Source organism: Psittacula echo (genome assembly GCF_963264785.1).
Source record: "Psittacula echo genome assembly, chromosome: 5".
Classification (NCBI taxonomy): Eukaryota; Metazoa; Chordata; class Aves; order Psittaciformes; family Psittacidae; genus Psittacula; species Psittacula echo.
The window spans coordinates 47,271,468-47,415,646 of record NC_137739.1 but is presented as its reverse complement, the minus strand read 5'-3'; positions in this window follow the sequence as shown (position 1 = coordinate 47,415,646).

The window sequence follows — 144,179 nt, the reverse complement described above, 5'->3', positions numbered from 1 at the left end:
AGCCTGATGATGGTCAGAGAGGAGCATCCAGTAGTGCCACTGTGAACTAGCAAGGACTGAAAAATGCAGCTAACTGGGCAGCAGCAACCTGCAGAATACTCGGCTGGTGGATTGCGTATGAAGGAAGGATCATGTGTGGCTGGGCTTCTGTGCAGAGAGTGGTCCCCTCTGGTTACACTGAGCACAGAGCGGGGGGTGGATTCATACCAAAAGCATTTTGCAAGGCTGCACAGGAGGAAAGGGAATGTGCAGTACACACGTATTCAGGGTGATTCAGCCTATATATCTGAGAGCTCTGGAAAGGCAGGATAAATTCTAGCAGGGGGGGTTTATATAAATGCCGTTCTGATTACAGCAGGGAGCATAAAAGTAAGAATTTACAACTTGCTCCATCCTGCAACACTTGCCAGTGATACCATGTCCGTAAGGAGGGCTTTGTGATAAGAATCGAAACAGCAAGACTGAAAGAAAACCAGGCACCTTTGTAAAGGCATGAAGGAAATAGGGTCATTAAAACATGCTCCAGACTTTTTAGGGGCATGGGGGAGACCAGAATAGCATTAATGCAGTATTTGTATTAAGTCTTAAGAGTAACCCCTTTAGTGCACAGAAGAGAATGTCACCCACCTTGAAAGAATCTGGAACACAGTCAGGTGAACATATATTTGGAGGGCCATTTGAAAACAGGGCAGCAGAGGTCTTGGTCTAGTTGGTGGAGCTATACATGTTCCATAAAGCAATATACTACTTAATTTGTTGGGCATCAATTGTAGAGAGAATTTTCTCAGTTTCTGCCCTTTAATAAATTCTAAGTAAAAGAAAGCTTCCTTATTGTTACAAATTGAGAGGGTAGTGAAAACAAGGCTTGCACTGCTGCAAATGAAAGTCAGATAGAGGAGCAGTGCATTAGATGGGTTAATAAAATCTCAGCCTAATCAGATAATAGGCACCACAATATAAATTGACTTAGATTTATTGTGTCTTTAGCTGTTTGATCATAAAGGTATTACCCTGCAATACCTAAATACTGGTCAGATGCACATTTCAGAAAGAATGGTCCATTGCTCTTCTAAGCAAGTTCTGAAACTGTAAATAATTTGCATAAAGGTGGGTCCTTGATGATCGTACGGTTTATTTATGGGTTGTAAATGCATGCTTACAAAACCAGGAGACATACATTCACTCAGTTTATATCTGACTGTATTATTTCAGTTGTCTCTGATATTATTACAGACACATTTAATTCAGAGCTTTCATTTTAGTTTCTAATGAAAAAAGCATTTTGAACCTATCCTAGGGAAAAGAGTGGATAACAAAAAGAAGCTGTTAGAAATTTTATTAAAAACTAAATTTTTAAATATTTATTGTTGTTTTATTACATTTATTTATGCATGTTTTGTTTTCTAAAAGAAATAAAACAAGTGGTAAAAACCAAACCAAACCACAGAAGATTCCGGATCATTTAAGTAAGTGAACTACCAGGTAGCAAATGTAGTTTAATGTAGAAAAATGTTAAACAATTCATCTGGGAGGAAGGAATCAGTCTAAGGGATATGCACTGAATATGCAGTCATTCAGCATAGTGATTAGGAAGGAGATGGAATAGTTACAGAGAAATAACTGCAAACATGAACAAAATTCCAGTGCATTGTAGCATTAAAAATGTTGAACAATATATTAAGGAAAAGAACTCAGCATAGCTATCTTAGAAGCTGGCTTGAAGTTTCATTTAAAACAGGATTTCAGTTTCTTGGATTTTTTCCCTCAGTGGTTGAAAAATAAGGAAAATAATTACTCAAAGCATTTTTCATATCAGTGAAATAATTATGTGAACTTTTTAATGGAAATGCCTGTTTCTTGAGAGTCTACATTCTCAGAGAGTACTGCTCTTGCTAGAAACCAAATACCAAACCAGATATTCCAAGCTATACAGATGCACACGTCTACACACACACACACACACACACACACACACACACGTTGGAATTGTTGCTGACTTATGCTTGTGCTTCTATTAAACTGCAATGTGATGCAGAGTACTGCATTTAGTGATTAACTGCCTTAAATATAAATTAACTACCAGAATGGTAAACAAATCATTCCTGGTTTTCAATTCTCTCAGCCTCTTTCTCTGCCTAGCTGCTTCTCCACCAAGCTCACTGGTAACCAGGGAGGCAGGCTGGATGCAGGGGTGCTGAGTTAAGCTCTTGGACACCCTGAAGTGATGGGTTACTCCTGAATATTAGGTATTTCAAGACTCATGTATTTATTGGTAATGCTGCAGAATGCGGTCGAGTGCTGCTGTGTGGGTATAGCTGCTCATGTGCCCTGCTCTGTTAGATTCTTACCACAAAATTTTTTTTTTTTCATGACTCTTTACCATCTACATCCACATTACTCCTATATTCCTGTTTAAAAAACCTTTTGTGCTGTCTCAAGGCTTTTTTTTTTTCCTATTGGACTGGAAAACTGACTTAGAAAAGTGTGATGCATCAGCACAGGGCAGTGTGTGTGTTTGCCTCTGTGCAGCCTATGTGCAGCTCTGCGGGGAATGCAGGAGGACCACAATATTGCTGCAGGCTTCTCTCCCTGGACCGTGAAAAATATCCGGTGCTCAATTGCCATGTCACAATTTAAGTGTTGCTGTACTGTCTGTCTACCCTGTGAGAGGTCAGTGGCCCTAAGCACTGCTGATGAGATGGAGTATGTGCCTGTGTCAGCTGCTTCTGTTCGCAGTGCGGTATTTTCTCACTATCCTAATTTACATGAGCAATTTAAGTAGACAGTGAATCGGCATCCATGCCTCTCTGTCAGCACTGCAAGAAAGACACAATGCCCAGAAGAGGGGTGAGCTGAGCAACAGTGAGCAGGAACATCTTATGCAGCACCATGATGTAATGGGTGTTTTCATGCACCACTACCCAGGAATAGGAGGTTAGCAGGCAGCCGCAGTGGCAGGGCTGAGTGTATTATGCGGCACGCGTGACACCCTGTGCCAAAAACCACACTGCTGTAATGAGGATACCAAAGTGATGCAAGTTTGCAAGACTTCCATGTGCTGCCACGCAGACACAGCATGTCCTCAGGCTGTCTGCACAGTCCTGCTTTCCAGCTCACACTGTTCTGACAAAACGGCACTCTTGCCTTTCAGAAGATTCATATTTCGGCAGAGATGTACGATGTCGTCCATACATACATCAGAATCTCTATACTATTATATTGCTGTCGTTTAGCCTTATCATTGAAATGGCAGAACTTTACATCATACGAATGCTACTTGCCATCTATCACATCAGCTCCCTGCACAGCTAGATTGGAACAGGTGACCACATAGCCTGGCTTTATTTTCAAATAAATGCTTATTTATGCAAATCTATGCTTTGAATATGCTTATGAAGAACAGGGAGAAACAAAATATCATCTGCTTTAAAGTCACTGCAGAGATCCTCGCTCAATACCCTTTGCCTGACTTCAGGTAGAGGCCACAGACCAGTAGATGGCAATCTCTTCCTGTCGCAGGAAGAGCAGTGTTTTAATGCAGGGTCACTTGCGTGCGTCTTCCCTTTGCTTATTACAGTTCAAGGGCAAAAAGACCTGGAAATCGTAGGCAGCCTTTGTTAGGCTCAGAATGTCAGAATATAGCAAAGCAAAACTGAAGTTCTACTTTATGCAAATCCTAGCTACCAGTGTCTGTGAAAAGGAAGCTAACCTAATGGAATGAATTTGTATTTATCTTTTTCATTTCTAAATACAGGACACCGGGTTATTTTACAGCATTGTTGTGCTTTTCCTCCTGTGTGCTGCTAATCTTTTAATGCATTCTTTAGAAAAATAAAATGGGTGTTTTCCCCCACCACACATTTCCTTTCTTTTCCCCCCCCCCCCCCCACACATTTCCTTTCTTTTCCCCCCCCCCCAATGTTTAAAAAGGGAAGAAATAATGTGATCTTCAGCTGACTTAAAAAGGAGTCAAGGCACAAAAGAAAAGCATTTGCTTGCTATAGTGACAAATCGGCCATGCTAGAGTAATGTGTCCAAGCGGCAGTGTGAGGGTCTAGTTTAGCATTTGAATTGGAAAATGGATGGTTTAAGGCTCTCGCTGTGTAATTTTTACACGTTTTTTATTGCAGAAGATTAACGCTGCTAATTTCAGTTATGTGAGAACTCTGAGCTGATAAAGGGCCTGGATTTTTTTTTTTTAAAAAAAAACAAATATTAATAGCAGAGAAAGGAATATTCCTATCCTGTGCTGGAAATAATTGTGTCCGTAATCTCACCATGTTGCTTTAAATGAGTCTGCATCATTTCATGCAGTATCATACTGCAGGCATTTGATCATCCATAAAATAATGATGGAATGAGAAAAAAGAAGACTAAATTAATATCCTGGATATACTGACAGTGGTAACAATATAAGAATGTTTCTCTGGGAATGTAGGATTTTCTGTACTATCCTTAAATGTAATTCTTGATATTCTGTCCATCTGGTACCCTCTAAGAGTAGATTGCAGTCCTGATGTACCCTTTATGCTGAGTAGCATAAAGGAATACCTTTACGAATAGCATTCATTAGGGAATGAAATTAAATGTAACCTGGATCAGTGCCTTGTTCTATAGGATAAAATATGAAGGGGGAACTATTATGCTAGCTATGCAAAATCTGAATACTTGGAAGATAACCAGTGCTCCCAGTGTGGCACAGGAGACATGGAGGTTCATGTGACCATGCATGTAAAAATAGCTGAGGTAAGGGGAGATGACTTAAAGTGAGTATTAGGGCCAAGGCAAATTCATGCACTTAATTTTACTCTTTTGAAAGGATTTTCCTCTGATTATGTAGATGTAGTATGATCTGTAAAATGTAGCACAGAAAGGCGTTATGAAAAACATTCATTATAACCAGACGCTACACCATGTATAGCCTACTTCAGTTTATATGTACTCCTCCATTTTACAGGCAGTCAACTCTTCTTTATGTAAGAAAATTAAAGGGAGTGTAGTCCAGGCAGTGCTCATAACAACACTGTGTTTTGAGCAAATGGTAAACTATGAACACACCAGAGCAGTCTTATATAAAGGGGGAAAAGAAACAGAAAAGAAACAGGCTTGTTCGGTGGGCAGAAGGAACTGATTTATGAGGAAAAATTATAAAAACATATTTTCTGAATGATAAGTGATAGAAGTGGTTGTGTACATGCAAATATAGTTCTAAATTGTAGGCTCATTAGTACAACAGAAATTGCTGGAATTACTTTTCATGATAGAAAGGAATATCTTCTGCAATTACATTAAATAGGAAAACAGAAATGAAAATCTCCCTTTTTTGTAAGAACCTTTATGTTGTAAAACAACTTGCAAAGGAAACAATACGCTTCCACTGCTTGAAATAGCTAAACGTTCATTAAATAATATAAAATGGGAACATATAAATGTTTTCCATCTCCAGCTTTTGTAGTTAAGGGACAAAAAAGGTGCAAGTGCTATATGCAATTTCTTCTCATTCAGAGTGGGCTGAATGTGTGTCTACACTATGGTGGCAGAAAGAGAGAATTATTTTCAGTGTTTACAGTTGAAGCCTGTTAAGGTGCCTGGTTCCATGGCACACATTAGTTCCATGTGTCCTCTGTGCAGGACAGGGATATATCTAGTGTGTGATTAAAGGTACCCAAATAAGGCACTACATTAATCTCCCTTTAGAATCACCTTTTTTGTTTGTTTGGTTTTTTTTTTAATTGGTTATATGGGGAACCTGTAGTCCTTTGAGGCCTTAAAGATATAGGTTGCACGTCATGATGTATCTGAATATGTGTATGTGCTTTTGCAGCATTTGACTTCTGCAGAGACAATCATATACTTTTCCTTCATTCAGAATCAATAAACAAGGCTACAATTCAAAATTATGTTTCTTTCCTCAGCTGTTGGGGTGATTTTACACCACGTTATGTTCATGCAAATGACTACAGAAGGTGCGAAGATTAAAAAAAAAAAAAAATTGGCTTATTTTCTTCTTCAATTGTGATTTTTTTAAAAACTCTGATTTGTGTTCTTTTTCTCTCCTTTGATAAGCAGGGACTGAGAAATTTGGGGCTCCCGTACTGGTTTCAGGGCTGACACTGGACTTAACTGCTGCACGGGTTTTATCAGCTGTCCTTGTTCCAAAATTTCTGAAATGCTACCTGAAATGAATCTTCTCTTTTCTGACAAAGAGCTAGGGATGGCACCACATGTCTTTCAGCTATGCTAAACACTTTTGGATTTCAGCACAGAGCAACAAAAATTTGCTCAGCAGGATAGAACTAGTCCTTGGATTGTTTCACTCCATCAGCCTTGTCACACATGCTGTGACATAAATGTTATCAGAGAACTTTTGGGGGGATTTTCTTTGCTAGAACATTAGGCCCAGAATAAAGTATTTCCAGCTATACTGTCATTAACACCTTCAGGAGAATTCTCAGAACAGCATCCCCTCTTGGTTATATATCAAAACCACTTTTTATGGGACTGCCATTCAGTTAGGGATATTCTGGTGCATCAAAATAAGCTAAGTTGGTTAGATGGCATTGTTTTACTGCAAAATTTTTTTAAAGGTTAAGTATCTGCTAAAAGAGAATGAAAGGATTTTAATATAGTATAGCAAGTAAAATAGCTACTGTGCAAATTCAGCAGTGTTGGAGTGGTTTGCTTGAATTTTAGTACTTAACTGTACTTTCTGCTTGTGCTGTAGGAAACAATTTTAATTTTTTTTGCTTTGTTTTCTTGGTTTTACTTGAATTCTTTTCCAAACTCAGCAGCAGAGATGTAGTATAACCCATGGAGCTGATCCCAGTCAGAAATGAATTCTCAGAGCCCAGCATATTATGGTCAAAATCTGGTTTCATGAGCAAAGAGGAAGTGTACCAGAGGTATGCATATGCATACATATATACAGAAAGCCAAAACCTGATTGTTAGATAACTGAAATATAAGAATCTAATCATTATTACAACAGCAACATAAAAACCAGTTAAAATTATTATATGTGCACTTAATTTCTACAACAGTTTCTGATGTTATACTCACCTTCCCTCTGGTCTTCTGGTCCTGACATCAGTGTTATTCTTGTCCTTTTATTTTATTCATAAGTTTATTCTGGTGAGGGAGAGTGAGGGGAGTTGCAATGAGTTGTCACCACCTGGATTCTTTCACTGAGAGGGATACCATGCATGTGCTGATCTCTTTTACTTCACTGAAGGATCCACTTGGATCTTTCTATATGACAGCTAACATGCTTGTACAACTTAGTTCTTTCTTTCCTTGTCTGCAGGTCCATGTTAATCCAAATTTACAATACTTGATAACTTTACATACTTTAGTTAGTGTTTCTTTTTACTTGTTGTTACCATTAAGCTCAGTTTTGGCCACCTCCAAGCCTGTATTTCTTTAATGGGCTACTGAGGAGCTGTTCACAGCTGTGGGGCCTTGAAAGCCAATCTGTGCCCCATCTTTTGTATTCCCATGCCTGTACTCCTACACACCATATTCTCTTTCTTCAATGAAAAAAAAAAGTTCTATTTACATGTCAGGCTTGTATTTTCTATACGACGTTATTATGCTAGCTTTGAAAAATTGTGGTGCTATCACACAAAGATAAAAGAAAGTGAAACAAATTAGCCATATAGACGTAACAGCAATTAAAAATATTGCTGTTACAGCTGAACCAAGTAAAACAAAGCTGCAAACAGGTCAGGAAAGCTCAGATAGAGCAGGCCTGGCAAGCCTCAGTTCTGAGGCTGTGCAAATTCAGTACAAAGCTTATGGCTTGCTACTAACAACAGTAATAGTGTATTACAGAGCTACATGGTTGTAGAAGAACAGGTGGCACTGAGCAGATTCCCTGCACTGATATTCCCTAATGTTGAGGCTGTAATCTTTTGTATTTGATTAGTTTAAGCCAACTTTCTGACAAATGACTGCACAGCTGATGACTTGATACACCCAGAACTTAAATAAAACAGGAAATAATGTCATGGCAGAATGGCAATGATAAAAGATGGCACCACACAGTGCATTCACATTTGGTGGGAATACTGCGTGGTGCTTTCCTGTTCAATGATGGGGAAGACACATCCACAGCGGGTGTGTTCAAAGTAATCTATGGCCACTCAATCACAAGAGAAAATATTAAAATTAAGCTGGAATCTTCCACTTAGGAAGATAAAGATCAGCTGCAGTGACCAGCAATTCTCTGCAGTTTATCTTGCACTGGATACTCACAGTTATTGGGACAAAGAAGATGCTTATTATTTTGATTTGGCAGCATTATGATTGTTAATCTCTGTCTCATGAAGTCTGATATTCATGACCAGCTTACTTGCTCTTAGCTCAGGAACTGTGGGGAAGGATAACAAGGTCATATGTTACCTTTGCACTTTGGGTAAAGAAAGCTGCAATGGAAAGCAAGAAAGGGAGAGTTATGGCTCTGTAAGCTAAGGTTTTGTTTATGCTGGAGCAGAATTGCCTTTATTCTGGTTCTTACGCCTAGCACAGCTGTTCTATATTATATAGGAAATGTTCCTTGAGACCTGTGTTCTTATTCTTCCACCATTGATTAGTAGGCTAAACATTACACTGCAGAAACATGCATTCTCTCTTCCTCTTCTTCTTATCACCATGAAACATGCATTTTTTTATCTGGTTGTTTGGTTTTTTTTGCACAGCTTCAGTCAAGAGGGGTAGGGGATTGTCAGTATTTTCTTGAAGGTGAACTCTATAACCTGGAGACTGAGCCTTCCCATGGAAAGTGATAAGTGTTGTTGAAAGACCTTTTACCCAGGCTTAAGGGAATAATGAAGCCTTTCCCCCTGCTTTTTAAAAAGTTTGCTTCAACAATCTTTACAACATTATTATTTTGTAAAAGTTGATATAATTCCCAGCTGTGTTTTAAACAAAATCCTGAATAAACTGATAACGGCATTTTGTCTGGAGTTAGTTTTTGTTAGGAGAGCTCTTGGAAGGTGTACAAGATGAGATCTTTCAGAAAACTTAGCTGAAAGAAACATAGTTACTTAAGTGTACTTATGTGTGTTGGTCAAATTATAGCAATTTTGTTCCCAGCTAGAAGTGTAGTTCTTGGCGTCTAAAGAAATTTAAACTCAAAATAACAGGTTTTACAGTAATTGAGCAGTTTTTTTAAAACATGAAGTCTCAAAGAAGACTGAGTTTACATAATAAAGTATTATGCCACATTATGCAAAGCACCTCGTAACCTTAAAGAACATTTTCTCTATCACATATTGATAACAAAGACACACTTTTACAAGCAGCCAGGTAAAAGCAAAAAAATCAAAGATGCCTCCTAGCAATTTTTATTCCCTGCTATGGGTAGACTTACATGAAGAAATGGAAAAGAATTAGAGTAAACCAATCTGTTCTAGCAGAGAAAGTACAGGCTGCAGTGTGTTCCGCTGCAGTGTGTTCCACTGCATTGCAGGTTAACTGAAGAGAAGCAGTACAATCTCCTTGGGCAAAAATTCGTACGCTAAGCTCCTTTTTTGAGAGGAAAAGTGTAGTGGCAGTTGGTGGGGGGAGTATGGGAAAGGGTAAATGCAGACTGAATATCAGGCTAAGAAGAATCTGTGAAAGGTAGAGATTGTTCTTTAGGAAACCTGAAAATAAGCATTTAAAAAGCATCTTGATAAATGTAAGATTACCCTGCTGAAATGAGAAAATGTGAAGATGTCTCTGTTTTCCTCTGCTTCATACATGAAGTACTCAACCAAAGCTAAAAAGATGATTGCCTTGTACTTCATGTGAGACTGTCAGACCAAGACAACAAAATGAAAAAGGTGTGCAACACCTGAAACCTGGGCATGTGTAGTTTACACTACACCAGTACTTCTCAGAATGAAGAAAACATGTTTATGACTTACATTGCACAACTGCATTGTGCGTTGGAGTGCTTTTCCAGGGAGACCTTCTAGCATTCTTCCAAAGCAGGGAGCCTTACCTAAAGGGCCCTTACCTAAAAGGCCTTACCTAAAGGGGGCCTACAAGAAATCTGAAGAGGGACTTTTTACAAGCGCATGCAGTGACAGGACAAGGAGAAATGGCTTCAAGCTGAAAGAGGGTAGACTTAGACGTTAGGGAAAAATTCTGTACTGTGAGAGCGGTGAAACGTCGGAACAGATTGCCCATAGAAGCTGTTGCTCCATCTCTGTCAGTGTTCAAGGCCAGGTTGGATGGGTCTTTGAGCAACCTGGTCTAGTGGAAGGTGTCCGTGCCCATAGCAGAGGGGTTGGAACTAGATGTTCTTAAGGTCCTTTCCCATCATAAGCATTCTGTGATTAAATGATTCTATGCATGCACCCATTCATTTGATTTTCATTCATTAAGGTGCAGATTTTCAATAGTATTCAGTTATCTAAATCTTTGTAAATCTCATCAAGCACATATTTGCATTTTTGTCAGATAAATACTTTTGTAAATCTGGCACCTGATTTATATCCAAAACACATACTGTCACTTTCTACATATGCAATATTTCTGAATTCTGATATTGTGGACTCCCACATCACTGCTGTCCCCTTGGGTTACCCATACGGAAGCAAAGAGACAAGAACTGTTGAAGTGGTTTTGGAAAAATAGCAGGTCAGTGAATCACAGATACTAGAAGCAGAGGAAAAAGTCCTTCAGGTTACCTAGTCTGACCTGTGCATTCTGAGTATTACTCGTACAGCATACTAACCTCTTAATATGACCTTGTTTTGCTGGTTTGTGATTCTAAATTGCTGAAGGTGGGACACACAACTACTTTCAAGTTGAATTTTAGTAGGAAAAAATAGGTATGGAAAAGAGTGCAGAAGTTTGAAACTTCAACTTAACAGTTCTTATTATCCTGTTCTGGACATGTGGTTTTGATTAGCAATACAAAATTACAATGTTGTTTACAAACATGAGGGTACTGCTTTGCATGTAGTATGCCCAGACTTTTTTTTTTTTTGTAAATAAAGAAATCTTATGGAGTCTCTGGACTGATTAAGACTCTGAAAAATGATGTAGTATAATGTAGATGTGACAAGGTGCCTGTGATATAACAAAACTCTTGTGTAAAAGGGAGTTGCCATTAATTTTTTCTAGTTCTTAGGACATCATCAGATTCTATGTTACTCCCAGTGCTGAATTACAGGAAACCATGGAGGTAAGAGAGGAAGCTAGGGATCATTAAAAACATGCATATCCAGATTTATTTATTTATTAATCTCTGTTAACTGTTTTGGAGGGTTTTTTTTGTTTGGTTTTTTTTTTTGTTAGATTTTTTTTTTCTGTTAAACTTCTTTTTCCTTAGTATAATTGTATCTTTGAATTGCCATCCTTGGGTAGTGTGATTTACAGGCTTAAGGCCAGAAAGGCATTATGATAATCTTTTACTTTGACCTCATGCGTAAAACAGACCATAGAATTTTATTCAGTGATTATTTCAGTGGGGAGAATTATTCTTCCCAGCTATATAAATGAATTCCTTTCCTTCATTCCTTTTGAAAGCCTTGAAAATATTTATAGATTGTGATTTTAACCTTCCTTGTTTGAAGTCCTTTGCTTTTCAACAGTATATAGTATTATGCTGTCTTGTTGGGTCTTTCATATTGTTCTATTCTCCTGTCTTTATATTATCTGTAAGAGGTCTTCAGGAAGTGCAAGACTCATCAAACTAATGAGAATAGGCTTTTTTCTTACTTCAGGAAATGTATTTATTTTTCTGTAGTTAAGATATGAAAATAAATAATAATGCAGTATAAATGCTGATTTTTGTAATTTAAAGACGACAAATGACAGAATTCAAAAAGGGTGAAGAGCTTATATGGTTCCTCAGAAGTAATGAGTGAATGTTGTGAAATTTTATGTAATAATAATTTATTCATATCCAGGAAATCCTAAAGAGGCAATGGAAAGCCAGGTACAATAATAACATAATCTCCTCTTTGGAAAAAAACCCCAGTAATCCAGCAACAGTCAAGAAAAACCAGAGGATTACAATTTTAATAAGCCTCTCATATAATCAACACCAAGTTTCAATTTTAATTCAACATACAAGCTAACGTATTAGGAGTTATTTTCATGTTTGCTCACATGCATTTCTTTCTTTAAAACATATTCCAAATTTATAATAAATAAATTAAAATAAATACTTGGGTGGCATGGTTCAGTGTGAGGTGTCCCTGCCCATGGCAGGGGAGTTGGAACTAGATGATCTTAAGGTCCTTTCCAACCCTAACTATTCTATGATTCTATTCTATTATTCTTTATTCATACTGTTTACTTTTAGTTGCTATCCTACAAAACTCAGTTTTCTTTATTCTGTGTTCTCTCCGCTCACTCAATTCATCAAGTCTTCTAGTGAGAGCAGAAATTCTCTGGGACATGAACCAAATCTTTATAGCCATACATGAAGTGTCTAGCACACTCTGTATATACATTTAAATAAAGTTTCTTGAAATGAGAATATTATGGCTTGTATAGCTGTTGCCAAACTCTATTCATTTCCAGACAGCTAAAATTCTTTAAAAGGCAGATACAAATTTTATGCAGACAAAGACAAACCCCCATATCTCTACGGCTTACCCCTAATGACTGGTTTTAATTCATAAATTCAGGTAACAGAATCTTTATCAGTTTAGGAGTTTGAATTATTTTTATAAAATTTATAATAAATTTTAATGTTTATAACCTAAATTAGAATTTTCAATTGTTATAATGAGTCATTATGGTAGTTTATAATTGTCTCTGCAGGAGACTGTAGAAGCATGGCATTTTTATAAGAAAATGTATTTGTTTTTATTTTGTATGCATACAAATGTCCACAAGAGCCCATAATGAGTCCTTGGAGGTAGTATTAATATGTGACTTAGTGAAAAAATGAACAAAATCATCTGCTTTTTTCCCCAAAAAAGTTGAATGCCTAAATTTGTGAAGAAATAGTTTCATGGGTTTCAATTTCAACTGTCCAGAGAGCTGTTGCACTTGTTATTTTCCAGCTAATGCAAGGACGAGAACATTTTGTTTGAATGCCACTGGAGAAGTGAGCTGAAATGAGCAACCTACCTTGATCTCCACATTGGAAAGCTGCCTGAAATGTCATTGAAATCAAAGACACAGTGCTGGAACACAGACCATTTTGCTGAAATCTTTTTATCGGTGGATAAAGAACTGGCTGGATGGCCGCACACAAAGAGTTGTGATCAACGGCTCAATGTCCAGCTGGAGACCAGTAACGAGTGGTGTCCCTCAGGGATTGGTGTTGGGACCGATCTTGTTCAATATCTTTGTCGGTGACATGGACAGTGGGATTGAGTGCGCCCTCAGCAAGTTTGCCGATGACACCAAGCTGTGTGGTTCCGTTGATATGCTGGAGGGAAGGGATGCCATCCAGAGGGACCTGGACACGCTTGTGAGGTGGGCTGATGTCAACCTTATGAAGTTTAACCATGCCAAGTGCAAGGTCCTACACCTGGGTCGAAGCAATCCCAGGCACAGCTACAGGTTGGGCAAAGAAGAGATTCAGAGCAGCCCTGCAGAGAAGGACTTGGTCGATGAGAAAATGAACATGAGCTGGCAGTGTGCGCTCGCAGCCCAGAAAGCCAACTGTATCCTGGGATGCATCAAAAGGAGCGTGACCAGCAGGTCGAAGGAGGTGATCCTGCCCCTCTACTCTGCTCTTGTGAGACCTCACTTGGAGTATTGTGTGCAGTTCTGGTGTCCTCAACATAAAAAGGACATGGAACTGTTGGAACAAGTCCAGAGGAGGGCCATGAGGATGATCAGGGGACTGGAGCACCTCCCATATGAAGAGAGGCTGAGAAAGTTGGGGCTGTTGAGCCTGAAGAAGAGAAGGCTGCTTGGAGACCTCATAGCAGCCTTCCAGTATCTGAAGGGGGCCTACAGGGATGCTGGGGATGGACTATTCATCAGGGACTTTAGTGACAGGACAACGGGTAACGAGTTAAAACTTAAACAGGGGAGGTTTAGATTGGATATAAGGAAGAAATTCTTTACTGAGAGGGTGGTGAGGCACTGGAATGGGTTGTCCAGGGAGGTTGTGAATGCTCCATCCCTGGTGGTTTTCAAGGCCAGGTTGGATGAGGCCTTGGGTGACATGGTTTAGTGTGAGGTGTTCCTGCCCATGGCAGGGGGGTTGGAACTAGATGATCTTAAGGTCCTTTCCAACCCTAACTATTCTGTGATTCTATGATTCTAAATATGTGATTTGAGTAGGTACTCAGGCACATATTATGTCTGTCAGAAACCCATAAAAACAAGATATTCAAGCTACCCTTACTTTATACTTACAACTTACCTATACTTCATATAGGTATATATATACATTTTATTTCTATCACAAGTTTCCCATCCTAGAAACAATATACCTTTGTTCTTATTTTTGCCTCTCTGCATATACCTCTTGCTATACTGCTAGTAGCTGATAAAGATTAGGTTAAAGGAAGAAGCCATAGAGAAGTCAAGCCATATTCAGTAGGTGGCCAAGCGTGCACTGGAAGTCAGGAAAACCCAGGAGGGCAGAGTGAAGGTTGTGGTTTACGGTACATGGTTGCATTCATTTCATTCAGCCTTGAGGAGGGCCTCAGCCCTGAGGAGGAGGATTTGGGGATGTTGGTTGATGAGAAGCTCAACATGAGCCGGCAGTGTGTGCTTCCAGCCCAGAAAGCCTACACTGGGCTTTATCAAAGGGACCATGACTACAGGCTGAGGGAGGTGATTCTCCCCCTCTGCTCTCATGAGACCCCACCTGCAGTATTGCTTCAGCTCTGGGGCCCCCAACACAAGAAGGACATAGATCTGCTTGAGTGAGTCCTGAGGAGGGCCATGAAGATGCTCAGAGGGTTGGAGCACCTGTGCTATGAAGACAGACTGAAAAAGTTGGGCTTGTTCAGTCTGGAGAAGGCTCCAGGAAGACCTTCTAGCAGCTTTCCAGTACCTAAAGGGAGTCTACAAGAAATCTGGAGAGGCACTTTTTACAAATGCTTGCAGTGACAGGACAAGGGGGAATGGCTTCAAGCTGAAAGAGGGTAGATTTAGATGTTAGGAAAAAGTTCTTTACTGTGAGAGTGGTGAGACACTGGGACAGGTTGCCCAAAGAAAATGTGGCTGCCCCATCCCTGTCAGTGTTCAAGGTCAGGCTGGATGGGGCTTTGAGCAACCTGGTCTAATGAAAAGTGTCCCTCCTGATGGCAGGGGGGTTGGAACTAGATGATCTTTAAGGTCCCTTCCAACCAAAGCTGTTCTATGATTCTATGATAGTTCTGCTTATTTTTGAAAGGAAGAGAACTGGTCCTCACCTGTCTTAGAGAAGCTACAATACAGAATTAGATGTTGATGCTTCTTCTGGAAGGCAGCATTGCCTGTGTCTGCAATACATGCCAGCAGCAGAACCATGAGTAAGCAGCTAGTGGTTTACAAACCAGTTCACAGAGCTGAGAGCTCTGGAGGATCCAGGGAGAAATCTCAGAGCAGTGTTTTGAGGTTCTGCCAGCAGATGGTGATAAAACACGAAGTAGAAGAGGAAAAAAATCTTGACACATTTGATCTGATTATAAGAAGGCAGCCATTCTTCCTTCCTCCAGACTCATTCTTTCTCATGTTCTGGGCCATCTAGTGCATTTTGAGGATGGCAGTCTGGGAACCTCATAGAGTTTAACTTTGTAACAGCTACCATTTTGAGTCCATGAAATGTTACTGCAGACTCTGCTGAAGACCTATAGGAAGAGTATTAGAGAAGGTGAAAGGAGTCCTGGAGGTTGAAGGGAAACAGGGCAGTGGAAAGAACTTGAGGTTGAAAAAAACCCAGAGAATTAAAGCTGTATGGAACAGTAAAGTGTGAAATAGTTTAGGATAAGGGAATTAGGGAAAATGGGGAGAAGGGAGTTGATTAAAGACTTGGTTGTTTTGCATGTACAGAAGGTTGAAAAAGCTGTTGAAGTTTGTCTCTTGCTATTTGCAAAATGCATCACTTACTTGGCAAATTATTTAGAACACTATAAAATGTTTGCAGTGCTATCAAATACAGTCACAAACTAATTTATTTTCTTACTTTTTTTGCATTCAGGTGCATTTCTACTGAACAAAGATAGAAAAAAGATTAGAGCAAAAATACCCATGTTTGTGCCTTTTAGTGTCTGATGAGCATTTACCACTCTTTTTTTTTTTTTTTTTTTTTTTTGTAAATGTCCTCCTTAGATTTGCTAACCTGACATTTTTATGCATTTATAAATCACTTCGGAATGTGTGCATGTTAATACTGGTTTCTAAGGCTTTTGGCTCATGTTTGGGATGTTGCTTATAACCTCCAATAAGCATCCAGTTTTTGTAAGAAGATACAATACAGAGATAATACAGACCTAGAGCTTTAGCTAACAGTCTTCTGAAAAGCCCATAGGATTAAAAAAAAAATAAATTGCCTTTGTGAATTTTACGTTTTGGCTGAAACCCAGCCTAGCAGTTTCAAAGAAACAAAGAGAGGTTTAATATGTTTGAGATTTATATTGTGGTGGGTACAATTGCATAATTTGCTAGACATTTCTGCATAATGGTGCTATAATTCCTGTTGTTAAAATTTGCTGTTGAGTTTAGCCATCATTATAACTAAATTCTCCTGCAGACTATAACAGCAGGAAACACTGGAACAATGTATTAGTCACAACAAATTAAATTAGCAAATAGTTTCCAAGATTCTGTGACACTAAAGATAGAAAAGCCAGTTTAGGTTTCTGCTGATCTGAGGTTATTCCCTGCTATGCTTGAGCTCTAAGGTTTGAAGATGCATCTGGCCAACTAGTCCTTTCAGTTCTGCTCACTTGTGGTCTAGTTCCCAGGTAGGTAGAAGACTAGGGATTCTGAACTGGAAAATAGCGTTTTGGCACTGGGAAGTCAAAGCCATCTTAATAGTGATTAATCTCCAGTCTGAGTTTAAAAAAGTGCCTGCAGATGAGAGTGCTCATGTCCGCTTTGAACCTCATTCTTTATTTATTATCAAAAGCCATTCATGACACAACTACCAAGAACAACTCTGGTGTAAGAAAGATAATCAGGCTTTTCTAATCCAGCCCAAGAAATGTGCTACTGAACATCTTTAAAAGCTGATCTTCAGCAATGGACATGCAAAGTCAGTAGCAACTTTGGCCAAAAGAATCTTACAAAGTAAAGTTTAATTTCACTTGGTAGAGTAGTCACAGTAAAAAAGTTATCATATTCATAGTATTTTACCTTAAATTAAACCTAAATTTTGTTTTATCTATAAACTGGATGTAAGCCAATTTTAACTGCATTTCTTCTTTTGTATCTTGTGGATGGAAACATACCCTCTAATCTTTGGCATGATTTCAGCAGGAAAAGTGAACAAGTTTAATTAATATCAGAAAATCCCTGGACACGTAAAGAGGATTCAGATCAGTTGCTGATTTTTCTTCCTTTTATTTATTTATTTATTTAATATCAACAAATTATGCTATTACTGTGAAGGAACAGTTTGAGATTTATTAGATTTTCAGAAAATTGAAGATATGAATTAGATAGGAGGTATATATCTCACTGTCAAATTATGGTTTGTGATAGTGAATGTGCACTTAATTTTCACATCTCTAATTTTAAGTAATGTCTTAAAATGGTAATTGGAAATACTTTTCATGATAAAATCCTTGTCTGAAACCCAAATTCTTTGTTTGCTTTGCAGTATAATATTGGGACCTCGGGAATTTGGGACCTTTTAAAAATATTATTGCATATTAAAGATATGTTTCCACCTACTCAAAGAAATCAGGGATGTGAGTATTGTATGTTAATATATATAATTATGTGTGTATATATAAAACCAACATGCTATTATACAGCAGGGGATAAAAAAATAAAATTAAATGCATTCTAAATTTCATTGCTCATATATTTTTTCAAGTAATCTTTAAGCAATTCATTCATATCATATGACATACTGACAGACATCCAGGACAAACCTAGAATATGTGATTGCTTCTGTAACTCTCTCCTGTCATAATTATTAATATGTATTTTCTGTCTCTCTAAGTGGAAAAGCTTGTGGGGGAAATGAGATTGGGACTTTGGGAGAGAATCCTTCTGTTACATTTCTTTTTCGCTGTAATAGAGAATGCTTTATATACAGCTTTTTAATCATAGAATAAAAAGTGTTTGGTTCATAAGCTTATTTTATTTTTTCTTAGCGTTCCTTCAGAATGTTGTTTTAATGCAATTTAATGTTTAAAAAGCTTTGCTTTTTTTTTTTTAAAAAGCTTTGCTTTTTAAAGGGTTGTTGCAAAATGAGTGGTTTAGGGTTGCTCAAAGAATGCTCATCAAAGGTATTAACAAGACCAGTTTTGATGATTTATAAAGACACGACTTAGCAGAACTTCATGGGAAGATTCAATCTATTACTTATTATGTGGATGAAGCATACAAAGAGAAATCAAGCTAAATATGATTGATACAGACACCAAAGGCACATAGGGTAAGGGAGACCGTTCCATTGGGTCACGAGGTTCAGAGCAGACCCCTCTTGCTTTCTAAACTCCCAAGGGAGCCTATGTGTGACTGGATTCAATCTTGGTATTTTCTCCACACAATATGTAACAAAATACATAGTAACAGTTTATTGTAACTTCCTTACATTATGTGTGTATAAATGCACTTCATTTTGATGTTGAGGAGAGGTTTCAAGCAGCCAAAATACAACATGGGAGGAAATGTCTGCCTGGATGTAAAATTTATGATCCTTACACTGGCATACAAAGCCACCTGATTGTGAGGAACTCAGGCACGCTGTTACAGCCACCGGGAGTCAACTGGTTGAGCCAGACAACTTTCTAGGGATCTTGTGCTAATATAGAAGCCTGGCCATGATTCCTCCTATGTGTGCGGATTTCCATTTGGCTCTAATTTTTCATTAGAAAATTGTAATTCTGGAATATAGGTGTTTAAAGCAGATCATGTAATGGATTAAATTGGCTGAAGTAGCAGATGAAAGTCCAGGTGGCTTAAAGAGAATGCTATAGAGGATTTTAAGCTAGTTGTCTAGCTACCTGTGGGAAGCAATAATTAGACAACTTCTGGAGATCTACAGGACACTGTTAAAGTGTTATATAAGCCATTTTAAATAGGCTTCAGGTTCAGAGGAAGTTTTCTGAATACCCAAACTTTTGGAGGAAATATAAGGATTTTGGCAAAAACAAACCAAAGATACTCAAATCTAGTAAAAAGGAGAAAAGAGTGCCATAAACCTCCTTTTTCTCTCCCTTCACCCTCCCAAGATTTCAGTTTACCTTAGATGCAAGTGAAAAAAAAACCAAGACAAACCTGGAATTTCATTTTATACCTCTTCTTAGAATTTGAGACAGCACTGAGAGTTGCTACACTACAAATAAAATTCACCCCTTCTGGATATTAGCTGTCATAGGTGTCAGTTCTCATGGTCCATGAAAAATAATTGTTCCAAGACTATGATTTTTCTGTAAATCAAAACAAAGAAATCCTGAAACCTTGTTTTATTTTATTTTATTATTTTATTTTATTTATTTTTATTCCCCCCCCACCCCCCTGTCCTGGGTTCAGCAGCAGTCATTTTTTCTACTGGTGCAGTGCTGTGTTTTGACTTTTGGCCTGGGAATAACACTGATAAAGCTGATGTTTTCAGTTGCTGGTCAGAATGTTTACCTTGACCAAGGACTTTGTGAGTCTCATGCTCTGCCAGGGAGGAGGGGAAGCTGGGAGGAAGCAGAGACAGGACACCTGACCCAAACTAGCCAAAGAGGTATTCCATACCACAGCACGTCATGCCCAGGAGGTAGAACTGAGAGTCCCCGGAAGGGCTGGATCGCTGCGGGGTGGAGGTCAAGGCATCGGTCGGTGGGGTGCTGTATTCTCTTTGCTTGTTATTTCCTTTATCATTATTATTATTGGTGGTAGCAGTAGTGATTTGTGTTTTACCTTAGTTATTAAACTGTTCTTATCTCAACCTGTGGGAGTTGCATTCTTTCGATTCTCCTCCCCGCCCCTCCAGGAGCAGAGGGAAGAAAGGTGGGGGAGAAGTAGACTGCGTGGTTCTAATTTACGGCCTGGGCTTAAACCACGACACCCCCACCCTCTAGAATGTTGTTCTCTTTGGAATGTTCTTCCCTCTGGAAGTCCGGATAGTCCAGTTTCTAAATTAGGAGGACCTTGAGAATTTTGTGACATATGCAATTCATTTGGCACTGAAGACATAGAGGGATTCACATTTGAATGAATCTGCTTTCATGGTGAGGCTATTGCAGAACCACAGGTATGGTTTGAAGTGATTTTCATATACAAAAGTTCAGAACTAGAAGCAGAGATGGACCTCATCTACATCAGAATTCTCTGATCTTATTAAAAATTAATTTATCTTCTAACACTAAGTTTTAATAAGGATATTTTTTTCTTAAAGATAGAGATATACAAGATTTAAAAGTATAGATTCTGACATGTTTCAAAGATAAAAATATGGTAATTATTTGATTAGAAAACTTTGCCACTAAGAAACTGGTTACAAATATCTCTTGCCAAAAGGACATGGTTTAGTATGAGGTGTCCCTGCCCATGGCAGGGGAAATGGAACCAGATGACCTTAAGATCCTTTCCAACCCAAACCATTCTATGATTCCATGATTCTATGACTGCTAGATCTCCTTGTTATTCCTGAACTTTTCTAACACCTTGTTGCTAGGTCAGGTCTACCTGATTAAGGCCTCAGTCACCATATAAAATATAAGGCTCTATGAGTTGCCTAACAGAAAGGCTAGCTTTGTGAGTACTGTTAGGAAATGGTTGCAGCGAGCAGTCTTGCACATTTTGCCCCCTTGTAGATGTAAAGAGATTCCAAGTTTTCTCCTTTGATCTGAAATGCACCACTCTGCTCTGTGTCTCTTGAAGGTGGACATGAGAGCTCTTTATTTTCATTAAAAAGAGTGATACCAATCCCTCAGTAATTGTGCCTGCCTAACTCCTAGGCTTGAAGTTTCTTCTAGTGTTATAGGAGTCACAATTCTGGTGCACTCATCACAAGGGTATCTTTGAAGACTGTTCTCTTAGAACAGTTTCTTCTTGCATAGAATAATTAGAAAGAGCAGGATTAACTACTAGCATGAACTTGTAACATTAACTTGACACCACTCAACTTATGGAGAAAATCCCCTACATCTGTTTAATGTTATGCAGAAAATAAAGTTCATATAGTCACTGAAGCACAGGTCAGTACTAGGATGTAGTTCTTCCCAAGCAAGTCTTTGCACCTGGCATAAAGAGTCATGTTTGTTACTTCCTTCAGTGCAACAAATTTATCTATGATAATTAATATTATATGATAATATACTCATAGTTATATAGTAATATTATGGGTATGTTATAATTTCAAGCATTGTCTTAAGAATTTTCTAACTCAAGAGTCTGGGAAAAAATTTTGGGTAAATCTTCAGAATTTTGGATTAAAAGGAATATTATTAAGATATATGCAAGACACCATCTACTAGACTTACTTTAGATGAGGCCCTCCTAATTAGATAAATGGAGAAAAAGTTAATTGAATAGAATTGAAGAACCTTGTGAAAATGAAGGGACCCTTGGGCAAATATAAATTTCACTGCTGAAGACTTCAGTGCCCATAGATTTTAAGTGCCTTAAGAGTAGAACAACAAATCTTTGTTTTTTTAGATTTTCAGTTCTTTATTTGTGCACCTAAAATGTGAAGTTGATGTAACACACAACTAAATTGTTCTGTGGATTTAATTGTATTTGATCCCCAAAGTATTAATTGACCTGTAAGAACTGTCTCAATGAATCAGACTCATGCCCTTAATAAACCTCAAACAGCAATCTGAGAAAGCCTACGATATGAGTTTTCATTAACTCTTCACACTCTTTTCAGAAACCATTTTTGTATGGAGTTACATCCTTTCCAGTTTTTATAAATAAAAACCACCAAAACAATAAATGCAGGTATATTTCACAAAATATTTCTAGGAAAAATGATCTGTTCTCATGGAAGACCATGATGGAAATTCTCCAAGTTACTCTTCATATTCTCTACTGTTTCTATTATACTCCTGTCCATTCCTTGTTTTTTTATTTAACTGTTTTTCTTTACCTGTGATGTACTCCATGATTTCAGAAAAGATTTGAATATAGAAGAATTGTATTTTCATTGTATTAGGTATAATGTTTTTTTTAAAATTATGCTTTCTAGCAGTCTCAATATTCAAGCATATTAGCTATTCTGTTTACAATATGAACATTCTCATACGTTGAGTGATTTTTCTGTTTGTAACTATTTCTCAGATATTATTTCTACCTGTTCTTACTAGTTTCTTAAAATAAAGAGAATAATCTACTCAGTAGCTAAACAAAACCAAATGTCATGAAACTTAAAGGTCTTTTAAAATGTTCTAAGTATGCTTTAAAATATGTATATTTATGAAACCACTGAAAAATGTAAAAATGTCTCTTTTTATTTAACTAAACCATAACTTCAAGATAATATTAGATCTGAACAGATGTGCATAGTATTTGGAACAAACTATGCAAATATTTCAAAGCAGTATCACCATAAGTTGAATTTGGCAGACTGGAACAGATGTGTCTACCTGTTAAGAGACTAGGCTATCGGCACTGGGAATGCAAGATGTGATTGAAGCCGTAATGGGAGCTATTTAGGAATGCATCCAGGTTAGCAGGAGGTAGCAGAGATTCTGATTACTGTAGCATTCCATTTTTCCCCAAAGCGATCAATGAGTTGAATTAGGGAAACAGAACAGCACAACCAGGGCCACTGAAGGGGAAGGAATGTCCTACACTATTTGAAAACAGTGCAGAAATTATACCTGGTTTTCAATACTGATGAAAGAAAGAGAGAACAGGAGGTTCCACAGGGGCAGCAGAATACAGTGGATACAGTGGACTCTAACATTCTTTATATATTCTGTTTAAATATGACACCCTGAAAAGCAAGCAAAATTATTGATTGAGCTACCATAGCAATGTTAGTAACTGATTAATTTCTCTTTGAGCCACTTGAATAAGGTCTAAGAATGATCATCCAAAAGCATACCAAATGCAGAATATCACACTAATTTTAATGTGGATTTTGTTCTTCCAGGATTGAAAATTACTTCTGTTTCCATATATTTCTTAATAAAGAAAGGAAGCATACCATAGAAGAAAGACATACAGATCAAAGTCAGCTCTTAGGCAGCAAAATGCAAAGAGAATGGGACAGGTATTTTGGTGGGATGTATTTTATCAAGAAAGAGAAGTGTGTACTTTTTTTTTTTTTTGTTGTTGCCAAAAAATAAGTCTGTAAAGTGGATTCTTACCACTTCTAATTTGCCAGCTCATACTTTCTGAGTACTCCAGACTACTTCATACCTTTAGTACTGTCTTGCACTGTAGGCCAGTAAGTGTGCAGAAAGATAAGCCACAGATTTTTTCAACTTTTGGCTTTTCAAATGAAAATCTAATTTGGTGTTGTTAGCGATGTGTGAAGCAGAAAAGATGTTGATTTTCAAATTCTGGACTAGGTATATAAATGTTAAAAATGAAAAATCCAATTTGGATTTTCTAACTTGAAATAAATTTTATGTAGATATAAGTGAGGAATAGTAGATGTGCCAATGCAATATTTTTAATTCTGTTGCTCTCACTATTTAAAGATTTTCTTGTTAATATTGCTATATATGATGTGTGTTATTCGTCTGAAAAAGTCCAGACTAACTGACATGTGAAATTTGAATGCTTACAGGTATAACCCAGTTAATTTTATACCTATATACAGTCAAAGGAAGTTGGCTCTGAATCATTCCTAACACTGGAAATCTTCAAACTTTAGACAAGACTTGTAGAGTTTTACATATTATGAGAAAAGTACTTTGAAACGATGTGTGACTGTGGCAGACCTGGCATTGAAGGGTTAGAAATACAAGTAATTCTCTGGGTTCACAAAGTTACAGCAATTGTTCCATTCAAATCTATTGTATTTGTTACTTCGGGACACAAAGAGCACAGAAAGAAGTCAAACCAAGATCTGGAAGTACACAAGGAAAAAGAAGGAAGGTGTATAAGAGAAACCCTATAAAATCATGTTTCTTTAACTGAAGTTAGAAAAAAAACCCCAAACATGGTGGTTTTCTATATAAATCTTTTCATGTGCATTTTTTTTTTTTTTTGTTACTTTTCAATATATTATTTAGCATGGGATTATACTTTTGCACTTCTGGTTTTGATAGCTGATAAATGTTATCAGAGGCCAGTGTTTTGTACAACCAGTCTATTGTACAATCTTGTCAGCATCACAGTGTATTCATCAGTTGAAATCAGTTGGCTTGAGCTACCACTTTATCTTCTAGTTCATGAAGAATTTCCTCATTTTTCAAGAAATTTTGTGTTAAATTGAAGTCAGGAAAGAAATTTATAATTTAAGCATTAAAATTTTTGATTTCATTTTTTTCTTTTGTGGCCACTTTTTAGCATGGTTTATAGTATGCTCAGATAACCTACATACCTTCTCAGGAGGGGTATATAATATGAGCAACTACCAGCCTAATTTTCTGAAGGTTGTCATAATCAAGAGTGATCTGATAAAGAAAAATTGCTTTTAATCTCAAACTTTTATATAATTATTGCACAGTTGTTGAATCTTGAATCTTACATTAAGTAAAAATCAATTTTGTTAGAAAGATAAATTAAGGCTCTGTGCAACTATTGACAGTGTATTTCCTAACTTTCCTAACCATTTAAATTCAGATTTATAAGCATCCTTTCATCAATGGTTAGGTAGTGACAGATTGCTGTTTTGATTAGCATGACAACATGGCATTGTACAGAAATACATTTTCTAATTAAGAGTTCCTTCCAGATTAAAATTTTTTTTTCATATCAGAATTAATCTTACCAATGGCAAACATTCTGTAGTAAATAATTTTAAGAATGTTATTAAGGAATCATATTGTTTTTCTGACAGTAATTGCAAATTGATAGAAAATAATAAGTGTTTCAAATTCTTTGCCTTTCCTCAGAAAAAAAACGTTGTGATGATCTGGACCAAGTGGTTCTGTGCATATGAAGCTAGCATTCAGGTGGAAGAATCATGAGACTAACAAATTCATTTTCATATTAACCAGAATGAAACTGAAACCATATCCCAGCATAAAAATCAGTGAATTCAAACTGATAGTTCTTATTTGCAGATCACAAGGTAAATAAGTAGTCAATAAAAGAGCTAGAAAAGGGGAAGAAAAAAAAAGTTTTTTCTCTGTCCCAAGGTTTTGGCTATGGTCATTTCAGTGAGAACAGTTGAAAGGCTTGAATTAGAACAGTATACTGCAAAATACTGCAGGACTGTGGCCCTCAGATGATGTCTTTCCATGGCTGACAAGTATGTAAACAAGCTGCTTTTATCTATTGTTAGAATGAATAAAACCATGGTTGTAAACACAGCTGAAAGACAGGATGGGTTTTAAATACTTTTGTTCCTGCTGAGCCATTACCAACACCTGCAGTTTAAATAATTATTTCAAATGTTTTTCTTTTTAAAAGAAGGAGTAGTTAGCAGTAGACCTATCTTGTTATGGTAAATTAACATCTGCAGTTAATATGATTCCCCTTGGTTGTAAACATCCTGAATTAAAGCTTGTTATCTCCTTTAGAATGTATGTTTTATGATTTCACCTGTTTTGTAGAGAGATAATTAAACATTTCACTGAAGTACAGGTTGGATGACTATGATCTTATTTTAGCCATCACAGAAATTATGGAATATTTTTACAGCAAATATTGTGAGCATTTAATTAAAGCCTGTCCTGAAGTAGAGCAAGCATAACCAATGAAGATAGTGAAAATGGATAAATAGCTTAGAGGTTCTGAAATTGAAAAGACAAGAGCTGTATATAATATTTGACTACATTTTCTTTCTTCTTTTTTTTTTTTTTTTTAAATAAAATCTTGTTTTAAAACCCCATCATTAATATTAATTATTAATAACTTCAGGGTATTTCTAAATGTCCTGTCTTTGATGGTGCACTCTAACTTGGTCAGGTCAGAGCTGATCAGACTCAGTCTGGTGGTATTTTCCCACCTTCTGTCAGAATACAGCTTTATCAGAGCAAGCTTTCTAAATAAACTTTGTTAGTTTGTTGGATGAGGCCTTGGGTGGCATGGTTTAGTGTGAGGTGTCCCTGCCCATGGCAGGGGGTTGGAACTAGGTGATCTTAAGGTCCTTTCCAACCCTAAGTATTCTATGATTCTATGATTCTATATTGGCATAAGATCTACCAGCTTAACTTCTGGCGCAAAACTATTTGAAACTTTTGGTGGCTCTGAGGCTAGAGTGATGTACATCAGGTGAAGAATGTGTTCTACGGTTGTAGATTAGGTATTAGGAGAAAAAAAATCTTCATTATGAGGGTGGTGAGGCACTCGATCAGGTTGCCCAGAGAAGCTGTGCCTGCCCCATCCCTGCCAGTGTTCAAGGCCAGACTGGATGGGGCTTTGAGCAACCTGGTCTTGTGGAAGGTGTCCCTGCATGTGGTGGGGGGGGTGTAAGTAGATGATCTTTAAGGTCCTTTCCAACCTAAATCATTCTATGATTCTATAAATCTATGATTCATGACTACTTTGTAGATTTCATTGTACAATAACATTGGCACTAATATAAGCTTACGTTCCACTGTATTCTGCTGTTCATTCCAATTCCTGTGATGTGGAATATCACATCTTTCTTTGTGAATGTACAGATATTTGTTGGTCTGGTTGTGAACAAAAGAACTGATATGAGGTAAAAAGCGCAGACAAATATAGGAGAAAATATATTCAGCGTCACTGCTTCTGGAGCCTTTTATCATTTGTATCTGTGTATTCTGCTTTTGTGAAACATTCAAACCCACAAGTACTTTGTGGAATAAATAAAATGTTTAGAACCAGTTTCCTCTTTAAATATTTGAATTTATCTCTGCATAAATATGTCTGTTAATATTCTCACTATTAAGTGGGTTTTTTTGTTTTTCTGCAGATACTCCAGTGGCTAAGAGTCCAACACAAAATAAAAGGCAATCACCTAAAAAATTTGGGGACTATTGTCACAGAAAGATCTTTTACTCTAAGGAAATGGCTAAAATTTCTCTGTTTTGGAAGGAAAAAGACACAAGAATTGCTTTTGTTAAATTATTATCTGTGTGTTTTTCTCCTCTGTGAACTTGATTTAGAAAAAGCTTCCAGCAGAGCATAGGCAACATTAAAAGAAATGAAACAGAGAAAAACTATTGCTGTCTTGCTATTTTTTCCTGTCAGTGGTTTCTGGTAATAGGGAGTTTTCCAAACTCCCTATATCTGGGAAAATTTCTTTTCAAAGCATGGAGGATTTCACTGATCTCCTTAGCATCATTCATTTCCTGACCACTGCATTCTGAGCTGCCGTCTTCTCTTATTTAATCCTGCTTCCTATTCTTATATCCATTTAACTGGATTGCTTGAGCTAGTCTTACCTTTGCAGGAGTTGTTAGTTTTCTTTAAGGCCAGAATAGTACTGTACACTTGTTCCCAGAGACTGCTTGTGAGTGATGCCACACAAATCCCTTCCTCAGAGATTGAGGGCATCACCCCTATTATAAACCAGCTACTGTCGGGGACCAAGGTTATCTTCTATCACCTGTGGCTGGGTCTCCAATATCAGAGCATGAATACAGCATTGCCAGGACTTGGGGCAGATCTCTGCTTTTCATGTTTAATTTTGCTCTCTCTTTTTTCCCTCTCAGTGAACCTGTGGCTCTTTGAATGCTGGGTGCTGCAGAGCTGCTACTACAGGAGCCCAAGCCCTTCTAGTGATGGCTACAGGAAGGGTCAATATTTTCTTTTAAAAGAAAAAGCACATTGATCACAATAATTAGGTAGACTGCATTTCAGGGTCAAAGGAAAACAATTCTTAAACTATAGCTCTAATTTAAGGGCTGAGGCTGGCATTATTTTCTCAGCTCATTTAAAAGCTGACTGGAGAATAGTGAAAGAGATTATTAAAAGGAAGTAGTTCAAAGTTCAAGCCTTTAGGATTTATGTCCCCTCTACTGTGAAGTAAAGCATTTCGTACTGATTTTAAGAACTGTTTCAGCCAATTGTCAGCCTGAAAATGTACTGATTTTTGAAGGGCATTTTTGATGCCTTATATCAAAGGTGACAGACATCAAATGCTTTCTCCAGCTTGTGTAATAAGAGTTCTGCTCTCTTTAACTCACCTGCAATATAACTGTTGTGTGAAGGAACTTTAACATCTGTTGCACCCTATCAGCACTTACTTAAAATGTAAAGAAAAAGATTAAGCACTTAAAAAACAGTAAAGAAAGAGAAGAACATGTTATATTAAATGACATGACTCACTTGGAAAGGACTTTTTTTTTTCTTTTTTTTTAGAAATCCAGTTTAGGATAAAAAAATATACCAACATTACAGTATTATTAAAAGCCCACAATTTTTTTCATGAACAGCCAATATTTTTCATCAGTTGAGCCTTTATTTGTGAATTACTTTGAGTTATTTCCTAAGATTATCCAAATTGGCGTAGTTTTGTTGGGTTCCAAATGTGTAAAAATGCATTTCATATTTATAATAGCGCAGTGTACCCAAACTAGGCCCAGAAATTTCCCAATAAGGGCAGAATGAGATAGAAATAAACAGAATAATATATGGGGACACATGTACCTTGCTTTACTGAGATTTTTTAATGGGAAAAAATATTGTTTAATTTGAATTTAAACTTGTTAATGATCTTCCAGAAATCTCAGTTGATGAAATTGAGGGTTGATTGCTTTTAAGACAGCTGAGCAAGGATTCTGATGATTTTGAGTGATTTGAAAAATGTTACTAATTCTTCTTAGATATAGTAAGATTTTTTTATCAGTGCTATCAAGGAAGTGATTGCTGTGAAAGATTTACCTTGAACTTTTTATGCTGTTGCAAAACAGTGACATCTGTTTAATGTCAAGTACAGAAACTTGTTTTCCTGCTTCATGAATGCTACAAAATCTTTTCTAAAGACTTGGCAAACAGACAGAAAAATGTGATTATACTTAATTTAACTGTATCTTAAACCCCAGCAGACTCAACTCTTATAGCATCATTTTAATAAGATATTATTAGTAGCTTCAGAACTGTTTAATTAGAATGTTGACATGATTCTTAGATCAAATGAAGGTTTTTGAACACAACAATGATGTATATTTTCTATTTTATGTTTCAATAAACAACCTTAAATCATGGTTTTGTATAAAATGTTAGAATGTCTTTAATATTATATGTAAGTATCTTTTTATGAAGAATAGCTGCATGTGATTTTTTCCTAAAGATACACTTTTTTATGAATACATATCTATGTGTGTGACTGGCATGTGTGTGTTTATGTAGGACTGAGAGCATTTAAAAGAGGTTACTTTCTAAAATACGTCCTTTTTAATCAGAATGTAAAGTATGTTTACTTGTAGATATTTCTTAATGTATTTTTACAATGCCATTCAAGTTTGGGAATGTGATAAGGTTTTACTGATATCTTACAAACCAGAAAACTCTGCTAAACATGCTCAGACTATCTCAACAGTGAGGTAATAGTGGTTGTGTATTATTCTGTCATTGATTACTAAAAGTACTCTAATTATTCCACTCATTAGTCTAAATTTTAAAGAGAAGTGAAAAGTCCCTGTCTTGATTAACTAAAATTCATTCTTTATTTGTCACTGTATTAAAAGGTTAAATCTAAGTCTGTTATCAGGACATCAATTACTTTTTCGTCGTTTGTACCTTTACTGTCTAGCATAATGTATGCCATTCTGGCTGATAGCCCCAGCCTGCACCACTACATTTAGTATTACAGTTTCTTATAGATCCATATTCATTCTATCATTTGCTCTTAATGAACCTGCTGCATGTGGAGATTTCTGCAAAAAGGCTCTATATGGCAGTACGTGGATGTCACACTTAAGATAGCATCTGCCTTGATCTTGCCGATCTGTAGTCTTTTGGCTCATCCTGCACAGTTTCATGTAAACTTTGTAGATGTCAAGAACAGCCTGTAAGAAAAGTTTTGTACCCTGTTTTGTAATGCCTTTTTCTGGTTACAAATATTGAAGTAAAGTCAGGAAACGCTATGAATTTTAATTTCCTTCTGGTTCTAGTTCTTTTCTGTTCAGACATATGGAGAAGGTTATTGAATTTCTGATTCTGCAAGTTTCTCTTGTCATCACTTGAAAATGTTGTTAGTCATGGAAAAGCCCTGCTAGTTGCAGGACATTCTGCCCAGATCTTTACTTAAACAAGATTTAATTGATGGCATACACTTCCCAAATATTCTTGCAAGCTCACTTCATGAATTTTTAGAGCAGTGACATTCTGCTAGTTCCCAGGAGACAGTGCTCCACAGCAGAGCATTTGCAGAACAGTTATTTTTTCCTGTCCTATTCTGTAGCTTGTTCACATTTATATTGTGTCTGCACCAGAAACAAAGGTTTAACCTGTCTAAATTTAACCTGAAAGTCAAAATCCCACATCTCTTCCTTTTTGTCTACAGAGTAGAAAATCTGCTCTTTCCTCAGGAAAACAGAAATGGGTAAAACTCTCTTCTACCTTTTGGTCTCAAGACCGTAGAAAAGGCAAAAGGATATTGTGCAGATAGGAGCCGATACTGCAAGAAGCATTTTGTTGCCAGTATATGAAGATTCCAGATCAAAATGGGATTTTCCTTGGAGAAGCAAAATTGACCAAGGATTAATCAGAGGTTTTGACTTCTACTTGGTATTGGCCAATGGAAAGGAGACTTCTGAAAAATTTATCAGGTAAGTTTTTTTGCAACTCATGACAATATTCACTTCAAAGTGGATACAGTAGATCCTGATGGTTTAGGAAAGACAAGGATTAGATCTCACAGTTGCTAGTGCAGATGAAGGAGCTTGGACTATGATAAAGAACTAGCTTACAGCTGGAAAGATTTGCATGAACTGGGATTTTGTTGATCTACATATCAGATTTGGACATTCAAATATAAATGATGCACAAAATGCTCTTATGCTCTTGCAACAAATCCACTTCCTTCAGGAAAAATTTTAAAAGGGTAATTAGTAGCCTTGTAGTCCCGTAAATACAGAACTGACATGCCTACTGTCAGAGAGGTAGCTTTGTATTAACCAGACACCTCAGGCGTCAGCAGGTGTGTCACTGTCACGCTTGCTTTGTTTGGTTTGTTTCGGCTTGATTGGAGTTTTGGTTTAGCTTCCTTAGTTGTAACAATAATTTGCCTAATAACCAAGTGGCTGTCATGTAGTTTGTTTCAGGTCTATTTGTCTTTGTATAACTGTGTGAAAAAATTCCTATCATTAAGAATTCTGGTGCTAGTAGGCATAACAGGTAATTGTGCTCTGTAAGAGTGAATTATTTCTGCAGTATAATAGAATCATAGAATCATAGAATAGTCAGGCTTGGAATGATGTGAAGGGCTACAGGCTTGGGTTGACAACAGAGACCTTGTAGGTGTGGACAAAAACTGATAAACAGAGGCTCTATGAATATCCACTAGTGGTCAGTTACTAAAAGAAATACAAACTTAGGTGCTAGACAAAGCCATTTTCCTGGTAGGAAAAAAGATTAATAATAATTGTCTAACATTGTGCAACAAACCATATAAACCAAAGCTGGCTGTAACATGAAATTATAGACCAGTAAAAAAAAGTGAAGGTCTAAAGTGTGTCAAAAACCTTTATAAATATGTGCCCAAGGGGACACAGGGGTGAGGATGAAGGGAGAACTCTCAATAGCAGCATCCTCTGCCTGTGTCATTAACATCACAAGCTTCCTGTTGAAGACCTCAGGGTTCTGCCAGATTTCCAAACCTTTTCCCACCTGACCAAATCTGTTGACCTTAAGACCAAAGGAGTAATGGAAGCGCAGGGATAACACTAGAGAAAAAATGCATATAAAGTGAGACTTTGCTGAATAACAACTTTAAACTGTTAATCAGTTAATTTTGTATTTAACTTTATAACTGGACTAATAGTTGTTATGCTTTTAGAAATTTTCGATTAGACTAATGGTAAATTCTTCTCTTGACTTATCCATAACAGGATGTTGATTTTAATAAGACTTAAGAAAGTTAAATTCTTTTGTACCTATATTAGAGACATGCAAAATGCTAATGTAAAGCACTTTTACCATAGGCTTAGTACCAGCAGAATGAATTAGTTTATCCTTCTGCTGAGGAGGTGTGATGACTGCGTTTTAGTATCATCCCATGAAGCTTCTTCCGGCTTAGTTTTCTAAATTTGTACATACAAACTTGATTTCCAAATTTAATTAATGGTAGTGTGCTCTTTAATAGGTATATTTAAATAGTTTGGAGTTAGTGGTGTGGTGAGCAAATGCAAAGATATCTAGAAGTCTTGCTAAACTGGTTTTTCTTTAGAAGTTTTCTCTGTTATCATACCAAGTTTTGTGAATGGTAACTGATTATTTCTTGCTGTTACAACAGCAACCACTCTTCTATTCAGGTCCCTGCCTCTTCTAAACTGCAATTAATAAAGCTTAGATGAAACCTGCATAAGCCAATTCTAAGGTCAGTAATATGGATAAACAAACTGTAAAAAGGCATCTGTCTTTTTGCATATATCTGAGAAAGTATGTGAAGAAATACAAAACAGGGTGGTTATCAAACTGCCAAGGTCTTAAATTTGTTACATTTTATTAATTTGAAAGGCAGAAATGTAAGTTGTTTATGAAACCACAATATGTGGCATGCTCAGGTTTCATGAGCCTTTGAGAGTATTTTGAAAAGAAGCCCTGTGAATTCTGGGTATGAAGAATGCCTGCCAATTATTTTTGCAGAAATCTATGTCGTGTCTATTCCACAACAAAGCCTCTGTATCATGTTGAAAGTCAGCACACATTCACACTAACTACTCCAGCAATAAACCTATAAAATTATGCAAATAGGTAGAAATCTGAATAGGAAATGGAAGAATATCTAGGAAAATAAATGTTTAAAGATTTTATTAAATTAAATATTTCAGTTTTGGTAAAGGTTTTGTTTAGAAAACAACACCAGTTTTTAGAAAATATTAAGTAGAGAAATAAGGAAAAATACTTCTTTTGAAAATTGTCCTGGGTTCAGCAGTAGCAGTCAGTTTTTCTCCTTTTTAGTAGCTGTTGCAGCACTGTGTTTTTGACTTTCAGCCTCGGAACAAAGCTGATAACAACTGATGTTTAGACTGACCAAAGACTTTGTGAGTCTCATGCTCTGCCAGGGAGGAGGAGGGGCCGGGAGGAAGCAGGGACAGGACGCCTGACCCAAACTAGCCAAAGAGGTATTCCATACCACAGCACGTCATGCCCGGGGATGTAACTGGGAGCTACCCGGAAGGGCACGTCCTCTTTTCGGTCGGGCTCTTTTCCGGCGAGCGGTATCATATTTTCTTCCCTTGTTATTTCTCTTATCATTATTATTATTGGTGGCAGCAGTAGTGATTTGTGTTATACCTGAGTTACTGGACTGTTCTTATCTCAACCCGTGGGAGTTACATTCTTTCGATTCTCCTCCCCATCCCTCTGGGGAGTGTGGGGGGGGGGAAGTAGACTGCGTGGTTCTAATTTACAGCCGGGGCTTAAACCACGACAAAAATTCAGTAAAAAAGTTATTTAAAAAATAGTAAAAAATTTCTTTTAGGAAATTTAGGGAAAAGTTTTTTTCAGTGTTTTGGCAAGTGGAATATCTACTGCTGTTGGTTATGTTAATGGTTACTTATGTTTACCATTGAAATAAAAAGGCTCACTTCCAGTTTGAATTTATTTGCTCTTATCTTTCTGACATGAGACATTTGTGTGTCTATATACTACAGTATTTTTAATTTTTTTTTAACTACGAAGGACTCCTAAGCATCTGTTTGATAAGAGAGCAAAATATCTTTTGCTGTAAAGTTTACAAAGACCTCACATATATTTTTCAGTCTCTTCTGAACTCTTCCCAGCTTTTCAATATTTTAAAAATCATGACAGGCAGGATACAATATTCCAATGTCTGTCTCAACAGCTTCATAGTAAAGTTTCATCTATTTGCATACTATTTTCTTATTTATTTGTTGTTGGCTTGTGTTAAGCCCTTGGTTGCAATATCACAATTTGAGGTCACACATAGTTATTTACCACAGACTCAAACTCCTGGAAGTGCTTCATTAATAGAGTCCCTCTGTTCCTACCTGGGTAGGTACAAATTCAGTACTTTGTAAGGAAGCTTTTGACCTTGACATGGCCTTTACTATATAATTACATCTACCATGTATCTGAATAGTTTCCCATTTCAGTCTCCAGTTTTCCCATGCAGTACATTTATGAAGTCATTTTTTGTGTCTTAAGGTATATTAATTAATGTTTTATTCCAGGAATTTATCAGTGAAATATCAAACAATTAAGAAGTATCAGGCAGAGGAAATGCCTTTTGTGACTTTGACTAGCTCATTAGTCATTATTTTTCAATCCTTTATAAGGTTTGGTGGGTTAGTTTTTAACTTTGGAGTACACAAAAATTTCATTTTACTGAACATCTTACTGAAGCAGCATAATTTTGTCATTTCAAATTTTAGAATTTTGCTACATTTGTTCATTTTCTCAGACTCTCTGTAGCCTGATCTTCTGAAAATATGCAGCTAGGCTAAACTTTTTCATCCTGTGAGCAGTTCTTTGCTGTTCTTTTAATATGCTTGCACTCTGCTGACTTTACACAGTGGCAGGTTTGGCTAAATAAATGTATAACTGAGGATGGGTAGAGGAGAATTTTTTCAGTGTTCAAATGTCTTAATTTTATTTAGTTTTTCTGCTAACTGGATTCATAAAAGGAGGTTGATATCTCATGACTTAAAAGCCTTCATTAATTTCACTTTTCTTCTTGTGTAGAAACAATGTAATAATTCAGCAGAGCTGAGGACTGAGAGATATTATATTTCTGAACACATTGCCTTTGCAGGTTTTTCAGTTCTGTTAAAATTTAAAAGATTATGACACACTGCCTGAAGCATGATGACTGGCTTATCGCTGCAATTTACAGAAACCACCCCTGAATGTAGGTTTGGAGAATATAAATATTTTCTTCACAGTACAGTATTACTGCATCAATACCTTCAAATGACATATCACTTGTTCATGGTGCCTACAACACCAGTGAGGAAAGGTGTACACAAACATAACAACGAAGGCTCTGTAAGCTGTATATGGACAATATTTTGCAACCATACTCTCAACACACCAGTTTAGGTAATATCCATGAATGAACATTTGTTTTCTAGTGATCTAGGTGGTGAAGTGATGAAGAACTTGACCTGCGTAACTTCCAACTTGGGATCATAATATCCATACTGCAGTGTCTGAATCACACTCTTCTGTCTGGTTCAACAAATATTTAAGCCGTTACATTGAGCAATTTCATATAGAGAACATTTAACTGAAATCACCTTGGCAGAATCACTTTCTTTACATTAGAGAAGAGATTTTAATTGACATAACATAACATGTTGTCCAGGAAGCTAGGAACCAGGTTAGGAAAGCTAAGGCCCAGTTAGGATTGAACTTGACTAGGGATGTTAAGGATAACAGGAAGGGATTCTATAGGTACGTAGCAAATAAAAGACAGGAGAACTGGCTACCCTTGATTTGGAGAAGGCTGAGGTTCTCAATGACTTCTTTGCCTTGGTCTTCACTGGCAAAGGCTCTGACCACACCACCCAAGTCTTGGAAGGCAGACACAGGGACTGTGAGAATGAAGACCGTAGGCCCACTGTAGGAGAGGATCTGATTCGAGACCATCTTAAAAACCTAAACGTACACAAGTCCATGGGACCTGATGAAATCCATCCGCGGGTCCTGAAGGAGCTGGCAAATGAAGTTGCTAAGCCACTGGCCATCATATTGGAAAAATCATGGCAGTCAGGTGAAGTTCCCGACGACTGGAAAAAGGGAAATATAACCCCCATTTTCAAGAAGGGGAAAATGGATGACCCGGGGAATTACAGACCAGTCAGTCTCACCTCTGTGCCTGGCAAACTCTTGGAGCAGATTCTCCTGGAAGGCATGCTAAGGCACATGAAAAACAAGGAGGTGGTTGGTGACAGCCAGCATGGCTTCACTAAGGGGAAATCCTGCCTGACCAATTTGGTGGCCTTCTATGGTGGTGCTACGGAACTGATGGACAGGGTTAGAGCAGTTGACGTCATCTACCTGGACTTGTGCAAAGTGTTCGATGCTGTCCCACATGACATCCTTGTCTCTAAATTGGAGAGACATCAATTTGATAGGTGGACCATCGGTGGATAAAGAACTGACTGGATGGCTGCAAGAAAAGAGTTGTAGTCAATGGCTCAGTGTCTGGCTGGAGACGAGTAATGAGTGGTGTCCCTCAGGGATCGATGTTGGGTACTGGTCTTGTTCAATATCTTTGTCGGTGACATGGACAGTGGGATTGCGTGAGCCTTCAGCAAGTTTGCCGATGACACCAAGCTGTGTGGTTCTGTTGATATGCTGGAGGGAAGGGATGCCATCCAGAGGGACCTGGACACGCTTGTGAGGTGGGCTGATGCCAACCTTATGAAGTTTAACCATGCCAAGTGCAAGGTCCTACACCTGGGTCGAAGCAATCCCAGGCACAGCTCCAGGTTGGGCAGAGAAGAGATTCAGAGCAGCCCTGCAGAGAAGGACTTGGGGGTGTTGGTCGATGAGAAACTGAACATGAGCCGGCTTCAGTGTGCGCTCACAGCCCAGAAAGCCAACCGTATCCTGGGCTGCATCAAAACCAGCGTGACCAGCAGGTCGAAGGAGGTGATCCTGCCCCTCTACTCTGCTCTCGTGAGACCTCCCTTGGAGTATTGTGTGCAGTTCTGGTGTCCTCAACATAAAAAGGACATGGAACTGTTGGAACAAGTCCAGAGGAGGGCCATGAGGATGATCAGGGGACTGGAGCACCTCCCGTATGAAGATAGGCTGAGAAAGTTGGGGCTGTTGTGCTTGGAGAAGAGAAGGCTACATGGAGACCTCCTAGCAGCCTTCCAGTATCTGAAGGGGGCCTACAAGGATGCTGGAGAGGGACTCTTCACTAGGGACTGTAGTGATAGGACAGGAGGTAATGGGTTCAAACTTAAACAGGGGAAGTTTAGATTGGATATAAAGAGGAAGTTCTTTACTGTGAGGGTCGTGAGACACTGGAATGGGTTGCCCAGGGAGGTTGTGAATGCTCCATCCCTGGTGGTTTTCAAGGCCAGGTTGGATGAGGCCTTGTGTGACATGGTTTAGTGTGAGGTGTTCCTGCCCATGGCAGGGGGGTTGGAACTAGATGATCTTAAGGTCCTTTCCAACCGTAACTATTCTATGATTCTATTATTCTATAGCATAGCATTATATGTCTTATAGTACATCCTAAAATAAGAAAAGTGAGATACTGCTTTTCATTTCAAGTTTTATAAAGCCATAGTTCTTTATTTACATTAAACATTGAAATGAAGTAAATATTTTTATTGGAAAATAATAAGCAAGTGTCTAATCTATCTAAATCATTAATTAATGATTCTCTGCAGAATATGACTTGAAACTATGTCTGGTATGTTCATGCACAGTCCACATCCTCCATGGCTTCTTGTGTAAGGAGGATAATAGTAATTGGCCACTTCATCATTCAGAAAGCTGAGGAAGTTGCTGTAACAGTCTATGAGTGTTGAATTGAACACTGGTTGGTGCAAAAACCCCAAAGCACAGACCTTGTTGACTTGCAACCTGTGTTATTGATGGATTCATTGTAACTTACTGGCTTTGAGGATCATTCACTGGTTAGAAGCTGATGTAGGATTATAAATAGCATTAATATATTTCACAATTTATGGTAAAATTACTAATCTAATTAGTTCCTTATACTTCTGTCCTTTAGTAAGGATGCTAAAGCTACACTTTAACGTGCTTCATTATTTTTCTTAAAACAAAATTCTTAAGGTCTTCATAATGAACGGAAGATTTTTTCAGATTTTAAATATAAAATTTTAAATATAAGTATTCTGCTTAATAAAACTTGTGATCAACATTTCCTTGCTTGCTCAAAACAGAAAAGAAGACACCAGCTGTTGCACGAAAATACTGCTCAGTTCATGCGGTTTAAATAGAATCGTGATCAAAGTGGTTTATTGATTTATCAATGACATGTAATTAACCAGCAACCAGTGAAGTATATATGTTTAGGTTCAATACAGATGTAATAAATGAGGTATTTTCAAGCTATTTATTAACATTACAAATTTCTGAGCAACCTTGTAAATTAACACCGAAAAGTTCTAATCACCCCCACCTCCCTCCATTATCAGTGGGGTTGGTGACCAGTACCAGATTGGGTGCCTTCCCTGGCTTGCACACCCCAGCTCTTGGAGAGGTGGGTGTTTCTGCTCTCTGTTTTCCACCAGCACCCCACCACAGGCATACATGGCCATGGGTTCTTGCGTGCTGCCCCTGCTCTGTCACTCCCCTGGCTAGGTGTTGTCTGCTGCCAGTGTTTGAGGGGAAAGCTGCTCATCCTGGTTCTGTGAGGTGACCGTGAGTGGTGCTGCCTTACTCCTCCAGTTTCCACTCTAAGATCTCTTCACACTGTTAGAAATTTTCATACTTTGTGCTTCTTGTGAAGCTGACTCCTTTGTTTCAGAAGTCTCCTTGAAGTTACCCATTTGTGGTTTATTCCAGCTGATGGTTCTTTAGTTGATTAGTATTGCAGAAACGGCCTTTCAAATAGTTTGAGGTGCTTCATTTCTGTACTCTGCTCACACTCATGTTTTTGCCCTAACAGGTGGTCTTTTCCAGGCTGTACAAGCTAAATTTGGGCCATACAAGTTCTGCCATGGTCAACTAGTGTATAACATTGAGATGAAATACTCATGTTTGTAGAACAAGGGAAACTGTCACGATTGGATCAACATGGCAGAATTGATTTATCTGTTTTAGTGAACAGCAACTGAGAGGCCATCAAGTATGAAAGCAGTGATGTGCAAATATAAAAAGATTATTACCTGTCAAAGAATGGTCAGGATCAAGAAATCTAAAATACCAGCTGATCAAAACAAATGTGATTTGACAGAGTCACTTATCATGTAGTTGAAGTGATTATGGTTTCTATTGATTATAATGATGTAAAAATGGAAGATTTACTATATTATTCATGGAAGGAATTATCTTGAACTTTCAAAGTGGAAACAAGCTCTGTCATTGAATAAACAGTAACTGCTTAAACAGTGAGTAAACACTCTAGTCTATCATCTTTGTTTCTTTTAATTCCTAGTCTTCAATATCTTCAGTATTTTCAAGCACTTGTTCTAATGCAAATTTTTCCTTTTTTAAGCAACCAAGTTTTTTAGGAAGCTTTTTTTCTGTCAGGGAAATATCTTGCTAATGAACTAAAAGACAATAAGAAAAGATCAGTAGGAGAGTTTATGTTTAAATATAGTTTTTAAGGAAAAAACCCAATTTTTTGTTCTTCATTATACTGGAAGAACTAGAACTGGACTATAATTTTTGACAAAACACATTGGCATTAGAAAGGTTTGATTTGTGTGGTGTGTACATTATAATTTCTATAAAATTTTTGGTGGAATTGGAATCTTATGCCAAAGGTGATATTTCTTGTAAAAATATTTGAGGCATAACTATGTCAGTTTTGCCTGTTGGTCCAATAGATGCCAAACTCAAGAACTTATTCTGCTTTATTCAATGTAATGAACATCATACACTGTCCAGTTTTATTGGCTATGTGTAAGCATCCCATACACATTGTGTTTATTCTGTAGTGGTTTAGCGCAGAGAGTGGAGGAAAACAAATAAAGACAACCTTTGGAAGGACCAGATAGAGCCAGTTGCGGGGGATTTGGAAGGAGAGAACATTCATGAGCAGTAACCTCCTCCCCACCACTTGGCACTGATATTGGAGGGATTTCTTCCAGGTTACATCTTGTGAAAGCTACAACCGACTGCATGTCCACATACGGATCTCAGGAAATGAAATATTAATAGCTGAAACAAATATGATGCTGCTTCTTTCTATATGCAGGGAGAGGGATTGTTTATTGTATTGTTGTTTATAAGAATTAAAATTAGAAAAAGGTTTACAAATGAACAAAAATAACAGGTCCTTTCAATTGCTTTGGAGGTATACTTTTGGAATCAGGAATTTATATGAATAACTGAGATACTAATTTAATAACTAATGTAATGTGTTGAAAAGCAGAGGAATTTGTGAATAGGGGCAAAATTTTTTCTAAATGTTGCTTCTTTGAAACTTGGAAAACTAGATATAACTACAATAATAGTTATTAGAAGAATTAGAAAATGGTAGGAGTTTGTTTTTCTTAACCCACAAAACCTTTTCTCTGTAAAGAGAAAAACTTTCCCATTTTTAAAGAAGTAATTGTTTCTTCTTATTTTAAAAGGTTAATTGATTCAAATAAGGATCTGCCTTCTGCTGATGTAATTAAGTCATAAAAACACAGCCAAATGTTTGAAATTTTGTTTTAGCTTTGAGGGAACTATTTCATTATTCATGAAAGAAAGAAAGTTGCTATTTTGTTTCATATGTAACTTTATTTAAATATATACAGATGTTATCCCTTTGAGGTTTCCAGATTTTATGATCAAGAAAGCTTTGCTTTGGATAGGAGGCAATTTGAATCCCCTTTGTTCTCATTACTTTCAAACCTTACTTTTATGTCTATATTTTAAATAATGTCAATGCAATTTGGTGGCTTGGCCTTGGCTAACAGAGGAACTCCCACCAATCTGCTTTCTGACTTTCTTCATTTGAAGCTGACTGTGAATGGCACAGAGCAGCCCCTCACATTCTTTCATAAAGACCACCTCTGCAGTCTACATGCTACCAAACATGGTAGCATGGAAGGAAAGCAAGGCCTGGGCATAGCTGTCTTCTGGATAATTGCTGTGGTACTAAACTACAGTCTGGCTTCTCCTTCTATCATGGGCCTTAGATTTCTGGCTACCAGGGCACAAGCTTTCGAGCTTAAAGCCTGTCCTTTCTCAAACTGTGTCGCATACTGTGTCTCCTCTTCCACACGGGTGGAAATGGTGGAGATGTGATAAGGTAACTGGCCATTGTCACCTCACTGTGAAATCACAGTGAAGGTCACACGTCTGCAGTTTTCTCTGTGATATAGCTGATGTCAACACTTCTTCTCACCACTGGTTTATCTCATTTGAAACTGCGATGCCTTGTCCTCCCTGACGACTTGCAGCAAGGCAGCTAATGCATGCATTGTAGGATAATGTCACTTTTTCTTTTTCTTTTATTTTGTTTTTTTAACAGCAGAGGCAAAGCTTGGAAAGTAGGTATTCAGGAGAGTAGAAGGCCTCTGAACTTCTGTTCTTTCTGGGAGTCTTTACTGATGTTGAGGATTCTTCATTTTGTAGCCAGTGTTAAGAATCCTGTGGTAAAGGCTGCCAGGAGGTTACGTTTCACCTAGTGGGCAAACTCTTTTGCATGAATCTGGCTCTGTAATGGAAATTATTCTACCTGCATGGCTTGCTGTTTCTGTTATGAAAATATTTTCAGGCACGAATCTTTTTGTCTTCAGAATTGATCTGTTCTTGCTGCTTTGTGATCAGCTAAAGTCATAAACCACTAAGATGCATCACAGTTGTTAGCTGAGGAAAAAATTGTGGTTATCATTTTTTCAAACTTAGGCAAGGGAAAAAAATCAGTTTGTGAATTTGAGCAGAATTATTTTAATTTATTTTCTTTTAGTGCCTATGAAGCATGAACTGTTTTGTGCTGCTTATGGATGGATAAACCAATAGGCTAATTTTCACCAGGAACCAGTAATAGAAAAAGATTCAAGTCATGTGAATATTTATTTGTTCCTGTTGACTTAACAAACTGACAGTCATGTCATATTTTATTGTGATGTACATGAGACAAAGTATGATATCATAAGACCCAGTTCAAAGCAACATGTCATGTACTGCAACAAATGTAAGAAGATATTGTTTGGCTTTGAATGGAGGGTAAAATGAACCACTATCTGCAAAGTTTCTTCTGTAAGAAATGCTGTAAGATTCCGAATATTTGGATCAGGTTGAAAGTTGTATGACTTTCTGCTACTATATTTACTATTTTACTTATTCTATGTGTTTTGCCATGTTAAGTTGCATTAACTTCATGATATAATACGATTTACTCCAAACTTATTAATCTTTACTCTGAACATGTGAGGCAACTAGTTTACTCTGATTCCCAGGGGCAATTGTAGGCCTCCTTGCACATTTATACTTTGGTATATTCTTTTTTTTTTAAATATTGGTTATATCACCAAATCAGCAATTTAAACTTTTTAAGCCTCTAATTTGTATTCAGAAAAGAGCATAAGCATATACTTTAAGGATGTGCTTATGTCTCATTTGCTCAGTTGAGACTGCTTAATCTGCCTGACCCTTTTATGAACTGTTTAGTACTAATACTGCAAATATATACGTGATTATTATGTTAAATAAATGACAAAATATAGTATCTTAAAGATAGATTCCCATCGCTTATGGTAGGCTGAGGCTATATAGATCCTTGGGATTAGCATTAATATGCATGGCTCTGCAGAATTACAGCCAAAGTTTAGGAGGATTAAGTTGTGTTTGCTTTTTTTTTTTAATCTGTGATGTGCCTGTCCCCCTTCCAGGTACCACAGTATGTCCTGTTTTAAAAGATATCTTTGGACTGCATTCAATCTCATAATTCTAGGCTAAAGGATTTTTCTTCTTTTTCTTAAAAAAACCAATAATGGTTGAGAAAACAACTTTTCAATAATTTCCAAGTATTTTTTCAGCATGAATATTTGAGATACTATTCTTTCATTTGACTTAAATAAAAGGTGAAATTTGGCAGATGATCACTAGTTGTAATGTATAAATATTTGTTTAAAGTACAGACTTGCTGTTCAGTTCTGCGATGCTCTTATATTAGCTGTATATCCTGGATGTGTTCCTCTAATCTTTTCACTCTGCGTTGTGAAACAACAACGCCCCATAATGTAAAAAACTATATGAGAACTGTGTCCCTCCGTTGGTAGTTATGTATCTCTTCTCTAAAACGGCTGCCCAGTCTTTTGTGAGTATTTTAAAACATTTTTGGTTCAAGGTTATATTCAGTATTTCTAGGTCATAGTTGCCTATAATAAAAAGGAAGTGGAGGATGCCTTGAGACTATTTCCAGAAAAAATTGCCTTCAAGCAACATCTACCAAATGTTGAACATTTGTTCTATACGTAATTAGTAGGAGGGAGGGGGAAAAGTGACATTTTTCTCTGAGTGTGGATTACTTACATTCTGTTTCCTAATACCAGGGTCTTGTGGTAGCTCTTTTTTTTCCATTACCCCACAGCTATTCATTAGCTGATGCGCCAGCGTCTGTCACAATTTTTCCTGTGGGACAATGGTGTCTTAATATTTTAGCAACAGCACAGCGATGTAATTATCTGTAAATAATTTAGCATGTGTTTCATTCATGTGGAAGCTATCCAGTTAGTCAAAGCAAAAAAACTCCCAACATTTCCTATCAAAGTTTGAGCCTTCTTCAATATGCTTTTTGTCTTTTTTGGCTTCCCAGAATCATTCATTAGGTATTTTGTTCCACAAATATTTTGAACTTCAAAGCTATCTTACATTGCTGGGGATAAATCCAGACAAAATGTGAATGACTATGTTCTGAGAAATTTGTGATGTTGTACCTGTGCACTCCATAACTGTGTTTGGCCTCATTAAGATTTATTTCTTATATCCAGGAAGAATATACATAACTATTAATTAAAATGTTTTAAGGACAAGACTATTAATAATTCTGGTTATATCTTCTCTCTGATCAATAACTATTCAAAATTTATTTTGCATCAGCTTCTGCAGTTTCTTGTTATTTTCATTCTTTAGTGCTTTGCCATGAGTCTTTCTTAAAATGAGAATGAGAAAAAGAATTAAAACATTATTCACCACATGGACATTCAGAAGAAGGACATAGTTCAGCTGACACTGACTTCTGTGGGGTTCAAAAGAGCTAGATCAAATCTGTTCTGAAAATCAGTGCTTGCTAATTCACACATCTGTTATGTCTGCCATCTTCTTGTGGTTTACCTTGCTTCTAAAATATTCTGCCTAAAAATAAGTGTGTACATGTGAGTAAACCCAAGAATATAAAAACATTACTCCTGTTTGGGAAGACTGGCATGCATGTAGTTCTTTCTAGGAGGTTAGAAAAACTTTGAACAGAGGCTTTGTCTTATATTCAAAGTTTACCACTCTCCAGACAATGTGTTTATGTAGGTGTATGTATATGACATCTGATTCATATTTCACAGAATTTGACATGAGAAGTCTCCAATATGTATTATTTTTAGCTAGAAGAGGAGCTGACTTCAGCTGTCTTGCATGGTACCACAACTTTCACTGAAGCTTGTGGAAGACTGCATCTTTACCTGAGTATGTGTGTATATGGGACTATTTATGTGTAATCTCACTTGACACTGTGTTCTGGTTTCGGCAGGGATAGAGTTAATTTTCTTCCTAGTCACTGGTGCAGTGCTGTATTTTGGATTTAGTGTGAGAACAATGCTGATAATACATTGATGTTTCAGTTGTTGTTAAGTAGCATTTACCCTGATCAAGGAATTTTCAGTCTCTCATACTCTGCCAGTGAGGAGAGACACAAGAAGTCAGGAGGGAGCAAAGACAGGACACTTGACCCAAACTAGCCAAAGGGGTATTCCATACCAAAGCACGTCATACCCAGTATATAAACTGGGGGTGAGAGTTACCTGGTAGAAAATGACTGCTGCTTGAGGTTGGGCTGGGTATCGGTCAAGTGGGTGATGAACAACTGTACTGTACATCACTTGTTGTATTTTTTTTTGGGGGGGGACTTTGTTCCTCTTTATTTTCCATTTTTTCTAAATTATTATTTACTACTTTTACAACATTCAACTTTATTTTAGTTATTAAACTGTTCTTGTCTCAACTCATGAGTTTTTACCTTTTTTCCAGTTCTCCTAGTTCACACAGCATAAGTTCTAGATATCTTTGCCTGGAGATAAATGATTAAAGAGATATCAACATGTTTAAACGTATAAATTCTACTTGCATCAAATGAGGTGAGAACAATAAACATGAAAATGTTTGCCTACCATCTGCATTTTGCATTTGTGCACTGTCAAAAGTGTAAAGCAATTGAAATCAAGTTTTCTTGTTAATAATATTTGACCACTATTACTAATTATTGGAGGAGTTTCTTCTGCTTTGGTATTGTTGCTATAAAAAAACCCCAACAGCCTACTTTCAGCAACCAAATGGAAGATATATTGAACTTCTGAAATGAATTAAGCATAACACTTTTCTGAGTGTAAAGCACTGAAAGATAGAGGGTCAAACCCTGAGCTTTTTTTGACAGAATGTAATACTGTGATGGAGCCTCACTATTTAGAACCTTTCTGACTCTTATGTGTCATCTCTGAGATGACAGAGCAGCAGCAGTAAGGATTCACAAAGATATGAATGTGGTACTGCACATCACACTGGAGACTTGAAGCAACAGCTTTTGTGCAGGATACTTTTTAGACATATTTGAATAATAGTTGTGAATAATATATGAGATAATTTTTCTCAGTGAATCATCAAATGTATTATTAATGAACAAGGTATTATTCAATCCACATTTCAGAAGTTCAAATAATTTTTGTAAATACATTCATCTAGATATTTTTTCCCTTTTGCCCATGGTTTTTCCCTTAGCTAAGACAACTTCTAAATTTTGTTTTACCAAAGGAAGAATTCAATTTGTTTTTTTCTTATTATACCATTATTATGTATTCCTCATATCATTATGAAGACCGTAGGCCCACTGTAGGAGAGGATCTGGTTCGAGACCATCTTAAAAACCTAAACGTACACAAGTCCATGGGACCTGATGAAATCCATCCGCGGGTCCTGAAGGAGCTGGCAAATGAAGTTGCTAAGCCACTGGCCATCATATTGGAAAAATCATGGCAGTCAGGTGAAGTTCCCGACGACTGGAAAAAGGGAAATATAACCCCCATTTTCAAGAAGGGGAAAATGGATGACCCGGGGAATTACAGACCAGTCAGTCTCACCTCTGTGCCTGGCAAACTCTTGGAGCAGATTCTCCTGGAAGGCATGCTAAGGCACATGAAAAACAAGGAGGTGGTTGGTGACAGCCAGCATGGCTTCACTAAGGGGAAATCCTGCCTGACCAATTTGGTGGCCTTCTATGGTGGTGCTACGGAACTGATGGACAGGGTTAGAGCAGTTGACATCATCTACCTGGACTTGTGCAAAGTGTTCGACAAGCAGCCTTGCGGAGAAGGATTTGGGGGTGTTGATCAATGAGAAAATGAACATGAGCCGGCAGTGTGTGCTTGCAGCCCAGAAAGCCAACCGTATTCTAGGCTGTATCAAAAGCAGCGTGACCAGCAGATCGAAGGAGGTGATCCTGCCCCTCTACTTTGCTCTCGTGTGACCTCACTTGGAGTATTGTGTGCAGTTCTGGTGTCCTCAACATAAAAAGGACATGGAACTGTTGGAACAGGTCCAGAGGAGGGCCACGAGGATGATCAGGGGACTGGAGCACCTCCCGTATGGAGACAGGCTGAGAAAGTTGGGGCTGTTGAGCCTGAAAAGAAGGCTGCGTGGAGACCTCATAGCAGCCTTCCAGTATCTGAAGGGGGCCTACAAGGATGCTGGGGATGGATTCTTCATCAGGGACTTTAGTGACAGGACAAGGGGTAACGGGTTCAAACTTAAAGAGGGGAAGTTTAGATTGGATATAAGGAGGAAATTCTTTACTATTAGGGTGGTGAGGCACTGGAATGGGTTGCCCAGGGAGGTTGTGAATGCTCCATCCCTGGTGGTTTTCAAGGCCAGGTTGGATGAGGCCTTGGGTGACATGGTTTAGTGTGAGGTGTTCCTGCCCATGGCAGGGGGGTTGGAACTAGATGATCTTAAGGTCCTTTCTGACCTGAACTATTCTATGATTCTATGGGAAATCATTGTAGGGTAGCTAGCATTCTGTAAGTTCACACCTGAGCTTAACTTTCAGTAATGTGACTGAGGTAAAAGCCCAGTAAGTACATATGTGTTTTTTTCACAGAGATTTTAAATTCAATCTAAGGATATGCATTTTGGTTCCTCTGACTGCTCATAATAGCTGGTTTTCATTAGACATGTACTTTAGTTTAACTATCAAATTAGGTATGATTGGAATGGAAAACTGACCATGGAGTTAACTAGGCTAGATCTGAAATTTGGTTTTTTTTTATTATTTTAGTATATCAAATCACCATATATGTAATAATAATAATAATAGGTAGTCTCCAATTAAAAAAAAAAGTTACTGAAGTATGCAGCATTTAAAAAATATGCATCTTAACCTGGATGTTTTATGGATACACACATATATGACTTATGTGGTGAATGCAGATTTAATGAGGAAAATTTGACTTTTTAGACTGTTTATAGCTTTTGTAATTCTGGCAGCATCTCCTCCTGTCTATTAAGATTATAAGGACTTGAGACTAGAGGACATATTTTCCTCTTGTGTGAGTATATTGACAAGTGCAGTGAAGCCCTGATAACTGGTATGCCTCTGATAATCTAGCCTAATTGACATCTTTGGCATTTTTGTGCTTCTCTATTGCTTGCTGCATTGACAAGGGGGTTGCTAAAAATATGCAAATCTTGTTTCCAGAACTCAGCTGAAATAAATATCTGTACTCTGGAGTACCCTCTGTAAGGAATAAAGTCTTACTAAACCATGGAATAGTAAAACGCTGTTGTTTTTAATAGGGGGTAAGGAATGAATGACTGGAGGGGATCATGCCATCTACATGATGCATTGATGCAGATGATGCATTGATGCATGATGCAGATTTCTGCAACTGTGCTGTCCTTTTTTAAATACATCATAAAAAAAAATAAATCTTCACCAATCCATTCAATAAACTGCAGAAATAATAAAGCCTACTTCCAATCAATGTATGTCCAATGCCCTCACCTGTCCTTCATTGCAACATTTCAGGCTCCTGTCTCTCCACTTTATTACTCTCATTGTTGGAGTAGGAACATCCTAGAATAGTGTGCCTAAATTTTTTTCCTATTGTCATAGATAAATAAAGCTGTAGAGTGAAATCAGGCTACACAATTATAAAAGAAAGTCATGAGACAAAAATTAGGTCATGTATGTCTATCTACCTGGCTGCAAATAGGAAACATTGTCTTTGTGCTATACACACATTCCAGGAACACTATGTTGATATGGCTGTGTTCAGCATATTCTGGATTCTTGGAAGTGTTCTAGGACATCTAGTGGAATCACTGTTCTATCTATTTAAAAGCAAAAGAATACTAGTTGGTTAATAAGGTTACTGCAGTGAGGATCAAATAGAGCTTCTGGTAGACAAAATACTTAGAAAATTTATGGTCATTACCCTTGTTTCATGCTTACCTGTTTATAACTTCTGTGTGCCTGCTGCTTAATCCAGGGCCTACTGAAATCAATATAAAATTGCCATGGAAATTAATAATAGAATGATTTAATTTATATTGAAGAGATTCTATTTAATGCAGAAAAATGCATTCAGCAATAGAGGAAGCGAGCTTCAATTGGAAAAGTAAACTGAGTCAATATACCTTTGAAAATTCCATTTTGAGCAAAGAGTGCAAAAAAGATACAAAAATTACTTATATAAATGACATTTATTGTGAATAAAATATGAATCAAAATGTGATTAAAATAGCAATAGTAATAGAATTATAACATGAAGCTGATCAGACCTAGGTAGATGTATACAGATGGAAGTGAAAAGGTATAGGTTCACTTTTTCTGTCTGCTTATTTACTTCAGTTTGGAAAGATAGAAGTGCAATTTCTGAATATTTTAAATAAAGTGATGTCACTAAAGTTATAAAACACATAAACCTCAATAAAATAACTGAAAATGAAACAAGGTCTCTTGGGAACATTATCTAGGGGAAAAGTTGTACAGTAAAGATGTCAGTCAAAGTAAGTAACATTATTAAAAGTGTAACAGCTTACTTCACTGGTGAGAAGTATAGATAGAAAATACAGTACAAGATCCATGTGACTAAATGAGATCACTTTTAGGACATGGAAAACCAAACAGAAATCACATAAGAATGGAAAAGATCTCAATGTAAGGTAATAGAACAAGAATAGTAGACTAATTAGACAGGATAAATCATAAAAAATAGCTCTTCTCTCTTATAGTACTTGGTTTACAATATAAAAAGAGCCATGATATGAAGACCTCTTGATAGGGAATATTTCTTAAACATAATAGCTATATCTACTAACTGGAACAAACCTCTCAATAGGACAACTGGATCTTAGTTTCAGGTTATGAACTGGGGAATAAGGAACTCTTAGTCAGATAAATGCCCAGAAGAACAAAAGTGTAGTTTATAGTCACTGAAGAGAAAGATCGAATCTAGATAAAGGAAGGCAGATACTAAAATTCCCCTGTATCCTCTTCAATTTAATTTGATTCTTATTATTACTTGCTCGTACTGTACAATTCTCTGTAGTATATGAATGATATGCATTAGCAGTGTAGTAGTGCACTACTTCTCCTTCATTCACTCCTTAAAGAAAGAACAAAGAAAAATATTTATGCTTTGGAATGTGCTTATTGTAGTATTTTGTCCTGGGTTCAGCAGTAGCAGTCAGTTTTCTCCTTCTTAGTAGCTGTTGCACACTGTGTTTTTGACTTTCAACCTGGGAACAAAGCTGATAACACCGATGTTTAGACTGACCAAGGACTTTGTGAGTCTCATGCTCTGCCAGGGAGGAGGAGAAGCTGGGAGGAAGCAGGGACAGGGCACCTGACCCAAACTAGCCAAAGAGGTATTCCATACCACAGCACGTCATGCCCAGGAGGTAGAACTGAGAGTTCCCAGAAGGGCTAGATCACTGCGGGGTGGGGGCGAGGTACCGGTCAGTGAGCGGTTGTATTCTCTTCCCTTGTTATTTCCTTTATCATTATTACTATTAGTGGTAGCAGTAGTGATTTGTGTTATACCTTAGTTATTAAACTGTTCTTATCTCAACCCGTGGGAGTTGCATTCTTTTGATTCTCCTCCCCGACCCTCCAGAAGTGGAGGGAAGAAAGGTGGGGGGGAAGTAGACTGCATGGTTCTGATTTACGGCCTGGGCTTAAACCACAACATATTTCTATACGTATGTGGCACCAGAGAAAAATTCTAAGCAACTACAGGCATAAACTGGTACCTCAGACGGATTATGGGAAGAACTGGTGGTAGAAGAATGTATAGGGTGCATGATTTCTTGTGTATGCCCATTACCATACGCTGTACTTATGCACTGAAGCCACAGATCTATTGTACTGATAGAATGAACTACATATTAATGCAGTTTCCCCCTTACTTCAGTGTATTGGGTTTGTGTGACAAGGCTTTGGTAGTGGTGGGGCTACCAGAGTGGCTTCTGTGGGAAGCTGCTTGTGTCTGACGGAACCGATGCCAACCAGTGCCGAGACAGACCCACTGCTGGCCACGGCAAAGCCCATCAGTGATTGTGGCAGCACCCCTGGGATAATGTGTTTAAGAAGGGGTAAAAGTTGCTCCTTAGGAGCAATTGCAACTGGAGGAAGGAGTGAGAACATGTGAGAGAAACAGCTCTGCAGACACCAAGGTCAGTGCAGGAGGAGGGGAGGAGGTGCTTCAGGCACTGGAGCAGAGATTCCCCTTCAGCCTGTGGTGCAGACCACGCTGAGGCAGCTGTGCCCTTGCAGCACATGGAGGGCCATGATGGAGCAGATATCCACTAGCAGCCCATGAAGGACCCCACACCGGAGCAGAGGGATGCCTGAAGGATGCTGTGACCCCGTGGGAAGCCCGTGCTGGAAAAGGATCCTGGCAGGACCTGTGGTCCTGTGGAGATCGGAGCCCACACTGGAGCAGGTTTGCTACAGGACTTGTGACCCTGCAAGGGACCCATACTGGAGCAGTCTGTTCCTGAAGAACTGCACCCCATGGAAGGGACCCACGCTGGAGCAGTCTGTTCCTGAGGGACTGCACCCCATGGAAGGGACCATAGCTTCCTCATAGCTAAACTGAGGAAGTGTGGTCTGGATGATCAGGTAGTGAGATGGACTGTGAACTGGCTGAAGGAGAGAAGCCAGAGAGTTGTAGTCTATGGGGCGGAGACTAGTTGGAGGCCTGTATCTAGTGGAGTGCCTCAAGGGTCAGTATTGGGACCAGTATTATTTAATATATTCATCAATGATTTAGATGAGGGAATTGAGTGTACTATCAGCAAGTTTGCTTATGACACTAAGCTGGGAGGACTGGCTGACACACCAGAAGGCTGTGCTGCCATCCAGCGAGACCTGGACAGGCTGGAGAGTTGGGCAGGGAATAACTTGATGAAATATAACAAGGGAAAGTGTAGAGTCCTGCGTCTGGGCAGGAACAACCCCAGGTTCCAGTATAGGTTGGGGAACAACCTGTTAGAGAGCAGTGTAGGGGAGAGGGACCTGGGGGTCCTAGTGGATGGCAGGATGACCATGAGCCAACACTGTGCCCTTGTGGCCAAGAAGGCCAATGGCATCCTGGGGTGTATTAGAAGGGGGGTGGTCAGTAGGTCGAGAGAGGTCCTCCTCCCCCTCTACTCTGCCCTGGTGAGAACGCATCTGGAATATTGTGTCCAGTTCTGGGCCCCTCAGTTCAAGAAGGAGAGGGACCTGATGGAGAGAGTCCAGCGCAGGGCAACTGAGATGATTAAGGGAGTGGAGCATCTCCCTTATGAGGAAAGGCTGAGGGAGCTGGGTCTCTATAGTTTGGAGAAGAGGAGACTGAGGGGTGACCTTATTAGTGTATATAAATATATAAAGGGGGAGTGTCACGAGGATGGAGCCAGGCTCTTCTCAGTGGCAAACAATGATAGGACAAGGGGTAATGGGTACAAACTGGAACACAAGAAGTTCCACTTAAACTTGAGAAGAAACTTCTTCTCAGTGAGGGTGATGGAACACTGGAACAGGCTGCCCAGGGAGGTTGTGGAGTCTCCTTCTCTGGAGACATTCAAAAGACGCCTGGACACATTCCTGTGTAACCTTATCTAGGTGTTCCTGCCCCGGCAGGGGGATTGGACTAGATGATCTTTTGAGGTCCCTTCCAATCTCTAGCATACTGTGATATTGTGATACTGTGACCCATGCTGGAACAGTTCATGCAGAATTGCAGCCCATGGGAAGGACTCACATTGGAGAAGTTCATGGAGGACTGTCCTGTGGAAGAGACCCGCACTGGAGCAGGGAAAGTGTGAGGAGTCCTACCTGTGAGGAGGAAGGAGTGGCAGAGAGAACGTGTGATAAACTGACCACAACCCCCATACCCCTGTGCAAATAGGGAGGAGGAGGCAGAGAACCTGGGAGGCAAGTTGAGCCCAGGAAGAAGAAAGAGTAGGAAAGAACGTGTTTTAACATTTGATTTTGTTTCTTATTACCTTACTTCAATTCGATTGGCAATATATTAAACTCATTTCCCCAGCTCAAGTCTGTTTTGTTCATGATGGTAATTGGTGAGTGATTTCTCTGTGTCCTTATCTTGACCCACGAGCTTTACGTCATATTTTCTTTCCCCTGTCCAGCTGAGGAAGTGCAACGATAGAGCAGCTTCGGTGGGCACTTGGCATCCAGTCAGGATCAAGCCACCACATGCAGTTACTCTTTTGATCTTGTGACCAAATTTCAGGAAGAAATCTACCTTATAGTGGGTTAAGTCTGGACACCGCATAGATATTAATTTTTAATTGGTGATAGTTGTGCCTCTTCTTCATAATAAGTGTGATAGACTGAGAAATTTCCAACTGTGACTGATAAAGAATTACAAAATTTTTGTATATGTAAATATTTTCTGATTTAGTTAAGTTAAAATAATAAGACCCCCCCCCAATATCAATTAAGTTTTTACTTATGCCACACACTCATTGATGTGGAATCTGCGTGCACAAATGAATCAATCTTTCTTTTAATTATTTCATCCACTTCCATCTGACTCATGTTCTACTTTAAATAGAACATTTTTATACTTGCCAATATTTTCCCACTCCATTTGTATTCCTTTTATGTTTGTTTTTATATTTGTAAATGTGTTATATGTGTGTTCTTATCTGACCTTTTATGTTAAATTAGGTGGGAGTTTATAGCCGTATGTTTTTTAGTGATTAAAATTTATTTTTTAGGGAACAAATCCAAATTAAATGTGGAATTGTTACTATTTCTCTTTTTTACTGTAACGCTTTAGAGTAAAACTGAGTATCTACTTACACCTACTTCTGGTGTGTAATCAAAGTTGCATGTTATGTACAATAGCTAGTATAAAATTAAGACTTAAATAGTGCATACTTACTACAGGTAAAAAGACCTCTCGGTTACTCTTCTTTAATTTAGCTGTCTTCAAACCTGCAAAACTCTTCTAGCAACCACAAATTATTTGAGAAATTATTTTAGAACATTTAACTGACAAGCAGATGAAGCCTGTCAATGATTATAGTGAAAACCACTGGAAGTCTGTCAAATCAAGTATCCAGTAAAAGAGCTATTTTACTTGTATACCTACACTGTACTGATTTTTTAAATGTATACATATACAGAATAGAAAGCTTAAGATAGCTCAGCCTCTGTGGAAATAATTTTTCCATTCATTACAAGCTGTCTGAGTTTAAGTTGATTAGACCTCAAAGGAAGAGTAGAGATTTTTATGGTAATTTCTTTCCTGTGGTTATCAAAACCACTGTAAAGCAGTTTACCCATACAATACAAGGAGTCTGAAAAAAACCTATTGTGAAGCAGATTAAACTGAGTGTATAGAGGACTTAATGAATTCTAGTGCTAAACTTGAGCTGTTTTCTGTTTTGTATTTTTGCCTTTTATTTCTTTTTAGATTCAGCATATTAAATTCTCAAGGGGTCACCCTGTCAGCCACAGTTCTGTGGCCTGGATTTAGTTGAATCAATCCTAATTGAAATTCTGCACAGGTCTGGTATTCTGTGGAGATTGCAGATGAATGACAGTGCAGTGGCAAGAAAGATAAATATGCTGGCAAATGAGATCCATGCTCTCCACAGAGGATAGAATAAATTACCAATACAGTGGTGGTAATATGCTGGAGAAAGAAAGTGAAATGGAAGCTAGTTTAATACAAGGTTTGTTAAAGAAAAGAAAGAAACCAACAATGCAGTTAAGATTTACTTGAAATACGGATTTCTGATATGTGCTGCATTTAGGCTACTTCTTCATTTCTTTTGTATTGTGGATAATGATCACTGCATACACTTTATTTCATTTATGCAGAAAGCAGCTTGAATTCATGTAGCATTCTGTATGTAACTCAAGACCCAGTAGAAACTGCAGTACAGCATATTGATCAGTAATTTGATAAATATATAAAATGGCACTTTGAGTTTAAGGTTCCTCATGCAAAATGTATTTAAATGACCTTGGGTAATTACTGTGAATAGCTTTGAGGCACTGCTGCCTGAATGACAGACAATTTTTGAGTCCAGAGATTTAAGATGTTTCATGACTGGATGAAAAAAAACCAAGGGAAAAGAGCAAATATTAATTTTCATAGAAATTAAGGCAAATTAGATGACCTGATAGAACTTTTTTCAGTTTTCTTGCAGGTGCTGTACTGTTCATCTCAGCATATTTTCTGTTACTTCTTCCAGTCTATTTGATAAGTTTCTTAAATAACCAGGATTTCAGTACTTTCCGCTGAAAAGTATATTAGAGTTTAATGGATCAGAAACTATTTTCTAACATATATCCAAAATTATCCTTTTCTTAATGTCAGCTATTTCTTCGTTAGGTAGTTATGGTCTGTTGTGCCACTTGAAAGAATTTCTTTCCTTCCTCTGTGCTTATATCTACCTATAATAGGTAGTTACTGTATTTTACCTTTTTTTCCTCAGTATTCACTTAGCAAAATTATATTAATTTATCTCCTTTATTATCCTCTAAGAAGTCAGTTTCTTCCATTATCTAACAATAGTATTTGTTTTTTGTCTTTTCTTCAGCTATTGTGTGAATATTAGTGACATATCATGGTGCTCCAGATGGAGTACTACTCTAGGCTGAGATAAACCTTGCCATCGATAAACTCGGATATCCATAGGCAATTTTCACTGACCATTTCCTTCCTATGTGATGTTTAATCCTGTAGCTACATTTGTTTTCACTGATGTGGTGGGCTTTCCCTGCCTGGACACCAGCTGTTCACCACAGTTGCTCTATCACTGCCCTCATCTGGACAGAGAAGAGAAAATATGATGAAAAGCTCATGGGTCAAGATAAGGACAAGGAGGGCTCATTCAACCTGGGGAAATTAGTTTAATTTATTGCTAATCAAATCAGAGTAGGGTAATGAGAAAATAAGAACAAATCTTAAAAACATCTTCCCCCCACCACTCCCTTCTTCCCAATTTAATCCCAATTTTTTCTATCTTCTCCTCCACCAGCAGCGCAGGGGGACAGGGAATGAGGGTTGTGGTCAGTTCATCACACATTGTCCCTCCCACTCCTTCCTCCACAGGGGAAGACTCCTCACACTCTTCTCCTGCTCCAGTGTGTGTCCCTCCCACAGGAGGGAGTCCTCCACGAACTTCTCCAATGTGAGTCCTCCCCATGGGCTGCAGTTCTTCAGGAGCAGACTGCTCCAGTGTGTGTCCTTTGCAGGATCACAGGTCCTGCCAGCAAAGTTGCTCCAGTGTCGGCTCCTATCCCCACAGGACCACACAGTCTCCTTCGTGCATCCCCTGCTCCAGCATGGGGTCCTCCATGGGCTGCTGGTAGATATCTGGTCCATCTTGGAGCTCCATAGGCTGCAGGGGACAGTCTGCCTCACCATTGTCTGCACCATGGGCTGCAGGGGACAGTCTGCCTCACCATGGTCTGCACAATTGGTTGCAGGGGAATATCTGCTCCAGCACCTGCAGCACCTCCTCCCCTCCTTCTGCAATGACCTTGGTATCTGCAGAGCTGTGTCTTTCAAATATTGTCACTCCTTTCTCTGGTTGCGGTGCCATTGCACAGAGGTTTTTTTCCCCTTCTTGCATGTTATCCAAGAGGTGCTACTGACGTTGCTGATAGCCTTGGCCTTGGCAAGTGGCCGATCCATCTTGGAGCCTGCTGGCATTTGCTCTGTCTGAACACAGGAGAAGTATCTAGCAGCTTTGCACAGAAGCCACCCTATTAGCCCCACTACTACCAAAACCTTGTATGTAAACCCAATACACCTAGTCACACTTTAAACATCCTTTATCACTAGTGTTTTCTTTCCAATTAAACTATTTTTAATCCTTAATTTCACTGGAAGTGCTACCTCATGCTTCGCTAAAATAAATCTTTATTTTCAGTCTGTGTTATAAAAAGGGTGTTCAGTGACAATTCAGCATAGATCTACGTGAGCGTGACTCAGTATAATCACTGGAAGCCGCCTTGCAAATAAGAGGAGTACATCTTACCCAGCAAGTAGAAGAAAAGTGTCTGGGATGGAAGTGACAATGGTAACTCAGAATTGAAGAGTCTTTTGTGAAGGAAATAAAATCAGCCTAACAGTTGGCTAGTGAATGTGTACAACCTTGTATTCCCTTAAACTGAATAGTCATTGCTGTAGATTGATGTGGTACTTATATTATGTAGGGTTTTTGGGAAAGAAGAAGTCTAATCAGAAAAAAATGTTTACAGCACAATTAAACAAAATTTCATTAGTTTTTAATTTGGACTTTGGCTAAATCATGCTACTTTTATTCATACTGATTAGTACTAGCTGTACTAACTATCCCATTGAGGAAGACCTCATGCCCTGAGCTAGTCTAGGGGTTTGAGTTCTTGTGCTGTATCATTCTATTTCTGCTCAGGCATTTATGTGATAACTGGTTGAAATTATCAACACAACCTGTATTTCAAGGTTTTTTTCACCAGAAACGATGAACCCCTAAAGCAAATTAATAGGAAATTTCACTGGATGAGGTAACAGTTGGAATATCTCATAATAATAAGAAAAAAATAATTCCATTGTAGCAATGCCTTTTGATTAATAATATTTTAATGGAAATATTCCATACAAAACAAACTGAAGAACGATTTTTGAAGTGAAATCCTGCAATATTGAAACAACTGCTGTTATTAATGACAGCCTTGTATCTTTTTGTTATTTTTTTCTTTAACCAATTCTAATACATATTTTAAAGTGTTATGATAGAGGACAAGGCATACAATGCTGAATGATTATTTTCCTTCAGCTCATCTTAGCTCGTGAGGTGGAAGGCTGGAAGTGACACACTTGCTTTGTCATCACTCTGCTCTGTTTTTTGTTTCTTACAGCAACATATCCATTCATTTGCTTCCAGAAATTAAAAACTCCAATTTACCTCAGTAAAGTGCTAAAATTTATATGTTGCTTTTCTGTTTCTTTTTGGTTCCCTGCCCATAGCTAAAAAGACATTTTTTCCCCTCTAAAACAACCATGTGAGATTTCGATTCTTTCAGGAGATTGTTCCTTTATGAGTGAGAAATAGATTAGCATAGACAGATGAACAATCCTTAGTTTGTTGTTTTTCAGCACAAGTGAAACTGTTGAGTAGAACAACCACTTGGAAAGTCATACTACCTTACCTATGATAATTCATAGGTGAGTATCTTATTATATTCTGTACTGTTTGTATACTTTATATGTGAATACTGATAGCCTTTTTTTAACATGCTTGTGGAGACAGAATAAAAATTATGTGGGTTTAGGCAACCTTATAGTGATATAGTTGCATCTGTGCTGTATGTTTTTTGGTGAAAAATATATTCTACTAAAATAGCTATACTTGCACAAAATCTTGATTTTGTGTTTTATGAACATTAGGAACACAAATTCTTTTGGCTTTTAGGGGAATTAAATTTATACAGGTGGTTTTGAAAACCTGCATAACTACCTTACTTTCTCTGTAAAAGATGATCAAGAATGAAAGCATTAGTAAAGTTCACTTGGTGCATTTTAAGTTCCTAAAGCTGGCATGCATTGATTTTATTTTGATTTTCAAGCAAACTTTTTCAAGTACCAGCTTAGAGACATCTACATGTGATATCCAAGTGTATTCACTAACTTTGTGCATGTCGATTAAATCTGTTATTACTACCTCTTGCAGAAATTTCTTTCCTATTAGATGAATGGAACAACTCAGAAGTAAGCTTTTCAATTAATTTATTGTCATTGCATTTCTATCACTTCAGTGTTATGAAAACATATTTTACTCAGCTTTTGTATGCACTGACATCAGTTATGTTGTCACTGATTTTATTCTTAATTACTGAAAGGTTTTGTATTTTATCTTTCATAATTTGCTCTGAAAAAACTTCAAAGTCACTTCATGGGATCCCCTATAAACTTATTTCCTACTAATGAAACTTATAAGTCCTTAAAATCAAATCTTAACAAGTTAATTCTTCTCACAATAAAATATTAAACTACATAATCCTGCAAAGCATGTGTTTGAGAATAAATTTCTGTTTAACTCATTATACTCATCTGGAGAATTGCATTTCTTGCCATACTGAAATTTCACGCAATTAAGAAGAGTTCCTAATTGCTTCTCATCTGCCCACTGGTAGAGGTAAGTGTGCTTGCAAATAGGCCATGATATTAATAAAAACATTCATAAAAAAATAATTTATGTGAACTTTAGAGAAATTAAAAGAATAAAGGTATCTCTGTAGGAAAAGTGTCCAAAAATTATCCTGTAATCTTAATTTTCAATTGCAGTTTCTACACAAAGGTTCAGGGGTTTTGTCATGTATTGAGAGTAATCCAGTGAGATTTCAGCATCCTGATTGGTTGTGCGTTATAAACTAGATATGACTCCGTGTTTGCATTATGTATTTTGTTCACATAATATTGCACTTCACTTTTGATTGTATATCTGAGTATATCATTATCAAGATGGGGACCTAAAGTATTCAGTTCTCTTCTGAACCTTTACCAAAATATTCATGCTATTCTTATTTTGTGCAAATACTTTTACTAATGACTGTTTTCAGCAGAAATTGAATAGGTAACCATGTAGGTACTACCCGTGCATGTCTGCAGGTTTACAAAGGTAAAAATTAGAGTAAGTGTAGCAAATTTTGCCCCGTTGAACCTGGTGGTTTTGCTTATTAGTAACGACACATGAGTTTGTTTGTTTTTGTTTAAATGTCTGAATTCTAAAGTTATATTTAAGATATTTTAAGGTACTCACTGATGCATATTGTGTTTATTAACATAAAACATAGAATCAGAGGACACAGACCCAATATTCGTAGATTCATAGAATGGTTTTGGTTGGTCCAACTCTCCCTGCTATGGGCAGGGATACCTTTCACTAGATCAGGTAAAATCTCCATCCTATCTGACCTTGAGCACTCCCAGTGATGGGGCATCCACAGCTTCTCTTGGCAATCTGTCCCAGGGTCTCAACACACTCATTCTAAAAATGTTTCTTTCTTATATCCAACCTAAATCTACCCTCTTTCAGTTTAAAATCATTGTCCCTCGTCCTGTCACTGCAGGCCTTGATAAAAAATCTCTCTCCATTTTTCTTGTAAGCCTTCTGTATATACTGAAAAGCTGCAGAAAATAAATTTCCCTGTAGCATTCTCTTCTCCAGCTTGAACAACCCCAACTATCAGCCTTTCTTAACGAGACAGGTATTGCAGCCTTCTCATAATTTTTGTGGTACTCCTCTGGACCTGTTCTAGCAGGCTTATGTCTTTCTTGAACTGGATACCTCAGACCTGAATGCAGCATCCATGTGGGGTCTTACAAGAGCAGAGCAGATGGTGAAAATCATCTTCCTTGACCTATCAGAAATGCTTCACAGAATTATCTTCACAGAGATGTTTCACAGCGTAACTATAGTATGTGACACAGAAGTATGAGCCACTTATCAGCCAGTGATATGGAGCAGGTGGCCAAACCTTTTCCCCCATACCCAAACTTCTGATATAACAAAGCTCTATTTCTTCAGGTTCTTTTTGACCTGTTTTCCTCTAAATTCAAGCAACATTTCCCCCTGTTAGTCTGTTTGCCTAATTTCCTCTGCACTGATTGTGAACCTGTGAGGTTAGTTATTTGTATATTTAGGACTCTAATAATGCAGATTTATGCTTTCTGGTGCTGCTTTTAAATAGTTTGCCCTTTATTTATTTATTTATTTTTAAAATAGATGAGATTTCATAAAACAAACCATATTGATGAAGAAATAATACAAAAATGCACATAATACTAATGAAAATAATGCAGCAGCTTACCTTTATATTAGTCCAAAGGGCACTGCAGTATTTCTTAGTCCTAGATATATTTCCTTATACTTGTTTTGATGAATAATAACATAACAGTCCTGAGAAATTCTGTATTTACATGTTTGTTTTAAGCAATACATTTTTCAAGTTTAAGTGACAATTCTGACCTCATTCAAATTGAGTTGTATCAAACCTTAATAAAAAGATTCCTATCTTTGTAAATCACCCACTTTTTCCATTTTCAACTATTACTAATATATACCTCATCTTTAGTAGGAGCTATATGCTTGTGCATATTTTTTAGTAGGTATCAGAAAGAACTTAAAAAAAAAAGCATGAAAAAAGCATGAAAAAAGCATGTATTCTAGAGACATACTTACTAGTAGGTGAAATAATTCTATTCCATAAATAATTTCTTGAAAATGGGAACTTTGGTGTTACTTCTTCCTAATTTGGAAGTGATGCTGTGAAAGGAGCCACAAATTTGTTCAGAAAAAGATCTTTTCATTCATCTGACTATTGATTCAAAAGAAGTCAACAAAACAACATCATCTGTGTTTATGCTAAGAAAAAGTCAGCATTTCTCAATAATGAAGAGATCAAAGAGGAGTATTGCTATTTTGAGAAATGTAGCAAAATAGCTGTTTCTGCTATTCAGAAACGAAAGCTGTTATTTTGGTAAATGTCAAGATAGAGTTCTCTTCAAAGCCTGAGAAGGCAGTAAATGAGCTTCAGATTGGAAGGTTCAGCTTAATATCTCCACTGCTAGTTAGAGGTTAATGAGCTGGAATGACCATATGAAATATTTACTGTTTTACAAGTATTTTATGCTAAAAAGGGGTTTCAAATATTTCATGGTACATACTTCAGTTATGCTGATCTTCACCAAAAGACTCACTGCTACATGTATATAAAAGAACTTCTGGAAATATCTGTCAGTTCGGTGCTACAATATGAAAATATATTGAGCAGCAACCAACTTGGAATAACACTTGTTATCAAAGTGGTACTGCTTGCATTTGTAAAGATGTCCTGCAAAAGAACTGTTCACTTTTACTGAGAAGCAGGCTGGCCAAATAAGCTGTCCCTATTCTGCCGTTTGTGCCATGTGGCAGTGATGTGACATACCTGTGAGCAGGCAGCATGCCATCCCAACAGATGGGCATGAATGCAACTAGCCAAGGATATTTTCATTCTATGTGCAGCAGATGTACATGCCTATTAAAAGTGTTACTCCCAGCTGTGAGAGTCAAAACATCAGTTTGCTTTGACCCTTTTTTTTAGAGTTGGTAATATATGGCACCACTAACCCAGCTCTCAAGTTAATTGACATGGAGTATCATGAAATGCTTGGAAGGAGAGGACAGTGAGTTCAAGGTAGCCCTCTATACTGCTGTTGTTTAATTCTTCAGGAATTTTAAATTTTTTTGATAGATGTTATGTCAGTAATACCTGACACAGAAGAAGCAATAGAGTTAACAGCATGCCCTCAATGGCTAACTTTATCTAATATGCAAGCTGCATCCACAGAGCCTGTAAAAGTTGAACTTGCAACACAGCTCTGACAAAAGTATTTCCCTTCTAGTTGAAAATTAATTGCAGTCATTACTTTAATGATCAAAGCCTACAGAGTATAACAAAAGCAGGCTCTATCACTGTATAAGTAACAGAATACTTTAATACCACTATTAACTGTATTCTTTTAACTGGAGTAATATATCAATAGAAATACAAGCAGGTTATTTTTTACTTATCTATAGGAACAATATACAGACTTTGACTGGCTTTCAGACAGTAGCTTTATGAGTACCTCTAAATGTTGGCTATCTGGAAAATGAAAAACAGTCAAGAAACTGTTTCAGATTATTTCAGATGATTTCAGATGCTGATATTCCAACAAATACACCCCTTTTTTGACTTTTTATTTAAAAGACTTGCATCAGTGGTGTTCTGAAGTTGCTTTGAAAGAATTTGGTGAGAAGTGGGATGAAACGAGACTGTCTAAATTGCGATATTCTATAGCAATAATCCTGTGTCTTTAAGCCTGAGGGAGATAGTATTTCAGGGAGCAGGGCAGAGTGAAAATGTCTTGCCATTTAGATACAGGCTACAGTGCAATCAGGTCATATAATGTGTTGTCACACTCTATTTAGAAATAGTGGAAAAAAAGGAGGAATTTTAGTCTTTACAAAATGTATTACCCAGCCTGGAAATAGTCTACAGAAATTTTGATTTTAGCAGAATTTTACTTTCTGATCTTTAGTTACTGCTGAATCAAAAATTTGTAACCTATCTCAAACCTAGTGCACATTTATGAATCAGAGCGTAAGACATACACTCTGCATCTCTGGGAGGTGCTTGCTCACCAGGATACCACCCTCTCCATCTAAGAATAAATAAATTCTGTAAGAACATTAAAACCCTTCTATTTACCTTATTCCTGATATTTTGTACACAGTGAGAATCTCAATTTAATGTAGTTGATTATCACCTTGTTAAATCCATAACAGTTATAGCTTCTAAAGCTTGTAATACCTACTATTCTCACAGAGTCTGCATAACCCAGCTTGCATTGTGTCAAACCTTACAGCAATTTGCTGGTAGCAAAGCTCAAACATTTACTTGCATGAGAGTGTTGAGGGTTTGGGACATAATAATAAATTCACCTTCTCATTTTTAAGTGTTCTTTAAAGCCTACATTTACAATATTTTGCCTTTTTCCGTGCCGATTAAGTTCAGTTCGTAGATCTTGCTCAGTTATGATTTGGCAGAAAACCGTGTGTAGTGAAATCCCTCTATGCAGCCTAAAACCCCAATCTGTGCAGCACAAAGATATAAAATGTCTTTATCTGCTGAATTGTATTTCTCAATGTTTCTGATCCTTTTCTCAGACTTTTATTCTGCATAGAAACATATGTGTAGATAATTTCAACTAAAATCAATGTCTTCTCTTTATTACTTCTTTTCATTTGGAGGAGGTAAAAAAGTAAAATTCTTGCACACATATGAATGTTCTGTTCAGCTCTAGAGATAATTACCTTTTCCAGATCCATTTCTGTGCATGTATTCATTTTCAACCACACCAATGTGTTATTTTCCTTCTTTCTTTGCATTGATTTGTTTTTTTGTTTTCCAGTTAAACTCTCTTAGAGTAGAAATTTTAGTTTCTTATTTTAGGCGATTATTGTATGCAATTTTCTTACAGATACTAATGATTTACATTGCAGTTGTTGAAACCACAGTGATTCAAATTATGATTTTTGTCTTAAAAAATAATACGTGCCCTGAAAAGCTTATCATATGAACTAAATAGTTGATACATATCAAAAGTAGGATGAATAAAATATTTCATCATTTTTAAAGAGGAGTAAATGAAATAGGAAAAGAGGCTGGTTGTACCATTACTCTAGCAGTGAAGAGAAAGATCTCTTATGTTGGTTCATTATACAATTTTGAGATCTTCCTCTCATTTTCAGCCAGTTCTGTTAAGGAGGTAAAATAACAGATTCTGTATTCTCTGCGTATACACCTGTAAGCTTGTGTCTGTCTTATCTTTACTAAAGATTTTAGCCTTATGCACAGCTTTAGACAGAGTACCTCAAAAGATAGTGAGTTTCTATACATTTTGTGAGAATAAATGGCTAAATAGAAAAAAGTGCTTAGTAATGTCATTGTGAGGATGTGAACACAATGGAGTAGATTCACCTGCTATCAGACATCAAAAAATCCACACAGAGCACCTCTAAGACACAAATCCTTTGGGAAAAGGGTATCATAAAGTGCCACGGTTCTCAGATCTGGTAGTTTAACATTCTATAGTTATTCCTGTCTGAGATCAGGTCTATATGCAGACTGTCAAGGGGGGAAGTCAGTATATGCAAACTAAATTGCATTGAAGTCTGGAGGCATTTATGAGGAACAAGTTGCCTTCCTTCAAAGTAGCTTAATGCTTTCTGCTCTGTTATGTAGACAAGCCTTATATCTAGTCTCATTGGATAGTTGTGGAAGTGTCTGTCACTGCTCTATGCTACCATATCTAAAGATATGTTCAGAGAATGTGCTGGGGCATGAGAAAACTTAACAATAATAACAAAAGAGAAATGACTTGTGCTTTACAGCAAGTGAGAAAACAGATATTTGAAACAAGTATTAAGTGATCCATATTTTAAAAAAAATCAATCCTGAGAAAAGTGAGATTGAAATTTAATAAATTTAATTTAAATAGTAGCAATAGGAATTATTGTGCAGCTTCAGAGTTCTGTAAAAGTTATTAGGTAACAGGTAAAACCTTGAAATTGTCTTGTCAGTAGTCAGAAGGCTACTACTACCTTCCAACTGTAGTTGCACTTTAAAAACTGAAAGATTTCAATCTGTTTATTTCAGTGTGGTTTTTTTCAGTGTGTAGTTCCAAGTACTATCAGATTATCTTGTAGCATTCATAAACAGATGATATTTTTATTAATGCCCTACCAGAAGTCACAAAATCTCTCATAGAAGCAAAAATAACTGATTTTCAAATGTAAATTCTTTTTTCAACAAAAACTGATAAATCCCCCTAGGAAAAAGAAACTGAAAAAAAAAAAAAAAGGACTAAATTGAAAGATTCCTTATTAATAGAACTGTTATTAACACTTAAGGAGTAAAACAGTGAACGTGAGTTTTTGTTAATCTTTCACTATTTTTTTTTTTTGCTTTCTGAATATGCATTGGACTTTCATGATCAATTTATACACTTTGTCATTTACAGTTTTAGACTTCTATATCATCAGATTTTCTTGGAGAAAAATTGCTATGTGAGATGTGCATGTGCATGGAGAACTAGTTTTAACTATTAATAGACAAATGTTCATAACAACAACTGTCTCTGGTTCTCCAGATACAAACATCATTAAAATATTACTTCTCAGAACCTTCTCATCTGATTATAAATGATTTGACTGCTTACCAAACAAGAACAGTTGAGAAAATAGCATGTGCTAAGAAAGTTATAAATGAAAGGTTATAATTAATTTTTGAAACTGAGATGAAGCGTACTTATCCTTCAAACATAGTTTCATATGTTTATTTCCCGAGAATTTATTCTTCAGATGATGTTTTTTCTAGACTTTCTAGGCCAATATAACAGCAGTGACTTAATTGCTTAAGGTCAGGTGGGGACCAGGAAAAATTTCTTTCGTTCTTTCACCAACTGGGAAAATTTCAGCAGCATGTAATTTTGGAAAAGAGACTGTACATCAAACATACTGCTCCCTTTCCGAAAGGTAGGTGGCAGTTCAAGTAGCTATAGCCTTTCAAGTATGTCAGAAAGAAACTTTCAGTGTTATGATTTTATGTGGGAACTCAATAAAGGACAATTTGATATTATTGCTAGTGACACTGATATTTTAGAGGAAACTCTAGGTCAAACCAAAGACTACATTCAAAATAACAGACTGGATCTTTCCAATATATGAAATAATAAGAAAGACTTTTGGGTGTTTGTTGACAAGAAGCTCAACATGAGCCAGCAGTGAGTGCTTGCAGCCCAGAAAGCCAACCATATGCTGGGCTGCACCAAAAGGAGCATGATCAGCAGGTCAAAGGAGGTGATTCTCCCCCTCTACCCTGCTCTCCTGATATCCCCACCTGCAGTACTGTGCTCAGCTCTGGGGCCTCCAACATAAGAAGGACTTGGACCTGCACAGGTAAGTTCAGGGGAAGGCCATGAAGATGATAAGAGGGCTGGAACACCTCTGCTATGAGGACAGACTGGGAGAGTTGGGCTTGTTCAGCCTGGAGAAGGGAAGACCCCAAAGATACCTTCTAGCAACCTTCCAGTACCTAAAGGGGGTCTACAAGAAATCTGAAGAGGGACTTTTTACAAGCACATTCAGTGACAGGACAAGGGGGAATGGCTTTAAGCTGTAAGACACTAGATTTAGATTAGATATTAGGAAAAAATTCTTCACTGTGAGAGTGGTGAGGCACTGGCACAGGTTGGCCAAAGAAGTTGTGGCTGCTCCATCCCTAGCAGTGTTCAAGGCCAGGCTGTATGGGGCTTTGAGCACCGTAGTCTAGTGGAAGGTGTCCCTCTCCATGGCAAGAGGATAGGAACTAGATGATCCAACTGAGCTGAGGAGCCTCAACTCAGAGCAGCAAGAGCCACGGAGAGAGCCTTAAGTCCTCAACAGGACTTGCCCAGGAGCCAGCAGCTCAGCTGACGCGAGCAGCTGATTCACAGGGGGCGGAGCCAGGAGGAGCGGCACCAGCTCTGACTGGTTAAAAACCTGCCCCAGGGAGCACAAGTGACCAGGGTGGGTTGAGGCAGTTTTCGAGGGATGGTGAGTACTTGCCGTATCACCAGGGCCCGATCTGGGAGCTCTGCTCTGGCTGCCCCAGCAGTGGCCAGGGAAGACACCAGACAGAGTCAATGAGAGGGGAGGCTGCAGTGCAGAGCTTGGAGTGTAGAGAGTGCCTGCACTGGTCTCGTGAGGGAACGGTGCACAACAGGCAGGTCTACACCTGGTGCTCCCTGGTGGAGGTCCTCCTGCAGCAGGTGGCTGAGCTGCGGGATGCTGTTAATAGGCTGCAAGATATCAGGGAAGCTGAGAGGAAGCAGGACTGCCTCCTCCAGGCCCAACTGTGCAGGGGCCTCAAGCATCCCGTGTAGTTCACAGAGGAAAGAAGGAAGCTGCTAACCCAGGAAGCTGGGAAATAGTTACAAAAAAAAAAAACAACAAAAAAAGGAGGAAGAGGACAATTAAAAGCAAGGGGCTTCCTCCTAAATCTCTTGTCCCCACCCAGAACCGCTTTGCTGTCCTGCAGGGGGCTGATGAGGAAACACACTCGCACCAGAAACAACCAGCTGATGCACTGGTAAAGAAGATCTCTACTGGTGCTGCCAGGAAAAGTGGCGGGTCATAGTGGGAGGGGCTCCACTTTGAAAGGAACAGAGGCACTCATCTGTCAGCCTGACCCGGTCTTGAGGAAGGTGTGTTGCCTACCAGGGTCACAGATCAGGGATGTTGCAGAGAGGCTGCCTGCTCTAGTAAACCCCACTGACTATTACCCACTTCTAGTGATCCATGTGGGTGCTAGTGATGTTGATAGCAGTAGGCTGGAGAACATAAAGAAGGACTACAGAGCCCTGGGAAAGGTGGTTAGGGGCTCTGGAGCTCAGATTGTCTTTTCATAAATTCTCCAGGATACAGGGGAGGACCCCAAAAAGGCTAGGAGGATTGGCCAGGTTAATAAATGTTTAGAATGGTGGTGCCATAGTCAGGGGGTTGGGTGTCTTGAACATGGTACCCAAGTTAGTAGGCCAGGTCTACTGGGGGACTGGTGGAGCTGATCTGACAAAGAAGGGGAAGAGTAGTTTTGGTAGGAGGCTTGCCTGACTGGTCAAGGATGCTTTAAACTAGATGTGTTGGGGGAAGGGGGCATCATTCCATCCCAACACACCCAGTCACTTGCCAACACCTATAATAAATGCTCGGAGCAATGTAGAGATATTCCAGATGCTCCAGTCAATGAGCTGGCTTCATTTGGAGCTTGGCTCAGATGCCTCTATACAAACGCCCGTAGCATGGGGAACAAACAAAAAGAATTAGATATGTGTGCACATCTACGGGGGTATGATATAATAGGCATCACAGAAACAGGGTGGGATGGCTCCTACGACTGGAGTGTTGGAATGGAAGGTTACAGGCTCTATAGAAAAGACAGGCCTGGCGGGCGGGGATGGGGAGTTGCTATTTATGTTAGGGATAGGCTGGAGAGTATGGAACTCTGTCTGGGGATGGGTGAGCAGTCAACAGAGACTTTGTGGGTCAGGGTTAAAGGGAGAGCAGCGATGGGGGACATTATTGTGGGGATCAGTTACAGACCGTCTGACCAAGAGGAATCTGTGGATGAAGTGCTCTATAGGCAGATAGGAACAGCCTCACGCTCGCAGGCTCTTGTTCTCATGATAGATTTCAACCACCCTGACATTTGTTGAAGTGAAGGTACGGCCCGGCACAAGCAATCCAGGAGGCTACTCAGTTGTGTGGAAGACAACTTCTTTCTGTAAGTAATAGAGGAGCTGACAAGGACAAGTACCATGCTAGACTTTCGGAAGCAGACTCAGGGTCTGTGAGAATGAAGACCATAGGCCCACTGTAGGAGAGGATCTGGTTCGAGACCATCTTAAAAACCTGAATGTACACAAGTCCATGGGACCTGATGAAATCCATCCGGGGGTCCTGAAGGAGCTGGCAAATGAAGTTGCTAAGCCACTGGCCATCATATTGGAAAAATCATGGAAGTCAGGTGAAGTTCCTGACGACTGGAAAAAGGGAAATATAACCCCATTTTCAAGAAGGGGAAAATGGATGACCCGGGGAATTACAGACCAGTCAGTCTCACCTCTGTGCCTGGCAAACTCTTGGAGCAGATTCTCCTGGAAGGCATGCTAAGGCACATGAAAAACAAGGAGGTGGTTGGTGACAGCCAGCATGGCTTCACTAAGGGGAAATCCTGCCTGACCAATTTGGTGGCCTTCTATGGTGGTGCTACGGAACTGATGGACAGGGTTAGAGCAGTTGACGTCATCTACCTAGACTTGTGCAAAGCGTTCAACACTGTCCCACATGACATCCTTGTCTCTAAATTGGAGAGACATCAATTTGATTGGTGGACCACTCGGTGGATAACGAACTGACTGGATGGCTGCATGAAAAGAGCTGTGGTCAATGGCTCGATATCCGGCTGGAGACCAGTAACAAGTGGTGTCCCTCAGGGATCGATGTTGGGTACCAGTCTTGTTCAACATCTTTTTTGGTGACATGGACAGTGGGATTGAGTGCGCCCTCAGCAAGTTTGCCGATGACACCAAGCTGTGTGGTTCCATTGATATGCTGGAGGGAAGGGATGCCATCCAGAGGGACCTGGACACGCTTGTGAGGTGGGCTGATGCCAACCTTATGAAGTCTAACCGTGACAAGTGCAAGGCCTTACACCTGGGTCGGAGCAATCCCAGGCACAGCTCCAGGTTGGGCAGAGAAGAGATTCAGAGCAGCCCTGCAGAGAAGGACTTGGGGGTGTTCGTCGATGAGAAAATGAACATGAGCTGGCAGTGTGCGTTTGCAGCCCAGAAAGCCAACCGTATCCTGGGCTGCATCAAAAGGAGTGTGACCAGCAGGTCCAAGGAGGTGATCCTGCCCCTCTGCTCTCATGAGACTTCACTTGGAGTATTGTGTGCAGTTCTGGTGTCCTCAACATCAAAAGGACATGGAACTGTTGGAACAAGTCCAGAGGAGGGCCATGAGGATGATCAGGGGACTGGAGCACCTCCCATATGAAGAGAGGCTGAGAAAGTTGGGGCTGTTGAGTCTGGAGAAGAGAAGGCTACATGGAGACCTCATAGCAGCCTTCTAGTATCTGAAGGGGTCATACAAGGATGCTGGGGATGGACTCTTCATCAGGGACTTTAGTGACAGGACAAGGGGTAACAGGTTCAAACTTAAACAGGGGAGGTTTAGATTGGATATAAGGAAGAAGTTCTTTATTGTATGGGTGGTGAGGCACTGGAATAGGTTGCCCAGGGAAGTTGTGAATGCTCCATCCTTGGCGGTGTTCAAGGCCAGGTTGGATGAGGCCTTGGGTGACACGGTTTAGTGTGAGATGTTCCTACCCATGCCAGGGGGATTGGAACTAGATGATCTTAAGGTCCTTTTCAACCCTAACTATTCTATGATTCTATGATCCCTTCCAACCCAAACCCTTCTACGATTCTATGAATGTACGGCATTTTTCAGATGGAGCTGAACCTTTGGATGCAGAGTTTGTCGAAGAACTTTGAACAACTAAGAAATATCAAAGTGGTTCATTTTGTAAATGCTGAAATGGAACAGTTAAATTTAAATTTTAAATACCAGATTGTCTCTCTGAACAACATAATTTTATATAAATTTACATTTTTAAATACAAATCTGTGTTCTTTGCTTACTATAGGTTCAATCTCCAAAATTTAGGCATCTTCTGAGTGAACTGTGGTTTTTCTCTATCTCTGAAGAAAACTACGAACTTTGTGGTTCAGTGCTTGATTTGCACAGTGAATGTGGCTGAAGTAATGGTGCATTTGCATTTTCCAGCAGATTCACAGGCAATATATGATGAACTTTCTGTCAGAAGCAATAATTTATTGCAGCTTATATGATAAACTGCTTAGAAATCAAATCAATTATTAAGAGCTCTATGCTATTTATTTATTTCCAATCAGATAAAGAGGAATTTACTACTGTGGGAAAAAAAAAGTTAATAAGCCATTCACACAACATACTATTCTAGCCCTATTCTAGAGATGCGTTATAGAACCTTTCCTTCCCTGGAATACTATTCCAGGGATGCATTATAGTCATATGAACATAGAATTTTTAAAATTCCTTAACAGAGTATTTGTTTACCAGGTATGCACATAAAAAGACCTCTTATCCATGCAAGTTGACTTCCATCCACTTGAACAATTTTGTCCATTAGATATGGGTGTGGAAGGTAATGCATCTAAAAGAATGAGCCATTTTTCTGGCACAGAAAGCTCTTTCCTGGTACTTCTGTTTGCCTTTTTGTTAAAGCAATGAAGCATCACAAGGTGTGAGAGAACAAAATTAAAGCATAGGAAAAATGGCTGTATTTTTTTTCTTCTCCCTTTATTTTTGTATCTTTCTGTAGTAGTTCACTAATGGAAAATAGAAATTCTGTTATTCAGTTCTCTGAGATTTCTGTGAAATACAAGTATTAGTTTCTAGCTCCTGTGAGGCTCCTCAGTTGCCCCAACAGTTAATGAGATTCTGTATGAGTATGCTTGAAATGTACCATGTTTTAAGCAGACCAGAAGAAGAGCTGGCATGCTCTAAAGTTGATCTGATTTTGTTTCTCCAGCTGAAAATTAACCTAGTATAAGGAACTTCCTCCCTCTGTAAACTTTGATTTCTATTTGTTGACCATTATCACTAGCAAGATACAGTTATTTAAAGTATTAAATAATACTTCTATTGTGTAACTTGAGAATGAAAACAAGTACCAGCAATTCTCCTACACTTAGTATAATTTTCATAATTTGTTCCTGGCTTTATGTGGAAAACCTTGAATTGTATGAATGGCCTACACTATGTATTAAGAAGGAGTGGGTGGGTGGATGATATCTGCTCCTAGCCAAATAAATTTCATTATTGTGGAAACTCAAATATAATTGGAAGCATATGAAAGGAAATGAAAGCAATGGGTATCTTATGGCTATAGCTTTCAGTTCTAGAGAGAAGCGGTAATATTTGCAAATTGTATATTTATTATAAACTGTGAAGGAGAAAGTGTTTGGAAAGTCTCTAGTTGTTGCTACAGAGTGTTCCTGTCTAGAGCTTTAATCATGTGAATCCTGCCATATCTCTCATAGCTGTTCCTTTTCCTTTGCACTCTGTGCAAATGTGAACAAATATTACCTGTCAGCACACATTAAATATGTCATGTGCATCCTGAGGGGATGCATCAAGGGTGTTGTGCATTTCTTCCTTATTCTTAAGAATAATATATGAAAAAAAAGTTATGGACAAAGAAAAGATATGTAGATGCAAATTATTGCAATTCAAAAACAGTAAAATGAGGACAGAAATTTACTTGTACGACCTAGTGTATGTCCATAAAATAAATGGAATTATCTTCATTAGCCTGTGCTGATATCTGACCAAAGACTTTGACAAGCTCTCATCATTGTATGAGCATTTCCTATCATTGTATGAGCATTTCTGGTTTTGACTTCCTACTTACTTTTTACCTTGTTTTTATATGCACAGCTTGAAGTCTCCAAATTATCTAACTAGTATAAGACTTTCCTAATGAACCACAAATTAGGTAATTTGTTGCTGACTCTTAATATCATATTGGAAGAGAGGGAGTTAGTGGCCCCACTAGTTTAAATGTTCCCAGACAAATATATGACAATGTATGATGTACCATATGTGTCATGAGGGTAAAACATCCGAAGTCTCTCAGACACACTACACATTTGCGTAACCTGGAGCTCTGATTAGTTAGTGCATATGTAGACCTGTCTAGAACACACAGAAATCTGTAGAAATACCTGATTTATGGAAATCTGCAATTATATATGCCTGGAAATACATAATAGTCTTTCTGCTGTGTAAAAGTTTATAATTAAATATCATATTGCTGAACAATGTAAGAAATGATAAATTCTACCACCACGGTATATATTTTTATAAGATTTTGATGGCATTTACAACTGTATTTTATATGCTTTCAAAATCTCTTTTTATTTACCTAAAGACTGCAGATAATGTTAATATCCTTACTTCAGTAAAAAAACCTCTTACTAAATTAAAGATGCGTCCATAAGTCTTGTGTGTATATTTCCAGGGCAACAGGTGAACAGCTACTGAATCTACTAATCTAATATTCACTTTTCAAAAGAAGTTTCTTGCCTGGCCTCCTCTAAGGAATAAAGCAACACTCCTGGGCAAGCAAAATTATGCAGTTTGCCTGTAGGAAATACTAACCTTTAGTTTTTGAAATGCATATCAGATATACTGGCAGTCTAATCCAGACCAGCATGCAATTTAAACTAGTAAATAAAGACCTCTGAAGGAAGCATCTATGAGAATTTTTCTATTTTATTTAGTTAATACATGGGGCAATATGTTAGGATGCAAAGATAAAAGGCTTGCTCTTCAAACACGATTTTATGAGCCCTAATGCTATTGTCTATCTGTTTGGGATAAATTAATACAATTTTAGGAGGTGCTAAACTTCTGAAACAAGGATGATCACCTCAAATGTTTCTTTTAATTGGTGGCAGATTTTCAACATGTTTCTGCGAGCCATGTCAGGTATAACACTGATGTAAGGAACAGACTGCTTTTGGTTTGTCCTCCCAGCAAAGGAGCATGCCTGGAGCACAGAAATCAGTTTACCTGAATAACTTTCTCTTTTGTATTTTGTACTTTGACATGCCTAATAGGAATCTCTTACAGGTCAAAGTGGAATGACTTCTGTTGAGAAAAAAAAAAGAATGCTGCATAATGGATGAAGACACATTAATTGAGTCCATTTTCTAAATCACTTGTCTGTCTTCGGATTACCCCATTTCATGATTAGGCCATGTCCTATAAATACAAAATATGCCTTGCTTAATCATATAGGTCAAGTCTGTAAACCTAGCTGTGAAATGCTGGCTGCTGGTGAAAAGATTAGGTGCCCAAGGTTTGGGATGTGGGATGTAAAATAGACTGTAATTAGACTAGAGTAGACATTTCAGACTTGTGCAGCCCATGGCTGGTCTTAAATCTACTTTGTCCTTATTGTCCTCTTAATTTCTTAGTACACTGCACAGATATGTTAATTTACTACTCATGCTGAATGTAAGGTCACAGTGTCTCACTTTTGTCTGTACTTGATTGCTTATCACCTTTTCAGACTGCCATTTCTATTTGCCATGTGTATTTGATGATCGGTGCTCAGTAAGTCCCTCTGCAAGAATACTGATCATGTTTTCTTTTTTCTCTAACAGCTGCTCAGTAATTTCACAAGACATAATGTAAATGTATTCATGAAGTAAAGTGAGTCCCTCTCAGCTCATGTTGATTGTGCTCGTGGAGGTGTTCGCCAGTCTGTTGAACACATTCTGCAGTTATTACCCTTTTTTTTTATTTCAAACTGGCAGAATGCAAACAAGACCATACAAAGAAATACCAAGGCATTTTGTCTGTTTCTGAATTTCTTTCTCTGCTACACACAATACACATTCATTCCAGTGGAAAACATGTGACTGAATCCCCTGTACTATTTGAAAATTTCAAGAGTTAATTTTGTGAAACATCCATCCAGTTCTAGCCTGGTACACTGCTCCTTCCTGGCCATTATTGCCAGTGGGCAGTCAGTGAGATAGACTACAGAAGCAGATTTAGTTAAAGAGGTTGTTTGTTTTATTCTGCCCCCCACCCAAAAATATTCTGTAATAGAATTGAGTTCTTATGGTCAGTTCTTATCTGAGAAAACAAAACTGATGATTTAGAATTTTAAGATGTACTTTGTTTTTATACCTTATAAAATGACAAGTGGGAGAGAATGCCAGATGGACCATTTGGCTTAATATTCTAACAAAAATGGAAACAGAAGATGATAATAATCAGGCAAATATTACTGAATTGCTGAAAGTTCTAATAGCAGCTTGGTTTAAAAGTACTGAAATAGTTACATGGCTGGTTTGCAAGCTTTCCAAATTAGAAGGAATTAACAATTTCTGCTATAAAACACACAGAATAATTTTCTCTAAAACTTTGCTCAATAGAGTTTATCTCTATGTGCCTCATGCTTAGTTTCTTCAGTTGGCAGTTTTCTGCTTTGCATGAAATAGTTGCAAGGTTTATTGGACTAGCCAGACAGAATATGTAGTGATTCATGACTAGCATAATAGCACAGTGATTAGGGTACTTATGTAAGAAGAAGGAGGCCCCTTTTTTCATTCTTTTAAATATCCTTCATCACTGGAGGATATTTGAAGGTGCAACCCTGAGGATTTTATCTTGAGCCTGACATATGTTAATAGTAATATTTTCATGAGAAATCCAAGGTATGGACTAGAATTCCTTCATAGAATCTGTAGATGACATCGCATTATAAAGTGTTGTAAACACTTTAGAGGAAAGGCTTAAAATTAAAAAGGAAACTGATTAAATAATAAATAGTCCAGAATCAAGTAGATGAAATTTGATTGCGACAAGTAAAAACATATTTTTTGGGAAACAGAAATTAAATTTGCTAATACAAAATAGGAAGTAGATGGATATGCAGCCATCCTTGAACAGCTCCTGGACTTGACACCCAAACTTGAATGCAGATTGTTCGTGTGGTGCTTTTAAAGGTGCAGGGTGGTGGTGGAGTGAAGAAGCAAATTTCTCTTTCCCGTGTGTGAAAAATATGACACTTGTAAATCAGTAGCTTTTTCTTAGTACTTGTGGGCCATTTTTTTAACAAATAATTATCAGAAGTAGCATATGCTCAGTGATGTTCCTCATGATGCTTAGGGCTAGACTAGATGGTCAGCTGAAATATATTCCAGAGCTATATGTAAGAGGAGAAAGTCTTCCTCAGAGAAATTCATGGCATTCCTTTTTCCATGTATGAAATGTTCTTATTAATAACCTTCCAAATTTCCTTGCAAGGTCAAATAAATTTTCAGGCAAATATGGCTTAAACTGCTAAATGTCAAACTGAAACATAAGTATTTAACCTAAGACTGAAATTTTTGGGAAAAAGACATAGAACACTTCATATTCTAGAAACTCCATCTCTAGCTGTCTGTAAATCTTTCTATATCTTAAATATAATGATTCTTAATTTTCAATTTATGTAAGTGATATTGATTTTGTGCAATGTTGGTGTTAGGACCAAATGACTGTGTCTTTTATAATAAAGACCATGTGAAAAATAAACTTTCCATATTTTTATATGAAATGAAATAGAATGTGATGTCTGGCTGTTCTTTCTGCCTCATATATATCTTCTACATTTTAAATTAAGCTAGGCAACCTATATAGGTTCTTTTTAGCTACCCCTATAATATCTATATCCTAAATTAAATTTATCTTAAAATACAATTTTGGTCATTTATTCACTATTTTCATGCATCTATAATCCTCAGCATGATTTGTTTGCTACAATGTGATTGTAGTATGCTCTTCTCTGCCAAACTGCTAATATAAATGTTTGAAAATTATGATTCATGTTGCCAAGGTTTACTTCAGAGCTCATGCTAGCAGCTTCCCACAGGAAATCCACCTTTTTTTTGTTTTGTGTTTTTTTTAAAGAAAAGAATGGGTATCCAAGTCACTTTTATGTCATATCCAGTGAATATCACTGAAATTATTTAAAATGCTATCTATTTAGTTAATAACAATAGTGAAGGAAAGTGACAGGACACTGCAAGTAGAAGACAGAAATTTATACTAATGTGCCTGGCAGTAGGAGAAAAACATTACTGAATGATCTTCTGATACTTGGCATTATCAAGTTGTTTTGTTCACATTTTCTATGTATTTCTCACATGTTACTATGGATTTCAAAAATTAACTTTGAGAAGCTGCAAATTTCTTTCAGCTCAGAGTATTTCAGAATGCAATTTTTTTTAGGACACCTCTAATAGACGCTTAAGTATTAGATCTCACTAAGCCAGAGTTCTCAAAATAGATTCTTCATTGCCAAGATAAGAATTCTAAGTTTTCTACAAATAGCTAAGTGCTTCAGAAAGAAATTTAGTAACTGGTGACGTACATGATCAGGTAAGCAAACGCTTCATATGCACTGTCTGACTCAGAACCTAGTAGCTATGGATATAGGTGAGGAAAGATGATTTCCATGTTCCCAGGTCTGCTTATACATTTTACATGAAAAATTGATCAATAAAACATTGAAGTAACTGGAAGAAAACAGAATCTTTAAGCACGGGTTCACACTGATTCTTGCTGGCTCAGGAAAACTCTGATCTTTTCTACAGACTAGAAAAGTTTGAACAGCTTCAATAGAAAAGATGAAGACTTCTTGATTTTACCTAAACAAGGATACCATGATGGCTTTGGCATTCTTGTGGGTTTGCAAGTATCCAGTAACAACATGAGAAAAGAAGGTGTGTCTGCTACTGGAAGGAGAAAGGGAGAATGGAATTCCTTGTACTCAGATTAAAAAATGACCATGTAAGAGAATGCCATGTATTGATCTCATCTATTCAAGACCAGCAGAATGAAAATTCACTCTTTCTACTTTATATAGGAGAAAGAATAATTTCTCAGTGCTACTGTTTCATAGTTTAAGTCCAGGCTGTAACTCAGAACCACACAGCCGCTTGCTGACTCCCCCCCTGCCCTTCCTCCCCCCCTGCTCCCTGAGGGATGGGGAGGAGAATCGAAAGAATGTAGCTCCCACGGGTTGAGATAAGAACAGTCCAATAACTAAGGTATAACACAAACCACTACTGCTACCACCAATAATAATAATGATAAGGGAAGCAACAAGTGGAGGAAATGCTCACCACTTGCTGACCGATACCCAGCCTGACCTGAGCAGCGATCTGGCCCTACCACGTAACTGCCCTCCAGTTTATATACTGGATATGGAATACCTCTTTGGCTAGTTTGAGTCAGATGTCCTGCCTCTGCTTCCTCCCAGCTTCTCCTCCTCCCTGGCAGAGCATGAGACTCAGAAAGTCCTTGGTGGGAGTAAACATTACTTATCAACAACTAAAAACATTGGTATTATCAGCATTGTTCCGGCTGAAAGTCAAAAACACAGCCGTGTACCAGCTACTAAGGAGGAGAAAAATGACTGCTATGTCTGAACCCAGGACAGTATCTACCCCTTATTCCATACCATTTATGTTATGCTCAGATCACACATTTTTCAATATAGCATCACTTTTGTCTCATATACATATATACACACACACACACACCCCCCCCCAAAGAGAAAGAGATATCATTCCTTAGTCCACGGACCAATCCCTATAAAGCTGTTGAATTCATTTGGTCCATGATATTGGGTTCCACCTCTTGTAACAGCCTTTCAGAGCAGGAGAGATGGTGTGCAGTGTTAGATTCTTGCCTGTTGATGACACCGTGGAAATTTTCTGGTCCAGGAACCCAGGACATATTGCTATAGAGACTCAGTGATTCCAGAATAAAAGAAGCAATCCCTAAAACTTCCTTTTCTTGGAGCTGTGTGGGGTTTTTTTGGTTTTGATTTTGTTTTTGTTTTTGCTTTTTTCTTCTCTAGTAATTCCAGAATCACTCCTCCTTGCTCTCAAATCTACACTCACTGTCCCACTTTAACAAGACCCTAAGGTCTCACAGTTTACTTAAAACATCTATCCGATGCTTGTTTTGACTATGCTTTTCAAATGCTTAAATCAGAGACTGCAGTGTCTAGAGAGTTTATGAATAGTAGTTCAGCAGGGGTTTTCAGCCTGCATCCAAAGGCCTGGAAAACTACCTGAACCCTTTTTTCACATCTATTTCCTATTTTGGTACCGAGAACATAAATGTTCCTCTTTGATATTATACATAAAATATAGCTAGTTCTAGAACAAATAGAAGAAAAATTCCCAATTCTTACGTAATAATGAATATTGCAGAAATTACTGAGGTATGAGTGGAAGGTAGCCCTTTTACCGCCTGTTTTATGAACAACATTCAGATTTCTATCTGCAAGTTTCTTTGTTTCATTACGGTTTTCAGCTTTACCAGGTAGGTGAAATTTTGTATATAAAAGTGGAATGAGTTAATTTTAATTAATATGATAGTGAATGAAAAGATATATTGACCACTGCATTAAAGAATGGCATTGAAAGAACAAGACTAAATTATGCTGAAATACATTTTTAATCCCTATTTTTAACATGGATTTTTTTTTTCTGAAATTCGAAACCATTCTTCATCAAATTGCTATCATGTCCCTCTCCTGATTTTTTTTTTTTTTTCTTTACATTTCTATCTCCTGTCTTTTACCTGCCAGATGTGTGTGTATGCACTTATAAAGAAGAATAGGAGAAGAATGGTGAATGAGGGGGATTTACAACAGCAATCAATTAACCTGTTGCTAGGGAACCATTAGCTGTCCAATCAAAAAATAAGAAACAGGTGACTAGAATCAGCAGGATATAAAATGAAATTACAAAACATTGCAGTTCCCCCTCTCCCCTCTTTCCTTCTTTTACTAAAAATGTTAAGTTTTTATTTCATTGATGCTTTTTTTATGAAGGGGGAAGGAAATAGCAAGGGGTCAAAATGTCAAATATATTCCATTCTTAGTCTAGGCACTTGATCAAGAGAAAGGCTGGGAACAGGAGCTTGTATTTGTTTTTGACTATCTTTACGTGTATCAGTGGTAACCAAAATAAAGTATAGTGATGCAGGATGTGGAAATATATTACAGAAGACTTAATTTGAGCATAACAGGTTAGCCTAATGAGGTCTGATCTACGAATACTTCGAAAAGCCTAGGCATTTTATAGAATGCCAGTTAATTAAAGCTTAATGAACTTCAAAGAGTGAGTTGTGGTTGGCACGAATAAGAGATGATCCTGACTGATAGATGTAGCAACAGAAGATTTCATTTCATGTCACTTAATGCTCACTCAGGTATATGAGGGATTGCAGACTTGAAACAGAAATCCCAATCTGAAGTTCAAATGTCATTTTTGACTCTGGGGAAGCATCTGTTACAGGTTGTTTCAGGCTTGTTTTGCTTGTTCTGACAAAGAAGGTCCTGTTCTAAAATGGCTGTCATAGTCTGTTTTTGCTTTGAAATATTTAGAGAAATGCTAGAGAAGGTGAAGAGAGTTTTTATACTGATTATACTTTCTGTCGTTACTCTTTAAACATAGTATTTCTGCAATTTTTGATATTCATAGTCTTCAACGTAAAATGTAAAACACTAAAGTGAAGTACCATTCAAAAAATATACACAGACTGCTTATCTTTTTAGTTGGGCATCTGAGACAAAATAGACTAGTCCTTCCAGTGTTCTAACATGACTTTTACTTGCAAAGGATAAAAAGCTAGTCTAAACTTTGGAACTTTCTTCTAGTCCTATCATTTTGATTCTTGCTTCCATTTCTAGATATGTTGATGTATTGCAGAGGCAAAAATGAGTGAGAGAGAAGGTGGAGGTTGGTTTTGGTCATTCAATCATTCTGCTACCTGTGGTGTCTTACATATCGGCAGTAGTATCTCTAAGAAATCAGGGTATTTAAAGGGGAAGTTTAGATTGGATATAAGGAAGAAATTCTTTACTGAGAGGGTGGTGAGGCACTGGAATGGGTTGCCCAGGGAGGTTGTGAATGCTCCATCCTTGGCGGTGTTCAAGGCCAGGTTGGATGAGGCCTTGGGTGACATGGTTTAGTGTGGGGCGTCCCTGCCCATGGCAGGGGGGTTGGAACTAGATGATCTTAAGGTCCTTTCCAACCCTAACTATTCTATGATTCTATGATGTGTCTGCAGTGTTAATGCTTAAAAGGTCACTTAATTGTGAAGTCTGTTTGGCAGGAATTAACCAAGTGAAATGTAAACCTCCAGCCTGTATGTTCTGTGTATACCTTATACACTACACCTATATATGGCTTGCTGTAAGTAAATGTGACAAAGAATACGGAAAAGCTACATATAATTGATTTTCAACATATATAGGTAAGAAAGCTTTCAGAATGAAAAGTAATGTGTAAAGAAATATCTGCAGGACACATGAGAACTGTCTATACTTCTAATGTTATAAAGATAGGGACTTTCTTTGCCATATGGGTGAAGACTGCAAAATCTGTTTTATTTAGTTGTTTGTGGTGGTAGAACTCCATATTGTGGGAGCAGTTGAGAAATATTCTCTAAATTGTCATGCGGGTGAGACAAACATTGCAGCATCAATAATGGGTAATCCTGACACCCCCTTAGGACAGAGCATATCGGTTTCTGTTCATATCTTATTCCACTCCTGGCAAAATAGCACTACTGAGTACAGGTTCCCAAGTAGAGCAAGTACAGCAAGATAACATGGTATTGCTGCTGGCATAAAGAGAAGAAAAGGAGATGCACTGATCTTGTAACCTCAGCTCCCTTCTTTCGCTGGGGTGGCTATTTGAATGTGCCTCTTGGCTGAACACAGGTACAAACCAGGACAGAGTGTGCAAGAATGGTGCTGTGGCTGCTCACCTCTAGCACGTCATGGTGTGTAGATTCAGTGCATTGAAGAACTGAGGGAAGAAGGGGGCAAGTGTGTCCTATGTCGGTACAGGCTCTACTCTAAACTGCAACTGCTTTTCTGAGACACTTTATTTTATTTAAGGCTTTGAATTTTAAATATTTATCAGTTAGTACTCTAGGCAACCGTCTATTTTGCTGCTGCCTGAAGTCATCCTGACGTCCAGGTGTCAGCCGAGATGAAGTACAGTGCTATTACCTAGAATATAGGAGAAGTAAGACTAAAGGTTTAATCAGGAAGCTGGGTTTTAAACTGTTTGGGGACTTTAAACAGTTTCAGTGTTGAAAATTTAATATATCGGTCCATCTCTGCAGAACAGGTAGATTTTTTTTTTTTTTTTTTTTTTTTTTTTAAGTTTCAAGGCTGAATAATAAATGACCATAGTAATATTCAGATTTATTAAGTCAAGGAAATGTGCTGTCTACCTTTAAAAATTTATATTATGGTAAGGGTTTCTGGAACCATTACTTCTGCATTTTTCTTTTTTTACAGGCATCAACCCATTGTTTGTGCCTCTTGTAGCCAGCCTTTCATAAAATGTCATAGGAATATGCCAATGACTCACGATGGTATTTTATTAGTTTCTAATATTAGCTGGTTTTTATGCTATGCTTCAAATCCATGTAATGAAAATTCATTGTAGGTAAAAAAACTGCTTGCATATTAATGACAAGTTAACTGTAGTTTTATTTTATATTCATATGAAGTATTTTTAAAGAGAAATTTAAATTCTGAATCCACGTATTCACTGGGGTGATTGGTTTGTAAGGTATGACTAAAAGGAAGCTCACAAATACGCACTGCATTTATTTGTTGAGGGCATACAATATTGGCATCAGGCAGGAGATTAATTATGTTACATTATAGATTGTCTTGGAATGACTGCAGTAACCAAATATCAGACTGCTTGCATGTGAATCTGCCACTTGCTGCAGACTTAACAAGTTCTGTTTCCTTAATATTATCACAGAACACAGATACACACACAAATCACTTCAGGAGCAGTGCCATTTAAATGGTATGGTTCTGAGATAGACAGAATAGTGTATAGAAAGCCTATTAACACTTGCTAAGTGATAGTCTAACATGGAGCTTCTGTAAGCTAAAACAAGGGGATTTGAAAGGGGATGTGACTTCTCAGAGCAGCCCTGGCTACAGTGACCATGAGATGCTGGAGTTCAGGATCCTGAGCAGAGGGAATAAGGAAAATGCAGGGACCATACCCTGGACTTTAGGAAAACAGACTTTGGCCTGTCAAGGGTTTTACTTGGAAGCCATAGGATATGGTCCTGGAGAGAAGATGATCCAGGAGGGCTAGTGATTTTCAAAGATTACTTTCTCTGAACTCAAGAATAATTCTTACCTAGGTGTAGGAAGTCAAGCAAAGGTGTCAGGAAACTTGTATGGTTGAGAAAGGAGTTCCTATCAAAAGTCAGACATAAAACTGAAGTGTACAAGTGGTGGAAGTAGAGTTAGGTGATCCAGGACAAATGTGTATGTGAATGTGAGGGGGTGAGGTTAGGAAAGCTTAAACCCTGATGGAGTGGAAAATGGGACAGAATTTGAAAGGCATCTAGGAGCTAAGGGAAGATTAGAAAAATGTGAATATGTTGTCAAAGGGGACGAGGATTCCTGGTGACAAAAAAAAAGACATGGAAAATGTCAAGGTACATAATACCTTTTCTGGAGATCACGGGAACTCACCTGGATCTGTGGGAAGGTGATGAAGCAAATAATACTGGAACAAACACAGAGGCAAGAAAGTGATTTGGAGTAGTTTGCTTACAAAGGGAATATCAGACTTGAGCAATCTGATAGCCACCTACAATAAGGTCACTGTTTTTGGTAAGCAGTGGATGTTGTGCGCCTTCAGCAAAGCTTTCAACACTGTCTTCCTTAACACTCATTAACAAACTACTGAAGTATGACCTAGGTAAGTGGACAATGAGGCAGACTGAAAACTGACTGAATTTGGATTGAGATCAGTGGCAGGATTTCGACTTCAGTTGTGTACCCCAGGAAGTACACTCTTTCCAAAGGGGGGACTGGCTGGTACACCAGTTGATTCTACTGCCATTCAAAGGGACTTTGACAGGCTGGAGAAAAAGGACTGACAGGAATCTCATGAAGTTCAACAACGAGAAAGGCTCGAAGTCCCCACCTGGGGAAGGACAACCCCATGCAACAATACAGTTTGATGGCTGACAGTCTGTGAGGCAGCTTTGCAGAAATGGACCTAGGTGTAACAATTGGGTGACCAAACACTGGAACAGGTTGATGAGACAGGTGGTGGAGTCTCCATCTCTGGAGATAGTTAAAAACTGACTGGCCACAGTCTTGAACAACCAGCTGTAGTTGACGTTGCTCTGAGCGAGGAACTAAGACTAAGATGATCTCCAGAGGTCTCTTCCAACCTCAGTGATTCTGTGGAAAGAACTAAGACCATAATTTAATATTGTTCATCTAGAAAACCTGATGTAAGAAGCATTACTCAAGTTGGCCAGTATGAATTTTTTTGCTGGATTCCAAGGGATAGTCGATATTCAGTCTTTTCCTGTCCAGTTGAGCTGAATTTTCCTTGCCTATATATAAAGAACTCAGGTTTTCCATAATTTTGGCTTTCATTTCACACATTGCACAGATTATGTCAGTGCAGATGTGCTGAGAGAAAATAGAAGACAGGTACTCCCCAGATACATGAATGACTATAAACAACAACTTCACTGCTATAGGAAAATATCTTGTGTAGCAAAGAGGGTAATATTAATTTTGACAGAGAGGCTGGTGGAAACATTACCTGCAATGATGTTTGTATATTTTTTTTCCTATTGTACCTTTTTTTCCTAAGATTATTTTACAAGGATAATATGCCTAAAGTCAGATCCTTTTTTGTATATCTCTCAATGGAATCAACTGACACTGATTATGATCAAATAAATGGAGAAAGTTTATCTTTGAGTGAGAATTGCTGCAACTGGTTTGATGAACTAAGAAATTTAATGATGCTCAGGAAGAAGGTGTGCCCTAGTATTTTTAGAAAGGGTAGAAATTAAATATTTCCCTTAGCTGCTACAAAATAACTTCCAAACAAAATAAACAAGGCTATTATTGAAAACCCAAAGCTCTTTGAGCTTTAAGGGCTACAGGGATTTCATGGTACCTGAACGTGAATGCTGAATCACTTATGTATCCAGCTCAAAGTCACTGTTTTGGAAACTTACACAAAGTGATGGCAAGTAATTATCAACAACCTTCTGCATCCAGTATAATGTATTAAATTTATTACCTTATGCCATTACAGAGTAATTGATGTTTTCACTGTATCAGCAAACTCTCAGTTGGCTGCAACATAAAAATATCAAGGTATCAGTAAGCGACTTATTTTTTTGTGATATTAAATCTACAGTTCTGACAGAGGAAGTTAATTTTTTTTTTTTTTCAAATTATAGGAGTGATCTCTGAAAAAGTTTGGTCCGAGAACAGTACAACTGATGTGTCCTGGGTTCAGCAGTAGCAGTCATTTTTTCTCCTTCTTAGGTTTCAATTTAGGTGAAAATAAACTGGGGACGGGCTTTCCAGCAATGGTAGCCTCATTTTATAGATCTGAATACTTTCTATCCTCGTTGCAGTAGTGCTAAGATTTGTGGGCAAGAGGTAGCACATATGCTAGTTAATCTTGAACTATGTGCATGATAAATGACTGGCAACTGGGTTCACACTATTTGGCCAGCCAGCTGATGCCAAACAGTTGTATGTAATATCAAACAGTTCTGTCTTTTTCTCTGTGAGAACATTAATTTGATTTCTCCCTTCCTATTCATAGAATTTTCATGAAAACCTATGTAAACATAATTCTTTTTGAGAATATATTCTGCCTTTAAATTGATGAGATGGGATGAAAAATTTAGTAGGATGAAGTTTTATGCTGAAGATGGAAAGACAGACATTATGATCTCACAAGACTTTCCTTTGGAAACCAGAGGAAAAAAGCATTTTCTGACAATGTACTCATAGTTGTCTTCCGTGTAGGAAAGAATGTTATGAGTCAGTTGATACTGTTGACATTTTTAATGGTAGTTATTTTTAGTGGTGAGGTGTGTATAGTTTTAAACTATGAAATAGTCTTACTGGACTGAAATCCTTGAACTATAGAACATTAAATTGCATTTTCTCCAGAAGATTATGGCTAATTTGCTATAGCTAGAAACAGCCTCAGATGTTTAAAGGAAAAAAAACCAAACCAAAACCAACAGTGACATTTTTTTCATCCTTAGTATGTGAAAGAGGATTGAAGTTATACTTTTAAGTGAAACGGACAATAATTTACATTATTCTAGACTCCTTTAAATTTCATATGAGGTGTGGTTACTAAGAGCTCTAGTTCTGAAAACGGTCTGCTGATAACTGAATTTGTTTGTATATTTGGTAGTGGAGTCATTTATCTGTATTGCTGTGTAGATATCTGGGTTGACTTATGAAATGGCAAAGAAAAATCCCAGAACCCGAAACTGCAGAGCAGTCACCTAGAAAGAGTGAACAAGAAACCATCAGCTTAAAGTTGTGGTGTTGTCTACTAGTATCTGTCAATTTAAGAACTAAGTTATATTAAAAAAATAATGAGGAAAAACAAGCAGCAAGGTAGGTGCATTTTCATTTCTCTTTTTCTCCTGTGGTGAAAATTTTTTGCTGAATTGACATGTGATAATTGTAAGCAATTCAAGTGTTCATTGTTAGAAAAAAGCGACAAAAACTTGGAACAAGGTAAGGTACATTATTTATGTTACAACAGTGCCTTGGGGCTCTCCCAGATAATTTATTTTGGCCTTTAATATCTGTGCAGTGTACAATGAGGCTGTGGTCCATGAAGTACCCACACAGGCATGTCGAAAACCAAAATAAACTGGCTTTTTTTGAATAATAAGCAATACTGCCCCTCTGAAAAGTGTTCCTAATTCCTAAATGAACACTGAGATGAAAAACTGAGGTAGACAAGTCAACAGTGGCAGGGGTGGTGGCTGAGCTGGGACTTTTAATGCAGTTTGTTGTCTTCACTATAATGCAATTGTTTTTAGCATGATTCAACCATGTGTTTTTCTCTGGCTTTAGTCATTCTTCACAGTCCAAAAGAGTTTTGCTTAGAACTCACCTCAATATTAATCTGAATTTGTTTGCTACTATTCTAAAAATTAATTTAAAATAAGATGTATTTTTAGTGGCAGCTATCAAAATCAGTTTGGACTATATATTTGCACTAAAATACCTCTTTTTTAATAGTTCTTCAGTTGTGGATTGTATTGATTTGTCTTTGAATATACTGCAGAATTTAGACTTTTCTGTAAATGTAGAAAAACGAACAGTGAATCATATATATTTTTCTTAAGAAAGAGCGGCAAGATTTTAAGGACTATTATAGTATATTCAATAGATTAAGTAAACATTTAACAATTCTGAAATCAAACAAAAGAAGTCAAATGACAGATAATGCTATATTTTTGACCTTTAATATGTCAGTGACTATAAGATCTATTGCAAAATTAAAATGAGGGGAAGAATGCAGGATTATCGCAACTAAATATAGAAAAGCAATAAAGATTAATGAATGTGTCAGGGTCATATTATTCCATGCTACTTGGTTTTTCTCAATATGACATGATTATACATTGAAGAAAAGAAATGTTTAAGTTGCTGCTTAGTTTTTAATAAAATATATATACCCCTGTGCATTTTCTTTCCCATCAACATTTCCTGTGAACAGTAGTAAAAATCTGATGTAGGATATTTTAGTATAATTGCAATGTGTTTGGATATTGCATCATAGTTATGTTGTCCTGGCAGTATAGAGCATTTTACTATGCTGGCCTACTTATAACTGCAGATGCATACAGCTGGTACCTTTTTGAGTTCATCAGTATGAATAACCTTTTCTGTGTATCTCAGGACAAATATGCTTGTATGTTTCATGCTTGGTAAGTGTCAGATTTGACAAACTATGCCACAGCTGATTATTATCTTGAGCTTTCAGATCATCTAGACTACTGCTTGATATCGTGTTTGCTGCCAACGGTACCAAACATGACCACCCTCTCCAGGATTTGATCATCTTTCACAAACAGACAAAGCCATAGTTTCCCATACAAAGTTTCATGAAAGTGCATGCGTGTGCTTATGTCTTCCATTTCACTTCATCTTTGCTTCAGGCAGGGAGACTATAGGCCTGCCCATGCTTTTTGAGGAAAAAGAATGACAGCTGTCAGTCCTGATTGAGATGAAAATCTGCTCATCTTCCCAAGAAATAAGATTTGGAAATGCTTCAGATCTTCCTTAGAATCTGTATGGTTCTTTTGGGCAGTTGAAGTGGTTCAGTGTTAGCAGCAGGTACTGCAGCATGAATTATTCAAACTTGATGTTGGATGAATTTATCCTTATACACAAATATTCAGTGTTAGTAGCTGCAGTAATGATGGAATCTAGCAGTTACAGAGCTTCTATTTTGAAAATGAGAGCAAAGTTGCCTGTTTTTTTCCAAATGTACAGTCATACTGTTATGTTTCTGTCAATGATAGCAAAACATTTACCAGCATACAACAAACTACAGTTCTTCTTTGGCTGATGGGCACTAACAGGCAGCAAAAAGCCTATTTTATGTAATTTAGTCTATTTTTGAAAGAATTGTTTTTCTATTCTAGTTAGAAGAAAACATTAAACAGGTGGATTTTTTTTTTTTTTTGAGGGGGATTATTTTAAACTTTTCCTGTCATGCCTCCCCCCCTGCCTGCCCCCAACTACTGAGTTGGTAGTGGGAATATAACCTGGCAAGGGTAGCTGAATTCTAAAAGCATTGTAGACAGGTAACATGGCAACTCTTGGATGATAGTGTGTGTTTTATTACAATTTGTCAGGGGGGGAGCGAATTATAATGGAAATCATGCACGAATTCTCATTGGTGTGATAGACTGATGCTTCTCATGTTCTGCATGCAAACAGGTGAAATACGATGTTTGAGCTTTATGCTTCTTAATGGAATACTGAAGGCATATGCATTTCTTGTATCTGTTGGGGCATTTTCTTGCAAATTAGTGCTTGAGAGTATGTAAACCCTGGTGGAGTTATAAGAATTTCTCATAATGGAGGCTGACAGCTTATTCTAAAGCACTGATCATTGATTGCCAAGACTGCTGTTTTAGGCTATGAACCAAAAGAGAAAAGGAGGAATAAAGGTAATTAAATCATGACTGGAGGCATTTAAGAAGTGCTCAAGAAAGACAGTCATCTCTATAACCTGTCTGTCAAAAGTGAAGGAATGCAGTTTCCAGTCTAAAGCCTGGAGACTGAGTAATAGAAATGCAAATGACACAGAATTATGCCTGGTAGCTCTCAAGATTAAAGGTTGTTTGGTACGTGTGCTTGATATTTACATTTGTTTATTTTAATATTTTAAATTAAGATAACAGAAGGAAACATTGACCAGAGAAATTCGCTCTTGGGATTATGACACAGATGCATTTCCCATTTATAATTTAGAAATGTTTCTGGTTCATTTAATTTATAAAGCACATTAAAGAGTGCACTGCTGAGGTGTTTTAAGATGAAGTTTATAATGCATGCTTACAAAAAAGTACAATTAGTCTATAGTTAACAAATCCATTGTAGTTGTTTGTGCTTATTAAACAAAAATATAATATAAACCTCCTATGTAATTTGATATATATGTGACTTGAAGCCCTGAGACAGTACAGTTCTTGTAACACAAAAATGGTTCCCACTGGGTACATGTGGCTGCTTAAAATGCATTTCAGACAGTGAGGGTTTATGTAGGGAAATTAACAAGTAAGAATAAACATGTTTTTTACTTCTTCCGTTAAAAGAGCAGCTGCTCTTTGGCAATCTAACATGGGTCTTATAGCTGTCCACCAAAGTGGGACATTATTCACTTTTGTAACAATTTTTAAACAAATAAACACCCAGAAGAGTACTGTTGAATCACAGTCTGGACAGAACTTTCAAAATGTTCAACTGCTGCTCTGATTAGCCAACGACTGGTGTAGAACTGCTGAAGGGGCATGAAGGAATGGATTATCTGGGGTTGGTCAGAGCACCATTATGAAAATCTTTCACTGGCATAAATAGGAATAGGTAGAGCATAATGCAGGTAGCTCTGACACTGCAAGTCACTAGTGACTGATAAAGTGTAGGATTCATTGTTCTAATGAGACAAATGTAAACTCAGAATGACACACAAATAGGTACATACATCTGTACAAACAGGAAATTTAAGAAACATAATTGTGAAATGTTATGCCTTATTTTAATTTAGTTGCTATTAGTGAGGCAAGAAACAAAATTACGTCTTTTTTGATTCATGAATGCAAACTGCACATGTAATAAAATTTACATTTTCATCTTTAGTGGCAAACAAATATTTTTCTTTGTTTTCTTTGTTGTTTTTTTTTTTTTTAATGCTTGAACTATTTTTACATTAGGAGTGCTAGTTTGGTTTTTTTTTTTGTTTGTTTTTTTTTTAGAGAAACACATAGTTTATTGTTGCAAATTCTCTCTACCTGCATGTTAAAGTTCATGCACTAATCAGGCACATACTATTTTAGATTGTCCGATAAAGATAACGAACTCCGAGTATGCCTGGAACAACTACAAACTGTGATCTTAATTGCAATTTCAAAAGGAAGGGAAGATGATGAATTAGACTGCTGTGACTAAAGCAGTTTTATTTTTTTCAGTACCATTAGAATGTCTCTCTCAAAAAATAAAAGTAGCTGTAGCCCATTATCCCTAAATTCTCATAGTAGTGGAGGAATTTGGCCATGCAATTCCATTATTCTGAGGGCTGAGTGACTAAATCCAGTGCAACTCTGAGAAATTAACTCTGCTACACTGATTTATCATCATCACTGTCTATTAGTCAATTCCGAACCCTAGACCTCGTGACAAATAAAGTATTCCAGTAAGTGCAGCATTTTAAATTCCAGTTAAATTACATTGTGCTTTTAAAACTAAATTATCATGAAATTAATTGTAAAATTTCTTCCTACTATTAAGTATAAAGAAAATCATAGTTCTGACTTACAGCAAATGCTTAATTTTTATGCTGTTGCGTGATTTATGAGATCCTGCTGTATGTATTTAAAGCAAGGTAAAAGATTCTTAAGGTAAAGTACTCTGAAAATAGCATGTATTGAACAGATTTAGAAACAGTTTCCATTCTAATTTGTACAATTAGTCTTGTAAAACGTATGAAGCTCTACAAGGCCTATGAAATGCAAAAAGAGTAAAAGAATGGCACAATAGAAGGCTGTAAAATCTGACTTTGTTGTCATTGGCTGAAGACATCTGAATTACAAGGAAGAAATCTGGAGTCTGAGAATCTGGGATCCAATTACTAGCTGATTATTTTTGGGTGTAGTTTCTTATGCAGGACTTTGCAAAGCATACTATATGTAGTTTATTCTTGACCTCCATTGAAGTCCCCCACAGAAAAGCCGTACTCCATAAGATCCTAAGCCTGTTTATTTATGATGAAGCAACTAGGACAATTCATAACCCATGCTTGAATGAAACACAGATCTGTGAATTTCTGGAGTGTATTAGAGACATAACGTACTTCATTAGAACAAGTTACAGTGGAAACGAAATCCCACTGTAACCATGCGGAAGTAATATATTTGAACGCTTCATTAAATAGTTGATATATTAGCAGAATAAAAAGATTACATTTTGCTTATCAAAAGATTACGCATACTCAAGAGAAGTTGTGGAAGATGCAAACCACAAAGATGGATTTTATTTTTAGAAGAAGGAAAATCTGTCTTTTGCTATATGTTACTATCAGGGAGTGACTAGATCATTACTAACAGAGCCTCGTGTACCTCGCTGTAGAGGAAATTAAGTTAACTGGAACTTCAACCAACTAAAGCAAGCAATAAGCTGAAATAACAGAGCTTGACTCAAGTGATATTTTTCTAGGGCCCTGACAGCTGAGGTATATCTAAATTGCTAGAAAAAAACAGTATTTATAACTGTCAGCATAAAACCTGCATGTTAGATTTATTTTCTTTCTGATAACTCTTGTCCAAGGCACTTTATGGTTGATATGCTTTCTGCATTATGCCCCTTATAGAACTGAGTTCTTTGACTGAATTTCTCATTTGGAGGAGTTGTGGAGTGAAGAAAGTGTGCGTGTGTGTGCAAGTGTGTGGCTTTGCCATAATCCTTTGCTTCAGAAGAGTTGAGAACTTCCAAGCCTCTGTCAAATGCTTTTCTTGCACCTTTACAACTGCTAACTTGCATCTGTGTGACTGAGAGTATATAAAGCTAATTTCTATATAGCTTTTCATTTTAAGCTCTGTTACTTTGATATCTCCTTCTCATGAGTTAGCTACTGAATAGTATTTTTCAAATGAATATCTGAAAAGGATCAGCCATTAAACAAAAAGAATTCTTCATTGTGAAGGTTGTTATTTCTCTTTTAAATTATTTTGGACTAAATTAAGAGATAAAAGTTCTGAGACCACATCTGAGCAAGTTGTGACTTTCCTGATCTAGGAAGTTCCTTTCTTTGCTCTATGCTTCCAAGTCTGTGGTATGCTCCAAGTACTCTCTGTGTCATCCTGCTGCTGCACTTGCTATGCACCTCCAACATAATGATTTTATAAACAAGAGTGTTAGTTACACCCTCTTTACTATACTTGCTTCAAAGTAAAACTCTCCTATATAGCTATAGGCCTTTTCGTAGTCTGTTTGCTTTGCTTGCTCCTTGAATGGATTTCTGAGCACTGACAGAGTGAAATAGATATCGCATGTCTGTTGAATGGAGTCAAAGTAATTTGCAACTTTCCCAAGCTTTCATGATCACTAAGATACCTTCATTTTTATTTTTTGGTTTTCAGTGGGTTTTTTTGTTTGTTGTTTGTTTTTGTTTGTTTGTTTTTTGTTTTGAAAGGAGTTCCTTTAATGACTTTATTGCTGATATGTTCTTTAGTTTAAAACATTTAAACTGTTTTAAAACATTTAAACTGAGCATTTAAACTGTCCAGAAGTGCTATCACAGCTTTTGCAAATAGAAGATTTTTACAGGATATTATTTTAGCAGGGAACTTTATCTGTGGGCCAGCACTTACTTAATTTGAGCTATATATGAGTGTAATAAATGAAGTATTCCTTAGGTATATATGCTCATGTCAAGTTAAGCACCTCCATACACCTCTGTTTTCTTTTGAAGCAGTTATTTAAGGAGCACTTATTTCCACAGGATGGAAACTCATAATTACATAGTGTTTTAAATATGAACCTTTAGATTTATTAAAACATTTCTTTATAAAGACAATGAATATGTCATCCAGAAAATACCAATGAAAAATAGTTAATTGAATCTCTGGAACATAAATTTTATTTCTAGGGCCCTGTCAAATTCACTTTTTTTTAAATTTTTTTTTTTTTTTTTTCTGCTTAGTTCTACTGCCCTCATTTATTAGGCTCTTTTCAATCTGAATATGTGTTTAAGGATTTATCTCAAAGTCACCAGTAAGCAACTACTTATTTTAGTCTTGGTATTAGCTGATTTCAGTGGAAATTAGGTGTCAAAAGTTCTTGGAAGATCTGGAAGTAAATGACTCACTGATAATTCTGCAAAGACTAAAATTAAGTCATCTGTCTGCATATATGAGTTATGTGTATGGGGATTCAGTCTGTAGAAATTAAAAATTTGACTATAAATTTCTGGAGTGTTTTGTCAAGAATTCATGTAGGAAAGTGGTGGTAAAACTAAGAAAGAATTCTTGGTGCAGTTCATCTTTCCATCTTGCAGCATCATCAAAAAGTTTCCCATTCCTGTCACAGGTTATTCACTCTTTGTGCTTTACTTACCGTCCAGGTATTGACTATTTGAACAGTGATCAATGAAACAGTCAAAGAAGAAACTTTCTATGTGTTCAAAAGAACACTCTAATTTTTCATGAAAATTTACAGAATACTTAAAAACTGAAAATCATAAGTTTAGTTAAAAATTAATGTACATAAGCTACCATATGCAGAAGGATCAGAACCAGTAGTGTTTTTAACACTATGTATTTTTCAGGCTGGTAAACTCAAAACTTAAATTTTCACTTATTTCATCCCTTTATCATCCTGAATTGGGACTGAGCTGTGCCTGATAGCTCATCAGTGATCTTCATCTTCCTCTTGCTTCATTAGGTCTGGTACCTTACCGAAATTACTTTGCATAAAGATGGTTATGATTAATTCCTTGTATAGTACAAAATGTTTAATTAATGAAATTTGTTCTAGGTTTGTTCAAATTAAGATTGGTATTTTCGTTAGCAAGCTTTATTTCTCTCACAGGAGTACAGGGTTGGAAACTATTTCTCAAGTCACTGAATTCAGTCGTCTGTTGACAAAGAATATTTTCATAAACTTGTTGAGCTCCCTGACATTGAGCTCACTCTTGGAAAAAACAAACATTTGCTTCCACAGATTGTAACAGAACCCCACTGGCCTCATGCATAGATATCAGCTTTGGATTTTCTCAGGGTTGCTGATACAGAGTTCACCCAATCCTTTGGTTTAAACAACATGTTGCCAACCAGTTACTTTTTGCAATAAGAATAAAAATTATTTTGCTCAACTTCACCAGTACACATTGATTTGGGGGTGAGGCAGGAAGGAGTTTGGAGATTGGTAATTCCCATTAAGTTAAGCATTCTGGAGTCATGCTTTTCGAAATAAGTGTCAGCGATGGACACTTCTTGATACTAGGTCCAGAAATTTAAATCTTTGAAATGCACATTCAGGAGATCAGAGACTACCTTTAGAGTTCGGTGCTGGTTCGGTGCTGCTCTGATTGAAGGGACCCTTGAAAGACACAGCAAGGCACACATCCAGGGGAGCATGCTGGACTGAGCAGCACTTGCTGACACTCCTGACAGCCGTCTGTGCTGAGCAGAAAGCCCTCTTGCAGAGAACACAGAAGACGAGAAACAATGTGGGTTTCTCTTGTTTTCTCTGTGGCAACCTGTGGGTTGCAAGGGAAATGAAAAAATGTGACACCTATAAGCAAAATGTTCAACCCACATTGAAGCTTTAACTTAGACTCTAAAGCCAATTAAATACTTAAATATGCTGGGTATTTTTTTTGACCTTCAACTCCTTATATACCTTTTATTTTTGATGGTATTTCTGCTTCTTTTAAATCTTCCCAAAGGGATGTAATCACATAATAACATTTTCCACAGTGAAATGTACTATCATCTTAATTTATGAGATCATTAAAAACCAGGCTGCACTTCTCAACCTTAACTGCTCAGCAGCTTTTTGCCTTTTGAAATGAATAGTGGTTTGTGGATAGCTTGGTGCATTGGCAAAGATTTTTAAAAGAACTTTTCACTCCTAGTGGTAAAGAAAGCGAGTACTTCTGCTGAAGATGTGCGTGGAGATCGAAATGTAAAAAAAACACCATCTGTGACCTAAACTGCATCTGTTGGTTGGCCACTAAAAGAGGAGGAAGGTTTTGATTTACTAGCCAGACAGCTTTCTCAATTTTCTTGTCAGGAAATATCTTTAAACTGCAGTACAGTTATGACAGCTTGGATAACAGCGTTTAGCTATACTCCAGCAGCTTTTAGATTTTACATGCTATATGTCTAGGCCTGTCAGAGAGACCTGTGCCAGACACAACATTTCTAAAATACTTTTTTTCTCTTTTTCATGCACTTGCTGAAAGTGGAGCCTCCTAGCTGCTTGGTATGAATTTTAGAGCTTTTTCCCCACAGATGTGGACTTTGACGTCACTTTATATTAATAGACAGAACTAATAGTCCTTCATCCCTATTTAAAAGAAGTTGAAAGGAATATTCATCATGAAATAAATATATCACTAGTACATATGTCTTACAAGAATTTGAAAGATTGGTAGGCAACTTGCTTTCTGCTGTTGGGTGTTTTTTTAAATAAACAGTATTTTTTTAATGGCAGCATCTATTAGCTAATAGATTTAGTGAGTTAGTGAGCAATAGTACTTGCTTACCTTAATGAACAGTACGTCTTCATGTGGCTTTGCTTGTAACATCCCAATTGCAGATGGTTAGTCATGTTTTTTTCAATCCAATGGGACCCATTTTAATAGAATAACCAAAATTCTTCAAATACTATGAGTTTTCTCATAAACATTTCTTTACATTATTTTTATATTTGCTCACATGCTTGTACAGAGAAAAATACAATTAATCCATGGTCTGTTTCTATTTCTCACTTAATGTTGCTCTTCAAGCCTTTTAAGCAGTTAAGCTGATCAGCAGAAGGATATGAATCTCAACAGAATGACTTATCCCTGTCTTCCTGGTTCTTTTTACAGAGCTGTGAATGAGTGTCATGATAAATTAAATGTGGACTGAATTTGCAGAATTACTAGTTACATCCATATAACCACCTTGGTGGCACAAATGTCAGGTGGATTACTGTATAAAAACCTCAGTTTGTAAAGGACTAGTGGTATTGCTAGTAATGACTGCTATGTATGTAGACATAGTAATTTATTTATCACACAGGAAATATATATTTTAAAGATACTAAATCATAAGCCACTCAAGTATGGCTCTGTCTTATAGTAAGATTTCTTTATACTTTTGACTTAGGACATCATTTATCATATATACCATGAGCAGTCCAGAAGTCAGGCATCTAGTCTAGGCTTGTAATCTAAGCTCCCTTCCACAGCCAACTCCAACAATAAGTTGTACTTCCCATCTTAAGGCTTCAGGGAGACTTTTTTGCAACCTTCCAGTACCTAAAGGGACCTACAAAGAAATCTGGAGAGGGGCCTTTTACAAGAGTATGGGGAAATGGTTTCAAGCTGAAAGAGGGTAGATTTAGATCAGATATAAGGAGCATGTTCTTTTCTGTGAGGATGATGAGACATTGGAAGAGAAATTGTGGATGCCCCATCCCTGTCAGTGTTCAAGGCCAGGTTGGACTGGCTTTGAGCAACCTGGTCTAATAGAAGATGTCCATCCCCATGGTAGGGGAGCTGGAACTAGATGATCTTTAAAGTCCCAACAAACTGTTCTATGGTTCTATGATGTGATTCTGTGATTCTGACTATAACTTCTTAGGACTAGATAAGTGTCATGGTTTAAGCCCAGGCCTTAAATCAGAACCACGCAGTCTACTTCCCCCCCCACCTTTCTTCCCTCCGCTTCTGGAGGGACGGGGAGGAGAATCAAAAGAATGCAACTCCCATGGGTTGAGATAAGAACAGTCCAGTAACTAAGGTATAACACAAATCACTACTGCTACCAACAATAATAATGATAAAGGAAATAACAAGGGAAGAGAATACAACCGCTCACCGACCGGTACCTTGCCCCCACCTCGCAGCATTCCAGCCCTTCCAGGCGACTCTCAGTTCTACCTCCTGGGCATGATGTGCTGTGGTATGGAATACCTCTTTGGCTAGTTTGGGTCAGGTGTCCTGTCTCTGCTTCCTCCCAGCTTCTCCTCCTCCCTGGCAGAGCATGAGACTCACAAAGTCCTTGGTCAGGGTAAACATTCTGACCAGCAACTGAAAACATCGGTTTTATCAGTACTATTCCCAGGCCAAAAGTCAAAAACACAGTGCTGCACCAGCTGCTAAGAAGAAGAAAAACTGACTGCTGCTGCTGAACCAGGACAATAGTGCTAGACTGAAATATCATGCTTAAAATCTGGGTGACCTATGGGTTGATTCAGTAACCTTACTATGTTTCATTTTATTGCAATCTTTCCTGGGTTTTTTATACATCTGATTAATTTTTGGATCACTGTAGAACAATGAATTGGAACTTTGGTAGTACTATCAATTACTACTCTGAAATATCATTTCTAACTAATGATAGCTGTTTATATATAGAATTAGGACTGGTTTATTACCATTAAAATTTTAAATTTCCCTGTGTTGAATTTCATGTGCTATTTAGCATCCAGTCAGCCAAAGCTGTAGGGTCCTCTGCATTTCTTCACATTTGACCTTTGTCTCATCTGTCGTGAATAACTTCACCAACAGTTGGTTTTACTTCAGTTAATCCTGATCAAACCCCTCATTAATGGGCTGAACAAACAGTTACCAATTTTTACCTTTCTTTTTATGTCTGGTTCATGGTAGGCAATTATTTCTTTCTTGCACGCTTCTGGACAGCTTGTAGTTTATGCTTGCTTAAGTCACTAAATTTCTGAACTTTTTTAGAATGTTAAGTTTTATCTCAGATGTTCTTGCTAACAATGGTAGTAAGAAAGTCATCAGCTGTGCCTATAATACCTACCCAAGTCTATTCTGAAGTAAGTTTAGTAAGATTTGAGCTATACTATTGGAAAAATTCCACTTGTAATGGAAATCTTTCAGTGAGGAATCAATATCTGTGTTTACTTTGCAAAGCACATGACAGATATAGTCTCTCTTATGCATACAGTCAGCATTCCGAGTTCCTTATCAGCTGCTTCCATGTGTCCTCTTAACTTTTCTTTTTATTACTAGTTTATTACCTCAATTTAAAAAAAACAACAAAAACAAAAACAAAACCCCAGCAAATAAAACCTCCAACCAAACAACTAAACCCAACCATTTAATAATTCTGAGATATCAAACGTTGAACTGGTGGCTGTTCTGGCTTCAGTTATAGTTAATTTTCTTAATTTCTGAAGTTTTTTTTCTTGATTTCTTAGTTTTTTACGTTGTAGCTGGTACAGTGCTGTCTTTTGGCTTTAGTCTGAAAACAATGCTGATAACAGCATTTAATTTAGTTGTTGCTTAGTAGCACTTACCCTGATCAAGGACTTTTCAGTTTCATGCTCTGCCAGTGTGGAAGGGCGCTAGAAGACAGGAGAGAGCAGAGACAGAACACCTGACCCAGAGTAGCCAAAGGGGTATTCCATACCACAGGGGTTTGGAACTAGATGATCTTAAGGTCCTTTCCAACCCTAACAATTCTATGATTCTATGATTTTATGATTCTATGTCATGCCTAGTATATAAACTGGAAGGAGTTACATGGAAGGGACCAATTGCTGCTCGGAGATGGGTTAGATATTGGTCAGTGAGTGATGAGCAATTGTATTGTGGATTACTTGTCTTTTTCGGGGGGAGTTTATTCCTGTCTCTCTGTTAATAATAATAACAATAATGATAATAACATTGTTATTGAATTTATGTCAATTATTAAATTGTTATTATCTCAAACCACAGGCTTTACATTTTTCTTATTCTGCTCACCATCCCACTGGGGAGGGCTGAGAAGGGGAGGGTGAACGAGTGAGCAGTTGCATGGTACTTTATTTGCAGTCTGGGATTAAACCATGTCAGTGACATTTAATAACTCTGGAGTCTTTGTCACTAGTGAGTAAAAAAAAGAAAAAAATTAAAAAAACCTTCTTCATGCAGAGAAGGTACAAAAAAATAACGCTTCAGGAAAAACTACAGCTTTTGAAGAGATATCGTGAGACATCTCTGGCATTTTGTTAAAAAGTTTTAACATAGTTCTACAGAAAAAATAGAGATAGATGGGATGTCTGTATTCACAATTCACTTCAGGATTAAAGCTGCTGGTCCTTCATCTGGTGTTTTTCATTGATAGCTGAAGACAGTTGTTCAAGTGTTTGTCTCTAGTACATTTTTCCAGATTCACGCTTTAATGTGTGCATCTTTTCTTAGACTTCCACTGAAGTCATGGGTCTTGTGATTTACAGTTTAAACTATTCAGATGGCAGCTAGTAGCTGTAAGCAAATGTGCTTATACAGATAATCTTTGCACAAAGTTTTGGAACATATCGTTCTTTGTACTTACGAGGATAAACATAAAATATTACAGTCATTGGAAAATGACATTTTTTAAGAGGAATGTGTTTTTATCTAGCTCATATTTTTTAGGAGATCGTGGATATTTACTCAGTTTGAAGACGATAGACAAGGTGTTACTTGTCTTGATTCACCTCGGTTGGCCTTATATCTATGTTATGCTCTCTTCTACAAAAGGAAGCTCAGCCATATCCTTTCACAAACTGTTTTGGTGTCTGTTAAAACTTTTCCCAGGGGAACCCTGTTGTAACTTATTTCATGCTCTTTTCAGACCTTTTTTCAGCCTTTTTCTCATGTTGTAATACTGCTGTCAACTTTCTCCTATTTAAATTCCAAACAGCTTTCTAAAATGAAACTTGTTTAAGCTGGTTTGCCAAGATCTGATTTAACTGTTTACTTCCTTAGTTGTATGTTAAGCTTCCATAGTAGACTATTATCCTTAGATGAACAGATATGTTTTAAAAATCTGAAAGCCAGGTGAATGGAAGAAACACTTTTGATGTCTGATAAATCAACCAGAAACTGCAAGCTGTTACAGATACCTCAAATCACCATGCCTACAAACAGTTATATTGTTCTTCAGCTTAGAAGGGATTTTTCAGCAGCTTGTAATAACCAGTTTTTAGACTTGAAGTTTCATCTTCTTGCAGTTATTGTATTCACTGGAAGGTGATGAAGGCTTCCTGCAAGCTTAATTGTAACTCTTAAAAAATCCCCAAGGTACTATTTTTTTACTTTTTTCTTTCTTTTTCTCTTTTTACTTTCCTCTTTCTTCAACAAAAATACATAAATTAGTTCCCTTTTTTAGTTAACTTTATTATCTTAGCAGATGATGTTGTTATGTTCATGAATAGAAGGCATTCTGACACCCTGAAACTATCAACAGTCTGTCAGAAAAGAAGCTTTACTTTGATCCTGAGATGCTACTTTAATGAAACGATAGACAGGGATTAAATACAAACTATGAAAATATTTGTGCCTGACATCTAGGTGTGTGGAACTGAGGAGCATTTCTGAGCTCTATACAAATTAAAGCTCTCACAGTCCCAACTCTCCACTGGGCATTTTTTACAACTATAATTGAAGATGCCCAAGGTGATTTCTTTATCAGTCTGTTCTCTAGCACATTAAAATTCACCGTGACTTGTACAGCTATCTGACTCACTGGGGGAAATCTGATGTAGGATTGTCTCACAGAAATACTCTGGTTTTAGCACAATCTAGTGTCTCACCTGATCATTTCTGTCAAAGTACTCCTCATCCTTGGAGAGCATGTTAGCATAGTATAAGAGCAGATATTAGTTCTTCTCTTTGCCTCTAGGACTGTTTCTGTTAAGTCAAGTGAGCATGTGATTCGCAGTTTTTAACCTCTGTCCTTCTCAGAGGTTTTGAGGCAACATGGAGGTAGTTCCCAGAATAGCTAATCTGACTTTTCCACCAGCTTCTTTTCCTACTATGTGGCTTTAATTGATTTTACCTACTCCTCAGTCTTTAGTTCAGGCTGAAACAGGATTCTGATAAACAGATTGTTCCTTGCATATTTATGCTATCATACATACCCCTTTATCCTTAGAAGCATGATTGCATGATGATCTATGCGACTGTAACATTTGAAGCTACCGTAGTAAATAACTCATGCAGAAATCATAGTCTTCTATAATTTCCCTGAAGATATATATTTAGCAGAAAACCCTAGAAGAATAAGCCTCTTTCTCTACAATATTAATACTTTAGTGATATCCCTGAATTAATGCATTCCGAAAGGCACCGGTTGCAGTAAAAAATTTATTTCATAAGCAGAAGGACCACATAATGTGATAGTTGGATTTTACATATTTTCAAACTTAAATAGTAGATACAAGTAATCTGGTTTATATTCTGCAGTACTGTCGTGGTTTAAGCCCAGGCCGTAAATTAGAACCACGCAGTTTCTACTCCCCCCCCCCCCCCCCCCGAGGGATGGGGAGGAGAATTGAAAGAATGTAACTCCCACGGGTTGAGATAAGAACAGTTTAATAACTAAGGTATAACACAAATCACTATTGCTACCAACAATAATAATAATGATAAAGGAAATAACAAGGGAAGAGAATACGATACCTCCCGCCAGAAAAGAGCCCGACAGAGAAGAGGACGTGCCCTTCTGGGTAACTCCCAGTTACATCCCTGGGCATGACTTGCTGTGGTATGGAATACCTCTTTGGCTAGTTTGGGTCAGGTGTCCTGTCCCTGCTTCCTCCCGGCTTCTCCTCTTCCGTGGCAGAGCATGAGACTCACAAAGTCCTTGGTCAGGGTAAACATTCTGACCAGCAACTGAAAACATCGGCTTTATCAGTATTATTCCCGGGCCGAAGGTCAAAACCACAGCACTGCACCAGCTGCTAAGAAGGAGAAAAACTGACTGCTGCTGCTGAACCCAGGATAAGTACAAATTCTTACTCTCTTTTTCAGTACTTCTTTTTGGTAGTATGAAAGACTACTTTCAAGTTTCCTGTGGTTTTCTAGCTGGCAGTGCCAGTTTATGACAAACCTCTCAGTAGTTCTTCATAGCCATCATTCATGTAATCACTAGTGGTGGCCACACTGTATTATTCACTCCTAATTTGTCTTTGTTGTTTTGCTTGGGTAACTCTTCTATTGGCCTTTCTTCAGCTTTGTTTATGACTATCATCTGACATGGGGCCTGCACAGAAAGCAGCTCATCTTGCCTGTGTAACTGTGGCAGCTTATTTGCACCACAGACAGGTGGAGCTTTATTTATTTATTTAAGCTACTTTACTAAGCGCAGCTTCTTGGGGTATTTCATTTAGAGTGAAGGAATAACCTTGAGGTTGTAAATTTACCTTTAAAGCTAACAGCTTTAAAGAAACTCTGATTTCTGCTTTTACATCTGCAGCTAAGATTATTGTGTCCTCTGGGCTTACACAGTGTGTTATCATCCTTCCCCACCTGGTTGTTAAGTTTTCCATGTTAATCTACTTCCAGAAGAGCATATCTTGCAGAGTTCTCTTAAAACCTGTTACTAGTCAGAGGTCTGCTCTTGCATGACCTGGTAATTTACAAACAATATCCCTGGTAAACAAAAATGTGTGAGTTGCCATTCCTGCCAGTAACTCAAGTACCAAAACTTACAGGACAGTAGGTCCAGTATCGCTTGCATTTTTTCAGAGAGAGTGGAAAGTATTTTTGCTCTTTAAAATTTTGTCACTTACTGTAAGTTCCATTTACAGAAGTCAAATCATGGGCTCGAGTTGTCACCTTGAAACACAACACAAACTGGCAACCTGGTCTTCCTTTCCCTCCTGTAGGACACACAGACGCGTACATAATCTGTCCTAAGACAAACATGGCATCAAAGTAAGAAAACAACTTAAAGGTACAGGCACATATCATGAATATTTACTAGTATTTATAGTGTAGTTAAAATTAATGGCACTGAGTCTTAGAGTATGTTTTGGGGCATTGCCTGTTTTGGACACTTTTACAGGCAAACATGGGAAATTAAACCACTAGAATGCAAAACAAAATATTGTTAACAGACTTTTTCATTTTAAGGAAATATTATATTTTGGTGGTAAGACTATTATTCTTTAAGCTGGAAAATTTGATACTATAATAGTAAAAATTACACTAATTCCATACTGCTTACATGAGTCTTTTTCTCTGCTTCACTACATTGCCTGATGATCAAAAATTTCTGCAAAAATTGTATGACCTTTGCTGTGTGTAGTAAGTGTCAGATTCATAGGGAACCTTAAATATTTCTCTGGTGATGAGTTTCTGAAATGCTGTAGTTTTTCATCTCAGTAACTGACATATCTGTCACTTGGAGACTTTACTCATATAGGTTTTCTAAGAAAAAAAATGGTATCTTTTTAATAACGCATAAAAACAATGCATCAATCATGGGGATATATTGTTATCTACAATTTTAAAATATATTTTTATCTATTTTCAAAAAATTAAAATACAAAATGAATTGCACCAGAAAAAAATGCACTGTTTTTATTTGGACTTAACTGCAAATGACAGCCTGTCAGAGCTCTCTTGATAAAAATATGACAGCAGATTTGAAGAACTACAGGGAAATCTATTATCATCATTATATTAAGCTCTCAAAAAAAAAAGTACATTCTAATTAGGTATACTATTCAGAGTAATATACACATTCACATGATTAATTATCTAACTGTTGATTTCTCTCATAGCCTCAAGGTTAAAGCTATTTCATGGTATATTGCAAATTCTACCAAAGTCTGATTCAGTGGATACTCTTGTTTTCTATATTGAATTGTACACAGTAGACCAGTAAAAGCAGTCTGATTGATCTATCTTGTTATGATTTTGATGGCTTCTAAACCACTAGCTATAAAATAAGCTAACTGGAAAATCAAAGCTTTAGTGACCTCTGAGGACTCTTCATCAAGTTGGCTGTTCTAAATTATGATCTTTTAAATTTAGATAGTACATTCACAATACATTTTATGTAACAAACATTTTCTATCTGTGAATAGCCTCCCTCCCCCGTTGAACATGGAGCCTATTAAGGAAAAGTCTTCAAATAGCTGGGAGCAAGCATTTAACAATTTAGTTAAGTAGTGAATGTTTGGGTACTAAAATCTTCTGAGAGGATACCAACTTGCAAACCCTAGTTTGTCAATATTCCAAGTTTTCCACAGCCACATGCTTCTGCAAGCCTCTTATTTTGATCATTTCTCAGTTACTAATTTGTATAATGAGAATCTGCACCTGCAGAGTTGAAAGGAGCACCTCATATAGTTGACTCACCTATAGATTGCTCTGGGAAGAAAAGAACAAGTTTGCTGTTTCTAGTCAGAGGAAAATAAATTTATATGTTTGCATTACTTCAAACACCTTTTGTATATTTAGAAATACATCTTGTGAATCAAAGCGATTCACAAGAGATCAGCGTCCAGGAGCCTCTACTCAGAGCAGCCAGAGCCACTGAGGGAGCCTCAGGTCCTCAGCAGGACTTGCCCAGGAGCTGGCAGCTCAGCTGACGCGAGCAGCTGACTCACAGGGGGTGGAGCCACGAGGAGTGCCACCAGCTCTGACTGGTTAAAAACCTGCCCCAGGGAGTGCAAGCGACCAGGATGAGGTTGAGGCAGTTTGTGTGGGCAGGTGAGCGGGATGGTGAGTGCTTGCTGTATGACCAGGGCCCGGTCTGGGAGCTCTGCTCAGGCTGCCCCGGCAGTTGCCAGCGTAGGCACCCAGACAGAGCTGATGAGAGGGGAGGCTGCAGTGCAATGCTCAGAGTGTAGAGAGTGCCTGCACTGGTCTTGTGAGGGAACGGTGCACAATGGGCAAGGCTGTACTCGGTGCTCCCTGGTGAAGGTCCTCTTGCAGCAGGTGGCTGAGCTGTGGGATGCTGTTAATAGGCTGCAAGATATCAGGGAAGCTGAGAGGAAGCAGGACTGCCTCCTCCAGGCCCAAACTGTGCAGGGGACTCAGGCGTCCCCTGAAACTCATGGAGGAGTGGAGGAGGCTGTCAACCCAGGAAGCTGGGAAATAGTAACAACAAAAACCAACAAAAGAAAAGTGGAAGAGGACAATTAAAAACAAGGGGTTTCCTCCTAAAGCTGTTGTCCCCACCCAGAACTGCTTTGCTGTCCTGCAGGGGGCTAAGAAGGAAGGGCACTTGCACCAGAAACAACCGGCAGTTGCGCCGGTAAAGAAGATCACTACTGGTGCTGCCAGGAAAAAGTGGCGGGTCATAGTGGTAGGGGACTCTGAAAGGGACAGAGGCACTCATCTGTCGGCCTGACCCGGTCTCGAGGAAGGTGGGTTGCCTACCTGGGGCATGGATCAGGGATGTTGCAGAGAGGCTGCCTGCTCTAGTGAGACCCACGGACTATTACCCACTTCTGGTGATCCATGTGGGTGCTAGTGATGTTGATAGCAGTAGGCTGGAGAACATAAAGAAGGACTACAGAGCCCTGGGAAAGGTGGTTAGGGGCTCTGGAGCTCAGATTGTCTTTTCGTCAATTCTCCAGGATACACAGGGAGACCTTAAAAAAGCTAGGAGGATTGGCCTAGTTAATACATGGTTAAAAGGATGGTGCCATAGTCAGGGGTTTGGGTGTTTTGAATATGGGACCCAAGTTAGTAGGCCAGGTCTACTGGGGGCTGGTGGAGCTGATCTGACAAAGAAGAGGAAGAGGGGTTTTGGTAGGAGGCTTGCCAGGCTGGTCAAGGTTTCTTTAAACTAGATGTGTTGGGGGAGGGTGGCATCGTTCCATCCCAACACACCCAGTCAGTTGCCAGCACCTACAATAAATGCTCGGAGCAATGCAGAGATATTCCAGCCGCTCCAGCCAATGAGCGGGCTTCATTTGGAGCTTGGCTCAGATGCCTCTATACAAACGCCCGTAGCATGGGGAACAAAGAAGAGGAATTAGAGATGTGTGCATGACTACAGGAGTATGATATAGTAGGCATCACAGAAACATGGTGGGATGGCTCCTACGACTGGAGTGTTGGAATGGAAGGTTACAGGCTCTATAGAAAAGACAGGCCTGGCGAGTGGGGAGGAGGAGCTGCTATTTATGTTAGGGATAGACTGGAGAGTATGGAACTCTGTTTGGGGATGGGTGAGCAGTCAACAGAGAGTTTGTGGGTCAGGGTTAAAGGGAGAGCAGCGATGGGGGACATTATTGTGGGGATCTGTTACAGACCGCCTGACCAAGAGGAATCTGTGGATGAAGTGGATAGGCAGATAGGAACAGCCTCATGCTCGCAGGCTCTTGTTCTCATGATAGATTTCAACCACCCTGACATTTGTTGAAGTGAAGGTACGGCCCGGCACAAGCAATCCAGGAGGCTACTCAGTTGTGTGGAAGACAACTTTCTTCTGCAAGTAATAGAGGAGCCGACAAGGAGAGATGCCATGCTTGAGCTCGTGCTCACCAACAGGGAAGGGCTGGTTGGAAATGTGACGCTCCAGGGCAGCCTTGGTTGCAGTGACCCCGCGATGGTCAAATTTGATATCCTCAGGACAGTGAGAAGAGCGTGCAGCAAGCTCACTGCCCTGGACTTCCAGAGAGCAGACTTTGGCCTCTTCAGGAGCCTGCTTAGTAAGGTTCCATGGGATATAGCCCTAGAGGGCAGGGGGGCCCACGACTCTTGGTTGTTATTCAAGGATCACCTGCTCCAAGCTCAGGAGTGTCGCATCCCAACTAGAAGGAAGTGCAGCAGGAGGGCCAGGAGACCTCCATGGATGGATAAGGAGCTGCTGAGGAAAATTCAAAGGAAAAGAGAGGCTTATAGAAGGTGGAAGCAAGGACAGGTGGCCTGGGAAGAATACAGGGATGTTGTCCGGGAAGCTAGGGACCAGGTGAGGAAGGCTAAGGCCCAGTTAGAATTGAACTTGGCTAGGGATGTTAAGGATAACAGGAAGGGATTCTATAGATACGTGGCAAGTAAAAGACAGACTAGGGACAACGTAGGCCCCCTTTGGAAGATATCGGCAGAACTGGCTACCCAGGATTTGGAGAAGGCATCTTAAAAACCTGAATGTACACAAGTCCATGGGACCTGACGAAATCCATCCGCGGGTCCTGAAGGAGCTGGCAAATGAAGTTGCTAAGCCACTGGCCATCATATTGGAAAAATCATGGCAGTCAGGTGAAGTTCCTGATGACTGGAAGAAGGGAAATATAACCCCCATTTTCAAGAAGGGGAAAATGGATGACCCGGGGAATTACAGACCAGTCAGTCTCACCTCTGTGCCTGGCAAACTCTTGGAGCAGATTCTCCTGAAAGGCACGCTAATAGGGCACATGAAAAACAAGGAGGTGGTTGGTGACAGCCAGCATGGCTTCACTAAGGGGAAATCCTGCCTGACCAGTTTGGTGGCCTTCTATGATGGGGTTACGAAACAGATGGACAGGGTTAGAGCAGTTGACGTCATCTATCTGGACTTGTGCAAAGCCTTTGACACTGTCTCACATGACATCCTTGTCTCTAATTGGAGATACATCAATTTGATTGGTGGACCACTCGGTGGATAAAGAACTGGCTGGATGGCTGCATGCAAAGACTTGTAGTCACCGGCTCGATGTTCGGCTGGAGACCGGTAATGAGTGGTGTCCCTCAGAGATCGGTGTTGGGACCGGTCTTGTTCAACATCTTTGTCGGTGACATGGACAGTGGGATTAAGTGCGCCCTCAGCAAGTTTGCCGATGACACCAAGCTGTGTGGTTCCGTTGATACACTGGAGGGAAGGGATGCCATCCAGAGGGACCTGGACACGCTTGTGAGGTGGGCTGATGCCAACCTTATGAAGTTTAACCATGCCAAGTGCAAGGTCCTACACCTGGGTCAGAGGAATCCCAGGCACAACTACAGGTTGGGCAGAGAAGAGATTCAGAGCAGCCCTGCAGAGAAGGACTTGGGGGTGTTCGTCGATGAAAAAATGAACATGAGCCGGCAGTGTGTGCTCACAGCCCAGAAAGCCAACTGTATCCTGGGCTGCATCAAAAGGAGCGTGACCAGCAGGTCGAAGGAGGTGATCCTGCCCCTCTACTCTGCTCTCGTGAGACCTCCCTTGGAGTATTGTGTGCAGTTCTGGTGTCCTCAACATAAAAAGGACATGGAACTGTTGGAACAAGTCCAGAGGAGGGCCACGAGGATGATCAGGGGACTGGAGCACCTCCCGTATGAAGAAAGGCTGAGAAAGTTGGGGCTGTTCAGCCTGGAGAAGAGAAGGCTGCGTGGAGACCTCATAGCAGCCTTCCAGTATCTGAAGGGGTCGTACAAGGATGCTGGGAATGGACTCTTCATCAGGGACTTTAGTGACAGGACAAGGGGTAACGGGTTCAAACTTAAAGAGGGGAAGTTTATATTGGATAAGGAAGAAATTCTTTACTGAGAGGGTGGTGAGGCACTGGAATAGGTTGCCCAGGGAAGTTGTGAATGCTCCATCCTTGGCGGTGTTCAAGGCCAGGTTGGATGAGGCCTTGGGTGACATGGTTTAGTGTGAGGTGTCCCTGCTCATGGCAGGGGGGTTGGAACTAGATGATCTCAAGGTCCTTTCCAACCCTAACTATTATTCTATGATTCTATGATTCTATAATATGGAAAGCATATGTGACAGACCGTTCAGTGTACAATTGCATGAGGAAACAGCTATTCTTCAGCCTTATTTAAAAGGAATTTTCTGTTATAAACCCCATCAAAAGTAAGTGTTCTGGTACAATTTATTTGATAGCTTAATAGAGTCTTTCCCTTACCACCTTTTCAAAAGAAGCTTGACATTTCAGCTACATTTTAATAATCAAATCTAAGAAAATAGTAAGAGCTAACCTGAGTTGTACCAAAGTGTTCATGTTACTCCACCTTTCCATCTCTAGCAAAAGTCACTACAGAGTTTGAGAGTATAGGATGTGAACAGACTGAAATTTCCCCTCCAGGTTCTGGCACTCCAGGACTTATAATGCCAGTTATAGTATTTGCATAGGTCTTGATAGACCTGTTCGATAGGTGGTTTTTGATGGATTTTTGATGGAAAGTGCTCCCATTCATTTTTTTATAACATTCATGAGGACTTCTTAGGGCAGCTAAAATGTCCAATGGCAATGGGTTCCATATTATAGCTGCAGCTTTTATAAAGAAGCATCATTTTCTGGTTTTATTCCTTGCCTTTGAACTGAATCATATATCTGTTGTGATCTAAGAAACAATGAATTCCTGGTTGTCTTCTCCTTTATTTGATACATATATTTGAGACAAATAAGAATCAAAGTATATAATTACCTATATCTTTTTTTATCCAAAGCAACTTCAATAATGTTATCTGTTTCAAAATATAAAAAAACCAAAACACTGCCGAACTTCTGCAAGGAGGTCAATTTTATCATTATTGTGATGTTAAATTAGCTACCGATTTACTTGTAAAACCTCATCAAATTCAATTATATCTATGAAAAATAAATGCTGTAACTTGGGAAGGATTGCTGTTTTTCTCACACACATCTGTGTTGAGTCTGTGCTTTAACTGCAAAACTGATAGTTAACTGCAAGGGATATGTATGTCCATAATTCTACTTGAGTGATAAAAGTCACAAATTTATAATGTCTCGACTGTAGCTAAATAATATAAAGTTCAATATATTCATGAGAAATATGGAATTAAAATAATTCCATCAATGCATCTGCCCTACACCTCACTTTCCTTGTGCACATGCAAAACAGAGATAAAATACATCTCTACTGGATTCATTAGATTATATTGCTTCCCTGCTCTTCTTGAAAAAGCAGGTTCTACTTGTTGGTGGGTTTTTTTAATCACCTCCTGGGCTAGCTATAGAAGAATATATGCTATATATGAATATATGCATCCCAGCTATGGTCAGTCTGCCTGGTCATGTTCACTTCTGGAATGCTGCTCCTCATCTGTCCCTTTATGTGAGACCAATATTTTTCCAGCCCATGTATGCTTTGGAGATTGCTTGTGAAAGGAAAGATGACTTTTCCAACTAGCTTCAGCTACATAAAGAGGTGATGAATGGAGGTGTTAGCGTCGGGACAAACACATAACCACCGGAATGGTTATATGAGGTGCTTTATTAAGGCACCGAGAACCAGGGGTACGCACCCAAATCTGGTTCTAACCCCGTCACATCGCGTTCCCAATTTATAAGTTAGAAGTTTCGCAATAAGTATCAGGGATTACTTCATCAGTCCTTTACGACATCAGCCTCTCCTGCGCTTGCGTGGCCCCCTCTGGTGGTCGTCTGGTGGTCGTCCGGATGAAGTAAGGAGTCTTCCTCACTCTGTCCTCTTTTTACCTTGTTCTTTGGACAAGTCTCAACCATTATGTGAATACAGCATTCTTTTATCTTCCTTTGGTATATGGTTCAGGCCTAATCTTTGGTTCTGCTAAGTTGGAGTTTCTCAGCATATTCTTTTCTACATTTTCTTTATTTTACAAGGTTATATTTGTTTCTATTCCTAAAGTCACCATTGTAGTGTTTAGTTATAAAGTAGCTAGGATACAAACGAGCACAATTGCAGCATTCAGTGTATGAAGCTTCTCTATTGATTTATGATTTCTAAACACAATCGCTTACTGGAATAGTGTCTAAAATACAGAACAGCAAAGTTACAAAATTTTAACATATATACAAAGGCTTTCTTTGCAAACTGCAAACTTTTCAAATATGATCACTGCTAGAATGGTTCCAGAAAATTTCACCTTCCTCTAACAGAGGCAGCAGAGATGCAACTGACGTTTACCTATTTTGCCTGAAGCAGAGCAGGCCAAATGCAAGCACTGGTTGCAACAACAGTTTTGAGAGGAATAAGTTTCCCTGGTTCAGTTCAGTTAGGGTAGCAACTTTAAAGCCTTATGATTATTCAAATGACAAATTAGCCATTTTTCAGCTAATCAGGGCATTCAAAGAGAAAAGGATAGCTGATGATTTACATTCAGAATGCGTATGGGAGAAAGAATTCAATCGCTTGATGGAGATCTGAAAAATTTATTATGATGTGTTGTTTGGTGTTTGTGGTTGACAAAACATGCATTTGCAAGGTCTTGGAAAGCAATTGCTGTTTTTGTCTGTAAACCACTGCATAATTTCTGCCATAAAGAAATGTTCTTCTGTTGTGAGGAATAACATAGCTTTTGTGATGTCAGTTTCGGTTCCATAAAACTGAAGTTTAAGAACTATGATCTACCACTTTCCCTATTTTCCTTCTGGTTTTCTCCTGTACTCTACAATCAAGTAAATGAAGCTTGAAATGTGCTGTGCTTTAAAAGCGCGTTCTGGTGATAAGTAGTCTGAGCATGACTCATCAAAGGAACTGTGGATGGGAGACAGTGAGGGAAATAATGAAACTGCAAACTGTATTATTTATTTGAAGGAACCGTATGACAGAAGTAGAGCCCATGTAACTCTACAATCTAGTATTCTTGTTTCAGAAAGTGAGATTTTTTTAATTCCTGCTTAATTATGTGAGAGTGAGCTATTAAAACCACTGAATTTTGGGGTTTATTTTTTAAAACTTTTCACTTCCTGCAAGAAATATTAACTGGCCAACTCCTTTAGTAAATAAATTGTCTTCACCTTAATTCTGATTGAAAATAGAAATATAAAGATCTGTGACATTTTAATTCTGCTAACATGCACAGTTGTAGCTGTTTGCAAGTTAGGATTTCACCTTGTATATTCAAGCCTAATGTTTTACATAAAAAAGAATATACTACAGGCAGATAAGCCTGCTGAAAGTACATCGAGCAAACAGAAGAAGGCACTGAAAGTTAAAACAATAAACATACAGCATGAAGAATGCATATTACTCTGTTTGGAAAAGACACATCTGCAAGATATGCTTATAGTTTACAAGTTTTATCTCAATTAAGGTGAACATTAAAATGCCTAAGTTTACATCTGGTGGCACCCAAGGTCCTTAATTTCCATAGTATTTTTAAAATTACATACTTTTTTTAGGAAATTAAATGAGTTCAAACTGTATAATCCAATAGGGTGGAATAAGGTGGTTTCTTTAATCATCCTGAAAGTAATGGACACTGGAAGTTGAATAATATTTTCAGTCAATGTGTCACTGACCACTTTTTATGAAAAACAGTAAAAAAAAAAATCACTAAACTAATTAAAATACAGAATGGATGAAAACTTTTGCTTGGTTAATCTATAATTACTTTTAGGGTGCCTAGGTTTCCTATGCTGGAATTGAGTATTCAGAGAACAGTAAAAAAGTCCACTTTGTATCTCAACATGTCATTTAAAACATTATGCACAAAATAATTTTTGAAGTAGGCTTTTCTCACTTTTCCCTCTCCACAAACTTTTAATGAGAAGAGAATTACATCCCTTTTCTTATTTGAAATAAGAATTGGTTTCTTTGTTTTTGTCGATGATGGAACTACCAGAACTTTGGTTTTATTTATTTATAACTTCCAACAAGTAACAGCTGACATGGTTACAGTATGCTATTAGATGACATCTATTTATATTTTTCTGTGTAATTTCCCAAAGGCAAATATGAAGGGATGCGTATGTATGTGTCTCTGTATGTGTAATTTCCAAATCTCTCCTTAGAGACTGGTTTAAAATTTGTAAACATGGTAATCTTGTTGTGAGAGTGAAAATAAAGATTATACAGGGTCGTATATTCTCTGCTGGAGCATTTCACACTGCTGGAGTTTACCTCTTCGATTAATTTAACTCACCTTTTTAAAACACCTCCAACAGAAGTAGGTACATTATTAAAAGTTACATTGCTAGAGTATGCTCTAGAGAATGCTGCTAGTTGAGATTCATTTCTGGAAACTTGTTTTAAACTATAATTTCACTTTTTTTTTTTTCCTTAGGCTTTCACTGCAAATAGTCTATGAACTCATATAGGGGATGCCAGATGTTTAGATGTATTAATATTGCTAAGGCATGCAGCTCTCCTGCTGTGGCATGAAGGCACACAGAGATAAAACAATGAACAATGCAGCTAAAATGTTTAGGTTCATCTAAGTTTAATAAGCTCAGAATTTGTAGATGCTATAAAAGAAGCAGCAGACAAGTTTTTTATTGGTTAATTTTTCGTATCAATAGCTGTTTTGGACTTCTAAGCTCTAATGCATTGAATTAGGCTACTCACATGAGTCTTACTAAAGCCAGTGGAAATACTTATGTTAAGAAAGGAATGTTCATGTCACTGGATATGGGTCAACGTATAAGTTTGTGTCCATGTTCATATTGCAGGAATCAGAAATTCATGTTTCTAGTGCCATATTGGTAGCTAAAATGGGTAGTCTTTGAGATTCCATTCATCAATGCTTCAAGATCTTCCATCTTCAGATGAGAATCTGTGATCAGGGCTGAAATATTTTGTGCTCGCTGTCTAGACAGTGATGTATTCAACAGAGAATACTGATGCTGTTATATATAGTAGTCCTTTTCGTATAAAACTATTCTAACTTCTAGTGATAAATCTTGGATTAGCCACAGATTTTGACAATACTGACATCTCCCTTACCAGTTTTTAGCTGTTGAGAAGTATGGGTTACAGTTTACCCTTTCTGAGATTTCATTTTTCTGGAAATGAATAGTGAAGCAAAAAAACTTGTCCATGCCTGGTTTTTCTACAGTATATTTTAGCTTTTCCTATGTTTTCCTGAAGTGGCTTTTCTCTCTTCTGCTCTTCCACTTTCTGAACATGCTCAGGTGACTAACTTCAAAATGATAACAGACTTGGCCTGAACTTGAGAATTCTGATTTTCAAAAACTTTGATAAGTCAACACATCTGGATTAATTCTAAATCAAAAACAAATGACCAAAAAAAAAAAAAAAAAAAAAAATCACAAGCAACACAGGCTAAGAAACACTGTTTAGCTATCATTGAAACAAGTATTTTTGCACTGAAATGATGTTTCCTGGGGTTGTGTTTGCATGAGATTGCTCTTCTTGTTTTTCTAAAGAAGCCAGAGGACTTTCTAACTTTAAAGTTACTGTACTGGAACTGCTGGGTTTTCTGGTTCAAGATGCAGAGCACAGAGTTCAGGCTCCTGCCTTTCTGGCAGGAAGCTTGAAGCACCTGAAACCTGTTATGTAGTAGAGCTCACCTGAAGCTGCTGAAACCAGTTGTTCAGCACTGTAGAGTTCAAATTTAACCAGCCTGCATTCCAACAAAAAATGGAATCTTCTAGTTAAAAAGAATTCAGATGTAAGGATACCACCTTAAAAACCCCTATTTCTTTTATAACAAATATAAATTCCTGTTTTCTGCAGGAAATAATCAGAAATCAACTACTTTTCCCACAAAGAAACTGTTTATAGGTATTTACTGAAGGTGCCACCATTTCTTTCCCCAGTGTACCCCAGGCTTTTAAGAAACATTTGGGCCTACAAAGGAATAAAATTGTCAGTAGCCACTATTCAAAGAAGTGAAACATGTAGGATTTCTATCCTTGTGCTTTGCTAAAGTTGAAGTACAGTAACATGGAATGTCAGTAGAGTTAATGACCCCAAAGATGTATTGTCAGGAACTCTTGAGGCAGATTATCCTGAAATATGAAAAACAGGAAGGAATGATTAATTTCTCTAGCAATGGGGATGGATCTTGTAGTGAGAATATTAATAAAGGATCAATCTGTAACTAAGTAAGCTATTAAACGTTTACTTTTAACATATATTATGTGGATTAAAATGTGGCTAACTGAAATAATCTCCTTTCCAAAGTGGATGTGTATAATAACAGATGCCATTGCTATACAACAGAAATTACTCAGATCACTATTGCTCTGATGTTACTGTACTCAAACATCAAAACCATTAATAAGAAAGAACAATTCTTCCATGTGGATTGTATACAAGACAAATGGCTAAATGTTTGTTCCACTGATAATGGTTCTTGTTAAAATCAGTATTAGGCAAATAAAAAGACTTTTTAGATGTTTTTAGGTTTTTTTTTTTCTCTTTTTTCCTCTTAAAATATGTGATCCCTTTAAGAAAAGTATGAATTGATACACAGTCTCTTCATCTTTTCAGGCTTAATAACTATCAATCCTTAAAATCCTGATGGATTTTTTCAAATAACTTTTTGAATGTGTCTATGCTTTTGATTTCCATGATGTCCTATAGATTGATGTTTCATAGATTAAATGTGTTAACACATCAGTTATCATTGTACTATAGATTACTAGGAAACACCCCTCTTCTGTTATAAGAATGAATATGTATTTGGCAGACATATTTTTCTTCCAACTTTTGCCTTTCACTCCAAAATCTAGTGCATGGTGTCCCCTTTCTATATAGATGTTTTCTCCTATATGAGAACTTTATATGATATTCCAGAGAGAAATAATAGTTCTTCTTTTTCTGCTTGGGAAAATAAAGAAATAAAGGTGCATTTTAGGATTATGAAATGACTCTCATTCATTTATGTTGACAAATTACTGTATCTAGGTACCCTATTAGAATACTAAAATTAAAATTTTATTCTTGCTACAAATCATTGTTTAGCATAATGTCATGATGACAAGTTCTGATGAACTCCCAGCTATATTGTTCCCTTCCTAGAAAGAAAGCCTAAATAAAGGCAAAAATCAAGAGGCTTTCGAGGTTTTATCTGCTGTTTCTCTTAGAGATCATTTTAGGAAGATCTTACAGCTAACACTAATTGTAATATGCAGTTGAGCTTAGAATATGTTGTTTCTTGAGAACTGGTATCTTGTATAATAAAATAATTTGATTTTTAAAAACTTTTTCCCACTATAATTTGGCTAGTATTTTTAATTTTCTTTTTTCAACTTAGATTTTACAAGAAAAAAAATAATCAAAGCTTGATTATATTGCTACGCAAAATTTACTATTCAAGTGTAGGAGAAAACTAATAGAAAATAAAAGACAGAATATAAATCAATTGCTCAGTTTCACTCCAGAAAGCAGCTACATAGTTTATCTAGTCACTATTTTCCCAGGCATGGTTTCTTTGTTTTTTTTTTTTTTTTTTTTTTAATTAAAAATATGTAAGCCTACAGTTACTTGAATATTAGAATATATATACTTGAATATTCTTCTTCTTCTTTTTTATCCTCCTTTTTTTTTTACTTATAGAAAACTTTAAACCATTTTTATTTTTTCCTAAAAAAAAGGGCAAAGATTCTCCTAGCTAAATAAACATCCCTGAAAAAGACTAGCAGAATATCATAATATCCCAGGATTCTTTATTTCCTTGAACTATCAGAAAAACCAAAACCTATGGCTCTCAAGCGTCAAAAGAAATTGAAAGATTTTAGCCAACATATGCGATGATCTTATTTAAATGCTTGTAATGTTGCAAAGATCTGTGAGTGTTCTAAATTTGTGTCTCTGTAAACCATGAAAGCACCACTAGATGGTGCTCAAGAATATATATATAGTCTCTAGGATTTGCAGACCCCATGGACTAAAAGACAGGATTGCATTTCTCGCGATGCTAAACGGTTTATAACTCTAGAGGTTTAGTCTCCGAGGTAAAAAAAAATAAATCTAGAAATAGCTATTAAAAAAAAAAAAAAAAAGAAGGTAGAAATTCTCCTCCCGGGAGAATTAAGTGTTTTGGAACTGACCAGATGACCAAAATTTAGTGAGTTTCCCAACGGCACCCATGCACATAAGGATAGACTTGATGATAGGGAGTGCCTTAAAATTCACTCCATTCTGGGAAGAAAATGTCTTCTCCAGGAAGTCTGCTCTTACGTTCTTGATCACAAAAGGTTCTTTCTACTCTTCCTCACAAGGACCTGGAGCTGTTAATTCTTCAGGTGTGTATGTAAGATCTGTTGTTCTTGAAATAATGGGCAAGATACATGTGATTCTCTACTATAATGATTATGAGAAGTCCAGGAGGAGAATTCTGATTTATGGCCTTTATTTCAAAAACTCTTCAGTCTTAGTCTGAGACAACAGTCACTATTCTGTTCCTGTAAAGCAACAGAACATTTTTCAGCTAAGAGAGATATTTGAATACCTTTAGGCAATGGAAAGTGTGAGGGGTTTTAGTTTCACTGTAGTGTATCTATAATCATTAAATTATTATATATGTCAATCATCAAGTTTAAAAAGAAAGCAGCAGTACAAACTTCATACTGTATAGAACTTCACTGATTAGCTTTTCTCTGAAAGCAGCTACCAGGTTATGCCACACAGGACCTTAAACAGAGGAAACTCTGGACTGTAGATGCTTAGATAAGAATTTGTGTTGACCAAAACTGACCTGATTTACTCATGTTCTGTAAGGAATATTGAAAGCGTTAAAAGGAAATTTGAGGTACTGATGGCACATCAGTCAAAATATAAGCTTGCGTTTTTGGGTGCCTGCTTCCACTTTAGTCCAACCTAACCAGTCTGGTACTGGTTTTGACATTCACCAGATAAAGCTTACTGTGAAATGTCTATGTTGAACAGTTCTTTCTACACAGTTAGTGAGCTTATCTGGCTATATATGATAAATCACCATAATAAAAATAACTAAGGGAAAACATATCTATTATTTCTAATTATGTCTGCAAATAGTGATGGAAGTATTACTCTTCTTTTTTATAGGAAGGAAATATTGACTGTCGCTAAGGAAGTAGATTAGAATTAATTTCAGATTCCTCAGAACAAAATTATGCCCATTTTCCACAGGAAAGAAAAGAACCCAACAAAGCCCACAAAAGAAATTTAGAGTGGACAATGAACAGCCTATGAAAGAGAGAAGGCAAAACAAAAGAGACTGAACCTCACTTTGTTTTCCCTGTGGAAAATGTCTCTGGCTTAAGAAAAGGGAGAAGAATGAAAAGCTTCTTTAATTGATTTTGCAACTAATAGAATGGCACAAAAGCATGCTGATTGCTTTAAAATGGAGATGGAGAACTTGATTCAAAACTGGCGTGAACATATTCAGCTTCCACAGAAGTTAGCAATAAGTGAATACTATGACTCTTCAGACTGCCTTCCAACAGAAGCATGCACATGGAAAAGCATAAGCCATGAGTTATATGGCACTCACATTTCTATATTGCAAGTGAAAGTTACATTTCACTATATATTTCTTGATTACTCTATATTATAGATTTATCAATATGGTGATACTATACACTGCATTAAACTTAGATTTTAGTAGATCCAAAGTACTTCATGACTAAGACCAGGGAAGATGATTGAGTGAAATTGCCATTTGAATGAGGCTTGGACCTATCCAGTTACCATGTGCCTTGTATATTTTCATGCTAAGTTCTTAGAAAATGATGGTAACGCTTACCTTAGTAAACACTGGTGAAACATCCTCATAATTTGGAAATACAAAATATCTCAAGATTTTCATGACATAAAGATGTTAAGTTTGCAATAAAATTGCAGTGCCATATCCAGAGCAGGAGTGAAGGAAAGTCTTTTTCTCTTGTCACAAATTCCAAGGCAGCCTTTTTTCATAATTGCAATACACAAATCAGTATTATTCCTCTATACAATATACCAAATGAAAGTAGCAACAACAGCTTCCTATCACTTGCACAATTTCTTCAGGGTTATTTTCAAGCTCCAGTGCTCTTCAGTATAGGAAAGTGAATAAGATGTCAATGAGATAGATTTAGTACATTTAGGATAGATTTAGTACATATTGGCATTGTAATATTTGCCAGTTCTTGATTAAGCAGATTGACATACCTTAGCTCTCAAATTCAGTTAAATTAGATAAGGATGTGAATAAAGGTGGGAAAGCTGTTCTTGAAGATAATATATAAGCAGTTAAAAAATGTTTCACTTGATATTTAGAAGTAGTAATTTCTGGACTAGTATGGAAAAGGCTGGATGGAGCATAGACCATTTACTGAATCTAAGTAATATGGATTAGCTCAAATGAAATAGAAAGATATTGAATAAAATTACTGAGTTGTTGAGTAGTAAAGTCGGCAAGCTATTGCTGCAGTACAACCATATACTGCAGTCTCTTCAGCTTTTATGTTAGGAAGGCCATGTACAGTTCAGTACTTCGACTTTAGATATCTGAGTAATGCTAGCTGCAGTATAGTTGTAGTTCAAAGTAGATTTGGTAACATGCTAAGTAACAGCTTCCTCTGAGTCAATTAAGGATCATACAATAAAAAAAAATATGTAATTTGTGGTCAGGTACAGTCTCATCTCTCTCTGTCAGAGGAAGGTGTTAAATTCAGTTATGGATAAATTTCATCTCTGTCTCATTATTTTGCTCCTTTATGCTGCATTTTGCCTACATAAATTCCAGCGGAGTGCTGTAAAATTGTTACTGTATTTTATCCTGGAAGTATAACTACTTCTTTAGAATTGACTTGACAGTTCTTCATTTGGATACTAATATACTTCATCAGGGAATGCTGGAATGATAATGCTTAACCTTAAGCTTCCAGAGTTAAAGAATTGCAACCAAGCAGCTATTGTGAGGGCAGTCATGGTAACAGATACTACAGCACAGAGTACTAAATGCTTCTTTTTGCATGGTAATGTAGCTCCTATAAATTATAGGCTATGTGATTCAACTCTTTATCATTATGATTGGGCATTCTATAATCACTGGAACATACATTAACAGTAAAGCATATAAACCCAAAAAATGATTGGCCATGAAATACTGTGTTCATTTCATGTAAAAGGATGTTCAAACTGACTAAAATGGCAGTATGCATGAGATCGGTTTATGAATACCAATAGCTGTGGAAGCAGAAATAAAACATATCAGGAAGCAGCAAGGGAGGTGCTGGCGTAAGCTGGAATCATATAGGGCCATAATACATGCTTTACACTTTATTGCAATTTTCCAATTAGCTAACTGCTGGAAGACACCCTGGTTTAGTGTGTTAGCAGCATGGTTTGCTGCTGCTCCTGGGTGTTAGAATGCAGAGGCAATCATGCCATATTGAGAGTGTTATGGACAAACAGAGCAGAACCACCCATGTAACCTTTTAATAATTAAAATTTTCTGCATTTCTAAAATGCTTTCCAAGTGTTACAGCAGGTTCAGGACCCAGTTCATGTCTTGTGTGCTGAAAGCATTAATGGTTTACACACCATTTATGGAAAATCTTAATTAAGAAAATATTCTGAAAATGACATTTGTATTTTCTCTTCTCAGTCCCCAAATGAGCCTCTAAGGCATCTCTGTCTGAATGGCTTAAGGATAACAAATATATTGTGTAAATTAAAAGAAAACAGGTCCTTTATAGTCACTGATTATATCTCCAGAATGTAAAAAGACTGAATTGATGCACTGATGCAAATTCTTAGTGAGTCATCTCAGCCAAATCCTTTTCACTATTTTTCTCTTGCACTAAGGTTTTTGTTTCTTGTTTTCTGCTCATTCTTTCTGGTATAACTTGGAGATACCCCAAGGAAGGTAAACACACTAGGTTATGTAGTTCACTTTCCATAAAACAATGTACTGATTTACGATAAATAAATATCTGGCTCTAGAATTACTAATAACTGTTGTTGTACTGGTGACAGGAATCAAAACACAGCAGAGGGTTTTGTTTACAAAACAACATACTAGTGGAGAGAAAATAGCAATCAAATAAGGTTTCAAATTTCTTCTTTAGGTGATGACAAGAATAGCAACCCTTATTCAGCTGAGTCAGATCCACTAGATGTCTAAAGTGGTATATAAAGGCAGTTTAGGAACTTAGTACTCTTCTTTCCAGATATTATCATCAGTGAATGTTACCTAACATAGGAAGTATGTATCTATGTTTTGCTAGAAATCTCCATAGGCTCTCAGGGAATGCCTTAGGAACACAAAAAAGGAGAGCGCAGGGTTGTGTCCTCCTCAACCTAAGGAGATTCAAACATCTAGCTCCTTCTGGGAGTTGTGATGGATGAGCTGATCAAGAAATCACAGGTGATAGCATGGTCTTTCACCCTCACTGAATTTCTCTTCTTTTACAGAAATAGATATAGAAGTCACAGAGAGAGAGTGTGTTGTGGTTTAAGCCCAGGCCGTAAGTCAGAACCACGAAGTTTACTTCCCTCCTCCCCCTTTCTTCCCTCTGCTCCTGGAGGGATGGGAAGGAGAATCGAAAGAATGCAACTCCCACGGGTTGAGGTAAGAACAGTCCAGTAACTAAAGTATAACACAAATCACTACTGCTACCACCAATAGTAATAATGATAAGGGAAATAACAAGGGAAGAGAATACAACTGCTCACCACTATACTGACCGATAATACCCAGACCAACCAAGCAGCGAACTAGCCCTTCCAGGTAACTCTCAGTTACATCCTGGGCATGACGTGCTGTGGTATGGAATGTCTCTTTGGCTAGTTTGGGTCAGGTGCCCTGTCCCTGCTTCCTCCCAGCTTCTCCTCCTCCCTGGCAGAGCATGAGACTCACAAAGTCCTTGGTCAGAGTAAACATTTGAGCAGTAACTAAAAACATCGGTGTTATCAGCGCTGTTCCCAGGCCGAAAGTCAAAACCACAGCACTGCACCAGCTACTAAGAAGAAGGAAAAATTACTTCTGCTACTGCTGAACCCAGGACAGAGTGTAACCACACTGTCAATGAAAAGAAATGTTAATACATGGAAGTACAAACAAGGACCCAGCTCTAATTCCATGTTGTAGTCAATAGGCTCTAGAGACAAATTTATTGTTTGCTTCTGGCACTGGGACATAGCTTCCCCATGTTGGCTAGACCAGTTTCCTAGCATGCACTCCTGCAGTTGGGAAAAAAAAAACAAACCCAAAACACAAATGAAATACCATCTTTTCATTCTAGAAAGAATTTATTCCAGTAAATGGAAATGAAGTGAATTGAACTTTACACTGGCTTTATTTGTATAACAAACAAAATTAAAAAAAAAAAAAATAAAGTAAAATTAGTCTCTTAAGACGTACAAAGGAAAAAAACCCCAAACTAACAAAAAATCTAAACCCACTGCAAAATAAAAAGAATAAGTGAGAATTAAGCTTGTTGCAAAACACTACAATACTTTCCTTGAAAATTTAATTCAGACCTTTTAGTCTGATAAAAACCATTTTTTTCCTGAAAGAAAATTAAAGCTCCAAACCAACCAAAATGAATGAAGAACACAGGAAGTTATAAGAGCACAAAAGATACTTTGTTAATACTCTCTAATCCTGCTAATGTTATTTTGTTATCTGGTTATTCAGTATTGTCAGAACCTTTTCCAAGTCTTCATAGTCAAGGTTTGCTTATGCATATTTTGAGCTGTACAGGTTTGAACACTGATTTCTGTGGAACTAATTCCAAAGCTGACAAATCATTCATATCAAAATTCTATCTTTGTATTCTATTTTAAAATCAATTATGAATCCATGAAATTACTTTCTCTCTAAATTTCATTAATTTCACAACAGGTCAGTGTCTATATGAGGTCCTTTTGATAAGTCTTTTGGTTGTATAAATAAGCAACACAAATCTAGTATTTTCATATATGTTCTTGTTTAGTACTTCAGCAAATCCTTTCCTACAAAAGTTATGGTATTCATACTTGCTTCATCAATGTGTATCCACATATATGCTAACTTTAGTCTGTATTACAATTTTACTGACTTGATTGGTACACGTACCAAGTTCATAAGAAGTCCTGCTGGAGACATTTGAGTATTTGAACATTCAGCAAAGCAAAATAAATTTAACAATTTTTTTGCTTTGGAGTACTCCTGTCAATGTGTTTACTGATGAAAAGAATTAGGAGTCTTAAATTTTTTTCCTGAAAAGGCTGAAAAAGAAAGGAAGAAAGAAAGGCAAAAAAATAAATGCTTATTGTATTTTGAAATCTACAAAAGAAGACAACATCTGACTAAACTTGTTGTGAAAACTAAACTTGTTGTGCTGAAATAAGCAATTTCCCAAAGTATGAATTTCTTTAGCTTTAATAGAACAGTGTATAAATGCTCATATAAGTGCTAACATCATGACCTAAGCTGCTAGGGAGCTTAGACTGCTAAAGAAATATTTATACATTTATTTGGTTGTAATATATTATGATTCAACTGGGTATGGAAATGACAAGTGTTTAAGTATTTATATTTATTTCTCATTCCAGTAACAGAGTCAGCACCCCTGTTATTTGTGGTAGTTAGAATTATAAAGCTAAATGGTTTCTGGACTGAGACGTCTCAACTTTTATGACTATATGGAGCTTTTTAATACTATTTTTCCATTGTTATCTTCATATATCGCAATGCCAATAATACCATTTCTATCAGCAATTAAAGTTCTTTTTACAGTTACTTAATTCATTTAGAATTTGTTTTATGCAAACTTTCTCTGTAGAAAGCTTTGTTTAAGTTTAGACTTAAATTAGCAAGATAATTACTGTTTGTGGTGAAATATAACATCCATTTCAATACAGAATCACAGAATCATAGAATCAGAAAACCATAGAATAGTTATGGTTGGAAAGGACCTTACGACCATCTAGTTCCAATCCCCCTGCCATGGGCAGGGATGCCTCACTCTAGACCAGTTGCTCCAAGCCCCATCCAATCTGGCCTTGAACACTGCCAGGAGTGGAGCATTTACCACTTCTCTGGGCAACCTACTCCAGTGCCTCACCACCTTCACAGTAAAGAACTTCTTCCTTATGTTCGAACAGAACTTCTTCTGTTTAAATTTGAACGCATATATCGCATTGATAGAAAGAATGGCAACATGAGCAAATGCTTGAATAGACTATTTTCTGTATAACAATGGTTTTTCCTCTAAAAAAGGTCAAATTGCACAAAATCTGTTATTGTGATGACTCAAACTAACATAATGTTGATGGCTACCTGAGGACCTCACTTGTGACTTCCCAAAGGTTAAAAAGAGCAGATTTGTTAAAAGATGTTTGCTGACAGAAATTACTGTTGGGATCAATGGTGCATTTTTAGAATAAAAGTAATCTATGTGATGGCAGGACGTGTATGCCCCATTATAAAAGTTTGCCATGGTTGCTCTGAGTACTTAAATGGATGATATCCTAACTTCTATGCTAACAAGGCTGACAACGATGAGTCAAATATGTATTGTACACACAAAGATGCTTGCTCATGTTATGAAATATGTGTTATTATCATGGTCTAAGCCATCACAATCTTGTGAGCTATGATTTCAAGGTAATAGACAGCATAATTTTATATTAAATACCACTAACTGCATGTCAAGTTAGATGAAAATGTCCAAACTGCTAAAACAGATAAACAGAGCCATGCATTGAACGATCAGTTAATCTTGATGCACTTTTAGAGTATATTATGTTCCTTCATTATTTTATTCACTTATGAAAGTAATCATGTTATCATTTGCAGCATTCTGTTTGACTAGTTTTAGTATTTTATTAAATGTGAATTTAGGGATAGTTTTGTGACCATACTATAACGTAACATATCAGCACACCACATTGTGATTCTAACACATTAAAAGTCATTATGTGGGAAGGGTTCTTATCATTAACTTTATCTATCCTTACACATAAAACCATATATGTGGTAAGCTTGTAAAACTTCCTTGCTTGAACCCTCATTTTGATAAGAAGTATTCATACATGTGTAGGACAATGAAAAGATATAAATTCCAATGCCTTGATATAGAAACATGTAAATTCATACCTAAAGTTATCCTAAATAGATTTACAATGCAAGAATAAGTTTAATGCACCTGATCTATGTAGAAACACAACCTATGTTTCTATTTCAAAAGTAGATGTGTATGTTAAGATTTCCAGAAATGGTTTTAAACTGATTTGAAATGCAAATTCATTATGAAGAAAAATAAATGTTTTAACACCATAAACAAATATATTAAAATATCTATAAAATACATACTTATGTATTCATTTAATCACTTAAAATATTAAAATTAGAAATATATGAATATGATATATATAATACTTTAAAATTCTTTAGTCATGTTCAATCACCACAACTGTAAACTTGGCCTAACAAATATATATAGGATTGAACACTTCCTTTCTTCATTCATAAACATTTATTGGCTTATAGTCTATTTTTTATAATTTATCAATCACATGGTATTACCTTCCTCCCCAGAAGAAATGTTTTAGAGATAATCATTGCAAAAATAACAGTGCTAATATTAGAAGAACTCCAAATTTCACTGAATTTACCTTTTTGTTTATTTTTCCTTTGGTTTACTTGCATAAAAGTGTGAACCCAGTGTTGAGTTTGTAGCTGTGTTACCGGTTGATTAAACTCCCATTTGTGTTTCTGCTCTTGCATTGCTCTCTTGCTGGCATCTGTAAAATTATATGTTGAGCTGTGCCATAGACTGTCTCAGTAGACCTAGAATAAAACAGAAAAGCCCTGGAAATTCCAACAGTACGGCAACAGAAAGTTTTCTTCCCCTAACTAGTCGGGAGAGCCTTACTAAAGAAGGAGATGAGGAGAGCCTTTACTGGCTGTCTTCCTTCTCACAGAGGAAACTCTGAAGTCTTCTTAAAGGAGATTAAAATGTTTTGGGATGATATCTGTAGGATAACATATACAAGCATATCTTCTCTATTGAACTCATGCCTTAAACGAAAGCTATGCTTACGTTTCTAGATTTCAATAGTGTAGCAACTTTCTGGACTCTGCAAATCACAATATAGAAACACTACCATTTCAGTAAAGGGTTTGTTTGGCTATAGCAGAAACATGCAGTCCTCTTCTTGCTACAAATACCCAGAAAATTTCAGATTTAATTGAAATTCTGTTTCAATATATCACAGACTTGTACAACTTTTTCCTATTTTCTTCTTTTCTGAAGTCTTTCTCTTTCTAATTTAGCATGCATAATGCTTGTAAGTTGTATTCAGTGAAAATGAAAAGCTTTACATCTCTGAGACTCATTACTATGTAAATGAGCTAAGAAGCGTGTACAAAGCAAAGCAGAGGCTATAAAAAGTAAAATGGAGTTTAGTTTACCAATATTTTGCAAGTGTTTCAACAGCTTGCACAATTAAGTTTGGAACTATGGTGAATTAGATTGTGTGAGTATTTTTATCTGTTTGATTGACAAAATTTTTACTTTGTTTAGCTCTGATTACTTTTTTGGGTTACTTTCAAGTTGGAGATTTACATTTATTAGTCATCATATATCGTTGCCATCCTATATCACATGAAGATATATCCATATGTGCAGTTGCTTGGCTGTTGAGGACTAGCGAACAGAGAGGAAGTAAATGAACTTATTAAAATCCAAAACAATGTCCATGAAATCTATGTCTGGAAGGAATTGCATTTCCCAGCTAACACATTTTGAGGGAAAATTCTTAGATAATGAGATCTATCATAGAATCATAGAATAGTTTGGGCTGGAAGGGACCTTCAAATGTCATCTAGTCCAACACCCCTGCAATGAGCAGTGACATCTTCAACTAGACGAGGTTGCCCAAAACCACATTCTATCTGGCCTTGGATGTCTCCAGGGATGGTGAATAGTGCATCTACCACCTCTCTGGGACACCCCTTACAATATTTTACCACTCCCACTGTAAAAAATTTCTTCCTTATGTCTATCCTGAATCTCCCCTCTTTTAGTTTAGAACCATTACCCCTCATTCTATTGCAACAGGCCCTGCTAAAAAGTCTGTCCCTGTATTTCTTATAGGCCCCTTTTAAGAACTGAAATGACACAATAAGGTCTCCCTGGAGTCTTCTCTTGTCCAGGTAGAACAAAGCCAACTTTCTCAGCCCTCTGTTAGGCTAAGGATGGGACTGAAACAGCACTGCCTGCTTCTGTGGGTATAATACTGTAAATGATAGGCTAGTATGAAATGTAGGTACAAGAACATGATCTTGTTTAAATAAACATTTTCATCACCCTGTGGTTAGCAGACTTAGAATACAGGTATTGCATCACAGCTCTAAAGGATTTTAGGCACTGTAGCAGCTAGAGGATGATTCCTTATAAACAAATGTAGACACCTATCTACGACTGAACCACCCAGACTTCATTATTGAACAGCCAAAAAGAATATCCCATCCTAGAGTAGATTTCTGAAGTAGGTTAGATAAACTGTTTTCTAAACTTTCCTATTTTGCTCTTGAAGCAGGGGCTGCCTAGCTTGAATGAAAACATCTATACAGTAGACATCTGAAGTCTGGTAAGATTAATCCACACTCATTTCTAGATCTTATGGAGGCTTAACTATAAGAAATACTCAGCTGCTCTTACTGACGCAGCCCTAGGCATGTGCCAAAGTTGAACTATAGGGAGTCAATGACATTAAAGTCAAGTAATATTAGGCCCCTCTGTGATCTCACGTATGCAAGCTAGTATTTTTCATTGCAGTCTTTTTAATTCATTTATTCTTTGCACCTAAGACCTCTTTCAGATATAGTTCTAAATCTTTTATGAAACTTTTGATATGTCACATGTTTTGCACACTATCTCATTTATGGTGAAGCTATTTTAGCATCCCCTAGGTACACTTCTACAACAAAACATTTTATCTAGTTCTGTTCAAATATGTTAGTTTAATATCAAATCAACCTCACTTTTTTCCTGGTATGAAAAAAGTGTCTAAATATTTTGAATCACTATCACTGTATGTAACACTATAAGCTGTTAGCTACTCCTACTCCTATCTAGAAAAAAAATCAAACCAACCAACAAACAAAAACCAGAAAAGAGCTATATGCTCCTGAGAAGCCCATGTCTAAAATTCTTCACTAGTAGCAAGATTCCTTTCACATGCTTTGTCTCACAACTGACCTAATTTGTCTCGAAAGCTGAGACAGCAAGCAGCATTTAGAGTTGTGTAAGGGACTGAAGACCCTTACAAATGGAGAATGACATCTAAAGCTCACAGGGAACTTCATGGCTTGCAACTGTGGCATTGTGTCATAAGGGGAAAAGATCTCTTGCCAAAAATGTTGCTCAATACCGAATGCAACAGTCCCATCTTTTGGAGACTGAGTGCCCTGGGTTAAGCAGTAGCAGTCATTTTTCTCCTTCTTAGTAGCTGGTGCACTGCTGCAGTTTTGACTTTCAGCCTGGGAACAACACTGATAACACCAATGTTTTTAGTTGCTGCTCAGTAACGTTTACTCTGATCAAGGACTTTGTGAGTCTCATGCTCTCCCAGGGAGCAGGGGAAGCCAGGAGGAAGCAGAGACAGGACACCTGACCCAAACTAGCCAAAGAGGTATTCCATACCACAGCACGTCATGCCCACTATATAAACTGGCAGTTACCCGGAAGGGCTAGATCGCTGTTCAGGTCAGGCTGGGTCGGTGGGTGATGAGTGGTTGTGTTCTCTTCTCTTGTTATTTCCCTTATCATTATTATTATTGGTGGCAGCAGTAGTGATTTGTGTTATACCTTAGTTATTGGACTGTTCTTATCTCAACCCGTGGGAGTTACATTCTTTCAATTCTCCTCCCCATTCCTCTGGGACTGGGGGGAGGCAAGGGGGCGAGTGAGTGAATGGCTGCATGGTTATCAGTTGCCAGCTGGGCTTAAACCACAACACTGAGCAAGAGAATGTTTAAGGCCTAGGGAAGATTCCTCTATTAAGAATGCCCATCACCTAAAACTTTTCTCATAAAATTTTACAACTGTCAGCTGAAGCCCTGTTATCTATTTTCACATTCTGGTTTAAAATGGTAGTGAAACAGTTCAGAGGTATCTAGACATCAGTAGAGCAAATTGAACACTCATTGTATTCAAACCAAATGGGAAGTCTGGGAGAGCACAGTGAACAAGGAGACTGCATATTGCAGAAGGCTTATACATTTTCAGAGCTTGAAATGTCTCCAGTTTTGAAACTAAATGCTTGGCAAGGACACTTGGTATGGTAAAATCTGGTAGAAACAGTTCAAAAGATGGAATGAAATGACTGAGTTTGCTGTGGCGCATTTTGTAGCTTGTGTGACTGTTTCTTTTCAGGCTCAAAGTCTAGCCTCTGGTACAAGTTTTACATACTGTGCACATTTTTTTTTTTTTTTTTTTTTTGAGGAGCTGACTCAGGTATCCATACTGCCCTTGGAATAAAAGGAAAACAACCCAGTTAGTTTGTTGATGGTAAGGGTTAGTTCAGATGACATCACAGGAAAGAACAGAGAATGATACTTCTCTATATTTAGAAAAGTATATTTATATTTCTATATTTAGCACCTGCTGTGCTTGCTGTGTGGCTTTTTAATTTGCCTTGAAATAAGGCTGCAGTCCTTGCTATAACATATATAAAAATGATTTGATGACCATTATGTTTGTACTTGGCATATAATAGCATATCTTTAACTGAAAAAGTAATCCCAGTTCCAGGTAGAATGGCTTTGAGGAACTTAGAGTTAGCAGCATAAAAGTGTTTAGCTACGTATGTCTAATTGCATATATATAATAAATACATATAAATATGCACACAGAACATTTCAGTACATATTTTTTACCATTCTTCAATAGAAATTAACATAATTTTAATAGGACACTATATATGAATAGCAGAAAATTGTATTAAAAAAAAAAAAGTGTGAATAACATCTGCCAGGTACACCAGTACCATTAGCAGAAAACATCTAAGTCCATTTATATATGACTGTTCCTTATTTGAAAAAGTGGCTGGTACATTTTTATTTGAAGCTGTCAGTAAATAATGTTTAAAAATTTAGCATGCATAAATATTTTATTAGAGCTCCTGAAGTCTCCTTATCTTGGTCCTGAGGAAATATTAGTTACTAAATTGAAAAAATATCCCATAAAAGGACTTCTTAAATAAATTCAAATGTGCATATTGTTTCAGGGAAGGCAAACATCAGTACTAATTGGTCTTTACAGTGTTTCTCAAACATAGACTAAGGGCAAACAAATTAAATATTTTTTTCATGCTGTCAAGGCTTCAAAGCAACGTATAGTTCATCTCAAAACAGGAAATGCTCAGATTTTTTAGTTACTCCTTTGTGCTTCGATTTTCGAATCATACTCAACTCTAAGCTGCATAGAGTCTTTATGTGAAATTTAACCTACATGCCATCATAAATGTATATTTTTTATAAATTTACATTCACTTAATGCATGCAAGGAAATGATTTGAAAAGATATTTTCTATCTCAGTTCAAATTCTTACCTCAGAAATACAGGAAAACTAGACTGAAGGGTGTAATACTGAAAAAAATTATGGAAAAACAAACAGGAACAGCAATAGAAGTTCTGCTTGATCCCCAGAATAAAGTTAGAAAATGTATTCAGGGAAACATAGCCCTAACATATGGTAAAAAATGGATCTTTAACATAAGCAGGTTATTTCACATGGTTTTAGAACAGAATTTTTACTGTGTTTTGAAAATCATTTTACAATAGGATTTTGATACCAAAGAGTTCCATGAAGATTGTTTTTCAACAAAATGCATGATGTATCAATGGATTTAAGTCTGAGTTCTAAGAAACACTCTTTAGAAAACACATCTAAAATCTGCATTAGAACCTTAAAATTCACTGTAATGCTGTCAGTAATCTTTATGTTATCTGAACAGTTGTATAATGGAACAGCTGTGAACATATTTCACAATTTCTATGTTTAATATGCAGCATATTTAAATACAATCAAAATATACAGTCAAAGTATATTTGTGTATTTACATAAATGCTGAACTTACTGTGGTCATTACACTGTTAGTTACATTTTGGTTTGTCATTTATGATTCTTAAGGCAAAAACTGCCTAATTGAAATATCAACTGCATTATGTGGTAATGCACTAAGCATTACCACAACTGCATTACCTTGTGGAAATTCACTATTAAAACATAATAAGGTTCTTTTCCTTTGGTACTATTTGTTTTTTTTTTTGGCAGTTAGATTTGAGCTGGATCAGCTTCCTAAAGGAGTTCAGCTCTAGTCTCTAAAATGTGACTATTGGCAGAGGGGAGAGGGTGAAACCAAGGAGACTGAGAGTAGTGAAGGAGACTGGTTTCACTGTGTGTTGGATATAGATGACATTAAGCTGAGATGGAATTACACGCCTTATTACTTACACTTGATAGAACTCACCTCTGATTCCAGGTCAACACCCAGCATATGATGGCAGCCTGCATTTTGCAAAGTGTAGATTAAACATGACAATGACTTATATTAGTTATTCTGCCATACAGTACTTTTCCTTCATGTTAGGAAGATAAATATTTACTACAGTAAAGCATTTTTCAGCCCAGTACATCTGTTTGTTAGCAAGAGAAAGGTGAAGAGGAAACTATTTGCTTATTTTGCTTTACCTCTCATGAGAGTGCACATTTTTGAGCAGAAAAGACTCAGCTTCAGCGAAATGCTGAAAGTCCTGGTGAACTGAATACTTCACATCTCATAAATTACTTCTCTGATGCACAATAATTATATAATGATTTCTTCAAAAAGAGTGACTACAATAGTTTGTTGGATATGGGGCCAAGTATAGAAGATAAGAATTGTAAGATATTAATATAGCTTGATAAAGAGTAATTAAAAAGTTTCTCTGTACTATCTGCTTCCTCATGATTAAAGAAATGACCTGTGTATTGATAGAACATAATTCTAATAATTTTAATTTTGGACACTTAAAGAAGGTAATACAATTTTAAAATTTCTTCTTTCTATTAGGGTGAATGACTAGTATGTTATCAGTACAACATCAATTTCTTTTGCAATGCTAATAATATGAGCAAATTAGTTCAGTTAAATAAAGTGTGTAAGCCCTTGTTTTGCTGTTTCATATTATCATACAGTATGCAAATATAATATATAATTAGATCAGAGCCTTTCAAGGAGCAAAAAGAGATACAAGTGTCCATTTCAGAATGAATGGATCTTCCCCATGAGTAATTCAGTCTTCTGGTCTTATTTTACAATTCCAGTCCTAAAAATATGTAATTTTTTAATATATCATATGAGAGACAATAGTACAGACACCATTTAGCTTTCAGGGAAGGAATGCAAAAAAGTCCTTTTATTTTGCTTGACCTTACAACAGATGACCATCTGGATAACTGCTGTGCCTGGTGCCAAAAAACCCGTTAACCACTAAAATAAATAAATAAATGTAATTAAAATGAGAAGCTGCCAAGAGTGTGTAATCACAGGTCTCAGAGTCAAATCTACAGATACAGGCCAAATATTGATTGTCAAGAAGCTTATCTTGCATAAGTTTCATGTACTAGGAGGGAGAACACCCCCACTGTTTGATGTTCCTTACTCACATAAATGTTTTGCACTCAGTTTTATCTAACTATTGCCTGGTTGAGGGGGTGAGGTGTGTGAATACCATTTCTGTCAATGTTACTATTATAGGCAGATGATTTAAACAGTAATTCAACTTCTGTTTTTGCTTTGCTCATCAACTCAGTTCAATTCTCATGATTACAGTAGGAATTGCAAGCCCCTGAAACCATTGAAAAACAGGCCATAATTCCTCTGATCCTTGTCTGCTTACCTGCAGGAATATTGTAAAGTAAAATAAGTGGAAAAGCTGTAGCTTTAGAAAGCTTCAGGACACCCTGGGTAAAGTGCTGTAAAACTGTAAAGTGTATTGAAGTGCATTCTTCTTGCTGGCTTTAGTAATTTTATTTGTAGTATCTGGTTCTTTCTGTTCACACTTTGCTGTGAATGGAAATAGCATTTGCTTTCTTCTTTGAACACAGTTTTTCTTGTGTTCTTTACCATTGGGTTGGAAAATGCAGTTTTTCAGTAAAAAAACCTCTGGCTGCTTTCTGATTTTTTAATAGAGAATGCTTTAAAAGTGTCCTGGGTTAAGCAGTAGCAGTCATTTTTCTCCTTCTTAGTAGCTGGCATTTTTCTCCTTCTTAGTAGCTGGTGCACTGCTGCAGTTTTGACTTTCAGCCTGGGAACAGCGCTGATAACACCGATGTTTAGCCTGACCAAGGACTTTGTGAGTGTCATGCTCTCCCAGGGAGGAGGGGAAGCCAGGAGGAAGCAGAGACAGGACACCTGACCCAAACTAGCCAAAGAGGTATTCCATACCACAGCATGTCATGCCCACTATATAAACTGGGGGCAGTTACCTGGAAGGACTAGATGACTGCTTGGGTTTAGGCTGGGTATCGGTCGGTGAGTGATGAGTGGTTGTGTTCTCTTCCCTTGTTATTTCCCTTATCATTATTATTATTGGTGGCAGCAGTAGTGATTTGTGTTATACCTTAGTTATTGGACTGTTCTTATCTCAACCCGTGGGAGTTACATTCTTTCAATTCTCCCCGTTCCTCCAGGAGTGGGGGGACGGGGGGAGGAAGCAGGGGGAGTGAGTGAGCGGCTGCGTGGTTCTGGGTTGCCGGCTGGGTTTAACCACTACAAAAAGTAAATATAGATCATGTATGAAACAAATGGATCTTTATTTTACTTTCACTGTGTGATAACCACAGAATCATATTATACCAGGTTTGAAAGAAACCCGGTATTCTATGATCTGGTTATCTGGTCCAACCTTTCTAGGCAAAAGCACAGCCTAGACAAGACAGCTCAGTACGCTATCCAGCCAAATCTTAGAAGTGTCCAGTGCTGGAGAATCCACCAGTTCTATAGGGAGATTATTCTAATGTCTGGTTGCCTGAATTGTGAAAAATTTTCCTCTTGTGTCCAATTGGAATATTCCCATTGTACCCATTGTAACCATTACCCCTTGTCTTTTCCATGTGACTTCTTGTAAAAAAGGAGTCTTTATGTTCTTTGCAGCCACCCATTAAACACTGGAACATATAGACAGGTGGATCTCATCCCTCCCTAACAGGCAATAGTCATCAAAGCTTTTTCTTTTCTGTCATAAAAGCCAAAACTTGACAACACCAGCGCCAAAGCCAGAAGTTGATTTGTATTATACATCTATTTCTGGTTTCACTCTTTCGTCTGACTGATAAAATGAAAGAATAAATAACTTGGGCAGCAATATTTTTTACTTGCACCCCCAGGACTTTGCGGCCTTTCTTGATTCTGCCTGGGTTCAAGCTTGTATCATTCATGCCTATATGAAAAAGTAGCATGGATAGTTTGTATGTTTTGATTGCACTCATTGTCTGTGCTCTTGACAAGTTGTGTCACCCTCTCAGCAATATTTTGGACCTTAACTTTCAGAAGGCAGCAAACCTCTCACAACTCCCTGTCAGGCTGGCAGATAGGTGCCCCAGTGCAACTTAACTGAGATTTACCCTCTACGAGCGCTCCTTGTTTCTTTTTGCAGTATCGCTGTGTGCTGCTGGTGCAGTTTCTGCTTTCAGACCTTGCTGTTGTATCTGATGTTGTATCTGATTTCAGCTGTAATGCTAGAGAGTAGTGACTAAAGCAGAGTCCAATTTTGTGCACCACACTTTTCTCTGCCCCTTGTAATCTAAGAAAAAACACCTGAGATTTAAAAATATTTCTAAGACCATGTGTTAGATAATACTCATCAGTTGTCATACAAACTGCTGCCCCTGCTTCAATGGCAGGCAGCCCACAGATCAGACTTTGCTTTGTGACAATACAGTGCAGTTTTTGAAAGGTATCTCTCTGATTTCATGAGTGGGATGTCTGAATTTTTTTAAAATCAGGATCCTTTATAAAGTTTTAAATTGATCCAGACTGATGCCAGGTGATGTAAGCAGCATATCTAGTCACCTTAAGGCTCTGGGAATAGCTGAGGGGTAGAATATTTAAGCTTTTGCTACCTATTTGATCCTAGTGGTTTTATTACTTCTATCACTAATAAAAGAATAAGGGCTTTAGAATGCATTAAACTAACTTTTAAGCTTCCTTACTCAACTGTTACAACATATCTAATACTGTTTAATGTATTATTTTATTCTATTTTTCTTCATGTGAAAGGTATTTTGAAGATGAGCAGAGAAACCTTGAGTGGTTAGAAACAAACTTGCATATTACAGCAAATACATGAGTAGAGGAGGACTTCATGAAATTTTTTTTCCCTGAGAAGCAAATTATTTTGGCTCACATTCTTTCAATCACCCCTGATGTTTCTCCTGACAATAGCTCAGGTTGTTGCTACTGACTCTATAAGTTTGATTATTTGGATACCTGTCATGCATAACTGGAGGGTAGCTGTAAAAAAAAACCACAGGATTAATCAAAGTAGGAATACAATTTTCTGCAACAGCTGTTCAAACTGATGCCTCTGACTGCTGAGTCTGATCCTATGAGTCCTAAATTATACAGCAATGTAATTCTGAAATCAATGGCCAGCCCATTGTAGTTTGTAAGAGGAAAATCTTGGTAATAAAAGATAAAACACTCATTTTAGAAGCCTGAAAATCTTATTTGCGCTGAGAAACTACAACTGCTATTCTGAGTATCTAGGACTCTGTAGGGAGAGGGTTATCGTTATAACTGAGTCCTGCTACCATCTGATTCTTTTCAGTGCTTTTTAATTCTCTCTTCCTGAAAAAATAATATTTTTACTGTCAAGAGTTATGCTTCATTTATGTTCAGCAGAAATTGTGTCATCACTGTGGGGAGGACTGCTCCTGCAACATCTGTGAAGAATACCCTTCAGGCTGATTGTTTTTCTTCCTAGAGGGATGAGTTCCATTATTTTTGTATATTTTTCTTTTGGCACTGCAGAATCCCCATAAAAATAAGCTCTTTATCTAGAGAGTGGCAACAGTGCATCTTAGCAAGAGTAAGGATGAAAAATAGCAGACAATGGAGAGGAGGATGTAAAACAGATTGCTGTAAAATATGTGATTTGTGGGAGAAAATAATCTCATTCTTTTTATGTGCCCACTTTTTATGTGCTCACAGATAGAATGCTCCCTGCTAATTATATTTTCCTCTTGTAAATGCCCACATTTCAGTTTTCCTTTGAGAGGTGAAATAATATACCACAGTAAATATGTAGATTTGCCACAGCGTTCTAAAGAAATGACAAGGTGCTGCAGAAAAATAGCTAGAGTGGTTGGTTGTTTCAGTTTCTGGAAATGTCAGGCACTTTTATCTTATGATTCAAAGTACCAGCAAATGCTTCAGTGTTGTTTCTTGATGCAGAAAGGATCCAGGAGAACCTTTTTGGTCCCTTGTTGAGAAAACTAAACCAGAGTTGCCTGAATGTCCTCTGTACAAGCCTGAAACAGCAAATTTTAAAGGCACAGTGTAATCATTTTCTGAATGTTACAACACATGTTTTTTCATCAGAGAGGTTCTGAACTGCATCCTGGAGAATAATTAATTTTTAACAGAGTGCAAATCTGCTAAATGTAAGATTTGTTTAACATCTAAAGCTCTGCTGTTTCTATTTGTGTCTGCAGTTTGCTTACTGCCCAAATGATTCTCAATGACACTCAGCCCATCTCCAAACAAGTCTGATGGAGTTCTATGACACAGATTGCATGGGTATTTGGAACTTTTTCCATTATAACTGCTTGAGATGTACTAATAACACAACTGAGGAAGCTCTCTAGTTAGTGTAAAAAACAAAGGAAACCCCCTCTAAAGGACTCCCCTCTACTGAAAAATTAAAACTCTTCCTTAGTTAGCTCAGATCTTGAAGGATATTTATAAAAGGGTACTACAAGCTTTAAAAGTCATAAAGAATGTTTCCAGCAGAAGTACATATTTAAATTTTATTTATAATGACTTGCAGATTTATAGATTTTGGTGTTCTAATTTACTGATACTTTATTTTAAAACATTTTGAATTAGAGTGTTTTAAAAAAACATAATAATAATTTGTTGATGTAGTAGCATTCTGGAACTGATGAAAAGAGTAAGAGGACTTGTCAGGTGACCAGGATAAAGGCTACTGATATTTCAGAAATCTCGGCACGTCTTCTAGCCTCTGGTACCCACTATGCAGAGAGAATACTGTGTGGCCTAACTAAAGGCAGGGATTTTAAAAGTAGAGGCTAGACCTAATCTCAGGTAACTGATGGAGGTAGCACAGGGCTTTAAATCGTATTATGATGGTAAATTGCTGTCGTGGACATCTTTCAATAGATCTTGATGATAAATGTTGTCATTTGCCAATAGACTCAGTTGTAATTTGCCTGGTAGCACCTTTGCCGAATGCAAAGATATCTTAAATTTGTTAGATATTAATACCATCCTCTGAGACTTTCAATGGAGGAAAGATCTCAGGCACCATATTCAAATTCTGAGCAGTAGCAAGGCACTTCTCATACCGAAATCGTTAGTCATAAAGAGAAATTGCAGCAGGGAGAAATGAAAGGAAGGTAAACAGATAGCTAGTACCTGATGCTTTGAGCAAATACAGTCTATAACCAGGAGCTTGGCTTTACAGCAGTACAGCTGAAGAGGTAGTGAAAGCATCGCTGAGGTTTCTGTGGAATTCCGGAGAACAGCTCTTTGTTACTCTTGTCACGATCTACTCAGGTGAAGTGAGCTTAGAGGAGAGGGTGCAGCAGGGTGGTGGGCCAAGAAAGGAGTCTGTGTCTTGAATACATTATGAGGCATCAAGCAGCTGCCTTTGAGAAACAGCCTTTTCAACAGAAACTTTGAAAGCATTTCTTTCAGAGTCTGCTCTGCACAGCTGCCCTTACTCCCATTTCCCTCAGCATAATCAAGAACACCTCTTTGTTGACAGTAGAAATGGCTAAAACTCCTAAAAATGGTTTCTGTATGTACATGGTCACTGTAAGGTTTTTAAGTGTATGTACTCTAGATTCTATCTATCTCTCTACCATAAAGGTTTTTCTTTCTCCTCAGTCATGTACATTTGGCAGAATTATAGAGGATTATTTTCATGGTTAACAGTGTCTTAGTTTCTCTAGTTTATGGAAGCTTTTTACCCTACAAAATTAGTAAGCAAAGGAGACCAGATTGTGAATCCACTTTTGCTAAGAATCAATTTTTGTTATGGGTCTCAGTTCAGGGGAATCCCACTGGGCATACTTAAGCTCCACTGACTTCAAACTTAGCACATACTCAAATGTTTTCTCGAACAGGAGCCAGCATTGGCTCTAACATGACATCTAATTGCTTACTAGTATGACTAAATGGTTCACAATCTGTCCTAAGTGTTCAGTGGTGCTTATTTGACTTACAGTTCTTACAGCAATGCTTAGACAGCCTGCAAGATCAAGCTCCCATAGCTATAAGATTCTCCTCAGGTCTCTGTTCCTCACAGAGATCAAGGAAGCCTGCTTTAGAGAGACTTTGAAAGGTAGAGCTGCAATGACATATCTCCTGATATGAAGATATATTTTCCTACCTAATCTCTTATTATTGTAAAAATTGAAAATAGAATACACATTTTCTCCTCAGTCTCCAAAGGTATGTTTTTATTGGTTTAACCCCTCATTACTGAAAGTGAAATGTTTCATATGAAGGTAATAATTTGCTTGATTTAATATTTTTGACTTCCTGGTTTATAACTTTTTTTGGTTTATAATTTTTTTATAAATGAGAGAAATAGTTTTTTATTACAGCTGCAATTTATTCTGTATACACAGTAATTTTTGGGAGAAAAAAAATTTATTTCTTTTCTCATTTTGCAAATTAATATAAGGTTAATAAAGATGTTCACAAATTCCCATTTCTAATTATTTAGTTACTAGCACAATTAATTTCCTGTGAGACTAGTGAGCTAAGAATGCATTAAGTTTTTTTCCATTAAATATTTGTGTTGGAGTTTCTGTACTCTGAGTAAATTCTGTTTGGCATCTGTATAGAATAGTATTACTCCAAAGCATTTTATTTGGTCTTTAAGGACCACTTTTTTTTTTTTCTTGTTGCTGTTAACATTTTCTGATTTGTAGACGATTAATAAAATTTAACACAATAATTTTAATACTCTGCTTTCATTTTTCATTGTTATAGCCTGAAAAGGTCTAGAAGGATTGCAGTATACTGTTTTCTTGATCAGTGCTATTCTTAATGTAATTATTTCAGGAAAAGTAATGTTTGATAAACCTCTGAAGAGGTAGGATAAATGGCTCACATTCCTCTATTAGATGATAAATGGGTCATATTCCTCTATTAGATGTCTTCTAACTATTCTGTGAATGATTCCACAGATAAGAACCATTTTTAAAAAAGCCTTTTTTGTAGTTCTTTAATATTTTTTCTTTTGATCAAAACCCAAAGCAGTTAGACACAAAAAAGCATTAACAGAAAAGCAACAGAGAGGCTACTTTGAGTTCATTTGGTTGTTTTTGTGGTTGATTAGGTTACATGTACAAAGTTAAGTGTGTCGTTTATGGCACTATAAGGAAGTTTAAAACATGAAGGTGATGTATGCAACAAGCCACACAAAAATACAGTTTACCTCCAAAGCAGTGTTCATTCCTTGGGGTCAGGATTTCTACTTGATAACACACAATGCTTCCATGGATGTTTTTTAAGTGTATTTATACAAAACCTTTAAAATAACTGAGCAAGTTTTGACTGAAAGACTAACAGAACTAGGATTTCCATTAACCCCCTTCATATTAAGAAAAAATTTTGCACATATTTAGGTGACACAGAAACAGACCAGAAAGCATAAATAGCAACTGGCACCTTCTCTTTATGCTTCATCTACCTATTGGCAAGAGTAGTTGGGAAGTTGTTTTGCAGAAGGTCTAGCATGACTGAAAATGTGTCTGTTTCCAATACTAACAGTTTGCCTAATAAAATACTTTATTTCTCCTTACATATTTTGCTACTTTTATGTAGTTAGATTTTCACAGCTACAAAGCCTTTGTGTCTTTAGGTATGTGTTAATTCCCTTTGATTTCTGTGAGAAAACCATCAAATTAGATCATGAAATACTTTGGAAAATTCCTCATTATCTTTTAATCTGACTTCTGTGGAAACTGTGCTTAGACAAATTTTTCCGTGGATCAATGCTTTCCTTTTGAACTTATTGATGGTTTTCCTTCAATTTTCATCAGATTGATTAGAGAGTCAAAGGTAATTACGTTCTTAATCACTTTTGGTAATATGTGGTCAAGCAGATTAGGCAGACCATGTAAATTCCCTGTCTGAAGAAAAGTTTTGAGAGGTCTTGGAAAAAGTAGCACAGGTACAATGAAAAAGCTTCAGTCAGACCTGGTTCCCTGAATACCAAATTCAGTCAAAGTCAAGATACTAACACATGCGAAGTATTACTCCAACAGCTGAGGTAACAGTTTTATTTGCTTTTTCAAGAGGATATACTATAGAAAGGTGATTTTCAGAAATATTTTTCCTTCACAACTGTAGCAGAATTCATCTTGGCACTCAGAACTACTGAAAGAGCAGAAAAAAAGATGGTCTCCATAAGCAAACAAATAAGTAAACATGATGACACCTTTGCAAATACATCCTTACTGCTTATGTATTCAAAACATATCCAAACTCTGACTATTTGTTGATTTTATAAAATTTTACATAGATTCAAAATGGCATTATACTCATTATCTTTAATCAGTACTCCAGTTTTAGTTCTGTCATTTGGCATGTAAATATCATTAATCTTGTCAACAACACTTTTTTCTTCAGCTATAGAAGGTCACAACTTCAGTTGAAATTGAATCTAATTTTGATTTGAAATTTTAATATTTAATGTGTATAAAAAAAATGTTAGACAAAAAGGTATCTACTTTTTTTATTTTTTTTTTTATTTTTTTATTTTTTACACCATTTCAAATTTTGACTTTGGAATCCTGAAAGGAATGTTTCTCCTAAATTTCTTGAGGTTTTTCTAAGACAGTATTTAACATGGTAGTTACATCAGCTCCATGCTAACCGCTGTTAACAACTATGACTTTATTTCGGTACGCAGTGAAGAAGGCAATTCCTCCTACATCTTTTCTGCTTTCAACAGTAATGACTCAGCTATCACCTGGAAAGTGGTAAATGCAAAGTTCTCTCCTTTCTCTGCCTGAGGAAGCTTTATTACCAGTCACTCAAGAAAGCAGTCTTATTCCCGCAAAGTTTGATAAGTAAATGGAGGCAGGAAAGGATCTGTGGTAGTGTCACTTTGTACAAAACAGTTCATTAAGTCATTGTGTCAGTTAACCTTTGGTGTCTCACTTTCTCATCATATTTGCTTGCTTTTACAGCAAAAAATAATTACAGTATTTGATGAAAAGAAAGACCAAATCAAGTTGTTGCTTCAGCTTTACCAAAGTAGAAAGTAGATTAAATTACATTGCCACATCTAATATTAAACTGCCATTAGATTTGATGTTAGTTAACAGACCAAGTAGAATAAGATGTTTGTAGTGAAATTTCAATGAAAGAAACATATTATTTGCATTTTATTGAAATTAATTTTATTCCTTCTGCCTCTTCATCGAAATATGTATCTCTGCAACACTGAGCACAACTGCAGCTAATATTTGTGAGACCTTCAGTATTATGGTAATTCATTTAAATGTTCTTTGTTAATTAAGAATATTTCACATAAAAGGCAGCTAAATTACTTTTACCAAATAATTATATCTTTGAAATTATTGGAGTGGTCAATTATCATAATCAACAAGAATTATGGAAATAAAATAATAAACAGATCTAAAATGCCAACTGGTCTGTTTCAGGCTTTTTTTTTTTTTTTTTTTCATTTCTCACTGAAAAGTATAACTATTTGTAAATGCAAGCCCACTTATGTGTTGTTCAGTTCTACACAAACTAGTAATAGAATCTTCATTACCAAGGAAATTCATATTTTCAAAATTGTTGCTCATTCAAACTTTCAGAAAGTATGTGGGTTACCTATCTGAGGATTTGGTAAATGTTCACCTCTGTAGCTATGATAGAAGAGCTCTCCAAGATTACTCTTAGGTAACTCAAAGCCTCTTGAATAAACCTCAAAAAAACCCCACAAACAAAACAAACCAACACGTTGAAAGAGTGGAAAAGAGTAAGCAATTGACTATTCAATATATTTCTTGAAAGCATGCAACTGCTGTAATCTAAAGATGATGATACATGATCAAGAGATGAAACAGATAATAAAATATTGTGTTACGTTTTGGCACTCAGCAATTGCCAGTAACTAGGCAAATTTGTTGGATAGTTTCTAATCCAGTGTTTACACCGGAGAATTCAGATTCTTCAAAACCAAATTTTGAAGGCATTAGCAATCTTGATTATTTTTTAACTGAAAATGGGTTTCAACAGGAAATGATCCCAATGATCAGGGATATACATTTAATATATATCTGGTTAAAGGTCTGTAAGGTGTTTTGAGATCTGGAACTCATGATTAGTCTCATACAAAACCTAACCATGAGGTAGCCATCTCTTCTAGATAGCATGGGGTAAGAAGGTAGACTACTGTTTCCTAGGAGAAACAGAGTTTTATTCTGATGAAGTTACTGTTATAAACACATAAAGCTTTACGGCGATAGAAGCTCCTTTCATGTCCAGTTCTGAAAAAATTAGCACTGAATCACAGAACAGAAGTAGAACTGCTCTACAGAAACTGAGGACTCCTGCAACTGTAAGCCACCTAAAACATCATATAAGATTTTAATCAATTAATCAACCAATGTATGGCTGTTCAGCTTTCTGCCTCCCTTTATTTTATTAAATCAGAAAGAAGTAAAATCTGTACGTTAAATAAGCAACATCACCAATGTCATGGCTACCTCAGCTTCAGCTTAATCCTTAAAATGAAATTCTGTGGCTTAAATCCCTTCTGCTTTAAACATAGATTTCTATGGGAAATCAATGAGGGCTGAATGCTTTGATCATGCCCTCTTCACTGTGCCTATTCTTCATGTCAGAGAAGAGGGGCAGGGAACTCTTAAGTTTTTGGCAGCTCTATGTCACCCTAAGTTTCTCCTATTCAGGGAAATGCCCTGGCTGGACATTCAAGCTGACTTCTAACCTCATTTGCATCAACACAAAAAATACCAGTGATTCTGGCCCCAAAGTCTTTTTCTGCTTTAAAAAGAAAATCAAACAGCATGACTGAACCTGGAAGACTGAACAAATAGCTTCATCTAAATAAAGAAGCATAAAAAGGGAAGAGAAAGTAGCTGAAGCAAAAGCATGTTTTCTTATTTGTGCTTTGCACTTTGACTCCGGTAGATCACGTACCTCTGAGCCTCTGCTCAGAAAAATAGCCTGTGTGTGATGTGTACTACAAAGAGCTCAGCAAAGCCTTCCACTGCTCTGAAACAGAGGTCTAGAATTTTAAAGTAAGCAATTAGTTTTTAACTGAAAGAAGAGCCAAGGCATCCAGACACTTCTGTGGTTCTGGAATATTCTTTGGGGGTGGCTATTTTTCTTATGTTTTAATTTTTTCAATATCTCACATATTTTTATATTTTAATGTATGGATATGTGATTTTATATGTTCATTGTGATTTTAATTTTTATTTATATACTTAACATATATATTTTTTCATGTCTTTGCCTTTGTATTTACTTCTCTTTAAATAAAAACAAACAAACCCCCTCTAATCTGACAGTAAGAAGTGACAATGCTCAAATTGTAATGAAAAGGTTATTCTTTCATGTGACCTGCTCATGCAAACAGTAGACCTTTCCTTCTGAATCTGAAGACACTTAGAATCTTGCCAGATCATCAAAAAAAGTTTGAGTGTAGAAGAAACAGAATTGAAAAAAAAAAAGGCATATTAGAGAGCTGGGGCGCTTCTCCTGTAGACAGTCTGAGAGAGCTGGACTTGTTAATTTCTGAGACCTCCTAGCAGCCTTCCAATACCTAAAGGGGCCTACAAGAAACCTGGACAGGGATGTTTTACAAATGCTTGCAGTGACAGGACAAGGTGCAATGGCTTTAAACTGGAAGAGGGTATATTTAGATTAGATATTAGGAAGAAATTCTTCACTGTGAGGGTGGTGAGGCACTGGAACAGGTTTTCCAGAGAAGGTGGGCATGCCCCATCCCTGGCAGTGTTCAAGGCCAGGTTGGATGGAGCTTTGAGTAACCTGATCTAGTGGAAGGTGTCCCTGCCCATGGCAGGGGGGTTGGACATGAATGATCTCTAAGGTCTCTGCCCAAACCAAACCATTTTATCTTTAGATATCAATATTTGCATAATACATTTATTCTTTCTATCTGGTGACTGAAAGTGACATAGAAAACTTAACCCTAACCCTAACCCAAATTTTTTATTTTTTTTTTCCTTTTTAAACTGTTAAACTGGCATCACTACTCCTTACTTTCAGGTAGTTATTACTAGTTTTACAATACCTGGTGTATTTTTAGGAGCAATGTAAAACGGTCTGTAGTCATTCATCAGCCTTCTCTGTGGTGACTAACATGACTGGGTTGTGTCATTACAAAAGAGTTGAGTTCATCAGCTTTCATTTTCAGTACCAATTTATTAAATCTGACATCGATACCAAAGTTGTGTTAGGAGGATTCAGTGTTTGGAGTTTCACCAGGACAGCTGCTGCTGTCATTCATGATATATACTGCTAGTTCATTAGCTCATGCCACTTCTAAAGCAGCTCCTCTTTCTCCTTTAACAAGTTTCATCTGTAAAAAAAAAAAAGAAAAAGACTAACTGCCCTTGGAATAGTGTAAGTAATAAAATCTACCTTGAAGGCATTTTCAAGATGCTAAGTCTATGTTTGAGCAATGATACATTGTAAAAGATGCTTCATGCTAGGATAGGAAATTCCCAACAAGAAATTCTTGCTTGTCATAGCTCAACTTGGTTGCAGCTATTGTGAATATGTTTGGAAATAAAGAAGCAGTCAAGGTTTTCTGTATTTCTTCAACAGAACTGCTAAATTTGTCAAATAACATTGCAGCAAAAGGAAAAAAAATA